At 42.6% G+C, this 144,179-nt stretch overlaps 2 protein-coding genes across 2 annotated transcripts in view; one reads left to right on the plus strand and one right to left on the minus strand.

The window, feature by feature from the left end:
• The first annotated feature begins 8,065 nt into the window (after window positions 1-8,065).
• Window positions 8,066-103,171, plus strand: ITIH5 (inter-alpha-trypsin inhibitor heavy chain 5). Its single transcript, XM_066592098.1, has 14 exons — window positions 8,066-8,259; window positions 18,645-18,683; window positions 19,273-19,436; window positions 22,608-22,706; window positions 25,590-25,831; window positions 38,843-39,012; window positions 42,100-42,216; window positions 57,813-57,984; window positions 60,513-60,822; window positions 91,311-91,864; window positions 94,835-94,888; window positions 95,784-95,900; window positions 96,670-97,047; window positions 98,051-103,171. Exons 1-14 carry the CDS (start codon window positions 8,143-8,145, stop codon window positions 98,326-98,328), a joined length of 2,811 nt encoding a protein of 936 aa, XP_066448195.1. The 5' UTR covers window positions 8,066-8,142; the 3' UTR covers window positions 98,329-103,171.
• A 22,863-nt stretch (window positions 103,172-126,034) lies between these two features.
• Window positions 126,035-144,179, minus strand: part of LOC136612033 (store-operated calcium entry regulator STIMATE-like) — a 77,190-nt gene continuing 59,045 nt past the window's right edge. Inside the window, exons 7-8 of the mRNA XM_066592099.1 lie at window positions 143,401-143,526; window positions 126,035-127,492 (exon numbers count right to left, since the gene is read on the minus strand). Coding sequence (XP_066448196.1) covers window positions 127,454-127,492; window positions 143,401-143,526 — 165 coding nt within the window. The 3' untranslated portion in view covers window positions 126,035-127,453. The remainder of the gene's footprint in view (window positions 127,493-143,400; window positions 143,527-144,179) is intronic.

The raw sequence follows: 144,179 nt of genomic DNA on the forward strand, positions 1-144,179 counted from the left end.
TGAAATATTTGCTGTAGCTTTTAGGACTTCTGTGTTTCTTATTTCTTTTATAACTGTTTAGCTTGTATTTGCATGTCATTTTATTTTGTATTTTTAGAATTTTGTAAGCACTGTATGGTTTTGTATTAAAGCTTAAAACTTTAATAAGCTAGTCTTTCTTGTTTTGAAACCTATAGCCGCAACAGAGTTAACACTCGGATTTCTGGAGAGAAGTGTATTAGTGTACAGTGGGAATTCTGGCTCTTACCAGAAGTGGTGGTACCGTATTTGCAACCTGAGTGGAAGGTGAGTGCAAAACTGAGTGAGTAAATATAGATTGACCTCGTACAATAGCACCCATGTCACGTGCTGAGAAAGTGTATATGTGACACCATTCATTGCAACAATAAGAAGCAAAACAAACTAAAGTTATTTTTACATAAGACTTTTTTCAGTTTTGTTACTTTTGTTGTAATTACGAAAATTGTGGCAAAAATGTTGCATTTTTGGAGTGTTTATGGTTGCAAAAAATACAAAGTTTCATGAAAATATTCCCTTCTGTTGGATTCACTCATAGTATTTTGAAGCAGTTTTTATTTTGTGGCCTTTTTTCCTGACAGATGCTGAAGGCAGGTGTTACTTTTAGGTCTCTTTATTATTAAAAAATATTGAAAATCCTACATGTACAGCCTTTTTGCTTGTGTTTTTTTTTAAATGTAGCATGATGGTGTTCTTGTTAACTCTTTTTACAGATCACATCTTACTCTGGATATTGTATTTTTCCTAGCAGTTTCCTATACTCTTCTCTATAGGACTTGAAAAAAAACACACAAAAAAAATTTGTGTGTTTGTGTGTATAGGAGGCCTAAGGGTGTATACATATATCCTAGCTTATACCATGTTGTGAAAACTTGACAAAAAACATGATATGATTGCACTTATAGAGCTAATACACTCTTAGGGCTCATTCACACAATCATAGCGATTTTCGGTCGGCTGTGTCACGGCAACAGCGCGACTGAAAATCACTCATTCAGACAGCCCAGGTCTGGCATATATATGCTGAGCCCGGATTGCTGTTGGGTAGGGGAAGACAGTTTAGCTCTCCTAAACTGCCTCCCCCTTTCCGCCCCCTCACCGTCTCACAGCAAGGGGGGGCGGAGCTAGTGTGCTAAGTCCCCACCCCCTCTCCATCCCTGCATAGCAGTCTATGGAAGCCACCGCCGTATTCCAGCCAGGGAGATAGTTCCTGAACTATCTTTCCTGGCCGACATAAAAGCGCCCGACCGAAATGCGCTCCTATGCACTATCCTGGCCAGCTGGGCGCTTTTACACAGGGGGAATACGGCCATTTGAACTGATACATTGTAAACCAAAGCATCAGATGGGCAGCGCATAACTGCCAACTGTGAAAGCGCGGCTGATATACAGTTAGGGCCAGAAATATTTGGACAGTGACACAAGTTTTGTTATTTTAGCTGTTTACAAAAACATGTTCAGAAATACAATTATATATATAATATGGGCTGAAAGTGCACACTCCCAGCTGCAATATGAGAGTTTCCACATCCAAATTGGAGAAAGGGTTTAGGAATCATAGCTCTGTAATGCATAGCCTCCTCTTTTTCAAGGGACCAAAAGTAATTGGACAATGGACTCTAAGGGCTGCAATTAACTCAGAAGGTGTCTCCCTCGTTAACCTGTAATCAATTAAGTAGTTAAAAGGTCTGGGGTTGATTCCAGGTGTGTGGTTTTGGATTTGGAAGCTGTTGCTGTGACCAGACAACATGCGGTCAAAGGAACTCTCAATTGAGGTGAAGCAGAACATCCTGAGGCTGAAAAAAAAGAAAAAATCCATCAGAGAGATAGCAGACATGCTTGGAGTAGCAAAATCAACAGTCGGGTACATTCTGAGAAAAAAGGAATTCACTGGTGAGCTTGGGAACTCAAAAAGGCCTGGGCGTCCACGGAAGACAACGGTGGTGGATGATCGCCGCATACTTTCTTTGGTGAAGAAGAACCCATTCACAACATCAACTGAAGTCCAGAACACTCTCAGGGAAGTAGGTGTATCTGTCTTCAAGTCAACAGTAAAGAGAAGACTCCATGAAAGTAAATACAAAGGGTTCACATCTAGATGCAAACCATTCATCAATTCCAAAAATAGACAGGCCAGAGTTGAATTTGCCAAAAAACACCTCAAGAAGCCAGTCCAGTTCTGGAAAAGTATTCTATGGACAGATGAGACAAAGATCAACCTGTACCAGAATGATGGGAAGAAAAAAGTTTGGAGAAGAAAGGGAACGGCACATGATCCAAGGCACACCACATCCTCTGTAAAACATGGTGGAGGCAACGTGATGGCATGGGCATGCATGGCTTTCAATGGCACTGGGTCACTTGTGTTTATTGATGACATAACAGCAGACAAGAGTAGCCGGATGAATTCTGAAGTGTACCGGGATATACTTTCAGCCCAGATTCAGCCAAATGCTGCAAAGTTGATCGGACGGCGCTTCACAGTACAGATGGACAATGACCCCAAGCATACAGCCAAAGCTACCCAGGAGTTCATGAGTGCAAAAAAGTGGAACATTCTGCAATGGCCAAGTCAATCACCAGATCTTAACCCAATTGAGCATGCATTTCACTTGCTCAAATCCAGACTTCAGACGGAAAGACCCACAAACAAGCAAGACCTGAAGGCTGCGGCTGTAAAGGCCTGGCAAAGCATTAAGAAGGAGGAAACCCAGCGTTTGGTGATGTCCATGGGTTCCAGACTTAAGGCAGTGATTGCCTCCAAAGGATTCGCAACAAAATATTGAAAAAAAAATATTTTGTTTGGGTTATGTTTATTTGTCCAATTACTTTTGAGCTCCTAAAATGTGGAGTGTTTGTAAAGAAATGTGTACAATTCCTACATTTTCTATCAGATATTTTTGTTCAACCCTTTAAATTAAACGTTACAATCTGCACTTGAATTCTGTTGTAGAGGCTTCATTTCAAATCCAATGCGGTGGCATGCAGAGCCCAACTCGCGAAAATTGTGTTACTGTCCAAATATTTCTGGCCCTAACTGTACGCTCGTGTGAATGAAGCCTTAGGCCAGTTTCACATTGGCACAGGCCTATTTTGGTTAGTATTTTGCATGGTATGAATGTTTCCACTGTAATTTTTCAGTGTTTAGATTCCATGAGCGACTTAGAAACATGGATGCAAAATGCAAAGAAAACACACAGCAAATCTGCAGCAAAATCATGTGTGAGGCTGCCTTCACACTTGTGTTAGGGTCAGGTCAGGGTTTCCATCTCTCTGCTCCATTTTTGGAGGATAGAAACTCAAGTAAAATGGAAAAAAACAGGTAAGTTTTTTCCCCCTTTATTTTTGATGGGCTCTAAAAAAACAAACAAACAAAAAAAAAACGGAAATTAAACAGAAAGGCTTCAGTTTGCTTTCATTCAGACAGGTTTCTGTTTTCTTTGTAGCAGACTGTGTTATTTTTCTGTCTGAAAAGACAGAAACATAACGAAACAGAAGCAAACTGAAGCCTTTCCTTTCTATTGTTTTTTTTAAAAAACCCATTGAAATCAACAGAGAAGAAAAACGTATCCATTTTTTTTCCATTTACTCCAGTTTCTCTTCTAAAAATGGAGACGGAAACCCTAAACTGAGCCCTAATGCAAGTGTAAAAGCAGCCTAATGTGGATTTTGATGTGGACTTCATATGGATTTCACCCTACCCTATACATTTCAACATGTACTTTTTTGCAGCATTTGTACTGAAATCTTGGTGTATTTTGCTTAATAAATTTCTCAAAATTTTCTGTGCATAATTAATAATGAAAACAACAGAAAAAAGCTGCCTGTCCACGGGCGTTGCGGTATCCCGCGGCGGAGAATCGTGGCAATTCACAGCATGCCGTGATTTGCTGCCCGCAAGTGGAGAATCGTTATGATTCTCCACTCGTGGACAGAAGGGCTGCGCTTTCCATAGCAATGCTATGGAAAGTGTGCACTGTGTTCCCCACAGCCTGTTTATCGCCGCAGGGAACGCAATGCAAAAACGCCCGTGTGTGGACAGGCAGCCTTAACCACCACATTAAACCTTCAAATGCCAATGAAGTAAACATCAAACCCAGCAGTACCCTAGACTACCTTGGAAGTCTGGAATTAAAGGGCTATTCCAGGCAAATACTATTGATGACCTATCCTCAGGATAGCTGACTAATAAATCACAGACAATCAACAGCACAATCCAAACACCTCATTATTGGGGCAATGATGCAAAGTCACACAGGAGCAGAATCTATGGATCCAATACATGGACAATAAAAAGGAAAAGACTACTTATGCAAGAATAAAAACCACGTTTATAATACACCTTGGATGTATAACATCTTTTTCATGGTCTATCCTCAGGATAGGTCATCACAGTTGATCAGCTGGGGTCCACCACTCAGGACCTTGACTGATCAGCTGATGGGGCACCTGCTGTCAGCACCATATCACACAGGGTACAGATGTCATTGATTTTAATGACAGCTGTGCCTGCAATTTCCAGTGGTCATTCCTCCTCCATTTGTAGATAAGTTGTGTAACCATAGACCTTGGTACACCCAAGTATTTAGCAATGCTTTTGTAGTCTTTCCCAGCTTCATCCCATCTCTATAACTCGTCTTCTGAGATCTTATGAAAGTTGTTGCCATTGATGCATGGCTCCCACTAACCATTTTTTCTTGAGAAGAACATTTTTGTCAGAAACCAAATTGGGTGCCATTATTTAATTTGCAAAGTGTCTATGAAACCCTCAATAAAAGACATGACTGGTACAACTGTTTTGTGTTACTAGTTTAGTTAGATTTAGTTTGTCTAGAACTAGACTTAGATTACAAGCAGACCACAATTTACCATTAATCAATGCAAAAACGCAGGTAGTTCCAAGGCATTCACTTACTTTTTCTTGCAACTGTACCTTATTTTTATGGAAATCATCAAGTAGTCAGTAGAACAAAGGTAAATAAAATATACAGTGCTAAAATAAGAAAAGTAATCACAAAACCAACATTTCCCCTTTAATTTTGACCAAGAAATCAGCAATTGGCCTCTGTGGGGATAGGATATTTTGCTATCTATTCCACTTCTTCTGATTTATAGCCATTCATTTTGATCCATTTTGGAAGTATATTATGTCAGTAAAGAAATGCTTGTCATTGTTTTGTGTCCATGGATAAAGAACCCAGGAGGATGGGTGTAGATGTTTATAGACATGTTATCCATGAACCTGGGATCCATCCTTAGGAATCTACATGTAAGTAAACAAAAGAACAAACGCTTCAATCTCCTCCAGCTGTGGATGCTGAGATCATACAGTATTCTCGAACACTTTCAGACCTTTACAGCTAATGTTATTTCGCAGTTTACATGTGGATACAATTTGCATAAAAAGTCTAATTTTAGAAATACATTAAATGACTTATCTTGTACTGAGGCTTCTTTCAAACCAGCATTTTATCGCAGCTATTTTGCCATGATAAAACGCCATCCGAAAATCGCGACCATCTGAAACATTGGATTCCAATCCATTTGTTCAGATGGACGATTTTTTGGTGCGTAAAATAAGCCGCCCGGAAAAGATAGCGCATATGTGCACATTCCAGACGGTTGATTTTGCGCACGCCCAGAAAAGATAGGACTTGTCCTATCTTTTGCAGAAATACACACGGCCATTCCCATAGACTCCTATGGGAGCCACCAGAAAAGGGAAGCGGGAGGGAGTTTAGCAGAGGCTTGCATTGCTAAAGTCCCTCCCCTTGCCGGCAGCTCCCATAGGCTGGGGCGGAGAGGGGGAAGGAGTTTAGAGCACCAGCTCTGCTAAGCTCCCACCTGCTCCCTTTGCTGTCAGCCGGAGAGGGGAAGGGAGTTTAGCTGAACCCTCTTCCCCCGGCAGACAGTATTCCGAGCTGCGGTGTATATATGCCACAGCCTGGCCATCTGAAAGGGTGTGAAACAGGAGATGCAGCCCCGACTTGGTTGCGGCAGCCTCTCGTCCACACGATTTTCGCCCATGATGTGAGCGGCCACAAATCGCAGCGCCAATGTGAAAGAGCCCTGATCCATGTATGGGCTGTGTTAGGATCTCTGACACTGCATTTGCAGTATGTGTCTGTATACGTCAGGAAGATTTCCTGACATATTCTTTCAATAGATGCATCTGACATACGCCAATATATAGTCATACAGTAGTATGTGTATGCACAGTTTATATTTTTTGTGAGTTACCTCTATGTGATATAGTGCAACAGACTGCAATTTTCCATACAGCTAAAAAAAATATTTTTGTGAGGATTTTAATGGAGACTCACTGTAGATTTTACCCTTCATTTGAAGCAGTGAAATACGCGGTGAGAATCCACAGCGTAAATTAACATGCTGTAGATTTAAAGGGAACTCCACTAAACTAAGTTATGGTGCTAATAGAGGTCTTAACAGGGAGCCGGGTGATGTATTTTTTATACTCACCTGCTCCCGCGATCCAGTGCTGTCACCCAGTGAAGATCGTGCAGTGCATGAAAATCTGACTCTTCAAGTTCCTATGCATCTCCCATAGACTTGTATAGGAGAGCGCACTCATGGAATTCTGAAAACAGTCTGATTTTCGTACTGCGCACCAATTTCAGAGAGGGACACTGCTGAATCGTGGGATAAAAAATACATGTCCCGGCTACCTGTCACCTGCCCTAACAACACCATAACTTACTTTATGGTGTTGTGAGGACATAACAGGTTCCCTTTAAAATCTGCAGAGCAGGTCAATATACGCTGTGGATTTTCTCTGCAGCATATGGATGAGATTTCTGAAATCCTCATCTACAATGCTTATACTGTAAATTCTGTGGATGTTCCTCTGCTAATCCTGCAATGAGAAATCAGTTTTCCTGACCCATGTGTTCATACCCTTAAAGGGGTTGTCCAACTCCCTAATTAAAAGAAAAACTTAGAATGCTATAAAAAAAAACTAAAAATGTAATACTCACAATACCAATTCCACTGCAATCCTGTGCAGATGCTTCCCGGATCTCCTACCAGACTCGGTTCTTCTTGAATTAGTGATGACATCTTAAGTATCCGTAAAGTGAATGTTAAGTCTTAGTTATTTAATCTTAGTTATTTTATAGCTCTGTAAGCTATTTTTTTAATTAAGAGGTTGGACAACTCCTTTATTGTATATAGTACTAATTAAGCATTATTTACATAACACTAGAAAATCCCTGTTATGATAAAGCATTTCATTACCCCAGACCACCAGGGATGGTATCATTCACCTCTCCCCCCTACACTAGACCACTTGGAATGTTCCCTTGAACCACATGTCCATAACCATTCCTGTGGAGGAAAACCTTTCAACCTTCTAAACTTGGGATTTAAAGGTAAGCGTTTTCTATCATGAGAACTAGTGTCCAAAGTAAAGTGTCATTATTATGAGTGTTGTGAATTCTTCAATGCTCTTCTCATATTATTCATCCGGTACACAAGAATTATGGCATTACGGTAACCATCTGGCCACCTGCTGCTCTTTGCAGATAGGAAGCGATGTTTGGCCACTTTTAAGAACATGTGGATGTAATTTGTAAATATAACACGCAGAATTGAGCAATTTCCTAAGAATAATCAATGTGATCTCTAAACTAGAATAATATGGAATTAATTAATAGATTTGTATCCAAACTACGTATACTACAGTACTGCAAGAACACAATGTAGCAGCTGGGTTAAACATTAGCATGCATCTTAAATGACCACTTCTAATAAAGACTGCATGGAGGGTTGTGCTCAGGAAATAGGAACACTTGTACTGGACACATTTATTCCCATGATTGTAAGTGGAAGAACAGGTGCTGGACGTCTGCTTGTTGTGACCCATCATTCAAGCAGCTGGCACCATACTTCATAGAAATAATGCAGAATAATCTGCAAATAACATCCAGACAGCAGGGTTGGTGAAGCACATGGATGGGAGGCTGGGATGAGGTGTAGGAGGGGTGGGACTCTATCTGCCTCTGTCTCCAGTCTCTCAGAGGCATCTCAGCCAGCTGCAGACTGGCAAATTCCCACTGTACATGTACAAGCCCAGCACTGCCACAGACTGCACCCCAAGGACTTAACATGATCTTTCTGGTTGGGCTCTGCCTCTGCCTTTCCCTTGTCCTGGGAGAACAGGGATCTGAGAATACTGAGAGCAACTTGTTTGAGTTTACAATAACTAATGGCATTGCAGAAAAAGTGAGTACTCTGTATATTTATCGCTACACCCTTTACTTGCTGCACAGATAAATGAAAAGCACAGATTTGGTTATTTTGCCTGATTAGTTTCATGTGCAATGCATTAAATGTTTGCAATGAGACTTGTACTTGAGTATTATTAAACATGCGCCCAGCTGTCAGGAGGTATCCTATAAGTCACTGGAGGAACATCTGATACAGCTATTTTTCATTTGTGTTATCTTTATTAATTGTTTGCATATTTTTTCATGAGTGATTGTTACCTTGTGGTATTTAGAAAGAATAATGAATGTTATTTCTCCGTTTTTAATGCACTGGGAATGATAAACATGTAATTATCTGCTATAGCAGCTTCTGACTATACAGGTATAATTACTGTATAGGAGAATACAGTTTAGCAAAGTTGCACAGCTTTTCTCATATTGTCATAGCTTTACTTATGCTTTGCACATTACTAGTCTTCTGCATACATCTCAAATGTGCTGGTTTGTTCCCAGTTGTTGGGGACTCTTTTCTAAGGCTACATTCACTATATGCTAGGTGCTCTGCTTCCATAGTGGACTACTAGTCATACCTAAGAACTACCATGAAACTACCATAAGTCATATACATTGTGCAATCATTTATGAAAACTGAACTGATGGTGCTGTGTAGGCACTTTGTCCATCTATCTTTAAGGAATTTCTAGTAGCAATGCACTCATGTCATATCCACTTGCTACATGAAATGGATAGCAAGATGGTTATACGTATTGATACTATGTGTTAGACAGCTAAAAGTGTTCTATAGTATTACTGAAAGAAAGCTTAAAGGGGTTTTACAGAGAATGTTTTTTTTAAAACCAACTGGCCGTGCTTAAAAAAAAACAAAAAAAAAACGTATACTCATCTGCCCCGTGGCCCCCACAGCTCCAGTGCCACATCTGCCATTCTCCCCACAGGCTCTGTTTACATGCTGTAATCAGTCTGTGAACGGGACGTTCCAGACTGCTGCAGCCAATCACAGACCGCAGCCGTTGAGCGGAGCTGGAGCTGCAGGGGACCAGGATGATGAATACATGTTCTTTTTTTTTATTTTTCAGCATAGCCAGCTAGTTGAAAAACAATAGTTTTCATAGAAAAACATTTTAAAGGTTTAGTCTCTTTTTCTACAATGCAATGAATATCTGATAATTATAGATCTCACCTCTGGGACATGGATCTATCTTCAAAACAAGGGTCCCCAAAGGGTTGGCGCTGCATCCAGGCAGAGAATGAATGGAGAGGTGTGTGGTTCTACATTCACTTCAATAGGCGGTGCATGATCAAGCGTGCTCAGCTATTTCTATGAAAGTCATAGAAGTGAGTGGAGAGGGTTGCTTCTCCATTTACTCTCTGCCTGCGTACAGCAGTCAGCGGCTGCCTCACTAGGTGGATTGGGAGTCATGCGGGAAAGTGCAGACCCAGATTTAAGACCTCCATCTATCAGACATGCCATAAATGTATAAGATCGGAATATCCCTTTAATTGCTGTAGTCTGAAACATAATTCCTAATATGTTATGCGCTTTAACTTTCTACCATTACCAAGATCACTGCTTGCTGTCAGCAAACTCAACTTTTTAAATTTAAAGGCTGAAATCTACCCTGCTGATATCTTTGTCATACAGCTGCAGTCAGACACAGTAGGAACAAGATTTGTACCGCCGTAATTGCGCTATAACGCTCTGATTGATTTCAGTGGGGCCTCCCAGACACGCGTTCCATCGCGGCGCTGGATGTCACATTGCAGTGCCGCTATTTTCAGGTGCTGTCTGCTCTATCTTTTGGCATTTAGCGCACCTCATTACCCATCACAATGATGGAGTGCGCTAAAACACGCTGCGGACGAAAACAAAAGTAAGATCGCAGCAAAGTGCCGTGATTGAAATCGTGGCACTTTGTCACGTCCATGTGTGAGAGTGGCCTTTGGGATCCTTTACATGAGCGTCATTGCGCATGCAAAATTTACGTGTGCAATACACAGAGAATATAACCCACTGATTGCAATGGGTTCATTCTCATTTCTATTTTGAATGCATATTTCTCACGTGCACAAAGAAACAGAACATGTTGTATTTTTTTGCGCATTTGCGCAGCAGAGGTCCCCATAGAAGTCTATGGGGGGTGCGCAAATGCACTCTCACTGCTGGCGCAAATGCGCAATAAGCTGCACGTTTCTGCTTGTAAAAGAACACATCCAAACCTCATTAAGTTAAATAGCCATTTAAATTGCGGCATGTTCGTCTACTGTTCGCAAATGAATATGCCCTGCGTGTGCAAAAAGGACATTGCAATGTGCCGGTATGCACACAAAACAACCTCGCTCATAGGGCAGACACGTTGCACTGAAGCGTGTTCATTTGCACATACGCTTGTGTGAAGGAGCCCTTAGGCTGGGCTCATGCACTGTTTTATGTGCACACAACCTTAATGTTCTGGGCTTCCATCTGAATAGCCAAAATGCCATCCAGATGGCACCCAGAGTCTAATATAGACCAAAGCTACAAGTCCTGCTCCACATCTCAGCAGGTTTCTGTTCCTTTCCAGCATCTTGCCAGACAAAATAGCGCTGTTGACTTTGGTATTCTGTCTGTCAAAATTGCCCTAATGGAGTATTTCACAAAACGCTGCAGAATATTCCAGTGTCAAAATCTGCACCGAAATCTGCATGTCTAAATGTGGATTGTGACATGCAATTGCCAGCAGAATCAAGCCATTTTCAAATCTGCATCAGAATCCACATGCTAGATGTGCAGATCTTTGTGCAGATTTTTTTATTTTGCAACGTCTTGGTTCTCTATTGGTGCACTTGGATTAATCACGTGGGTTACATTCTTAAAATGGTTTATGGCTTTCATCGTACTTCGTAGATTTTAGGATAAATAATGCACCCTGCTTTCTGAAACAAGAATACACGGAGCCCATTTTCTATATGTAAGACAGACTTGAGACTCGGTGCTGATAGCAGTGACATTCCACAGATATCCTAGCAGTCCCCTCCTTGGTACTCTTATCTCTCCATGCCCCAATAGGAAGCCAGGGCAATTAATCTGTAGAGACTTTCCCAAGGTCAGAGAGCCTGCATTCAGAAACAATAAAAAAAGAAAACACCATATCCGCCTCCTTACACTTCTAATGATAAGGCTGGCACACAGAATAAAGGCTATTACTATGATGATTGTAGCTCTTTAACCTCATTGAAGCTGTGTAACCCAGCTACTGCATGTCTCGTATAGCTTAATGGTCCTAGAAAGCATGATTGCTGTATAATGAAAGATTCTTCTGCTTTCTGTGATACTTTATACGTCACTTTTTCATTAATAAGTTCACTACTTGCTTTCAGTGAATGGAGACGTTCTTGTCATTGAAGGGATGAATATCTCCCTGGTTGATATGCTGTTGACACAGCTCATTCGTGCTGCTTCTGTGTTTAGCGCAAAGCCTAGATCAGAGGTGTCAAACTCATTTTCACGAAGGCCCACATCAGCATTATTTTTGCTTTCAAGGCCAGTTTGTAATTGTAAGAGGGGGTGTCACATGAGCGGATTTGAATTGCAGATTCCGCAGTCATCATCCACGCGGACGGAACACGGTAATACGTGGGAATTGAAATGCATGCACTTTTACAGTTTCACTAACACTTGCAGGCAGGAATTGTGCATTCTGTTAGTGGAAGAAAAATCACAGCATGCTCTATTTTACTGCGGATTCTGCATGTATGGGCTCCATTGATCTCTATTGATGTGTTTAATCCGCAGTGCAATGTTAATTGCGTATGGATGCGGATTCGCTCACAAGTTGCTAAGAAACCAGATAACAAATGGACTAAAGAAAGCAGGAATTTGCAAGCAGACATTTCAGGGCAGTCTGGGAAGCAACACACCATCCAGACTGCTGTCTGCAACCTCCGCTTATTCTTCTGGGCTTTTCCTCCACAAGAATAAGGCCTTATGTCCACGGGCAGGTTAGATTCCGTCCACGGGAGCCCGCAGCGGGGGCCAACCCTGCCCGTGGCCAAGGACATTTTTCACTTGTCTGGGTCTTCTGCAGACCAGTCCGGATCTTCTCCCTCCTGTCCAGATGTTTTTTCTTCTGCACTGCGGATGCGTGCGGGCGAGCCAGCCAGCGTACTACACACATGCGTAGTACACCTTTTTTTAACTCCTGCTTTCCCGTGCATCCGCAGCACGTCTGCAGTGTCAGCTGCGGGTCTGCCGTGGATCAGACGGCTTCCATCGACCTGAATGGAAGCCGTGAGTGCGGGATCCGTACAGCTATGGAGCATGCTGCGATTTGTTTTCCGGACCATAAGATCCGCAAATCAAAGCCTCACGCCCAAATTAATTTGCGGACGCCCATGCATCCCTACGGTAAGCTTGGTTTGCGGATCTCCAGCGCGGTATCTGGAAATGAAATCCGCCCGTGGACATGAGGCCTTATTTTTTTATTTTTATGGTTTATACTACTTTCATAATAAGTAGTATAAACCATCCAAGCCAGGAGAGCTGTATCCTGTTCTGAAGGCTCTCAGAACAGCTCCTACCATGACAGGACAGCACAAGAGAATGTCGCCTGGGCAATAGAAGGGTGTTTCCAGGGGGTTGGGCAACTTTCTAAATTCATTCCCTGTAGCGATCCTTTTTTTCGCGCAGACGATATGCTGTTCATATGCGTACATCTGCGCAGAAAACCGCATGCATATGCAACCATTCACAATTCATATTCGCATGCTGAGTCTGACCCACTCCGGCCTACACCTTTACATATTGTTAAATAACCTGACACGCGGCATCACTCGCCATTCTCATCCATTGATCTTGTTCTGAAAATAACAACAAATACAAAACAAAATGCGAGCACAACCATTCCCAAATATTCATATGTATGGTTAACATGTCATTCAATCAAATTTCATGGTTGAAATATATTTTATAATTTTTTTTAATTCAGATTTTTCACTTATGTTGTTTTCTGGCCGGATATCTGACACTGTTTTGGTCAGTATGTCTGTCTAGTTTTAGATCTTGTGCTGTAGCAATCCTTAAAACAGCATGGAGGTCATCATCAGTGATGCGTGAGCTGTGCTTAGTCTTGTTTAGATTCATTATTTGAAGACACGTTTTCATTCATTCATTCATTCATTGCTCCCAAACAGGCCCTTCCACCTCTTTAGCACCAAGCCTCCTACCTTTCAGGTGGTTAAGGTGCTTGGTTAGGGCTTTCAGTTGCCGAATGGAGTAGTGTAAAGCTCAGAATCCAAGATGGCAACCAGCCCTCTACGCTGACGCCACTCCCTCTGCTAAGGTCTGGCTGAGTCCTCCAGGGATAGTGGAGAGTCGGTACTTCTGCGCCCGGACCTCGTGATCCACATAAAATGACGTGGCTGGCCAGATTCAGCCAGCGGGTCTGGAGTTGGACATGTGGTCTAGGCTGTCATACATGTATGGCTTTGTTTGGTGGAGAAATGTGTTATACATCACAACTGTATTGATTGCGCATTTAGAGCTGTTTCCTCTTTTTCTAGTAATAGTAGTTTGTAATCTTTAAAGTGCTGCATATCAGATAACCAGGTCTAATGGATTGACTTTCCATCCTCAATGACCACTTCTAAGTACTGACACAGGCTTGTAATAAAATTCTGCAAACATATCACTAGTAATATAGATAGCTAGCCCAAGCAATCATGACAAATAAGACAATGTTCAACTGAAAAAGTTGAACTTTGACAGTGTCTTCACTGTCCCCAAGCTGCTCCTTATTAGTATGGTCATTAAGAACCAGTTAATGCTTTGTAAGTAGTAATAGCTATGAACATAACCTTGCCTTTAAATACTTGTAGCATCTTACAGAGCTCATGACATCTTCTCTGTTAAAGACCATAAAAGCAAGAATGACCTATAAGGCCAGTGCTGTGAGGGATTATTTATCGAGACCATATCAAGTATAAGGAGTGCCTTTTGGAAGCTACAATAAAACTAGCTGTATTATAGGATCCTCAGTCATGAAAGCTTAGAAACACACGCTAAAGCAGATTTTCCATTTAAATGATCAACCCTAAACGCTCCCACTATTATCCTGTCCAAAACTCCAGAGCCAATCCTAGTTATAAGCCCAAGACAATTCCATGTTCTCACTGTGTGTGTCAGTACTAGTCTACAAAAAAAAGGTTTGGTATGGTGTTACCAGTATGTGATTGTTCTCAGTAAGAGAAACCAGGTAATCCTGTAGATATGATACCTTTTAATGGCTAACAAAAATACATGATGTTATAACAAGCTTTCGGGTGGTTCTATTATCCACCCATCATCAGGCTAAAGTGAAGGGCGAATAACAGAACCACCCGAAAGCTCGCTTTATCATCATGCATTTTTGTTAGCCGTTAAAAGGTATCATATCTACATGATTACCTGGTTTCTCTTACTGAGAACAATCACACAGTACTACACTAGTACTACTATTTTATCTATGAAGTAGTATAATAGTACTGCCAGCACAGTAACAACTTTAAAGGGGTTGTGCCAAGTTCTACACATATCCTCTATCCACAGAGACCCCCACTGAACTCAAGAACAGGGGTCCTGATGGTCCCCACATGAATGAAGCTTTGTATAGGAGATAACTTTATAACTTGGCACAACACCTTTAACATTGAGTTGCCCTTACCATTGTGCCCATCATATTACCCAATTACCCATTATATTGTGCCAGCCACAAAGCAGTACCTACACAGTAATTAGTTACTATAACACAGTTCATTAAATCTTCTAACGAGAGCAGATCCTTACCAGTGACATATAATAAAACACACTTTTTCCCTCTTTGGTTGTACGCCACCCTGTACTGGACTCCTACAAGAACTTCTCATGTAGGCAGCCGATCAGCTGTTGCAGTAGCATTATTTTCTTTCCTTACCAATCTCTGAGGTCAGAGATGGGTTACAGATGTGATGTATTCTGTGATAGTGCCCGGAATCTAGAACTGTCTGGACAATTGTCTGTTATGGGAGTGGGTAGTTAAGACACCTCTTCTAATATTGAATGCAGGTGTTTCAGCCACACTTATTGCTAACAGAGAAACATTGGTAGTAGCTTGGGTCATATTGGAGAGCTCAGTGACTTTAAACGTGACACTGTCATATCATTCTACTATTGCCACAAGTCAATTTGTGAAATTTCTGAACTGGTAGATGTGCCCCAGTCATTACTAAGTGCTATTATAGTGAAGTGGAAGTGTCTAAGTGTAACAACAGTTCAACCACGAAGCAGTAGATCACATAGCACTGCTGAAAACACTACAGAGTTCCAAACTGCCTCTGGAAGTGTCATCAGCCAAAGAAGTTTCCTTTTGGGAACTTTATGAAATGGGTTTCCATAGTTGCATGATGCCAAGTATTGGCTGGAGTGATGTAAAACATCTGACAGTCTGATGGCAGAATCTGGGTTTGGTGAATGCCCAGAGAACACTACCTACAATGAATGCATAGTGCATATGGTAAAATTTGGTATGAGTCTACTGTATGTCTCAGGCCCGTTATGCTGAATGAAGGATAATATTAATACTATGGCTTGGCAAAATCACCAAGTGCAATGCCAAGCATCGGTTTGAGCAGTCTGATTGATGAATCTAGAACACTACCTACAATGTATGTGCAGTCCCTTCTGTAAAATTTGTTTATTGGGAAGGAACTCAAGTGGCATGTACAGAATACAGAACCCTGACCACAACCGCATAGAACACTTGCCTCAACAGCATTTGTTATACATTGGAATGTATTGGGCATTAATTCCCACAAGCACACTCCAAAACCTTGTGGGTAGTCTTCCCAGAAGAGAAGAGGCTGTTATAGCCACAAAAAAAGAGCAAAACTTCATATTTTATGCCTATAGTTCTGGAATGGGATGTCCAAGAAGCTCATATAGGTGTAATGGCCAGTTGTCCATATACTTTTGTTCATATAGTGTAAGTCAGGGGAATCCACTAAGTGCTGGTGTTATAAGACAGATACAGCACTGCTTCATTACTATTGTTAGAAATGGAAGCCTTGACCCAAATGTGACCAGAGCTTTAATCTTTCAATACAGAAAGTAGAGGGGCTGTTGTGATGTGTGTTGGCATGCCTGGTAGCTCCTGGAAACAGCTGGGTTCCACTAACAAAGTGTGAAGGGAAGGACTTGATTTCTGATTTTCCCCATTACTAGAATCTGTTCTGCTCATAAAAAGAGCAATGCGGCTAAAAGGCGCTTATTAGTGAGTGGTTGTGTATGCACTTCCATAGTATAAAGTAAAAGTTCTGTAAAGTTGGCCGATAGTTGACTGAGAATAGGCTGATGTGATTAATGACTAGCAGTCTGTATGTAGTAAAGTGTCTACTTCTAGAGCTTTATCGTAATCTTAATCTTGATAAATTCTGATAAGCTTCTGAAAATGTTAAGCATAAATCTGTGAATGTGTTTATATAGCAGAAATGACATTATTTTATTACATGATCAGTGGTACTGAGCTTAAGCCTGCATGTAATCCTATGATCTTCACTTCTTGACACGATGAATGAGACTGGTATGTGGCTCTTAGTAATGTTCTGTGTACTGTATTTCCAGATCATGGTTTGATTGACCTCTTCATTTTGTTCCCAGCTGAGCCTCATTGTTGCCAAAATAAACTGGCTCACGCACAAATTCAGTGGGCGATGGGATGCTATCAGAGAAGATTGATGAACATAGCGAAGATTACAAATACATTCGGTTGTTATGTTCCAGCATCAGTTGCTGTGCCGTACTGACGACGGTCTCTCCAATGTTTTATGGCAGGAGAGTGTATGAAAATGAATACACACCTAATTACTACTCAAACGAATAGCAATGGAACACTTCCAGAAATAGAGACTCCATGTAGTTATTTCATATGTCTGAGGCATCATTGGAAGTACAGAATTACTAGGTTTCCTAGCTAGGGACTGTCCAGTAGATAAAGGAGTTGTGTTATTTTGGATACTCCTCTCCATGTGCTTTTTTAGGACATAAGAACAAAGTTTTGTACTGTTAGCCAGTAAAATAACATGTTGTGGCACTCAGTAAGAGAAACAAAATAATCTTGTAGATATGATACTTTTTAATAGCTAACAAAAAGACACAATGTTACAGCAAGCTTTTGAGTCTATTTAGACCCTTTCGTCAGGGGGGTACTGGTGTGATAAAGAGATCTAAGTAGTCTCAAAGGTTTGCTGTGACATCATGTCATTTTGTTAGCCACTAAAAGGTATCATAACTACAAGATTATATTGTTTCCCATAGGCTACATTCACATGGGCAAGCGTGATATCGGGCTGAGAAACTCAGCCTGATATTGCGCTTGCTAACGTCATTATTATGGCGATGTGAAGAATTTTTATTAGAAATTGCATTGCTCTTGTGAAATTGTGATTCTCACTTGCGTGAAAGCATCGTCTTTCCGATTGACTTCAATGGGAAACATCACATCACACTCAGATGTGCATCCCACGGCGTGCGAGTGCCATGCAATGTCTTTGAAGGTCCCATTGAAAACAATGCGCGAGGCATTCCGAGGGAACATCAAAAGATAAAACATACTGAAAAAAGTCGCTTAGATGAATGAATGCATTTAAAAAAATGGATTTCATATTTGTGTGTTTAATGCGCATCGCACATAACTCGCATGAGAATATTGATCGTGTGATGTATCCTCACTGCGAGCAACAACGTTTTAGGCCATATCATGATCACCTGAATGGCCATCATGTGATACTACATTTCCCTTGCAGCTGCTGCAGAGGAAATGCATGATTGTCTGCGGTTTCACCAGGCAAAATCAGTTGTTTGCCCAAGGCATCACATTCTGGAAGGGGTTGTCTCTGATGGGGCAATCCCTTTTAAGACAATACTAGACATCTCATGGCTATTGGTATTGAGAATTGTCATCGGTATGGCCAAAAAGTCATGTTTGACTGACTGACTGATTGCTGGGTAGTTTCAGGAAGGAATTTTATCCTCCTGTTGGCCAGGGAGTTTTGTTTTGCCTTTCTCTGGATCACATGGCTAAGGCTGAGAATGGCTGAACTTGATGGATGACTGACTTTTTACAACCTTAGTAACTATTTAACTAAGGTAAGCACTACTGTGCGGATCCATTGGATGTACCAGCTAAACGTTTTAAATATGGGAAAGAACGTTGTCTATTGTGGTTTGTATTCTGTGATTAATCTAGATTTAGTACCAGACAGCACAATTCAGGAACACACTAGATTAAAGGAAATCATATTACATTTTACTAACATCAACTTTTCCCAACTTGCAACTTCAACAGTCTGACACTTCAATATCAAATGAATTTATTTTTTGATTAACTATAGGTTGCATCCCGGTTTCCAAGACAAGCTCCATCAAGGAGGGTAAGTGTCACAAAACTTGTTTTAAATTATTTAATTATTAATGTACGGCCAAGTTTGGAATGAAAAAAGACAGAACTGCAGAGGACATTTACTGTGGAAAACCAATGGTTGAATGGAAAAAGACAGGTGCTAACCTGATCTTGTTGTTCTGCTCTAAACTTATTGCTTATTGTGGCATCCAGTGTCAAGGCAATCAAAATGGAGAACACAATGATCAAATAGATTCATTTATGCCAGTCCACTTTTCTTTTCACTTCAAACTGAAAATGTTTTACTTTACTAGGTGTTTCTTGGTTGAACGAGGGATAATTTATACTAATTGATAACATTTACCATAAGAAAAATACCATTTAAGTTAAAAGGACATTTAATGGTAAACTTCCTTAGTTTACTCCTGTAAAAGAAACCGCAATAGATAGGGAAAAAGTGTGAGCAGAACTTTATACAAGACTGTCAATTATTGAACAGTAGTATAGTTTGGACATTTGTGGAACATTACAAGATCAATGAGTAATCTGCAACCTATTATCCATAACATCATATCAATAGTTAATCAAAGTGCTTATTAATTAGGATTATTCATTTACAGGAAATCAGGCCGTTGGTTACTGACTTCACGGTGAAATCCACCATTATATCACGCTATGCCTTCACTGCCGTGTCCTGCACCATGGTGAATAGGGCAGTAGAGGCAAAAGAGGTCGTATTCCAGATGCAGATACCAGCTGCAGCCTTTGTCTCCAACTTCACCATGTAAGATATTACTGTATTACAATGTACTAAGGCAATGAGGATTTAAAATGACTTTCCAGTCAGGAGCTCGAAATTCATATGTAAGTCAGTAACTATGGGGGATGATTACCTGCAATTTTTTTTCCTGCTTCTTGGCTGCTTTTTAAAAAAAATATAAATTCTTTATTTGTAAATTTTGGGATGGATACAGTAAGGGAAAAGGGAAAATTACTTACCCTGATTGGCACCCGGGAAGCACATGGGAAAGACAAGCAAAAAACAATTTATGTTCAAAAGATTTTTTTTGAAACTTTCAGGCTAATACAAGAAACATGAATGCAATAAAACATCAAAGATATAACAAGTTGTAATAAAATAAATTGTGTAACTTGTCACGTTGTCTTTTGCTCTGTAACAATTGACTCAAATTTTCATATAGACTTAGAGGGAGTGATTTTGTTGGCGACATATGCCACCTCTCCGTATATCCCTCTCAAGTATGAATATACCCGAGGCCTTGGTTATGATAACCAGAAAGGAATCCACATATTGTTTTATTCTCCCGTTGCTTAAGTTGCATCCGTTCCAAACATAAATTAAAATAAGAAGCCAAGTAACTAAGATTAAAAATAAATAAAATTAAAAAAAAATGGGAAGGAAAAGGCAATAGAGTGGAGTACCTAGGAAGGGGAAAGATGAAGAGTAGAAAAGCAGGAAAGAAAGACGGAAGGAGAAGAAATAAAAGAAGAAGCAGCTCTGAAGATGTGGACTGCGAGCCATGAACAGGGATCGTTTATTGGGTGCTTAAATAGAGGTATAGAGTATCCCCTCTTATTGTACAATCCTGCTTGTTAGCCAGCTAGAGAAAGGTCTTGAAAGGCTATCCGTACCGCCCAGGTGGAGTAGAAATCTGTACATTCCTCTTCAAGATCAGAGCATCTTAGTTCCTCCATATGTTTTATGGCTTCTATGCATGCTATTCTCGGGATCGCATTACTTTGTTTCCAGTATCTGGAGATGATTTGTCGCATTGCCATGATAAGGTGTCTTTAGAAATCTTTTTATATTTTTAGATATTGATCCCGGGAACATGGACAAAAGTGCCATCTCTGGGGTAATATCAATTGAGGTTGTACATGCTGCTCCATATAACCTAGAGATGGCCTGCCATAAGGGAGCTATAAGTGGACACTTTCACCTTGGCTACTTTTTAGCTCAGCTCTATTAGGACAGACAGTATCTAATGTGAAGTAGCCTGGGACACACCCTTGTCTCACCATTGGTTCAGGCTGCCTTCTTTGCATCTTGAGCTAATGATTAAACAGGGAGAATGTCCTGAGCTACTAAAGATTAGACACTGTATATAAATTACAGTCATACACTCAGCTCTGTCCTAATAGAGATGGGTTAAAAGGCAGCCAATGAGTAAGATCTAAAGAAAAATAAATAACAGGTAATCATCCTCTGTAGGTTCTGACTTACATATCAGTTTTGAGCTCATGACTGGAGGGTCCCTTTAATTATATATTGGTCAAACATTGGGCAGTGCAGTTGTTTTACTGAAATGTGTGTGTACTTCTTTGAGAATATTAAATCTTTGTTCTTCATACATATCCTGTCTGGTAACTCACACTGAACCTTTATTGGATAGTCAGGTAACAGGGAGATAGTTGTTCTGTGATTGGAGGATGACCCCTCTTCAGATTGGTTGAGAGAATTTAGTGAGAACAGAAGAAAGGGAAGTTGAGAGGAAGTAAGAAAAAAAGCAAGTGAAGAGAGCAGAAGCAAAGACCAGAGCTAAAGAGAGATACAGTGCAGTGAGAAAGTGGAAGTGTGAGTATGAAAGAAAGTTTGCATTGAAACAACAGAAAAAAAACATGAAAGATAGTTCATAAAGACAAGAAAGAAAAGGTAAGGAGAACCAATTTATGCATTAATCCAGGAGGAAAGAAACAGTTTGCGTAACAGTAGCAAGAGAAGAAACAGAGTTTGTATGCGTAAAGAAATATAGTGAAGAGAGAACCAGAAGAATAAATATATAGAAGGCGAAATACAGAGCAAAGAAAAAAAAAGAAACAGAAGGAGTAACAACCTAGGGTACAAAACAGTTTCCTTTAATTGAACTTGTGAAAAAACCCAAGTGTACAGACGTGGCTTCTGGCCTTTTTTCTCTGAGCATGCAGATGTGATTACTGTGCTTGTATGGATTTGTCCATCTCAGGAAATAGAGCAGTGCCCATTGAATAACATGTTAGCTAGTGAAGATTCACCTACGTAAATAAAGCGTTTATTGTTTGACGGTTCATCCTGACTCCTGGAGTCCGTTGTCACCACGTCACCATCTGCAGTCAGGTACCACACTATTCTCCAGGGAGAAAGACTATCTATCACCCATTTGATTTTGATGTAACCATTTTACTTATCAATTCGCCTGGAACAGGTTTTTATCTGTATGCAGGCTGGTGTCATGAATTTGACATAGACTCCATTTTAATACTTTGTCGGTTGCGACTATGGTCGGGAGGTGAGCAGTGGACCCACCGCCACTGCAATTGCGGCTACCAACTCCTCTGAGGCACCACACTAAAACCAACGGCTCCACCTGTCCATTGCACTATTTTTAATACATTCCCCAAATAATATACTGTAGAATCCATACGTTAGAAACTAGTATTAGAATAGCAGTAATTTTCATTACATAATAACTCTCTTGGCTTACCCATGGATTTGGACCTTATGCATGCAATATATAGAAATGATAACAGAGGTTCATTTTCTGGGATAGATTGAAATATTTGATGGCTTATGTGTCTGAAAATATTGAAATGTCAAAAAGGGTTACTTTGAAAACAGATAGCAATTCTTGATCAGATAACTTTTCATACAGTGAATGTACTAGGCAGTTGTGAAAAAACTAATTCTCCTTTACATTGATCTGCATCATATGGGAAGGGTTTTACTATGCTTTACATACAAACGTAATAGAAGCCCAGTGATAGCCATATGAAATGTATCAGGAAAATGTATTCATACTTCATAGTTATATGTTTTGAAATGTAACACTGTTTAAGAGGGGAGAATGCAGTAGCTAGTAATTCTTTGTAAATACTTATCATATACATCTGTTTGGAATTATTTGCATTGAATTTAAGTGATGTGCCCTATGAATACTAATACTGATATACATTGCAGGATTATTGGAGGTAGAACGTATCACAGTGAAGTCACATGGAGGAAAAAGACTGGAGAAAACAATATACAGGAGTATGATAAAGTCATCAGTGATAGAGGGTAAGCAGGAATTCAGTATTTTGCACCTGCACTCCGGCACTTATGTACAAGGCAGTGCACTCCATATATTTTACTGACATGGTGACTTATGGAAGTGTTACAACATAGAATGCGTCCAGATTTCATGTATGGCTATGCACCATTGATCATGGTAGATCACCCACATTTATTCTTATTTCAATGCAAGCTACATAAGTAATGGAAAACTATGTAGCTCCATTTATAAAAGGCTAGCCTTTCAGACAGCTTTACAAAAGAACATTTGTTCACAGCTCTTGGCTTTAAGACTGGATTCACAAATTGATGCAGTTTTTTGATGCAGTTTTTTCAGCCAAAGCCAGGAGTAGATCCAGAAAGAAGGAAAAGTATAAAGCAGGGGTGTCAAACCTATTTCCACTGAGGGACACATCAGGCCTAGGGCCCTCCCAGAAGAAAATATTTCGGCGCGCATTACGCAGAGTATAGAACCGATTGATTTTCATGGATTCGTCTTCATTCTTGCTTTTTAGAAACAAATGAACAGCGCCTTGTGTAAGGGAAACATCTATTTAAAAGCATCACATAATCTACAGTGCATAAAAAAACGGAACTCACCTGGTGTTGGGCAAGGGTTCCCCACAGAGCACCTTTTCAAGCTATATTGCGCTAAAACATGTTGCATACTTTGTTTAACCTTGTCTAAGTTTCTATAGCTAATACATTTTGGAAAATGATTCAGCTATAGCAGCACCTTTTTGTCCCGATCTACCGAGCACAGGGTTTTTTTCTCTTTCCTTTCTTTTTGGATCAAAAAACTTTCATTCTTTTTTGGCACAAAACTCAGAATGCTCTACTTTTGTGCGCATTTGCACCAAAGGTTCACATAGAAGTCTATGGGAGGTAAGCAAATGCACATGCAATATGCGCGCAAATGCGCAAAACTCTGCGAAATTCAGTTTAAAAAAATAACAGATCTGGACCTCATCTGGACATTAAAATCACTGTGAAGGGTGTCTCGCACCCATGTAAACATGCCCTGCATACAAAAATGTACAGTAAAATTTGCCGATATGTGTGTAAATCTACCTAGTTCACAGCACAAATGCGTTTAGCTGAAGCATGTGCAATTGCGCACATACCTGTCTGGAGGAGCCCTTATGGTTACCTTCAAAGGGCCATTTATAAAGGCTCATTCACACAGGCTTTTTTGCACTCCATATTACACACATAATACAAACAGCTTAAACACCAATGATTTGCATTGGAGTATTCAGACATACGTTTTTATGCATGTACTTTACGTGCGTGAAGAAAATTGCAGCATGTCCTGTTTTAGTTCATATTACAGACTAAAATTATTATTTAAAGGCAATGGGATTGCATAAATACATGCGTATTCACTATGTATTTAGGTATGAAGGCAGTAGAAATTCGACCTACTTGTATTTTTTTTTACGCATCTGCAAAAAAAACGCAAGAAGGTCCAAATATGCAGTGAATACGCACAGTTTCACTCTGTGAAATCACTGAATATTTCATGGATCAAACCTGCATACTCCCATGTGAATGAGCCCTATATGTGATTGTTGTCAGTAAGAGAAACCAAGTAATCTTGTAGATATGATACCTTTTAATGGCTAGCAAAAATACATGATGTTATAGCGAGCTTTTGAATCTACTCAGGGTTCTTCCTCAGGCTTAAATGGAATCAGGTCAGTAGAGGCATATATATGTATATGCTATAAATTTATCTGGAGCACAGATAACACACAGGCCTAGTAACCCCCTAACAAAAATTCAGAGACCATAAAACTGTCACATTCCCATCAGTGGATTAATTAATTATTTACTCCTATGCTCATCCTGTTGTAGTATTGTTTTAAGTACAAATTAATCACACCATGTCTATGCCTTTATATGTATGTTTGTGTGTGTATATATATATATATATATATATATATATATATACATACACACACACACACACACACATGCCTCTTCTGATCTGTTCCATTATGCCTGAGGGAGAACCCTGAGAGGTTTGAAAGCTCGCTATAACATCATGTATTTTGGTTAGCCATTAAAAGGTATCATATTTACAATATTACTTGGTTTCTCTTACTGGGAACAATCACATTTTGCTCTACTGGCTAACATGGTACTAAACCTTTTTCGCTGAGCCCTAAATGTAACTGCTTTTTAACATGGCCATGGGGCTCTATGTACTATAATGTTGTTTCTTCCCTTCCGTCTCTTTAGCACTGAACTTCCTACCTTCGAGGGTGGCTAGGGTGCCAGGACAGGGCAGTTAGAATTATGCAACCACCTGTGATCTGCTGAACAATGTGATGTGGAGATGCGCGCCAAAGTATAGAATCAAGATGGCACCCACTCCCTGTGCTGGCACTGCCCCTCTGCCAAGCTATGGTTGTGTCCTCTGGGGAAAGAGGAGAGCTGATGCTTCTGCGTCCGGACCTAATCTTGAGCCACATAAAATGATGTGGTGCGCAGGATTAGGCTCGCGGGCCTTGAGTTTGACATGTGGTATAAAGGAAATACCCTTCTCTGCCCACCATACCCTAAGGGTTTCTGTTGATGTTTTTGTGTTTTGCATACATCTAATCCATTAATTACACTCCATTAGATACTCATATCCTACTCTAGCTAATTGTACCTTTCTGAATTAGCATTGATTTAGCTGACATCACAAAACACAAGATCATTGGAAATGAAAAAATAAAAAACATTCCAAACCTGCTTAACGGGGTTATCCCACCAAAAACATTTATCACATATCAACAGATTAATATCTAAATCTATGGTATGCTATGAATGAGGTTGTAATATAAATTTTGGTTTTTTTTTCAAGATCAATTTGATTATGTTTCTACTTAATTTTTGCAGGGAGAATGAAATGGAAACATTTAATGCATCTGCCACAATTCCCGGTCGAAATAAAGCTGTTTTTCTGCTTAAGTATGAGGAGCTTTTGCAAAGACGTTTGGGAGTGTATGAGCATGCAATAAGTGTCCGTCCACTGCAATTAGTAGGTAACCTATTGGTGGAGGTCAATATTCTGGAAACATCTGGCATTACCTTCCTAGAGGTTCTTCCTCTTCAGAACAAGCAGAAGAGTAAAAATCTAGGTAAGCATTACTTATATAGGTACAAGCAAAATGAATACTGCCCTTTAGAAAACCCTTTTACAGTGTATGACTAGTTTGAGTTATCGTAATTCTTGAAATTCAAACGCAGTGGAAGTGGTGTTAGAAATTGGTGCAAGTGACCTGTGCTTTACTGATGACACAGTTGAGTAGTTTTGAAAAGAGATGCATCAAAAGAGTCTGGCTAGATACCTTGTGATGGTTGCAAACTTGTTATAAGAAGCCGTATCCTATTACCTTAGTCCCATTGACCCCAACCTCCCCATAAAGCACAGACACTAATTACTTCTTAGCTAAATAAATGGCTGATAAGGAGCTTAATTAGATATTTCATAATAAGGAGCCTGACTAATAATGACACCACACTCTACAAGCCAGAGCATGCCATGGTGGGAGCGCAGGAGGTTACATTTTTCCCTCTCCAATATGATCTACCTTGCGATCTCCTGACCATTCCTTATATGTGCCATGGCCCACTCCCTTTAGCTGGTCACCTAATCAATGCTCAGAATTTTGCCGCAAACAAACGCCCTCCGAGGTTAGGCTCTCCTTGTCAACATCTTCTTAGTTACGTTAGTGGTCTGGAGATGAGGTTGTGAGTTCCAACTATGTTGATAGTTTACTTGGTCTTTGATGGAGGGTAGTGATTAAGTTTGGAGGGTCGAGGGAACAGTACGAATATTTCTTGTATGTACTGTAACACCAAATGCCTTCACATCTTTCACTGACTGCGAGGAAAGCTCTCTGAGTACAGGTTAACAATATTTAGAACAGCGCCTTCAATCTCCGATGTTGTAAATTAATTTCAGGAGTATTTAAACAGAAAATTGTGGACACTCACCTGGTGCTAGGTGGGGAATCCCACATTAAAGTGGGGGTCCACATGCACCTTGCGCTCAGGTTTGCTTGTAGTAACAGTAGTTGTACCTGTCCAATTTCCAGGGTTAGCTGGCGAAGCATCCAGGAGTCAGCAATCCCCCTGTGGATCAGGGGACTTGATTGAAGAAGTCCAAATATGTACAAAAAGTATCTCCACGCTCCAGGATCGGGGTGGTATATTTTTAAAAAACAGACCTGATTGTCCCAGGTTATATTTAACCTTTCTATTAAAAGTTATACCACGGGTTTCAGCATATACAAAAGCCTTTTTCAAGTATACAATGTTAAAACTGAACGTTGCATATTTATAAAAAAACAATGCAGTACTCACAGTGGGTGATTCTGCATCAGATGCCGAGTGATTACAGCGATGTCATTGGTGGGAGGGGAATTCTCCTCTGCATCGGTCACATGGGGCGGGAGATGGAACGCTGCGTGCGTTCCAAATTCATACACTTTGTGAGGAGCGCAATGTACTCTCCTAAGTATTTTGATGGTGTCACTACAGTACTGGGGGGCTAGAGATGAGTGAACCTACTCGGCCACGCCCCTTTTTCGCCCGAGCACCGCGATTTTCGAGTACTTCCGTACTCGGGCGAAAAGATTCGGGGGGCGCGCCGTGGGGGAGTGGGGGGTTGCAGCGGGGAGTGGGGGGGAGAGGGAGAGAGAGAGGGCTCCCCCCTGTTCCCCGCTGCTACCCCCGCTCCGCCACGCCTCCCCCCGTCCCCCAGCGCCCCCTAAATCTTTTCATCCGAGTACGGAAGTACTCAAAAATCACGGTGCTCAATCGAGTAATTACTCGAAACGAGTATATTCGCTCATCTCTATGGGGGGCCATAGTAGTAGTACAGATAGCAGTATATTACTCATTTATAAGAGGATTTTTACAATTGGGGATTCTTCTTTAAATGCCAGGGGGAGTCCAGTGATGTCTTTAATAGGAGGGAGATTATTCTCTGGATCAGTCACGTTGGCAGAGGATGGATCGCGACGTGGACTCCCCCTGGCATCTGACGAAGAATCCCCAACTGTAAGAATCCTCCTAAAAATGAGTAATATACTGCTCTTTACACTACTACTACGGGCCCCCAGCACTATAGTGACGCCGTCACGTTACTTAGAAGCGTACATTGCGCTCATCACAAAGTGTATGAATTTGCAATGCATGTAGCGTTCCATCTCCCGCCCCATGTGACCGAAGCAGAGGAGAATTCCCCTCCCATTAATGACATCATTGTAATCACCCGGCATCTGATGCAGAATCACCCACTGTGAGTTTCTTTATTTTTATTTTAAAAATATGTGACTTTCAGTTTTAACATTGTATACTTGAAAAAGGCTGAAACACGTGGTATGACGTTTATCAAAAAGGTCAAATATAACCTGGGACCATCAGGTCTGTTTTTTAAAAAATATACCCTGAAATACTGGAGCGCGGAGATACTTTTTGTACACACTTGAACCTCTGAATACAGGTGGATGGTTTACTATTTGGAGGAATTTTTTAATAATGGTACTATCAATAATATTGAAGAAAATGTTATATATTTGTTTCATACTATGTGGACTTGATCCTCTTAATGTAACATGTATGTGAACATGCTCTCATACAGACTTTGGATATACAGCATCTGTCATCTAATTCTAGTTTATAGCCTGTTAAAATACGCTAATGTAACTGTCTGCACTAACGGGGATGAGAAAAACCATTTAAACAGTTTTTATTTATAACCTCATCTAGGTAAATATGTGATGAACATGACTTTTAAACAATATTGGAATAATTTGGGTGATTAAAGTTTAAAATTCAGAGCAATATTGCATTTCCAAACATTAAAATGAGAACAATTCAGATACTTTACTATACAGAATCTATGATAATAGTATTTTTCCTCTACCAATACATAACCAGATAAACACTCATCACACAAGCCATTATCCATGGAAAATAAAACAATGGCCCACTCATTTTCTCTATTCACACCTCCCTGATTTCCCAAGGAAAATGATGCAGGGAACACTTCCACGGAAAGCATAGACATTAAATGGTACGTTGCTATAGTAATGATAAACATAACTCATTACAAACAACGGGCAGGTGGAGAAACAATTGGATATTACCATTTCATTAGTTGTGTGTATGGAAGAAAGAAGTGTGATCCCTCTATGACACTGTACTTCTATCCGGATACAGTTGGATTAGTATTATCATCTTGCATGAAAAAGACTTTATTGTGTTCTAGACAACATGTTTCAAAGCTGATTTCATGCAAGATGACTGAATTGGCCTAATTCTACTCTGATAGAGGGGCAGTGTCATAGAGGGATCCCACTTCTTTTCTTCTATTTCCTCTTTGATTCATCTGACCTCTGACTAGACCTCAGACAGACCCAATCCTTAGTAGCAGACTTGTACTCCACACTCATATGAATGTTGTGCCTGTGTTGTGCAGATCAGAATTGTATCCATCTTTGATCACAGACAATACCCTATGTATGGTCTCTGTTTTTGTTTTTGCCCTTTTTATAACTACAGTAGTAATGCTAAGCAGACAAGGTCATCCATGGCCAGCAAGAGAAAGCCATAAGGTGGAGGTATCACATAACGTTAACTGAATGGGGCTATGCTGTGGCTACCTGCCCAGCCGATGACTGGGAGCTCTGATATACACAGAAAACATGTGAAAGGGCTGCAGTACTACATCATTGCTGTAGCTGCTTCATTCTCAGGATTGGTGAGGGTCATAACATTCATCAAAAAATACGTATATACATATATACTAAGGGGCATTTTGACAGAAAATAGAATAAACAAAACGGTAGTCACTGACTTTTGCATGGTACTACATTTTGCTCTCTTATGTACCTTTTCCAGTATCTACATCTAACTATGCTTTGAGCAATACTATCTTTATTAAAAGTACTGGTGATGGCGAGTTCACTAAAAGAGTTCAAGGGGGCCTGGACGCTTTTCTTCAGTGTAACACTATTGCATGTCATAATCACAACATTACATCAGAAGGGTTGTTGATGCAGGGAGTTATTCTCATTGCCAAATTTGGAGTTTTTGTGTTTAAAATTGGGAAAATTGGCTTCTACCTCTTGTTTTTTTTTTGTCTTTCATTAGATCAACATTTCAGCATAATAGTTTGCACTAGATGGACATTTTAATGTACTAACATATTATGTTACTATGTTATTAAACCTCCACAATTCATACCAGTTATAGTCATGTTTTAGTAAGAAAGTCTTGGATGTCAAATTTTAAGGTCAAGTGTAATGGATTTCCTGTTTTAGACACATCTTGGGTGGTTTGGAGACCCATCCTGTTTTATTCCAAAAATAATAATGGAAAGTAAAGAATGCTATATAGAAATGATTCCAAGGAGTCGTAAAGATAATCACTTGAAGTGAATTTACTACAAATAAGATGCTATGCTGAGGTAGTGTTTTTAACTCTGCTACGCTTGCTATCTTACTCGTCCTGGGCCCTTGGTTGTGCTGCACCATGGTTGATGTTGTGGGGAGCAGAAGAGCAGAGAAGCGGAGTAGCAGTGATAACTGAGGCTGGTTTCTTGTGAGGCCTGACTAACCAAGTTGCGATGACGAGGAGGAAAGAAGCTGGCGGTGCATCTGTGCTTCATGATGACGCTCAGGTGCAGGGATCTGTAAAAGCTACTGTGAATACTTTACACCATTAGGCTGTCCATGCATTATTGGAGGCAATAGCAAATATTGAGTGGGATGATCATACAGAATGCACGGAACACTTTGACCATTGTGATCGCTTTACTGAGAAATGCCACGATGCGGCAAACAGGTTGGTGGGATTTGCTCATTCACCTCCTTCTGCATCTACGGTAAGAAATGCTCATGAAACATCTACAGTTGAATTTACCTCCTCTGATAGGACTTTTAATACGTTATCTCACTCTGTAATTGAGAAGGATAAGCATGGCCCTGTTTTACATGCTTCATCTGCTTCAACTGCCTCTACAAATACTGTTATGCAGCAAAAGTTAGTGGTATATTTATGCACAATGATACACAAAAGAAGCCAATTCTATGTGATGTTTTTCTAGCTGTTACTTAGAGCAATACTGTTTTGTCTTCCATCTTTGCTTAGGTTGGTGGCCTGAAAGGAGATTTTGGATTTACCAAAAGTTACTGTAATACTGTAAAATTAATGAAATAGAAGAAAAAATTGTCCCTATATAGGATACAATTAGTAAATGAGAGCACTCTATCCATACTTTGCAATATATAAGCAGATGATCTGGAAAACAGACTAAGGAGAAGTATTTAAGAGAATTGTTTGAGGGGTAGATGAAATTGACTATTGGGGGAAGATACTTTGTCATAATTCTTTGCTGGGGAAAGGGCTCCATCTGATGTCATACAGAGAACTGTTCTGATAAAACTCCTGCATTCTAAAGATAGGGACATTATTTTAACCACTTAGTGGCCAAGCTTGTTTATACCTTAATGACCAAGCCAAATTTTGGAAATCTGACATGTCCCTTTAAGGGCTTCTTCAGATTAATGTAAAATTCTGCACTGCTAGCAGTGCACAGACCACGCTTCCAATTGGAGCCAATAGATGCCTACAAAACCGTTCACTTGGAGGTTGTTAGGTGTGCACAACTAACAAAAGATAGGACATGCGAGTGCAAAGTCACATGTTGTCTACGAGGCGTGGGAAAGATAGGACATGCCTTATTTTTGCTGCATGCCTTCCATAGGCTCCTATGGGAGCCTTTAAAGCATGCAGCCTGCATCTCGGAACATGTTAATGGGCTGCATCGGGGAGCATGAAGCAGCCTGTTCACACAATCCTCACAGTGCTGTTAGCAGCTCGCTGCTAACAGCGCAGGATATTACTCTTGTCTGAAAGAGCCCTTACATAGAGTAACTACAAAAAGGTTCTGCATATCCAAGTGCTTCTTACATTGTTTTTTCACCACATATTGTAGTTCATTTAGGTGGTAAAAATAGACCAATAGAATTTGTGTATATTTATTAAAAGCGCCAAAATTGGGAAAATTTTGAAAAAAAGTATCATTTTTGACTGGCTGGAACAATCCCCACAACAGCCAACCTAATGAGCCCACACCTTCACACCCATAGCACCATAAAACCCAGGAGAACAAACACTGCGGTTTGGATTCCATCACACTGTTTTTATTTTTTTTTATTCAATATTTTTTTATTAGAAATGTAAAGCATATATCAACAGGAACAAACATGTTCACCAAGCACTGCTGAGTAGAATAGACAATATTTAGGAGTTTATTATGGAACAAGAAATCTGCTAGAATTAAATTGATGACCCTTCAATAGGATAAGTGGCCTGCAGGGTCAGCAATTCCAAATGTTTGGATACATTTTTTTGGTGTCAACGGTAAATTGGGGCAAGAAGAAAGAAATTTGGGTGGGGTTGAATTGTAAATTAGATTCTAAAATGATAGGCTGCTGCCCCATACAATAGTATATGAGAAAGGGAAGAAAAATTTAAAAAAGGGATAATATTTGACAATTATTTTAACAATTGTATTAAGGCAGAAATTTAAGCAGACCTTTCAACTAGATGGATTTACAATTTACAAGCCCTCCAGAGGTTGGAGGGATTTTCACCATGGAAAACGAGAGGGGTAATCTTTTTGGAATGGGTACATTCTGGGGTCTTTTTTGTCATTTTAAATAATTTATTGACCTTTATGATGTTCCCCATAGTTTTTTTTCCAGTTCCTTCAGTTACAACAGGCATTACTGCTTAGGCCCGCTCAGTATCTGTGCTTATGGTTTAACACCCTTTGGTGAATTTTATTGGGTGTTCTGGAGCTACAAAGGGTGTAGTATCTTATTTATATCTACAGATGCTTTCTTAATATGTACAGCAATTCCCAATAAAGGTAACAATAAAAAAAAGGATTTAGGCCATATTAGTGAAGATAAATGGGCCCAAGTGTTGTGTATGATGCCAACGATATCTCTATCTGAATGTCAACGAGTATCACAATTGTATTTAGTGCATGGAGTTTATTGTACGCAAAGTTGTTTAACATGGATTTTAGATTAAACTCAGACTGTCTGAAATGTTTCAAGTATGGTGGAGATTTAATGTATGTGGTCTGGAACTGTGTAAAATTATATGAATTTTGGAATGGATAACTTAAAAATTATATAATGTCAATATTGGTCCTTATTCTAGAATTTGTATATTGGGTATTGTTGATGGGCATACTCTTTTGGAATTGCATAGCGCACTGTATCATGGAAGGAGCAGGAGCTGATTACTGCCCGTTGGATGCAGCCTGCTCCCTGACAGCAAAGGCCCATTTAAACTAGAAGAATGTCAGGCAAACGATGCCCGACACTCATCCCTACATATATCAGCTCCCGTGCTGTTACACAGGAGCGAGTATCGCTGGAGCGCTCACAGCACGGCTCGAAGGTAGGCTGGGCAGTTGGAGGAGATTTCTCTCCCTGTTCTCCCCCGCCAATCTCCATTCACTGTAAGCAGCGGCCGTTCAGTACTGAATGGAGAGGGACGGGGGGGGGGGGGGGGGGGGAGAGTGAGGAGAGAATTCTCCTCCTACTGCTCCGCCTCCCTGCTGTCCGCTCTGTGAGCAAGCCAGCAATACTCGCGAGTACATGCGGGGACAAGTGACGGGCATTGTTTGCCTGACATTCTCCCACTGTAAATGGGCCTTAAGAGATTTTATTGCAAAGATAAGAGTGGTTCCATCTTTGGAGAGGGGGATATATCAAAGATGAGGCTGTTTCACTACGTTTGAGGACATTTGGGGAAGATGGTCTGATTAATATATATATATAATGGATAGTTTATATCAAGTGCTGGTTGTATTGAAGTATTGTACAAAAGTTGATGGAATTTGGAGGGGTGTAGGAGAGAGGTGAGAAGGTGGAGAGGGTTCAGGTTTTTCTTTTTTTTTTCTTGTATGTGTCTAAAGTTTTGTTGCTGTTGGGAATGAGAAGATTATGATTTGCTTAAGTATAGTTATGATTAATTGTATTGTTTGGGTGGATTAATGAGAAGTTTAATGGTTTATTATGCTTAGGCATGTATAAATGTCTAGGGTAATTTTGTGGGGTAATTTTATTCAAAAATATAATTTCAATAAAAATGATCTGATTATTTAAAACTAAATCAAGTGGTTCAGTGGATGAGATTCATCACCTCTGGTAGAAACTAACCTTGGTGTCACACAATAGAATGCTTACTAAACTTTATTACAATGTATTTAGCATTGCAAACACTTTTATTTAATACATATTTCAAAATAAATGATTGAATATTTCTTAAAATCGGAATATATGAAAACGTTTTCAATGGAATCCCATGAATAACTATGTGTAGACTGAGTATACAAATTTTCTTTTTTATTTCTTGTCTTTGAGATGAACATTTCGGATGTCTGTAGCACAGCCAAGGTCTTATATTCTGGCTTCTTGTGTCTCCGCGTCTTTGTATTTGCAGCTGGCATCAAAGTCAGTATAAATAAATACATTATGAATAAAATAATCAAATGTGTCTTCACATCTGAGTGATATCAGGTTATTTTTCTCGTATCTTGTTTGTTATATTGCATTTGGCATCATATAAAAGATGTCTGCAAAGGAAAATGAATTATCCCACAGCAATAATAGAATTGTACTTTTTCCAGTGTGCTGGAACAAACAAGCGCACAACTTTCATGCAAGACCAATAATAGATATTCATTCATGGTTGCAGATATTTTAGTATTGTAATGAAGTAATATGCTTCCTGTGGACTTATCAAGGGAAAGTTATGTTACACATAAAAAGCCTAGGTACTGTTAACCTTGCACAATGGCGAGTTGTTTGACTTCCTTATCAGTCTAAACAGCGGAAAGGAGCTGGAGTCAGGAAATGTAGATATGTGAAGGTGTCACTTGTGGAGGCAACCCCTCGCTGTTTAGTGGGTTCTAAAAATAAATGCTAATGATCAACTTTAGCACTCCGGCTAAAAGTTACATAAAAAGGCATTTTCTGTGTCTTTTTCCAGAATGCTGAGCAACAGGGAACATGACATATGGAAGGGGTATAACCAATGCATTAGTTAATCTTTATGTATTTGAATGGGTTTAGGAAGAAGTGGTAGGCTAGTACAAATATGATTCTGCATTGTGGCAACTTAATAAGGGGAGAGTGTGGTTTATTCAGCAATGTAATGTTATGGGAATAAATCATATTCCAAAAGATTTCACTGGTTTGCTCCAGATTGGTTATAATGAGAAGCTTCATGCATGAATATATGTATTTGAACTCACAGAGTCTATTCGTCAGCCCCCATACCCTTCTTGTTTATTGAAAGGAAGTACAATACAGTTATACTGAATATGACGCACCAATTACATGCATACATACCCCTCCCAAAATCATAACAACTCATCATTGGCCTACTATGTAATGACACTGATGATTAACATATGTTTACGCCACAGGTGTATGTTGCTATGTGAACACATAATTCCTATATACCCATAGACTCTTATGAGCGGTGGGCATCGCAGGTCTTTCTCATAAAAAACACATCTGTAGACCTTGTTAAAGGGGTTGTCTGGCCACACAGGGTAAAAATTTTTATAATGCTGCTGCTTTCCTTTCAGTAAGGATAGTAACAGACAGCATACAGGGACTCAAACCGGCCAGCAGATCAGCTGCAATGTCAGTTTCTTACCTTAGATTCTGATCTTCACTGCAGCTTTCAAAGATGGCGCCTCTGTGCTGCCTTCCCTCTTCTGTGTGCGCGCTCCCGATGGTAGTAAGAGACATGAAAAGGCAGGATTTCATGGCCTCCCTCAGCTCACGTCCTAGCCCCGCCCATGATACGCCCACCTCTATTGAACTGCTCTACAGTCTCTCCCCGCCCAGGCCCTGCCCCCTGCTGCATACTATAATCAGAGGGGGTGTGGCCAGGGGAGACTGCGATATACACTCATGTCAGGATAAAATCCTGGCATGAGTGTAAACAGCATTACTGTGTATAGTGAATGGAGAGGGGCTGGGGAGAGCCGAGAGAGCTCTCCTGCAGCCCCCCACTGCAAGGCTACCTACTGCCCCCCCACCCTGCTAAAGTGAAACAAAACATTTCCCCACACTCACGTGCCCTCATAGTGCCCCTCCCACAGTGACCCCCCCCTCACAATGACCCCCCCCACAGTGCACTCTCCCACAGTGCTCCCCTAATGATCCCCCACAGTGCCACAAACAGTGCCCTCTACAGTACCCCCTACACATGCCCCCCAGTGTCACCCCTACAGTGTCCTCCAAAGTAGCCCCCCTCCACATGCCCCCCATCCACAGCGTCCCTATACAGTGCCCCCCTGTGACCTCCCCCACAGTGCCCACACACAAGTACACTAACAGCACCCCCCCTCCCCCCGGGACTTCTGACAGCCGGGTCTCCTGACATTGCACACACACACATCACTGCCGCTGCCCCCCCTCCCCCCTCCCCCCGGGACTTCTGACAGCCGGGTCTCCTGACATTGCACACACACATCACTGCCGCTCGCTCCCGCCCCCCCCCCCCGGGACTTCTGACAGCCACTTGCACACATCCATCCATCCATACTCCACCCTCCCTCCCTCCTTCCCCTCCCCCCACGAGAGCCCGCCCCTCCTCTCATTCTTACCTTGGAGTTGAAGAGCCAGCAGACACGCTTCCCCTGCAGGCAGAACTGAGCTTCCCAGGCTGAAGTTCTTCTGCACATGCGCAGAGCTGTGCTGGAGAGGCGCGTCCCCGGTCGTCCCGACAAGAAGAGGACTAGAGACTTGTCGGAACCAGGAACCATGGCAACCGAGGAGCAACACGGGGGGGGGGGGGCAGCCAAGAGGTAAGTGAATAACTTCTGTTTGCCTAATTTACAATGCACAATGTATATTACAAAGTGCATTGTATTGGGCAAACAGAAGTAATGAGACCTAATGTTTATGGCCGGACAACCCCTTTAAGTCCTGAGAACTGTGTGTAGGAGTGTTGGAGATACCAGCACAAGAATGCAACACACACACAGTATTGAAGCAGTTAACCATTTCACTGCTAGATATTTTCTATGAAGGTGGATATATGACTATATATATGTTTGCATAGGCTGATTTAAGAAACACATTTATATTATTATTACTATAACAGTAATTTCTGGTATCTTCTTTTCTTCCTCTTTTGCTCACCAGGAGAGAAGGGAAAAATATATGTGACCATCCCACCTGCACATTTAATACATTATTACTTAATGTCAAAGCTTGCTGACTGTTATGTTTTCCATAAATCTTTAGTGAAGAAATTTGGCCATATGCCGTTCGAAATTTGTTCAATTGTTGATTTATGATGTCTTATGATTTCCTTGCAGTATTTGGTTTACTGGCCTGGATATGGTCCTGAAGAAGGAATCTGGGTTCCTGCTGCTGATGTTAATGCAGATCATCTTGTTAAGAGATTTCATGAGAGGAATCCTTCTAAACTGGGTCCTGAGTCCCCTCTTCAGAGTGGGGCTATTGTCATGGCTTGCTAGCCTTGTTGGATCAGGAGATCATGGCCCCAGCCCACATAATCCACATGCCGGCACAAGCTCAGTGTCATTCCAGCGTGGATGTTGTCTTGACAACTTCTCTGCTGGTGTTTGGATCGATTTGTTGGCTGGGAGTTGTGTGCGCCAGCCGACCAATCAATACCTGTCCGTACATTTTAATTCTGGCCCTTCGTCATTGGGAATGCCGGTTATACTTCTTGTCTGAAGGTGTTTCTGGTCAAGTTGGCAGCTCCTGTCCTGTTCCTGTCTATTTGATGTCAAGGATATTTGGGGTGTTGTAGCATCTATCTCCTGACTAATTGCTATTTCTGCATTGGTATTTCATCTGGTTGTGTGTTTGTTCAATATCTACGCCGCATATATTGTTATTTATTGTAGTAAATCTTATCCCTGTTTTCCAACAATGGAGAATCAGAGTCACCTTAGGTTCCTGATGTGGGGTCGCTCTCAACAGGGTGAGGGCTCCACTTTTAGGTAGGGTCTCATTGTATTAGGAGGTTAAGGTTAGATCTCCTGTTCACCACTTTTTGATTTTGGTATAAATATTTTATGTTCTCCATCTTAGTTTATTGTGTGTATATCCATCTGTTTAGGACAGCAAATTTCATCAGATCCGTATGTCGTGTTTTGAATCCAACTCAGATGTAACACTAATATAACTATTTTAATGTATATGTTATTGTATATACAAACGTTACGTGTTGCCCAAACATCAGCCATGTTTTCTAGTAGTTTTATCCATATGTGGTTTTCTCTTCTCCTGAGTGGTGAACGATGACTCTTTGTGAGTGTAGGTTTTCATTGCCTTTTTTCAGAGCTATTGAGACAACTTCTGCTTTGAAGTTATCTACTTGAGGCATCTTATAACATTTGGAAATAATAGGAACTCAGTTTGCATGAGGTAACATACAATGTTTTTGATCTATGACCTGCCGCAGCTATACTGTTGCAGTTGTGAAGCCAAGAAAAGGGTGAGGTATTTCCTGTATTTGGACCTTCATTACCTACATAGAGCTTGTTCCTGTGAGATTAGATGTTGGGTAACAGCTGTGTTTAAAAAAACAGACTCCTACAATGTAGGTTCAGATGGAAAAAATTATAATTAAAGTTTGAATTATTTGACTTGCACTATCTATGTACAACGCAAAAGTTGCAGTTGTGGATATAAGATATCAAATTGCACACTTGCTCTAGATAGGAACACTTGACAACTTAAAAGTAATACAGTAGAGGTACAAAGTAATACAGTAGAGGTACAATAGAATTTACTTTATCCCATATGTTGATTTTTGTACATAGATCTTGAAAAGTTATAGACCATAAGTCAAGAAACAGAAATGACCTGGAAGTCAAAAATGGTATTTCTATCTTTGTAAAACCATTTAGTGTTTGATTCCAACTTCCCACATTAATTAAGAATTGCTCAATGGCTATAAAACTGTCTCCTCAATGCCAATAAAAATAAATGTCTACAAGATATTATCAATTTACCAGATGTTTATGAAATGGTCAAAATGGTTTCTTTCTCTAACAGAGGATACAGCCCCTCCTCCTTCAACAGTAATCAATCAGACAGAAAACTTCGCAAGAATAACATTTAAGCCCAATGTGTTCCAGCAAGCAAAAATCACTCAAAATGGGATTCTGGGTGATTTTGTTGTTCGCTATGATGTCAGAAGAGAACTTAGTGTTGGAGATATTCAGGTAACTTAAAAAATAAAAATCAAATTTGCTATTCAATATTATCTTCAAAGTTTCTAGTTATGGTAGGTTAGATAAGACATGTAGAAGATATGATTTGATGAGACCAGATGGTAATTGTGAGGCAACATAGGTCTTACCCTCAAAAGCCATCCTACACCAAATAGATGTTCCTGTGGTCTGATGCACTTGCCTTGTGACTTGCAGGATGGAACTGGCTCACATCCATTTTTGTAAGAATTGGCTTGGCATGTCGCTTCTAGAACTTGGGGGCCTCCTATGTAACATTCAGCTTTTTCAAAAAGCTATACTGTATATTTTTGTTATGTTTAAAGTAATATTGTTTATGGTTAAGTCCAACTCATAATCGTAAACATTTTTGTATTTATACTTATTCAAAAATGTTTCTATCTCCAGTTATTCCAGGACTAGTGTTAGAATAGCGCCACCCCCTGTTTCTATTTTGTGTCCACCTCAGCAAATGTACTAAGGTGGTCACACATGCATAGTCTTGCTTCTCTCTCTGCTCCACTGGGTATGTGGATGGATCCCTGGTGTGGAGAAACGGCTACTTCTGAAATTGCTGCATCTTCTATGCTTGTCAGTAGAAATGCTGAGCAAATGCAATTGTATTAATCACTTAAGTCATCATCAAAATAGAAACCACAGTATACCCTCAGCCCTGCTGCATGAGAAAACCCCACATGGTGGGCAGTTTTTTAAATACTGGCTAGTCTAGCAACATGCCATGTTTAAAGTTGCTCAAATTGCTTGATTTTCCCATTCTAATGTGGACTCACATTTAAATTGATCCATAGAAAGCTTGCTCACTTGATTTTATGCTGCACTCCAGGGTCACATGTCTAATTTCTATACAGGGACACTCCAATAATGAAATGTCAGGCTTCTCTAAAGGTGCATTTACACACAAAGAAGATTGCTCAAAAGATGAGCAATCGTTTTTTCATAAAATACTACTTGGTGCGAATGCCTATTAGTACCAATTAGTAGCTTGTGAACCACTGGGAGCTGTTTTCAGGGAAAAGGCCACCTGCTGTTCTCTGAATACATTCTCTTTGTTCTGCCATGGGGCTGACAGCTGTGACAATGTAATCAGCGCTCCCCAGGCAGAACACAGTGTGCGGTCCTTCTTATCAGCTGTTCTACTGAACAATGAATTTCATGCCGAACTGAAATTCATCATTCGGCAGAAAAGTGAAAGATGGGCACATTTACATGCAACGATTATAGCTCAAAAGATGGCTTTTGAGCGATAATATTTGTGTCTAAATGGGCCTTAATAGAGTGCCTTAATCATTCAGTATAGTCCACATGGGCAAGATCTGCTTTCTCATGAGAAGTATGTAACTCAATGCTGGAAACTACTACAATGGTGCATACAATTCAAATTCTGTTCTGGATGATCAGCATTATCAACAGCATTACTGGTCAATTTAATGTACAAAGGGAACCCCTAATCCAATCAACATCAAAGAGATCATTGTATTGTATATTGTATTGATCGGGTATGTTCTAGTGAGAAAAATAGAGTTCTTTGTGTCTGTAGTTCAAAGCTATAGAAAATTTTGTGAGTCCAACTTCCTTTGAGTATTTATAGCACTCAAGTTTATGCCCAAAAAAACCTTATGTAAGTGATAAATACTCTTAAAATGCATTGTCTTAAACCAAATCAGGTTTGTCCAGGCTACAGTGGATAGTAAACGGGCCATAATCCTCAATGTCTGAGGCTCCAGATCACTCAGTCCATCTTTGCTGTAGATAACTGTTTTTCATTAGATTCAGAGGTTTTCATGTCATTTTATCCAATTATATACATAAATGCTTTCACAATGTTGCTGTTTTCCCTTGGCGAGTTTCGCTTTAATTGGGTGATTTAATCTCCAAGAGAAACAGGGAACAAGCAGAACTAAGACTTTAGCTTTAGATATCAGTACAGAAAGTGTCATGTAACTCTAAACCAGATAAGAAAAGTTTCAGAACCTATTAGACTATTACTGAGGCATGTTGGAAATTGTGAAAATTATCATTCAAAACCTAACATTTTCCTATACAGATAGTGTTACATTCATCTGGTAAATAAAATTAGGACTCTGAGCTTTATATATATACAATAAAATGGTGCAATAAAAGAATAATAAAATAGTGATATGTCATGTTACTGGAGTTACCCTAAGAGAAAAACTGTGGTACGGTGTTAGCCTGTAGAGCAAAATATGATTGTTCTCAGTAAGAGAAACCAAGTAATCTTGTAGATATGATACCTTTTAATGGCCAACAAACAGATATGATATTACAGTTTATGACCTGATATATCCTGTTGTAAACCTGATGGAGAGGCAAAAGTGAGGTGACCAAGGTCCACTGTGGACCGAAACTCGGCCTTTTAACGTAACTCTGATGTACAGACACTAAAGAAATAAAAGCTAATCTTCACACACAAGCAGCAACTTTTTCATTTTTTGGAAGTTTCTTAGTTGAGAGGCAAAAGTAGCCTTGAAAGCTTAACATCATTTCTTTTTGTTAGCCATTAAAGGGTATCAACTCTACAAGATTACCTTGTTTCTCTTAAGGCCTATTTACACACAATGATTATTGCTCAAAATGCATTCAAACAATGGCATATGATTGATAATTGTTGTGCGTGAACACTGCCATCGTTTACTCTTCTGCTGAACAATGATTTTAAGGTGAGCTTAAAATCCATCATTCAGCTGGAGAGTGATAACAGGGACCGCACACTGTGTTCTGCACAGGAGTTGGAGATTACATTAAAGTCTGCCAACAGCCCCTACGAGAACAATGAAGCTGTGTGCAGAGCTCATACCACATGCTATGCTCTGCAAACAGCTCCCAGAGGCCCTTTTACAATGAAGCTAATAAAGTGCTAATGGACATTAGTGTCCTTTAACACTTTATGCAAAATGATCTCTGAAACTGTCATTCTTTCAATTGTACGAAAGATTGTCTTTGCGTGTAAATGTCCCTTTACAATCACATTTTAGGATTATCCTGAGTTGTTTAATCATTTTTATCATTATATCACAATTTACTTTTGCTCCTCTTGTCTAGGTTTTAAATGGGTACTTTGTGCATTACTTTGCACCCACAGATCTACCTCCATTGCCAAAGAATGTGGTTTTTGTGATTGATACAAGCGCTTCTATGGTAGGAACTAAAATTAGACAGGTAAGTCTGAACCAATACAGTTATGAATATCCTAAAATCAGAATACACTGTTGTAGAAAGATGAATTTCATCAATGGTGCTGGCGACGATGAAGTTGATTTCTATTATTGGTATTATTATTATGACAATGGAATACAAACCAAAAGGGATTTTGTCCCATTCAAGCTACCATAGGCCATAATATGAGCAGCCATCTTAGAGTTGTTCTATGGCAGCATCCATTTTTGTACCAACACTATTTATTTATTAACTTTTGTATCATGTATGTTACAAAATAAATAAATTTTGGGATGTTTTTAGATTTCAGCATATAGTAGTTTATGTATTATCTGCATATTTTATTAATTTTCACAAATGCCTGTTTAAATATATGATTTGATGCATGACCTCTGACCCGTGAGTCTAGGAAAGTTTCAGTGGATCATGGGATATATATTGGAGCCCTGTGTAATATCTATATGTAGACCTGCAGAAGAATCTAGTGTAGTGGACGTTTTGTTATTCAACCATAAAGCCACTTTTGGCAACTTGTATTGGGACCTGCATTGGCATGCACTCCATTCTAGCTGTGAAAATCTACAATAGGAGCCACTCTTGCCTGTTGAAGTCCCATGCAGGTCCAGTATTTTATCATTCCTCTTCCCTCCCTTCTATCCCTGATTCTCAACCACCCAGTCTTTCCTCCAGAGTTGAATGATTCCATCTTAAGGTCTTAGGTGAGTCTGCGCTTTTTCTGGGCCCTCCATTTTGGTGAGCATTCTAATTGGCTTTCTCCAGACCAATTGGCCTAATTTACTGAACCACATCCTCTGGGAAATTGGAGGCTCCTACAACTCTTGCCTTTTCCACACTCTCTTCCCTCCTGGATTTCTTTTTAGAGGGAAAAGACACCATACCCTCTCGCTTTCCTATTCTCTAATACAATCCTCATCCAGATCACCTACCCCCTTCTACTTGTTGCAGGGGGAAGCTGACCTTGGTCCCTTGCTTTCTGCAGAGTAGAGGCAATGCATATTTGAACTCACCCATAAATCCTCTATCAGTTCGCATTCCAGGAAGCATAATCATGCTGATATAGGGTCCCTAATTGTTTACATGTCCTCATGCCAGGAGTCAGTGAGTTGTGGAGATGAGAAGTGGTCTTTACTTCATGTTTTCTGGTCATGTCATGTCCTGAACCCCTTTTTGGGACAAGGTGATAGAGAAAATTTGGAAGGCCATGGGGTTGTCCACTGACCTTAGCCTGGCCTTGTTCCTCTTCTATCACTGTGATACTCCACTCCTTGCTTTAAACTAATCACAGAGACAGAGGGGTCACAAGTTAAATCAAATAAGCTCTTTCCCAGATGGGGACAAACTTTAAAAACAACATTTTATTAGGATAATTTAAAATAATGGGCTACATAAGACAAACAGACATATAGGACTAACAGATAAGAAATTACAGTCAGATTCTCAGAGTGATAAAAGACAAATGATACCCCGCCCAGATACCAAACACTAGAGAAGGTTTAGGCATGAGTTAATGTCCTCCTCTGAGACAGACGACTAAAGATAAATCCTATTGTAGAGCAGATCAACCATTAAACCTGCTCAGTACATTGGAAATAACACCAAATTAGGAAAGCCGAGTGCAAGCTCAAAAGTCAAGGATGTGGTGCACAATCGCAAACGCCAAAACTGTGTATAATCACCCAGCCATGGAGATGACATAAACACTTTACACAATAGTGTCAGAAGAGAGACTCCCAAGTCCTTACATGTTTGCGGTCTATACTTAGTAATACCACCATAGAAGAAATATTGATTTTGGCTCCATAGCTGCATTTTATTTTGCAGTCAGAAAAATCACGTGAGCACCACCCAGAATTAAAATGCTCAAAATGTATTAACATAATATAGCACCACAATGATAGACAAAATTACCCTAGTTCTAGAAAAGATCTAAATCATCAGGAAGCTAATATTTTGTATGGTGTCATAAAGAGCTACACCCATGTACAAGTATAGAGATTTCTCTATTAAGTGCTCTTTAGAGATGAGCGAGCATACTCACTAAGGCAAACAACTCGAGCGAGTAGTGCCTTATGCGAGTAACTGCCCACTGATCTCTAAAGATTCGGGTGTCGGCGGGGGAGAGCGGTGAGTTGCGGGAGTGGGTGGGGGTGGGGGGGGAGAGAGTGAGAGAGAGATCTCCCCCCCGCCGCTCCCCGCCTCCCGCCAGCACCCGAATCTTTAGAGACGAGTGGGCAGGTACTCACATAAGGCACTACTTGCTCGAGAAGTTTGCCTTAGCGAATATGCTCACTCATCTCTAGTGCTCTTTCTTCTTCAATCTTGACCCACATCATAGACGTCTCACTAGCCACGCCAGAAACCTACTACACACTGATGAAGCGTAATTACACCAAAACAGTCTGTCTGTGCATGGTTATCTTTTCCTTCTGGAAAAGATTCTGGCTTTGGCTCATAATTCCCAGTTACTGTTACAAAGCTTGTTAAAAAGTCTGAAATTGACTTCCAGGAAAGCTGCCTTACAATGAGGCGGTGCTGTAGACGCATTTTCTATTCCTTCATTTGCATTTTAATATGCTGAGTGATTCCGTTGGGGCGTTCAATGACAGCTGCAGAATACAGCACTGTGTCGGAACCCCTGAATGGAGCTATTCCATTGTATCATGAAACGGATACCCATTTGATGTCTATTTTACAAGGTTTCCGTTTTATTTGGAGCACAGATTGGTGTAGTCAAATATGTTATTTGACTACACTATGTGGGAGTTTCATCACAACGCTGTTTTCAAAAGGAATCACACAGCATATTAAATAATGCTGTGTGAATGCTTCCTTACTTGGGTAAGCAGTCAGGCGCACAAAGGGACGACCATTACTTGGGGAGGAAGTCAAGGGGCCCCAAAGAAGCATCATTACTTGAGGAAGGGAAAGGAGCATAGAAGGACCACTCTTTGGCTCTGTTCACACTAGCATTAGAGCTTTCCATCTCTCTGTTTCTATTTTGAAGCGGAGAAACAGAAACAAGTATTTCCATTTTTCCCCACTGATTTTAGAGGGTTTTAAAAGAAAAAATGAAATATTTCCATTCCCTTCCATTCCATTATGCTTCCGGAACAAATAGTGCTGCATTATTTAATCACTGTATAGTTATGTTATCCAGTCCCATAAAGGTGGTATTATTTAATGTGGCGGTTTTATCAAGTCGCAGCCTTTAATATGGGTGTATTCAGGCGCAAGTGCCTAGGGCAGCTTGAGCTGTGAATATGGCCCGTCTTAGGACAACATTCTATAAAGATCTGAGGTCAGTTCACTTGAAGGCGAAAATGTAGGCACATTATTACTGTCTCACTAAGGCCCTAATGTTACAGATGCAAAGACAACCATGTTAATTAAGCCGTTATTTACCATTAAATATTATTTAGCGAGAGATATAACGTTGTAAGAATTCAATATTTGGTGTCCGGTTTTAAAGCGGTTAAAGCTTTTCAAGGAGGCAAATAACGTTTATTCTCTAATGTAAAATGCAGTATATATTATGTACGATATATAATACACTATTATACACTATTACACTATTCTATATAACTTTGATCCAGAAATGTATTTTCCAATAAGACACATTAGTATATCTGTGATATCTTTTCTCAGCAGTCAAGTCTAGTTGATGATCATTGGGCACTGATTATAGATTCCACATTTTCATCTATTTGCTTTATGCTTTACTGTGAAGCAATGAAATGGGTTGTGGCAGGCAATATAGTAATTATTTGATTTGGTAAAAGGAGGAAAATTGTGTCTTCTATACTTTGAGATAATAAAGTTCTAGAACTAAATACATTACTTTTCTCACACAAAACAGTGTGCTTGGACATTCACTTTATGAGTACTTCCATTTTCTGTACCTTCAGTTAAAGGGATAGCAAGAAAACACGCAATTAGTTTAAAACTTTCTAAAGACTATGAAACTATCTCATGTTATATGGCTTCCTAAGAGAAAGCATAACATAGCTTACTAAATATGTTCTTATAAAGCCTGATTTTGTAATGGGAGAGTTTGAACATCATAGGAAAAACTGAATCAGGATGGACATGATGGCAGGGACACAAAATAGTTGTGTGTATTCATTCAAACACATGGCTAGTGAAACTGGACAACGTGCAGCTGTGCAGTCACATTAAACTGGTCACACACAATAGACAGTTGTCAGCCCAATGAGTGACACTAACCAACTTCCTGTTACTTTATAGTTAAAGCGACTGTATCATCAGATTTTTTTTATTAACTAAAAATATATAGTAAAATATTTTCTAATTTTCTAATTGTAGAAATTTCTATTGTGTTTTGTACACATGACTATGGGGGCGACCATCTCTCCTGAGCTACGTTTAACAGCATTTTTACAGCAGGCTCATGGGTCATTCACACAACGGACATTGATTGTATGGTAGACTGATCTAGACATGCCCTGTGAACTGTGCAGGGGTTATTTTGCAGGGAGGGGAGTAGATAGTCACAGCCAATCACCTCTTGTGAATAGTGGATCCTATGTTATCTACATATAGGTGTTACCTCTCCGAGAAATCCTGTCTGTGATGTTACTAGGATGGATGCTGAAAAGTTTTCTCTACAGATCAGAAAGTGACAGACTAGTGTTAGGCTCTGTGGTCAGTGTGAAAAATGCGGGATTTTAGGATTTTTTTAAATACAGACTGTGACTAACATAAAAAAATCACCAAAAATTCTTAAAGATATTGGTTTAACACAAAAATAGGGTTTATATAATAGGTCATTCCGTTTGTGATCGGAAGGACCCTGCTACCGGTACTTAGGAGTCACTGCTAGACTCAAGAAGACAATAGCAACTGAGCACAATGAGAAAGAATGAACTCTTGATTATTTCAGAAATGGGCCTCTCAGCTAATGCAGAATTGAAGGAGACAGGAGCTCTTCATGTGAATTATTTTATTGATTGATGTGCTTCCATCACAAATAGACACTGCCTACTTGTATGTGTTCCTCAGACTATATGAAGTGCAGCATAGTATGTGTTCTTGGCCATGCTATCAGAGTTACAAGCCTGCAGTAACTCAACATTGTGCACATATATAGTATATAACACCTATAATTAGACCAACAGTAAATATGTGTGAAACAAGACATACTACACCTAAACCAGAATCACAGCCCAACCAATCATTATGAAATAACAAGACTATCAAAAGACACATAGAGAATCAGTAGAAAGAATTCTCATACTAATAACAATAATAATATGCAAGTGCAACAATATCTAGAGAGAAACCAATGTGTCATAAAGTTTAACACAAACAGTAAAAAAAAATGAAATTATATCGAATAGCCAAAAAAATGTAGTAGCAACATACGTGATAAGAAATCTGAAGTCTGGTGCTCCCTGATGCATGTGTCGCCCTACGCTTTTCTTTGAGAAAGTGCATAGTGAAACGTGCGTCGGGGGCACCAGAACGAAACAGCACCAACTACAGTGGTCAGGGGAGCAACAGAGATCAATATAGTCAGTTTATTTTCTTAGATATAAGGGGGCATTATTTCTGAATGGGGCAAAAGGAGGTATTATTATTGTGAGGGGATATAAACAAGGCATTATTGCTAAGTGGCGGAACTCTTATTGTGTGAGGGTAACTATAAGCATCACTTACTGCATAAGGTCTACAGGGGGCAGAAAACTGGGGATACTACTAATGTGTGGGGTACCACAGTGGTATTATTACTATCTGGGGTGCTGTAGAAAGAGGGATTCTGTAAAGTTGTAAAAGTGTGAGTAACTTATGGAGGGTGCTAGAGAAGGAAGGAGGTAAAGATGTCTGTGTGTTAAATTCTGCAGAGACAAGTTGTGGCCAAGAGAAATCATCATGGCAGTCTGGGCTGGATGCAGAAGAAAAGGGAAGGTGAATGACTTCAGGCAGATGGGATGTCACCTGTGCTAACTAGATATAATATTACTATAATCACATACACAGTCTGCATAGTGCCTGTGTAAAGCTGGTATCTACTACTACATGGTCACTGTATATGAGGGTAATTTTGATTTTTGTATACTGTTTTTTTCTCTGCAACAGTATGGTGGTACTATGTGGTCATAGTCTGGGGCTATTATTTGGCCCTCTTATAGTGTTGTTATTATTAGTAATATTGATCTTTATCTAGTCTTATTTACTGGTCTTTATTTAGTAACAGTATGATGGCTTCACAGATTAAAAATAGGTGGCACCTTAATGTATACCGCAGGTCCTAACATGTACTGTGCCTCTTAGAAAATGTGTTGTGGCAAGCTATGCACACCGCACAGGCTTCTTCTCTCCTACTACCTACATGACTAGCAATTTGCTGACCCCTGCCTAATTGTGTTTGCCCGACTTGCTGCTGGTCTGGGCCCAGATAATACATAAGGCCACTTTATATTTTTTCCAAAGCCAGTTTGGGCACTCAGTCTGCCTCTAAGCATGCAAGAATTTTGATTTGGTTCCATGCAGACTCCCTATGGTACTGTTGTATTGCGGAATGACAAGAGCACACTGTATGTTATGTGTTGTTTTGGGGACTTGGGTGCAGAGGAGGTGCTGTTTTGGGGCTTGTAGCATCAAGTACTGATAATGCTGTAGAAATAAGTACTATATGATTTGGAAGGATAAAAGTGTCAGTTCCTATGTTAAAAAAAAATCAGTGACCTCTGTGCTCTTTTATGAGATAAAGAAAAATACATTTTCACAGTCATCAACCATTAAGTATTTTACTACTAATCTACAGTTTATGCATTTTCCAGCAAAAATCCAATCTTACAGGTTTATGTTCACGCAGAGTTGTATAAGAAACGCAGCCCTTGACCTGAAGAAAGCATTCCACGGTAGTTCGGAGTCGCTGGCAGAGACTGGAGCTCTGTAATAACACAAATGGCTGCTTTCCAATGGGAACCGCTCTGAGCTGTGCCAAAGAAACTCCATGGCTGCTGCTGAGCAAACAGTAATGCTAATTTCAACACGAGCAATTCCCAGAGCAACTGTAGTCACATACTTAATTGACACACAAAGATGCTGTTAAAGTTGCACTGAGGCATGAAAGTTACTAGGAGGCACGAGCAGCGGAGTATTGTTCTCCTGAATATATCCTCAGTACACCTGGCATTCCCTTGCTGTGTTCATTCTTGTCTTGACCTGTGGCCTATTACTCGCTACCATAGGAATGTGCATAAACAACAGACTTCGATATATTCGTATACATCTTTATACAGCTACCCTACATGCCTTTGCAGGCTTCTCTGCAGACTACAGTTACATTATAACATGGACCTGCATTGCTATCTTGTTTTATTTTCTACATACTTGAAAGCAACAGAGTTGTAATCCAAGTGTTGTGTAGATTTTGTGGGAAAGACACTGAATGTCATGATCTCTCAACTGTTAGGATTGGCAGAATTCAACCTCATGGACACTCAGATATTGTGTCCTGACATAGCTCTATAATAAGACAGATACAATGGAGATCTTGTAGACTTTTAGGTGCTAAACTTAATGAAACAACCTGGAAGAATGGCCTGGTGAGCTGGTGAGTTCAGGGTATCAATGTCAAAAGCTGCAATGGACAAGTACTGGGATCAATAGTTAAGGTGGTTTAATTCTATCTGCACCTGACTATGTTTCCATCCACCAATGGCCTTTAGATCAAGGATCCAAGCATTGTCCAGAACATGGAATTGCCAAAACTTTCAAATTTGAACATGCATATGAAAAGACTACTGAAATTTGATAGCGATTTGGAGGTTACTTAGTTATAGTGACTTCTATGTGTGGATCTGTCAGTGTGTAGTCAATGTCTTAAAAGAACTATTTCACATTTTTATTATTATTTAATAAAACCACATTTCATTTTTCTAATTTATTTTTAGTTTGTTTTATAGGTCTTTTTATTGTGTTGTCTGACCATGACTATAGGGGCTGTCGTCTTTCCTTAGCTGCATTTAACAGGATTTAGAGCATTTAGAAAAAGGGGTTTACAGCAGCTTCATGGGCCATTCACACAATGGACAGGAGAAGACGCATTGACTTGTATGGCAGACTGTTCTAGGCATGTTCTGTGACCTGTGCAGAGGTGATTGTACAGGGAGAGGAGTAGATAAAGTGTCTTTTTGCAATAATGAAAAAATTATCTCACCTATAGAAGAGCTTTGCGGTACTTGTAGTTTGTCTGCCCAAAGGAAAAACAACCTTAGATCCGTTGAGCCATCCGGTCCTATGGCTTGTTCATACGCGTTCTTGTACTTGTAAAACCATGTACCTGTGAAACCATGTACCTGACTATGCAAGTCTGATATGGAAATAAAGCAAAGGAAAAATGTTATCCATGTGTCCGGATTCCCACACCTTTTTTTGCAGAGGAGTAGATAGTCACAGTTTATACCTCTTGTGATTGGTGGATCCTGCATGTTACTTTTCACAGTGTAATCCTACCTGTAATGTTACTGAGATGACTGCTGAAAAGTTTTCTCTACAGATCAGGAAGTATTAGTATATGACTAAGCTCTGTGGTCAGGGTGAAAAATAGAGGATTTTAAAAAATATATATATATTGTGACAGAAAATTAAGATAAAAATCAAAAATTCTTACAAATATATTTAACACAAAAATGTGATTTATATAATAAGTCATTTTTCTGATGGCACCTTCCCTTTATCATTGTTAAAATGTTAGCTGACTCCCAATTTAAATAGACAATAAATTTACACCATTAGTTGAAAGCAAAATTGAGAAGTGAAAAATGCTTCCTGGGAACCATTATCAGCATTTTCCTCATTAAGAATTTTTTATGAAATTTTTAAAGACATAAAAGATGTTGTTTGCACAGATTAAGTCCAGAAAACACAATCAGGATTAACTGGAAATACATGTGATACAGCATAAATTTCACCAATGACAATAAAATAATGAGTAGAAAATACAACAAAAGAAAAACAATAGATTGCAATTAAAGAGAGAAAAACTGAAGCCAGGGATTCCACATAGAGTAATATTTACGTAGATTGTTATGATGAAGGGCATGAATTTTTTTCAGATGCATTGTGTTTTGAAATAGTTGAGGTCAATGTATTAATAGAGGGAGGCGTGGGAAGTCTCTCTAGTTTCCAGATATCAGAAGTTTGGTGGAAAGGAGAATATGACATAGCCCTCTATGTATAGGTGAAGATGGGGCAACATCAAACAACCACAATGTTGTTGCAGAATTATAGGTAATGCTTACGCCAGTGACAGAGGCATAACTTGAAGCTCCTGGACCCCAATGCAAAAGCTGTAACAGGGCCCCCAACTATAATGCTTTATTCATAGTACTGGGCTCCCTATATACAGAAGAGGGCCTTATGGGCCCCCTAAGGCTCTTGGGCCCAGTTGCAACCACATCCCCTGCACCCCCTATAGTTACACCAGTGGCCAGTGATTCTTTTTGTAAGGGAATTACTTTTCTCCAATAGTTTCACAAAACTGGGCAGTTCCAGAATATATGGAGTAAAAAATCTGTTTGTCAACACTTTCTTCAACATGAACTATCCGAGCCAGGGAGATATCCAGTAAGTCTATCTGGCGTTCGATGCCATCTAGTTAACAATTTATAATGGACCTCTATGAGTCAAGGAAAAACTTTGAGTCAAGTCTCTCTTCCCATTTACCATTATTTTAACTTCACTGAAAGCTGTGAGTAACCATCTCTGCTTAGAAGAATCAATTGGCACCATTGTAATGATTTTAGCAATTAGAGACTGACAATGCAGTCACACAGGAGTAATAAGGGGTATCCATGTTGTCATCAAAATCTTACTGCCTGTGTTGTTATGCATAGCTTATAAAACATATAAGTAGGCAACGTTGAGCAGCATTCCAAGCATATAAAGTACACGGAGTGTGTGGTCAGGGGAGGGGTTAGGGGTGTGGCTTATCGCAACATGATTTTTATCTCCGTAGTTATAAAAAGGACAGGGTTGTTTAAAAAAAAAAATCAAAAACAGGGAGGAACGTTGGAGCACTGCATGGGCTCTTGATATACATTATATTTAAAATTAACATGCTCCGGAATTAAATACCACACCACATGTCAATATCCGCACGGGTTTTGTGCAGATTTATTCCACTTTGCTGCTACAACTACTATAAATTCTGCAGCAAATCCGCTCTGTTTAGTAATAGTGACCCCCTATATTGGTGGCCCCAGTTGTAATAATGACCCCAGTAGTAATAGCGTCCCCTATATGGGCCCAATAGTGACCCCTGTTGCAGCCTCAGTAGTAATAGTGTCCCCCACAGTGGCCTCAGTAGTAATGGTGACCCCCAACAGTAGCTCTAGTAGTAATAGTGACCTCTATTGTGGCCCTCAGTAGTAATAGTGTCCCCCACAGTGTAGTAGTGATGGTGACCCTCAATGTAGTAGTAATGGTGTGGCCCTCAGTAGTAATGGTGACCCCAACAGTAGCGCTAACAGTAATAGCCTCCCCTATATTAGCCCCAGTAGTAATAGCATCCCCTTTATTGGCCACAGTAGTAACAGTCTCCCCTATTGTGGCCCCAGCAGTAATAGTGTCCCTCACAGTGGCCTCAGTAGTAATTGTGACCCCAACAGTAGCTCCGCGGAGCACAGTTTGGGATACGTTGATTTAGAAAATCAGAAGAAATAAAAGGCAGCTTCTAAGATGCGGTGTCAAAATTAGATCTTTTTATTCCATAAAAGCAGATGCAACGTTTCAGCTGAGCTTAGCCTTGTTCAATCATATGCTCAGCCAAAACATTGCAGAGGCTCTTATGTAATTGAAAGATTTATTTTTGGCACCACAATTTGGAAGCTGCTTTCTATTTTTTCTGATAACATAAAGCATATAAAAAACCAAAAGAAAGTTCAAGGGCTCCCCGAATTAATAAAAGAAAAAATATCAACTGTTTGATATAAAAGAGCAGCTGTTGTGGAAGCTTAGTTGTATACAGCATGTAAGTGAGGACAAAGATGGATTTAGGCCCTATTCACACAGTTTGTACAATTTCAGTGTGTGAAAACCACACTCATTTTAATGTATGTCCATGTGACATCGGTATGCATTGCATATTATTGTTTTTTACGACCATGTGTGAACTTTTATTTCTCTTGCGCAAAAATATAAACTGAAGGAGGCCCATTTTTGTTCTAAAATTGCTTAGCAATAGAGATGAGCGAACGTACTCGTTTCGGGTGTTTTTGCATTCGAGCACCGCTTTTTCCGAGTAACTGACTACTCGGATGAAAAGATCCGGGGGGGCGCCGGGGGTGAGCGGGGGGTTGCAGAGGGGAGTGTATGTGAAGGGGGGGGGGAATGAGAGCTCCCCCCTGTTCCCCACTGCTACCCCCGCTCCACCACGCCACCCTCACCCCCCCCCCCCCCCAAATCTTTTCATCCGAGTAGTCAGGTACTCGGAAAAAGCGGTGCTCGAGTGCAAAAACGCCCGAAAAGAGTACGTTCGCTCATCTCTACTTAGCAATGATCAGTGAAAAAATTAGCACCCATGAATGTCCTCCACATATGCTCCGTATTTTTGATAAGAATGGGTGGCAGCCGTCAGAGAAGTTGAGGTATTATTGTATCTTGGCGCCACCAGAAGCTAGGGGTTTGACAGGGAAAACTAACAGTCTGTATGTCTGTATAGCCCCATTGACTGTAATGGGTCAGTGTGCTGTCTGTGTGCGGGCAGTTACAAGTATGGATAGCACACAGCATGAAAATGGCCCATGTGAATAGGCCCTTGGGATAGCCCTAAACCCAACATGTACTTGAGTTCTCTCTATTAAATGCCAGTGTGCTGATGAAGGAGCCCACTGAAGCATTACATTGTCCTTCCACAATGACTTTTATTATCCAAGTGACATTTTAGTGATGAGTTTTGTTGTTATAGTAGATCCACAGCTGGCTGCAGCTCATGGGTACAGCGATGGAACATCAGGCTCTCTCGTACAAATAATCCTTTGTATTCACAACTATCTGCGCTAAAAACATGGTCATTTTTTATCTTCTTTGAGCATGCTAATCAGTGGGGAGAGGGAATTTGCAATAGTTTATAATTCCAGAGACACTTATACTTCAGTCGTTACTTTATCTTACAAGCTTTTGCTGTTTGGAAGAATACCAAGTTAATATGTAAACCAAGCTGACATCACAGGCATACCTAATGCAAATGAACCACACCAACCCTACCCATTGTGTCAGACTGCAGGCAGAATTACAGGAGGTGTTGAAGGAGTACAGACACATAGTAACATAGTAACATAGTATGTAAGGCCAAATGAAGACATTGTCCATCTAGTCCAGCCTGTCTATCCTACTGTGTTGATCCAGGGGAAGGCAAAAAACCCCAAGAGCAGAAGTCAATTAGCCCTTTTGGGGAAAAAATTCCTTCCCGACTCCCTAATGGCAATCAGACTGTTCCCTGGATCAACCCCTAATAGTTCCTACCTGCCTATATACCAGGATTGACACTTAACCTAAAATTTATATCCTGTAATATCCTTCTTCAGAAAGACATCAAGTCCCCTTTTAAACTCCACTATGGATTTTGCCATCACCACTTCCTCCGGTAGAGAGTTCCACAGTCTAACTGCTCTTACAGTAAAGAACCCCTTTCTGTGTTGGTGATGAAACCTACTTTCCTCTAATCGTAGCGGATGTCCTCTTGTTACAGTCGCAGTCCTGGGTGTAAACAGATCACGGGAGAGATCCTTGTGTTGTCCCCTCATGTACTTATACATGGTTATGTGGTCGCCTCTTAACCTTCTTTTTTCTAGAGTAAATAGTCCCAATTTGGATAGCCTCTCTGGGTATTCCAGTCCCGTCATTCCATGTTTTAGTTTAGTCGCTCTTCTTTGAACCCCCTCAAGCACTGTGACATCTTTCCTGAGCACCGGTGTCCAGAATTGTACGCAGTATTCCATGTGAGGTCTGACAAGTGCCTTATATAATGGAAGGATAATGTTCTCGTCCTTCGCCCCTATACCTCTTTTGATGCACCCCAAGACTTTATTTGCCTTTGCAGCGGCTGACTGGCATTGGTTACTCCAGTTTAGTCTATTATCCACTAATACCCCCAGATCCTTTTCCATATCACTTTTCCCTAGTGGTACCCCATTAAGTGAATATTTGTGACATCCGTTCCTCTTGCCCATGTGCATAGTCTTACATTTTTCAACATTGAACTTCATTTGCCATTTTTCTGCCCAAGCCCCCAGCTTATCCAGGTCCGTTTGTAGCCGCACATTGTCCTCCGTTGCATTAATTATATTGTATAATTTTGTGTCATCTGCAAATATTGATATTTTGCTGTGCAGCCCCTCTATCAGGTCATTGATAAATATGTTGAACAGAGTGGGGCCTAATACTGAACCCTGTGGCACCCCGCTAGCGACTGTGGTCCAATCAGAGTACGAACCATTTATTACCACCCTCTGCTTTCTATCGTTGAGCCAATTTTTTACCCACTTACACACGTTTTCGCCCAGTCCGAGCTGCCTCATTTTGTATATTAGCCTATTATGTGGCACGGTGTCAAAGGCTTTAGAGAAGTCCAGATATACAAGATCAATAGATTCTCCCTGGTCCAGCTTAGAGCTTACTTCATCGTAGAAACTGATCAGATTTGTCTGACATGAGCGACCCTTCATGAATCCATGCTGGTGAGGAGTTATTCCCTTAATCTCCTTGAGGTACTCATCGATGGCGTCTCTCAGAATCCCCTCGAAAATTTTTCCCGTTACTGAAGTGAGACTTACTGGCCTGTAGTTACCAGGCTCACTTTTGCTCCCTTTTTTGTAAATTGGAACCACGTTGGCAATGCGCCAGTCCAATGGTACTACTCCGGTCTTGATAGTGTCTAGAAATATTAGGTATAGCGGCCTAGCTATCTCGTCACTTAGTTCCTTTAGTATCCTTGGGTGTAATCCATCTGGGCCCGGTGATTTATCAATCTTAGTTTTCTTTAGACGCTTCCGCACCTCCTCCTGCGTTAGGTATGAGATATTTTGTGAGGAGTTCGTTTTATTCCCCTGCATCTCGTGTGGCATTTCCTTTTCTTTGGTGAACACACTTGAGAAGAAACTGTTTATTAGATTTGCTTTCCCTTCGTCATCATCAATGCTTTCTCCTGCATTGTTTTTTAAAGGGCCAGCGCTCTGCCTGCAAATCCTTTTGCTGTTTATGTAGTTGAAAAATAGCTTCGGGTTGTTTTTGCTCTCTTTTGCGATCCGTCTTTCTGCTTCCTCCTTGGCAGTTTTAATCGTGTCTTTGCATATTTTGTTTTTTTCCCTGTATGGCTGCAGGTAGTCTGGGGCTGGAAGGATTTAGGCACTTGTAATATACTGTTAGTCTTCATGCACAGCTGTCCCATGTGCTGAACATGACACATTGGAAATTGGGCAAGAATAGGACATGCTGCGATTTTAATTTATTTTTTGCTCGGACTAACAGTCCGAGTAAAAAACAGTCCATGCGCATACACCCATTTAAATGAAAGGCGGCTATTTCTTTCCAATCTTCAGACCAATTTTTCAGTCCAAAAATCTGACGTAAATATCGTCCATCTGCACGTACCCTTAAAATGAATCATTTTTCCGTTATGTACAAATGGGGTTTTCTAAAGTCCCTTCCCCTACAGTATATCATACTGGACTTTATTGCTGATTTTTAAGTAAATATTCTACGTTGCAATATGCTCTTAGGGCTCCTTCATTGTATGCGATTTTGCACGCACCTGAGCACAACGCATTTGTGCCGTGAACGAGGCACTTTTGCACACAGATCTGCACATTTTACTATACTTTTTGCGCACACAGGGCATGTTCACATGGGCGCAGGACATACTATCAACATGATTGGAAAGGCTATATACATTCGTGCGCGCATTGAGTGCGCATTTGTGGACCTCCCATAGACTTCTATGGGGACCCTTGGTGCAGAAATACACCCAAAAATAAAGCATGCTGCATTTCTTTCCCTGCCCGCAAAAAAAGGGTAATGAGAACGAACTCATTAATAACAATGGGTACTATTTTCTACGTATTGCACACACAAATTTTGCATGTGCAAAAATGTCCATCTGAAGAAGCCCTTAGGGTGTATTAACACCTTGGGTTTTTGTTACGCCAGATTGCCCTGTGTGAACATCACATCACAGCTTCTGTTTTTACTGTATGTAGTATTAGCTTTGGAAAAAAACTACACACAATGTCCCTAAGAAAAATCTGTCAGTAACTTAGTCATTAGTTCTAGAATGCTCCAACGACGGAGAACTAGCAGCCACATGTATGAGTCCTTGGCATGGGAAGGCAAAGTTTCAACCTGGATTGTGCTGATTTAACAGGAGACGCTGTAGTATGACATAGTGCGTTGGAAATGTCTGGCATGTTGTATAGATGCCCATTGTGCCCGTTCTAACTGCTGGATTGTTCTTCTAATACTGACGTAATATTTTTTTCTCCTTTAGTTGGAATCCGTTGCCTCCCTCTTATTTATAAGTTCTTCTCTTGAATTGAATGTCTTCTTTCCTGCAGACTAAAGAAGCTTTATTTACTATTCTTCGGGACTTGAGGCCTGACGATCACTTCAATATTATAGGATTTTCCAACAGAATCAAAGTTTGGCAGCCAAATGAGCTTGTAAAAGTCACTCCTAACAACATCCGGGATGCAAAAAAATTTATCTTTGGCCTGTCACCTACAGGAGGTAACCAATTCAGCTTCTCATCAACCATTTAACGCATTCAATTTTATCAGTGCGCAGTGCAATACATTGAATTAGACCGGTATTCATTACGCATTAGATAGGTATTCCCTTTAAATATTAGATTTTAAAGCAACCCTCGAGTTTTGCGTTAAAATTCTATACCTGCACTTAGTATTCAAATCTGATCCGTTGTTGTGCTGGTTCTGATCCCATTTCCGGGGGCCAAGACATCCGCCTCCTTCTTTAGACTACCTATTAACCCATTACACATTGTTAGACTACCAGTGCACTATATCTGCTCTGTGATTGGCTAGCACTGCTCACATGATCCGCACTGGCTAATTACAGAGCAATGCATAGTCTAGTTATAAAATGGCTGTGGCTATCTTGGCTACTCGAAAATGGGAGAAGATTGAGTGCAGACAATATGCCACCTCCATCCTCCAGCCCCAGGACAGAATTTTGTCCCGAAACAGGAGGGTCAGTTTAATTCTGGTTCTTATTACTGTTTTAATCCTACAACGTCAAAAAGAATATTCTCAATAGGAACAGAAAAACCTTGATAAAACCTTTTAGGATATGTTCACACGGCAGAAAATTTGCTGCAAATTTGATGCTGAATCAGCATGGATTACGTATCAAATCCACTGCAAACCTGTACCTCATCACTTCAATGTGAATGCATGCCGTAGTTTATATGGCCATATGCGCAACTACGCTTGCCACTACGGAGCATAGTTGCGCATAAACAGGGTTTTTTTTCCTTCTCGAGCCATTCAAACTCTGCACCATAGCGCAGGATTTTGAAAAAAAAGAACAGGAAGATGGGTCCTGCCCTTTCTTTCCCGCATGTAGTATTAATTATGTGCTGGAAAGATAGGGCAAGTCCTATCTTTTCTCGCCTGTACTATTAGTAAGAGAATCCTGATAGTGAAAACAAAATCATTGAAATCAATTATCACTGGGACTAAAACACACCCATGTGAATAAGCCCTAAGGCATAGATTTTTCCTAGAGGTGGATTTCAAATTCATGTGCAGAAAAGCATCTCAATTCTTCACTTGAATTCCATGTAAAATCAATGTCAAGAATTCCGCACACAGCTTTGCCTATTGCAAAAGGGCTAAGTCTATGTGCAGATCTCGGGGTACACATTTGCAGAGTCGCGAAAAAAACCCCAATTTAGGACGACATATTTGTGCTTTTTGCGCATGTATTGGCATATTTTACTGTACTTTTTGCACTCGCAGGGCATGTTCATTTGTGCGCGGCAGACGAACACACCTCAATTTACATGGCTGTTTAGCCTAATGAGTTCCAGATGTGTTCTTTTTTTCACAGAATTGCATCGTTTATTGCAATTGTGCATCTCCCATAGATTTATACGGGGACTTTTGGTGCGCAAATGCACACAAGAATAGATCAGGCCCTACTCTTTTGCATGCTAGAGAAATGCAAGCAATACACAGAGAATGGGTTCTATTCTCTGCGTATTACATGCGCAAATATGGCCATGTGAAGGAGCCCTCATCCATTGATTTCTGCCACAGTTTTTAGAGATGGTATCCGCATGAAAAATCTGACATGGATTCCGCCATGTGAACCTACCCTTAAGAATAAAAACTATGTAAGTTGTTCTACTGGATACATATTACTCAAAACATGGTTGTTTTTATTAATGAATTCTGAGTAAATATTTATCAATTGAGAGTCCAAGCACAATTAGAACACAAGACCATAGGGCCCATCATTGGTTAGAACATAATTATTGTAATCTATGGTCCTCCCTTGTCTAGTTCCATAAACTTAAAAGGAAATTTATGTTTTAAAAAGTTTTGTTTTGGGGTAAAAAAAGGAAAAAAAATAAAAATAGAGCTCTCTCAAATAAGGCTGCCTGCACATGAACAGATTTGCATTGTGCAATCAGCAGTCGGCGTCCGCACCACGAATCCGCAGCAAATACCGCTCATAGCATGCTATGGGAAATCTCTTCTTCCTGCACACTTGCATAAACAAATTGCGGTTTCCATGAGTGGAGAAAAAAATTGCAGCGTGCTCTATTTTCATGCGGTGTCCAGTAAAGTCAATGGAAACCATCCGACACGCGGCTTGTCCGCGATTGACATTGCAAGCAAGTCACGAATTCTGCATCATTGCCTAGCGACGGCATGGAAAAAAATAAACGTTTAAAAAAAAATGTGTACTACATATGTCTGACGGCGGCTCGCCGTGACCATCCACGCTATAGATGAAAAGAGAAAAAAACAGGTACATGCGGATGCCGGCTGGGCACAGGGTCGGTTTCCGCTGTGAGCTCCCGCATGCAGAATCCAACCCGTTTGTGTGCAGCTGGCGTAATACTGCAATAGAACACTTACTGAGAAGAATAGATGGTATTAAAGTATATCTGATTTGCCTTTCATAAGAAGCTCCTAAACATATGATTAAAGCGTAATATGCTTTTTCAGTATTATATGTTGTGGTTTTGCATGGAATGTGTTTTATATTGAAACATTTCTATATTTTAGGTACAAATATAAATGGTGGCATCCAGACTGCATCAAACCTCCTAAATGATTACCTTGCTAATAACAGCAAGCATGAGAAGAGTGTCTCTCTGGTTATATTCTTGACTGATGGGCGACCTACCATTGGGGAAATTGAATCTAGCAGAATCTTGAAAAACACTAAAAATGCCATTCGTGAAAAGTTTTGTCTATTCAGCATTGGAATTGGCAATGATGTTGACTTTCATCTGCTAGAGAAACTGTCTCTAGAGAACTGTGGCATGATGCGTCGGATCAGTGAGGATGAGGATGCTGCACTTCAACTTAAAGGGTATGTAATATCTACGTATAACCTTAAAAGGGTGGTCTAAATTAGAAACCCATTCTCAAATATCATGTTTAAGATAAGCCCATAGATTTTTCTTTTTATTTTAATGAAAACTATGTAATTCTTCATTTCATCTGTGTGGTGCTCATGAAAATTAAATACTTGTATATATATTACCGTAATTGCGGTACTTCCATTCCGGGAATTTTAATGTGTTTGAAATCGAAAAACAGTGCACTCACCCATAAGTTGTTTATTTCAAAAATGCTCTGTTCTCCAGATATTGCAGATATTCCTGTACCTGAAGGAATTTAGGAGCATACTCCTTTATTTTTGAGTGCAATGTATAATCAGCTTGCATTATGCTCCTATACTCCCACTGGGGCTGGCTGCATAATCATTTCTCCACTTTGAGGTTGTATAGATAAGTATAAACTGTGATTTTCTTGTGGAAAATTCCACAACAAAATTCATGTCTCCATGTGGATTTTGATGTGGAACTGAAAATTGCTTAAGGGGGTTTTGTCATAAAAAAAAAAATCATCTAAACGTACCTATCCCTTCCCTGTCTGTCTCCTTATCACATCTTCTCCTGGTTGAGCTTCTCCAGTGCCCCAGGTCAGCTCACTGCAGGCTGGGCCCAGCTTGTTATGAAGGCTGCTCATCACAAACTCCTTCCTGCTGGGTGAGTGAAGGTCACATCCTTGTGCTGTAGCTTCACTGCCTAGGAAGGAATTGTAATCTATTTCAGAGACAGCTCGCATGAGCAATCTCTGAAGAAGATAGGCAGTCCTCCTGCTGGCCTGTGAGCTGTGACATAACCTACATTGGCAGACTGTCAACCTAATGTACGTAACCTCACAGGAAGGAGAAGAATCAGGCAGCTGGAGGTGAAGTGACCCCCTGGACTGCAGGAGACAGGAGAAGATTAGGGAGGTGAAGATCTGGTAAGTAGACTGATGGGGGAGAAATAGATAAGTAGAGCATTTTTCTTTTTTAGTGACAGAACCCCTTTAATTCTGCCAGCAGTTCTGCATCAAAATCTGCATTTAGTCATGCGGGTTTACACAGCAACAGATTTTGCTTCTTGTTGCGGCCAAATTCTGGGCCATGTGAAAGCGCCCTAACAAGTACAACAAACTTAATTCTCTCAACTTTTGCCACTGGGTGACTAGAAGTTATTAGAGTTTTCATGTAATCAATGCCACTTTTTTGTAAGCTAATAGCCCAGTATCCATGCTAATAAAATGTACATACTCTGATAAACTGTAGCAAACTATCAGGACAGGAACTTAGGCCGGTCTCACATGAACGGATTTAAAGTGTAGGTTTTGCGATTGCCATCCACACGAATGGTACGCAGTAATATTCATAAAAGCATGCTCTATTTAACCATGGATTCTGTGCGTTTGAGCTGCATTGCTCTCTATGGATGTGTTCAATCCGCAGTGCATACACAATGACATTGCTAGGAGAGCAGATACAAATGGTTGGAAGAAAGCAGCAATTTGTGGGCAGACAATGCATGACAGTCTGTGGAGCAACACACCATGCAGACTGCTGTCTACAACCTCAGCTTGCTCTTCTGGGCTCTTCCTCCACAAGAATTAGGTGGGGAAGTTTTAAGCGGTTTATACTACTTCCTAAATAGGTAGTATAAACACGCCAAGACTAGAGAGCAGTATTCTATTCTGAAGTCATGGCTCTCAGAACATCTCACCACAACAGCACAAGAGAATGTCACCTGGACGGTCGCTTGAGCGATACAAGGGTGTTTCCAGGGGGTTGGACAACTTTCTGATGTCATTCCATGTCAAACACTGTACATTCGCGCAGAAAACCACATGCATACGTAATTCGCTTCCGCTGTCATACACAGGTCTTCTGCTGTGGATATCCACTTGCAGAATCTGACCCGTTCGTGTGAGCTTGACCTAAAACTATTTCCTAAACAGGATACAATTGTAGCAAATTCTCAGCTGAGAGCAGGACTATGATCGTCCAAAGTTTCAGAAAGCTATTTACTAAGATGAACATGTTATAAATGCAATCAGACATCCATTCTCGATGTGGAATCTGCTCTACTGACATATTCTGTAAGATATTCTGATTGTACAGTCAGTACCAAGTCTCTTTTGTCCGTTGCTGGCGCTTTCGTCTTTTACTTCCACGGTTTTAGGGACCACTGTTAGTCTAAAATGTCAGCCCTGGCCCATATAACAGAGGTGTCAGAGCATAGGCTGGCTCATTCGGCGCCGGATAACTTTCTGGTACTGTGTGTGCAGGCTGATTAATCAACGGGGGGTTTGGTGGCGCTCCCAGAGGGCCAATTGGTCATCAGTGTAATGCATTTATTCTGGCCCTTCCTGTCTCTGGGTGCTGGCGCCTCGTTGTATCAGCAGTCTCCTGTCAGTAGCAGGGTTTTATCCTTGTTGCTTTCGGGGCTCATATATCTGCATCTAGTCCTGCTACTGTACCGCTTGTTTCATCTGCCTCATTTATATTCCCTATCTTCTTTCTATGAACAGATTAGGTGCTCAAGGTTCTTGATCGGGGTGATCTTTGCACTTGCAGGTAGAGTCCGCCACCCCTGTTTGGTGAGGGTTAGCATTCCTCTTCCCTTTTTCTCTGTTGCTGTTATATTATGGCCTTGATCTGTGTTTCATGCAATGTTAAATGTATATGTGTGAACTAGTCCTTCGGAGGCTATGGTAGCATCCGGGTTGGATGTCCCTGAGGCATCTGTGGGGGGGCACAGTATCTGCACCTTGCACAAATGTAATAACAAGAGTTCCATACACACAGCCACATCAAACCTCATTGTATGGACCAGGCTTGGCCTGACTTTTACTATGACTCATCTGTCTCTTGAGTTCAGTTTAGCTGACTGAATGTTCTTCCATCTCGAAGTTCTTTACTATTTTGAAAAAATAAATTCCCCAATTCATGGTTACAATTCATTAATAACGTTTAGTACAACTGTTCTTAAGACAGCTTGTCAGGTGTGAAGAAATACCGCATAAACTTGTTCTTCAGCTGAAAAATGAATGATACAAAATATTCATCAGAGACCCCTCCCCAATGCTTCCTGTGGAGCTAAGAACAATTTTAAGCTTTTCTTTTCTGTTTCCCAGAATTATGTTTCAGGATCCACATTGACCCCAGTATATAACTTGGCCCTTCTTAAAGCAAATTCAATATTATTTATAGACCTTATTGTTCCATACATAAACTTGCAAGGCCGAAAGGAAGACATCTGCAGTAGAGCCTAATATGACCCCTGACTTTTATAGTCATTTATAGTCATTACTCGGAAATAAGCTAATTGTAGTCTCTATGCATCTTGTACAATTTGTACTGAGTACTTTTACTAGGAATGATATAATGCACATTGCACATGGGGCAGAGTTATAATTCCCTCTGCTACCTGTATTCAGTGGACCACTGATGTAGGCATCACTAGAATTTCTGAAAATATAATGCATATTACTTAGGCTGCCTACACACTTTATTAACTATTCTCTGCATGCACTATTAGCGGCAGCTATTCCTTTAATTCTCCCGTATACATGTACACATGGCTTGGTCAAGCATACACGTGGGTTCAATGGGAAGAGGGGAATAAGCCAGTCAGACTCCTCAGATAGCAGCTCCTCCAGGAACAAAGGTTTAGTGTGTTGAAATTTAACAGACACGGATCTTCTTTCCCCTAACATCCACCATCGCGGTATAGGCAGGATACCAGTATATATATATATATATATATATATATTTATATATATATATATATATATAATTGGTTAGTTGGCCTGCTTCAGCTGACTTTCGCCTGTACATTGACACCATAACATAGAGTTCCTCATGGCAATTTTTCTTTAAAATAATAATACCGGTAAATGTATTTCAGTGGATTAGCATGTTGGCTGTTTCAGCTCTAGACTCATTTTGCTAGGCTCGAAGATTTGTAATAGATGTAGCAGCAATTTCTTTACCATAACTTCCTACGAAAGAAATCGAGCAGCCAGTGGGTAGTCCACAACAGCTGAAGAAGACTACATGTCTCCCATGTGCCACACACAGACTACATAGTCCAATGGTGGTGTCCATCTGGAGGGTATATGTAGAGTAGATTACTCATTAGACAAATGATAAAGATAGCCTGCACCATGAGCCATGCCAGATGCTGTGGCATCCCAAACTAAACCCAGACCAGAGGTCAGGCCATTCTCAATCCAACTCTCACCTAATATCACATCTGTGGCTGAAAAGACATTCATATTGATCAAACTGGGGAACTTGAATAAAGCTTAAACTCCAGACAGAGTGAGGTTGGAAGAAAAGACATTCACCCTTTCCAAAATTCGTAAAACTATTAAATCAATATGCTCCTTGATTATAAGAACCAGGAGCAGCCTACCATAATCATCAAGAGGAGCAAATAGCAGAGAATACAGGAAACTCTGTAACAAACCTCTTGCTTTTCACTTTTTAATTTGGATATTCCTCTATTATAATCTATATATATAACAATGGGAAAGCCCTCACTGACTGACTGACTGACTCTGTTTGACTGACTGAGTTTGTTTTTCCGTGCTGAGTATAATGCGTGTATTTGCCCCACTGCTAATATGGCTCTGCCTCCCTCTTCCTCCTTGGCATCATGCTCCACTCTGTGTCATCCTCTCACATTATAGCAACTGGCTCCTGTATGACCTGGTCAGTGCAGCAGTGGTTCATATGTGACCATGGCTGATATAGCTTCTTTAGGGGTTGATTATGACTACCAGCCCCTATAGAAGTCCTATCAGCACCTCCAGAGGTATTATTTTGGGCTACAGTTTTAAAATGGTTCCTGTACCATAGGTATAAATATGTATACTGCATATCTCCCCTCCTCAAAGGGAACCCTGCCTACAATCTGGGTGATCATCCCTATAGGGACAGCCCCACGCTGTCAATGAGAGCCGTGCCTGCAGTTACTAGTGTCGGCCACTACATAGGAGGTCGCGCACGGGCTTTCACTCTGACCTCTGTGTATTTGGAGTGGAAGTCTCCCCGCCAACCTCCCATGTAGTGGCCGGCGCTTGTAACTGCAGGCACGGCTCTCATTGATTATTGTGGATTTTGTCATGGATTTTGATGCAGATCTGCAGCAGATTTCACCTCTTCATTGGAACTCAGTTGAAATGGTGAAATTTGTTGTGGATCCACACAGAGATCTACACTAAACGGTGAGGATTTTGAAACGGATTTGCTGTGGAAATCTGCTACAAATCTGCCACGCGCGAATACACCCTGGGGATCCATTCACACAGGGCAGTTCAGTTGCAATGAAAACCACACCAAAAAATGCATTTGTAAACTGGGTGCGGTTTTCGCCAAATTTTACTACAAACATAGTAAAAACACACATGGTTTTCCCGATGCACTTTTTGGTGTGGTTTTATTGCAACCAAGCCCCCCTGTGTGAATGGAGTCTTGGTTATTCACACGTAAATGATATGTTGTGGATTTTGGTGCAGATCTGCAACAGATTACAACCCTTCAATTCAAATTAAATTGAAACAAAATCTACACTAATGAGCTACATGTGAACGCACCATAAGGCTTCTTGTACACAGAAGGATATTTGCTGTGAAATCCGCGGTTGGCGTCCACACTGCAAATCCACAGCAAATACCACCCACTACTTCCTATGAAGATCTGCTGCTTCCTACATACTAGTGGAAATGAATTGCGATTTCCGATTGTGGAGGAAAACTCGCAGCATTCTCCATTTTCATGCAGGCTCCGCACGGATGGCTTCCATTGTGGACAGGTCATGAATTCCACATTGTCAGCTAGCAACTGCACTGTAAAAAAAATCTGTACTGCGCATGTCCCGTAAAGAAAAAATGGCGACGAAGCAGGAACGTGCGAACACCACTACTTCCACTACTGTGTGCATGCGGCCTTAATCAGTGCAGTCAATCTGTACATCCAGTCAATGTGTCCCAAGGTGACAAAGAGATCCACATACGTTGAAGGAAACATGCCAATCCTGATTCCATCCCACCATATAATAAAAAACTGACAAATAAACAAATTAGTAAAATCAAAACAAAAACACAATTTAACTAAAAACATAATTTTCATCATCTTAAATTACAAAAAGGATTTTAGGCTCCCAGTCTCAATCAAGCCTAGAGGGAAGTCTGTTTTTAATATAACTATCACGTAAATGTGCCTTCATTATGTCCCCTCCCCGTATTCCCAGGCTCACATGGTCGATCCCACATACCTTCAAATACAAAGGGTTACAATCATGACATTCATGAAAGTGCTTAGGAATAGGCTTAAGTCTTTCCACATTAGAGTTCTGCAGCGCGTATATCCTGTACACGGTCAACAACACAAGATTGTCTTATTGTCATGCCAACATTCGTCAACCCAAATAAACACTTGGCATAACAAACAATGGCTATGGAATTACATGACAAATGATATACAATCCTATATTCTGTATCCACTGCTGAATTACAAGAAGTAGAGGCATGCATCATATATTTACAAGCTATGCAATTTCCACAGCACATGGAGGGCCTTACCACCAAAAAGAAATATCTCAACAGTAGGAAATGTAGTGACTAGAGATGAGCGAACACCAAAATGTTCGGGTGTTCGTTATTCGGAACGAACTTCCCGCGATGCTCGAGGGTTCATTTCGAACAACGAACCCCATTGAAGTCAATGGGCGACCAGAGCATTTTTGTATTTCGCCGATGCTCGCTAAGGTTTTCATGTGTGAAAATCTGGGCAATTCAACAAAGTGATGGGAACGACACAGTGACGGATAGGGCAGGCGAGGGGCTACATGTTGGGCTGCATCTCAAGTTCACAGGTCCCACTATTAAGCCACAATACCGGCAAGAGTGCCCCCCCCCCCTCCCAACAACTTTTACTTCTGAAAAGCCCTCATTAGCATGGCATACCTTTGCTAAGCACCACACTAGCTACAACAAAGCACAATCACTGCCTGGATGACACTCCACTGCCACTTCTCCTGGGTTACATGCTGCCCAACCGCCCCCCCTCCCCCCCCACAGCGCACACCAAAGTGTCCCTGGGCAGCCTTCAGCTGCCCTCATGCCACACCACGCTCATGTCTATTTAGAATTGCGTCTGCCATGACGAGGGACCGCAGGCACACACTGCAGAGGTTGGCACGGCTAGGCAGCGACCCTCTTTAAAAGTGGCGGAGCGATAGCCCACAATGCTGTACAGAAGCAATGAGAAATAGAATCCTGTGCCACCGCCATCAGGAGCTGCACACGTGGGCATAGCAATGGGGAACCTATGTGACACACACATTCTGTCAAGGTGTCTGCATGCCCCAGTCAGACCGGGCTTTTTAATTCATAGACACAGGCAGGTACAACTCCCTATTGTGAAGTCCCTGTCGACCCACAGCATGGGTGGCTCCCTGGAACCCACCGGCGGTACACAGAAATATCCCATTGCATTGCCCAACACAGCTGAGGTAGTAATGTCGTGCTTAATGCAGGTGGGCTTCGGCCCACACTGCATGCCCCAGTCTGACTGGGGTCCTTTATAAGTGTACAGATGTAGTAAAAACTCCGTGTGCACCTACAGCATGGGTGGGTGCCAGGAAGCCACCGGCGGTACATAGAAATATCCCATTGCATTGCCCAACACAGCTGAGGTAGTAATGTTGTGCTTAACCCTTTCCAATCCAATTTGTATATGGTTTTCCTAGGGGGCTTACTCTTTTTCTGCTGTTATACAACGGCGCTATATGCTGGCTAAAGCCAGTACTGCATGAGCTGACACGTAGGATAGGCTCCGACAGCAGAGAGGCTGGCAATATACAGTAAGAGAACCCCGACGGACGTCTACCAACAACGGAGCTGTACAGCCTTAAACCCTAATGTCTTCACAGGTCACACAGTGGACTGGAAAGGGTTAATGCAGGTGGGTTTCGGCCCACACTGCATGCCCCAGTCAGACTGGGGTTCTTTACAAGTGGACACATGTAGGTTAAACTCCCTGTGGACCCACTGCCTGGGTGGGTGCCAGGAAGCCACCGGCGGTACATAGAAATATCCCATTGCATTGCCCAACACAGCTGAGGTAGTAATGTCGTGCGTAATACAGGTGGGCTTCGGCCCACACTGCATGGCCCAGTCAGACGGGTTCTTTAGAAGTGTACAGATGTCTTAAAAACTCAGTGTGCACCTACAGCATGGGTGGCTCCCTGGAACCCACCGGCGGTACATAAAAATATCCCATTGCATTGCCCAACACAGCTGAGGTAGTAATGTCGTGCTTAATGCAGGTGGGCTTCGGCCCACACTGCATGGCCCAGTCAGACGGGTTCTTTAGAAGTGTACAGATGTATTAAAAACTCAGTGTGCACCTACAGCATGGGTGGCTCCCTGGAACCCACCGGCGGTACATAAAAATATCCCATTGCATTGCCCAACACAGCTGAGGTAACGTCAGCTGTAATGCAGGTGGGCTAAAAATTAATTTGATTACACTGTAGGCGAGGGCCCACAAAAATTGCTGTATCAACAGTACTAATGTACATCCCAAAAATTGGCCATGGCCAGCCAAGAGGGCAGGTGAAACCCATTAATCGCTTTGGTTAATGTGGCTTAAGTGGTAACTAGGCCTGGAGGCAGCCCAGTGTAACGAAAAATTGGTTCAAGTTAAAGTTCCAATGCTTTTAAGCGCATTGAAACTTATAAAAATTGTTCTGAAAAATTATTTGAGTGAGCCTTGTGGCCCTAAGAAAAATTGCCCGTTCAGCGTGATTACGTGAGGTTTCAGGAGGAGGAGCAGGAGGAGGAGGAGGAGGAATATTAGACACAGATTGATGAAGCAGAAATGTCCCCGTTTTGGATGGTGAGAGAGAACGTAGCTTCCATCCGCGGGTGCAGCCTACGTATTGCTTACGTATCGCTGCTGTCCGCTGGTGGAGAACAGAAGTCTGGGGAAATCCAGCCTTTGTTCATCTTGATGAGTGTTAGCCTGTCGGCACTGTCGGTTGACAAGCGGCTACGCTTATCTGTGATGATTCCCCCAGCCGCACTAAACACCCTCTCCGACAAGACGCTAGCCGCAGGACAAGCAAGCACCTCCAGGGCATACCGCGCTTGTTCAGGCCACATGTCCAGCTTCGACACCCAGTAGTTGTAGGGGGCAGAGGCGTCACCAAGGATGGTCGTGCGATCCGCTACGTACTCCCTCACCATCCTTTTACAGTGCTCCCGCCGACTCAGCCGTGACTGGGGAGCGGTGACACAGTCTTGGTGGGGAGCCATAAAGCTGGCCAGGCCCTTAAAGACTGTTGCACTGCCTGGGATGTACATGCTGCTCGATCTACGCACATCCCCTGCTACCTTGCCCTCGGTACTGCGCCTTCTGCCACTAGCGCTGTCAGCTGGGAATTTTACCATCAGCTTGTCCGCAAGGGTCCTGTGGTATAGCAACACTCTCGAACCCCTTTCCTCTTCGGGAATCAGAGTGGGCAGGTTCTCCTTATACCGTGGATCGAGCAGTGTGTACACCCAGTAATCCGTCGTGGCCAGAATGCGTGCAACGCGAGGGTCACGAGAAAGGCATCCTAACATGAAGTCAGCCATGTGTGCCAGGGTACCTGTACGCAACACATGGCTGTCTTCACTAGGAAGATCACTATCAGGATCCTCCTCCTCCTCCTCCTCCTCCTCCTCAGGCCATACACGCTGAAAGGATGACAGGCAATCAGCCGGTGTACCGTCAGCAGCGGGCCAAGCTGTCTCTTCCCCCTCCTCCTCATCCTCCTCATGCTCCTCCTCCTCCTCCTGTACGCGCTGAGAAATAGACAGGAGGGTGCCCTGACTATCCAGCGGCATACTGTCTTCCCCCGCCCCCGTTTCCGAGCGCAAAGCAGCTGCCTTTATGGTTTGCAGGGAATTTCTCAAGATGCATAGCAGAGGAATGGTGACGCTAATGATTGTAGCATCGCCGCTCACCACCTGGGTAGACTCCTCAAAATTACCAAGGACATGGCAGATGTCTGCCAACCAGGCCCACTCTTCTGAAAGGAATTGAGGAGGCTGACTCCCACTGCGCCGCCCATGTTGGAGTTGGTATTCGACTATAGCTCTACGTTGTTCATAGAGCCTGGCCAACATGTGGAGCGTAGAGTTCCACCGTGTGGGCACGTCGCACAGCAGTCGGTGCACTGGCAGCTTAAAGTGATGTTGCAGGGTGCGCAGGGTGGCAGCGTCCGTGTGGGACTTGCGGAAATGTGCGCAGAGCCGGCGCGCCTTTACGAGCAGGTCTGACAAGCGTGGGTAGCTTTTCAGAAACCGCTGAACCACCAAATTAAAGACGTGGGCCAGGCATGGCACGTGCGTGAGGCTGCCGAGCTGCAGAGCCGCCACCAGGTTACGGCCGTTGTCACACACGACCATGCCCGGTTGGAGGCTCAGCGGCGCAAGCCAGCGGTCGGTCTGCTGTGTCAGACCCTGCAGCAGTTCGTGGGCCGTGTGCCTCTTATCGCCTAAGCTGAGTAGTTTCAGCACGGCCTGCTGACGCTTGCCCACCGCTGTGCTGCCACACCGCGCGACACCGACTGCTGGCGACATGCTGCTGCTAACACATCTTGATTGCGAGACAGAGGAGGAGGAGGAGGAGGGTGCTTTAGTGGAGGAAGCATACACCTCCGCAGATTCCAGCACCGAGCTGGGGCCCGCAATTCTGGGGGTGGGTAGGACGTGAGCGGTCCCAGGCTCTGACTCTGTCCCAGCCTCCACTAAATTCACCCAATGTGCCGTCAGGGAGATGTAGTGGCCCTTTCCCGCCTGTGCTTGTCCACGTGTCCGTAGTTAAGTGGACCGTGGCAGTAACCGCGTTGGTGAGGGCGCGCACAATGTTGCGGGAGACGTGGTCGTGCAGCGCTGGGACGGCACATCGGGAAAAGTAGTGGCGACTGGGAACTGAGTAGCGCGGGGCCGCCGCCTCCATGATACTTTTGAAGGACTCAGTTTCCACAACCCTATACGGCAGCATCTCAAGGCTGATGAATTTTGCTATGCGGACGGTTAACGTTTGAGCGTGCGGGTGCGTGGCGGCGTACTTGCGCTTGCGCTCGAACACTTGCGCAAGCGACGGCTGAACGGTGCGCTGAACTACACTGCTGGATGGGGCCGAGGACAGCGGAGATGAGGGTGTGGGTGCAGGCCATGAGGCGGTAGTGCCTGTGTCCTGAGAGGGGGGTTGCATCTCAGTGGCAGGTTGGGGCACAGGGGGAGAGGCAGGGGTGCAAACCGGAGGCGGTGAACGGCCTTCGTCCCACCTTGTGGGGTGCTTGGCCATCATATGTCTGCGCATGGTGGTGGTGGTGAGGCTGTTGGTGTTGGCTCCCCGGCTGAGCTTTGCGCAACAAAAGTTGCACACCACTGTTCGTCGGTCGTCAGGCGTCTCTGTGAAAAACTGCCAGACCTTAGAGCACCTCGGCCTCTGCAGGGTGGCATGGCGCGAGGGGGCGCTTTGGGAAACACTTGGTGGATTATTCGGTCTGGCCCTGCCTCTACCCCTGGCCACCGCACTGCCTCTTGCAACCTGCCCTGCTGATGCCCTTGACTCCCCCTCTGAAGACCTGTCCTCCTGAGTAAGCGTTGCACACCAGGTGGGGTCAGTCACCTCATCGTCCTGCTGCTCTTCCTCCGAATCCTCTGTGCGCTGCTCCCTCGGACTTACTGCCCTTACTACTACCTCACTGCAAGACAACTGTGTCTGATCGTCATCGTCCTCCTCACCCACAGAAAGTTGTTGAGACAGTTGGCGGAAGTCCCCAGCCTCTTCCCCCGGACCCCGGGAACTTTCGAATGGTTGGGCATCAGTGACGATAAACTCCTCTGGTGGGAGAGGAACCGCTGCTGCCCAATCTAAGCAGGGGCCCGAGAACAGTTCCTGGGAGTGTTCCCGCTCCTGAGCAGGTGTTATTGTAGTGGAGTGAGGAGGCTGGGAGGAAGGAGGAGCAGCAGACAGAGGATTCGGATTGGCAGCAGTGGACGGCGCAGAACTGCGGGTAGACGATAGGTTGCTCGAAGCACTTTCTGCCATCCAGGACAGGACCTGCTCACACTGCTCATTTTCTAATAACCGTCTCCCGCGTGGACCCATTAATTGGGCGATGAATGTGGGGACGCCAGAAACGTGCCTCTCTCCTAATCGCGCAGCAGTCGGCTGCGACACACCTGGATCAGGAGCTTGGCCTGTGCCCACACCCTGACTTGGCCCTCCGCGTCCTCGGCCGCGTCCACGTCCTCTAGGCCTACCCCTACCCCTCAGCATGCTGTATTACCAGTGATTTGATTTCACAGGCAGGAAATAAATTGGCGCAAGACTGCAGGCCAAATGTAATTTTTGCCCTTTTTGGAAAACGAAAGGCCCCACTGCCTCTAGTGAATGAATTATCTAAGTTTAATAACTGTGCTGTGTCCCTGCTAATGTGTCACAGAACGTGAGGGTAGCAGAGTTATTATAACTCTTGGAGAGCAGGTATTTTTTTCCCAATTAAGGAAAGCAAATGGCGAAGCCAGCAGTAAAGCGTAGCTGGGTGCGTCTGATTTAGCAATGTTGTTCACGCAGCTCACACGTCTCCACCGCCCTTAGGACGGACAGAGGCTGGACAAATAGATTTGTTTTCAGTTTTTTTCCACCAAAAGGCAGCACTGCGTATATTCAATGAACATGAGAAGTTTAATAACTGTGCTGTGTCCCTGCTTATGTGTCACAGAACGTGAGGGTAGCAGAGTTATTATAACTCTTGGAGAGCAGGTATTTTTTTCCCAATTAAGGAAAGCAAATGGCGAAGCCAGCAGTAAAGTGTAGCTGGGTGCGTCTGATTTAGCAATGTTGTTCACGCAGCTCACACGTCTCCACCGCCCTTAGGACGGACAGAGGCTGGACAAATAGATTTGTTTTCAGTTTTTTTCCACCAAAAGGCAGCACTGCGTATATTCAATGAACATGAGAAGTTTAATAACTGTGCTGTGTCCCTGCTTATGTGTCACAGAACATGAGGGTAGCAGAGTTATTATAACTCTTGGAGAGCAGGTATTTTTTTCCCAATTAAGGAAAGCAAATGGCGAAGCCAGCAGTAAAGCGTAGCTGGGTGCGTCTGATTTAGCAATGTTGTTCACGCAGCTCACACGTCTCCACCGCCCTTAGGACGGACAGAGGCTGGACAAATAGATTTGTTTTCAGTTTTTTTCCACCAAAAGGCAGCACTGCGTATATTCAATGAACATGAGAAGTTTAATAACTGTGCTGTGTCCCTGCTTATGTGTCACAGAACGTGAGGGTAGCAGAGTTATTATAACTCTTGGAGAGCAGGTATTTTTTTCCCAATTAAGGAAAGCAAATGGCGAAGCCAGCAGTAAAGCGTAGCTGGGTGCGTCTGATTTAGCAATGTTGTTCACGCAGCTCACACGTCTCCACCGCCCTTAGGACGGACAGAGGCTGGACAAATAGATTTGTTTTCAGTTTTTTTCCACCAAAAGGCAGCACTGCGTATATTCAATGAACATGAGAAGTTTAATAACTGTGCTGTGTCCCTGCTTATGTGTCACAGAACGTGAGGGTAGCAGAGTTATTATAACTCTTGGAGAGCAGGTATTTTTTTCCCAATTAAGGAAAGCAAATGGCGAAGCCAGCAGTAAAGCGTAGCTGGGTGCGTCTGATTTAGCAATGTTGTTCACGCAGCTCACACGTCTCCACCGCCCTTAGGACGGACAGAGGCTGGACAAATAGATTTGTTTTCAGTTTTTTTCCACCAAAAGGCAGCACTGCGTATATTCAATGAACATGAGAAGTTTAATAACTGTGCTGTGTCCCTGCTTATGTGTCACAGAACGTGAGGGTAGCAGAGTTATTATAACTCTTGGAGAGCAGGTATTTTTTTCCCAATTAAGGAAAGCAAATGGCGAAGCCAGCAGTAAAGCGTAGCTGGGTGCGTCTGATTTAGCAATGTTGTTCACGCAGCTCACACGTGTCCACAGCCCGTAAGGACGGACAGAGGCTGGACAAATAGATTTGTTTTCAGTTTTTTGGCACCAAAAGGCAGCACTGCGTATATTCAATGAATAACAACTGTGTTGTCGCCCTGCCTATACAATTCTTTCCCTGCAGTATCAATGGAGGGTGCAATGGTCTGCAGAGGCGATTTTGAGAAGCAAAAAAAAATGCAGCACAGCTAACAGCAGCCTGGACAGTACTGCACACGGATAAATATGGCCCTAGAAAGGACCGTTGAGGTTCTTGAAGGCTACACTCACTCCTAACACTCTCCCTGCCTATGCAGCACTTCTGTCCCTAATGCCAGGTGCAACGGTCTGCAGAGGCGATTTTGAGGAAAAAAAAATTCCCACTGCTAACAGCAGCCAACACACAGCTATCAGTGGCCCTAATAAGGACCTTTGGGGGGTCTTGAAGCCTACACTAACTACCAATTCTTTCCCTACAGCAGCTCCGGTACAAACAGCACTGTCCCTCAGCTAACTCACCAGGCATCTGAGGCGAGCCGTGGGAGGGGCCGACTTTTATGTTCGGGTGACACCTGATCTTCCCAGCCACTCACAGCAGGGGGGTGGTATAGGGCTTGAACGTCACAGGGGGAAGTTGTAATGCCTTCCCTGTCTTTCAATTGGCCAGAAAAGCGCGCTAACGTCTCAGGGAAGGAAGTGAAAATAACCAGAACACCGCATGGTGTTCGTTACGAATAACGAACATCCCGAACACCCTAATATTCGCACGAATATCAAGCTCGGAAGAACACGTTCGCTCATCTCTAGTAGTGACTCCTTGGCAGAGATGCAAAAAATTTTGTGATCTATTGACAAGTGATTTGTGGGTATGATGAACAAAATATCATTAAAAAAAACTAGATGACAAGACCACCGAGTCCTGTCAGACTACAGGAGTCTGTACATACTTACAGGACTGCCCGTACCCACCATGTGCCCTCAGGCCCAGCTTTAAACTATCCAATCGTTAAAGTTCTGGTGCACTAATTTTATTCCCTTTTTGTTTTCATAACTGTTTACGTTTCATATTGTTTATCCTTTTTATATTTGTAACTTTTTATAAGCATTGCACATTTTCAGATTAAAGCTTTGAGTTTAATAAATTCAGTCTTTGTTATTCTATAAACACCTATAGTCCCTGGTAAGAGAGTTAACTAGAGATGAGCGAACACCAAAATGTTCGGGTGTTCGTTATTCGGAACGAACTTCCCGTGATGCTCGAGGGTTCGTTTCGAACAACGAACCCCATTGAAGTCAATGGGCGACCAGAACATTTTTGTATTTCGCCGATGCTCGCTAAGGTTTTCATGTGTGAAAATCTGGGCAATTCAGGAAAGTGATGGGAATGACACAGTGACGGATAGGGCAGGCGAGGGGCTACATGTTGGGCTGCATCTCAAGTTCACAGGTCCCACTATTAAGCCACAATACCGGCAAGAGTGGGCCCCCCCCCTCCCAACAACTTTTACTTCTGAAAAGCCCTCATTAGCATGGCATACCTTTGCTAAGCACCACACTACCTCCAACAAAGCACAATCACTGCCTGCATGACACTCCACTGACACTTCTCCTGGGTTACATGCTGCCCAACCGCACCCCCTCCCCCCCACAGCGCACACCAAACTGTCCCTGCGCAGCCTTCAGCTGCCCTCATGCCACACCACCCTCATGTCTATTTAGAAGTGCGTCTGCCACGACGAGGGACCGCAGGCACACACTGCACAGGGTTGGCACGGCTAGGTAGCGACCCTCTTAATAGGGGCGGGGCGATAGCCCACAATGCTGTACAGAAGCAATGAGAAATAGAATCCTGTGCCACCGCCATCAGGAGCTGCACACCTGGGCATAGCAATGGGGAACCTATGTGCCACACACTATTCATTCTGTCAAGGTGTCTGCATGCCCCAGTCAGACTGGTAATATGCACCTTAACAGTAACCGCATTGGTGGTAATGTGGTGGTGACTGCGGACCTAGTAGCACGGTTGTATTTTGTTGGTTTTCGGAATGTGGCCAGGATTAAGTGGGCCGTGGCGGGGGGATGGTGGGGGGGGCTCTCTTGTAGTGTCGGTAAAGGTGAAATTCTTGGACTGCCACCAGACGAACCAATGCAAAGGCATTTGCCAACAATGTTTTCCCTATTGGAGGAGGAGGGGGATGTTTTTGAGGCACTACGTGTCCTCTCCACGTGTCCGTGGTTATATGCACCTTAACAGTAACCGCGTTGGTGGTAATGTGGTGGTGACTGCGGACCTAGTAGCACGGTTGTATTTTGTTGGTTTTCGGAATGTGGCCAGGATTAAGTGGGCCGTGGCGGGGGGATGGTGGGGGGGCTCTCTTGTAGTGTCGGTAAAGGTGAAATTCTTGGACTGCCACCAGACGAACCAATGCAAAGGCATTTGCCAACAATGTTTTCCCTGTTGGAGGAGGAGGGGGATGTTTTTGAGGCACTACGTGTCCTCTCCACGTGTCCGTGGTTATATGCACCTTAACAGTAACCGCGTTGGTGGTAATGTGGTGGTGACTGCGGACCTAGTAGCACGGTTGTATTTTGTTGGTTTTCGGAATGTGGCCAGGATTAAGTGGGCCGTGGCGGGGGGATGGTGGGGGGGCTCTCTTGTAGTGTCGGTAAAGGTGAAATTCTTGGACTGCCACCAGACGAACCAATGCAAAGGCATTTGCCAACAATGTTTTCCCTGTTGGAGGAGGAGGGGGATGTTTTTGAGGCACTACGTGTCCTCTCCACGTGTCCGTTCCATGTCAGCAATAGTAGCACTCAAGACAGGCCCCAGTAACAATTCTGAAGCAGCAGTATAGCGGGAGCGCAGTCTTCGTTCCATGTAAGCAATAGTAGCACTCAAGACAGGCCCCAGTAACAATTCTGAAGCAGCAGTATAGCGGGAGCGCAGTCTTCGTTCCATGTAAGCAATAGTAGCACTCAAGACAGGCCCCAGTAACAATTCTGAAGCAGCAGTATAGCGGGAGCGCAGTCTTCGTTCCATGTAAGCAATAGTAGCACTCAAGACAGGCCCCAGTAACAATTCTGAAGCAGCAGTATAGCGGGAGCGCAGTCTTCGTTCCATGTAAGCAATAGTAGCACTCAAGACAGGCCCCAGTAACAATTCTGAAGCAGCAGTATAGCGGGAGCGCAGTCTTCGTTCCATGTAAGCAATAGTAGCACTCAAGACAGGCCCCAGTAACAATTCTGAAGCAGCAGTATAGCGGGAGCGCAGTCTTCGTTCCATGTAAGCAATAGTAGCACTCAAGACAGGCCCCAGTAACAATTCCGAAGCAGCAGTATAGCGGGAGCGCAGTCTTAGTACCATTTCAGTAGCCTTAGTATAGCCAAGGCACAAGTGACATTTATGTAGCTAAAGTGTAGGCCAACCCCACACACCTTTCTGTACCATGAGTGCAGGCGAAGAACATAGAAATTACTATGATTACACTGTAGGTGAGGGCCCCAAAAAATTGGTGTACCAACAGTACTAATGTACCTCAGTAAAAATTGGCCATGCCCAACCAAGATGGCAGGTGAATCGCTTTGGTTAATGTGGCTTAAGTGGTAACTAGGCCTGGAGGCAGCCCAGTGTAACGAAAAATTGGTTCAAGTTAAAGTTCCAACGCTTTTAAGCTAATTGAAACTTATAAAAATTGTTCTGAAAAATTATTTGAGTGAGCCTTGTGGCCCTAAGAAAAATTGCCCGTTCAGCGTGATTACGTGAGGTTTCAGGAGGAGGAGCAGGAGGAGGAGGAGGAGGAATATTAGACACAGATTGATGAAGCAGAAATGTCCCCGTTTTGGATGGTGAGAGAGAACGTAGCTTCCATCCGTGGGTGCAGCCTACGTATTGCTTACGTATCGCTGCTGTCCGCTGGTGGAGAACAGAAGTCTGGGGAAATCCAGCCTTTGTTCATCTTGATGAGTGTTAGCCTGTCGGCACTGTCGGTTGACAAGCGGCTACGCTTATCTGTGATGATTCCCCCAGCCGCACTAAACACCCTTTCCGACAAGACGCTAGCCGCAGGACAAGCAAGCACCTCAAGGGCATACAGGGCTAGTTCAGGCCACGTGTCCAGCTTCGACACCCAGTAGTTGTAGGGGGCAGAGGCGTCACCAAGGATGGTCGTGCGATCCGCTACGTACTCCCTCACCATCCTTTTACAGTGCTCCCGCCGACTCAGCCGTGACTGGGGAGCGGTGACACAGTCTTGGTGGGGAGCCATAAAGCTGGCCAGGCCCTTAAAGACTGTTGCACTGCCTGGGATGTACATGCTGCTCGATCTACGCACATCCCCTGCTACCTTGCCCTCGGTACTGCGCCTTCTGCCACTAGCGCTGTCGGCTGGGAATTTTACCATCAGCTTGTCCGCAAGGGTCCTGTGGTATAGCAACACTCTCGAACCCCTTTCCTCTTCGGGAATCAGAGTGGGCAGGTTCTCCTTATACCGTGGATCGAGCAGTGTGTACACCCAGTAATCCGTTGTGGCCAGAATGCGTGCAACGCGAGGGTCACGAGAAAGGCATCCTAACATGAAGTCAGCCATGTGTGCCAGGGTACCAGTACGCAACACATGGCTGTCCTCACTAGGAAGATCACTTTCAGGATCCTCCTCCTCCTCCTCCTCCTCCTCAGGCCATACACGCTGAAAGGATGACAGGCAATCAGCCGGTGTACCGTCAGCAGCGGCCCAAGCTGTCTCTTCCCCCTCCTCCTCATCCTCCTCATGCTCCTCCTCCTCCTGTATGCGCTGAGAAATAGACAGGAGGGTGCCCTGACTATCCAGCGGCATACTGTCTTCCCCCGCCCCCGTTTCCGAGCGCAAAGCAGCTGCCTTTATGGTTTGCAGGGAATTTCTCAAGATGCATAGCAGAGGAATGGTGACGCTAATGATTGTAGCATCGCCGCTCACCACCTGGGTAGACTCCTCAAAATTACCAAGGACATGGCAGATGTCTGCCAACCAGGCCCACTCTTCTGAAAGGAATTGAGGAGGCTGACTCCCACTGCGCCGCCCATGTTGGAGTTGGTATTCGACTATAGCTCTACGTTGTTCATAGAGCCTGGCCAACATGTGGAGCGTAGAGTTCCACCGTGTGGGCACGTCGCACAGCAGTCGGTGCACTGGCAGCTTAAAGTGATGTTGCAGGGTGCGCAGGGTGGCAGCGTCCGTGTGGGACTTGCGGAAATGTGCGCAGAGCCGGCGCGCCTTTACGAGCAGGTCTGACAAGCGTGGGTAGCTTTTCAGAAACCGCTGAACCACCAAATTAAAGACGTGGGCCAGGCATGGCACGTGCGTGAGGCTGCCAAGCTGCAGAGCCGCCACCAGGTTACGGCCGTTGTCACACACGACCATGCCCGGTTGGAGGCTCAGCGGCGCAAGCCAGCGGTCGGTCTGCTGTGTCAGACCCTGCAGCAGTTCGTGGGCCGTGTGCCTCTTATCGCCTAAGCTGAGTAGTTTCAGCACGGCCTGCTGACGCTTGCCCACCGCTGTGCTGCCACACCGCGCGACACCGACTGCTGGCGACATGCTGCTGCTAACACATCTTGATTGCGAGACAGAGGAGGAGGAGGAGGGTGCTTTAGTGGAGGAAGCATACACCTCCGCAGATACCAGCACCGAGCTGGGGCCCGCAATTCTGGGGGTGGGTAGGACGTGAGCGGTCCCAGGCTCTGACTCTGTCCCAGCCTCCACTAAATTCACCCAATGTGCCGTCAGGGAGATGTAGTGGCCCTTTCCCGCCTGTGCTTGTCCACGTGTCCGTAGTTAAGTGGACCGTGGCAGTAACCGCGTTGGTGAGGGCGCGCACAATGTTGCGGGAGACGTGGTCGTGCAGGGCTGGGACGGCACATCGGGAAAAGTAGTGGCGACTGGGAACTGAGTAGCGCGGGGCCGCCGCCTCCATGATACTTTTGAAGGACTCAGTTTCCACAACCCTATACGGCAGCATCTCAAGGCTGATTAATTTTGCTATGCGGACGGTTAACGTTTGAGCGTGCGGGTGCGTGGCGGCGTACTTGCGCTTGCGCTCGAACACTTGCGCAAGCGACGGCTGAACGGTGCGCTGAACTACACTGCTGGATGGGGCCGAGGACAGCGGAGATGAGGGTGTGGGTGCAGGCCATGAGGCGGTAGTGCCTGTGTCCTGAGAGGGGGGTTGCATCTCAGTGGCAGGTTGGGGCACAGGGGGAGAGGCAGGGGTGCAAACCGGAGGCGGTGAACGGCCTTCGTCCCACCTTGTGGGGTGCTTGGCCATCATATGTCTGCGCATGGTGGTGGTGGTGAGGCTGTTGGTGTTGGCTCCCCGGCTGAGCTTTGCGCAACAAAGGTTGCACACCACTGTTCGTCGGTCGTCAGGCGTCTCTGTGAAAAACTGCCAGACCTTAGAGCACCTCGGCCTCTGCAGGGTGGCATGGCGCGAGGGGGCGCTTTGGGAAACACTTGGTGGATTATTCGGTCTGGCCCTGCCTCTACCCCTGGCCCTGGCCACCGCACTGCCTCTTGCAACCTGCCCTGCTGATGCCCTTGACTCCCCCTCTGAAGACCTGTCCTCCTGAGTAAGCGTTGCACACCAGGTGGGGTCAGTCACCTCATCGTCCTGCTGCTCTTCCTCCGAATCCTCTGTGCGCTGCTCCCTTGGACTTACTGCCCTTACTACTACCTCACTGCAAGACAACTGTGTCTGATCGTCATCATCCTCCTCACCCACAGAAAGTTGTTGAGACAGTTGGCGGAAGTCCCCAGCCTCTTCCCTCGGACCCCGGGAACTTTCGAATGGTTGGGCATCAGTGACGATAAACTCCTCTGGTGGGAGAGGAACCGCTGCTGCCCAATCTAAGCAGGGGCCCGAGAACAGTTCCTGGGAGTGTTCCCGCTCCTGAGCAGGTGTCATTGTAGTGGAGTGAGGAGGCTGGGAGGAAGGAGGAGCAGCAGACAGAGGATTCGGATTTGCAGCAGTGGACGGCGCAGAACTGCGTGTTGACGATAGGTTGCTCGAAGCACTTTCTGCCATCCAGGACAGGACCTGCTCACACTGCTCATTTTCTAATAACCGTCTCCCGCGTGGACCTATTAATTGGGCGATGAATGTGGGGACGCCAGAAACGTGCCTCTCTCCTAATCGCGCAGCAGTCGGCTGCGACACACCGGGATCAGGAGCTCGGCCTGTGCCCACACCCTGACTTGGCCCTCCGCGTCCTCGGCCGCGTCCACGTCCTCTAGGCCTACCCCTACCCCTCAGCATGCTGTATTACCAGTGATTTGATTTCACAGGCAGGAAATAAATTGGCGCAAGACTGCAGGCCAAATATAATTTTTTCCCTTTTTGGAAAACGAAAGGCCCCACTGCCTCTAGTGAATGAATAATCTAAGTTTAATAACTGTGCTGTGTCCCTGCTAATGTGTCACAGAACGTGAGGGTAGCAGAGTTATTATAACTCTTGGAGAGCAGGTATTTTTTTCCCAATTAAGGAAAGCAAATGGCGAAGCCAGCAGTAAAGCGTAGCTGGGTGCGTCTGATTTAGCAATGTTGTTCAAGCAGCTCACACGTGTCCACCGCCCTTAGGACGGACAGAGGCTGGACAAATAGATTTGTTTTCAGTTTTTTTCCACCAAAAGGCAGCACTGCGTATATTCAATGAACATGAGAAGTTTAATAACTGTGCTGTGTCCCTGCTTATGTGTCACAGAACGTGAGGGTAGCAGAGTTATTATAACTCTTGGAGAGCAGGTATTTTTTTCCCAATTAAGGAAAGCAAATGGCGAAGCCAGCAGTAAAGCGTAGCTGGGTGCGTCTGATTTAGCAATGTTGTTCAAGCAGCTCACACGTGTCCACCGCCCTTAGGACGGACAGAGGCTGGACAAATAGATTTGTTTTCAGTTTTTTTCCACCAAAAGGCAGCACTGCGTATATTCAATGAACATGAGAAGTTTAATAACTGTGCTGTGTCCCTGCTTATGTGTCACAGAACGTGAGGGTAGCAGAGTTATTATAACTCTTGGAGAGCAGGTATTTTTTTCCCAATTAAGGAAAGCAAATGGCGAAGCCAGCAGTAAAGCGTAGCTGGGTGCGTCTGATTTAGCAATGTTGTTCAAGCAGCTCACACGTGTCCACCGCCCTTAGGACGGACAGAGGCTGGACAAATAGATTTGTTTTCAGTTTTTTTCCACCAAAAGGCAGCACTGCGTATATTCAATGAACATGAGAAGTTTAATAACTGTGCTGTGTCCCTGCTTATGTGTCACAGAACGTGAGGGTAGCAGAGTTATTATAACTCTTGGAGAGCAGGTATTTTTTTCCCAATTAAGGAAAGCAAATGGCGAAGCCAGCAGTAAAGCGTAGCTGGGTGCGTCTGATTTAGCAATGTTGTTCAAGCAGCTCACACGTGTCCACCGCCCTTAGGACGGACAGAGGCTGGACAAATAGATTTGTTTTCAGTTTTTTTCCACCAAAAGGCAGCACTGCGTATATTCTATGAATAATAACTGTGTTGTGGCCCTGCCTATACAATTCTTTCCCTGCAGTATCAATGCAGGGTGCAATGGTCTGCAGAGGCGATTTTGAGAAGCAAAAAAAAATGCAGCACAGCTAACAGCAGCCTGGACAGTACTGCACACGGATAAATATGGCCCTAGAAAGGACCGTTGAGGTTCTTGAAGGCTACACTCACTCCTAACACTCTCCCTGCCTATGCAGCACTTCTGTCCCTAATGCCAGGTGCAACGGTCTGCAGAGGCGATTTTGAGAAAAAAAAATTTGCCACTGCTAACAGCAGCCAACACACAGCTATCAGTGGCCCTAATAAGGACCTTTGGGGGGTCTTGAAGCCTACACTAACTACCAATTCTTTCCCTACAGCAGCTCCGGTACAAACAGCACTGTCCCTCATCTAACTCACACCGCATCTGAGGCGAACCGCGGGAGGGGCCGACTTTTATGTTCGGGTGACACCTGATCTCCCCAGCCACTCACAGCAGGGGGGTGGTATAGGGCTTAAACGTTGCAGGGGGAAGTTGTAATGCCTTCCCTGTCTTTCAATTGGCCAGAAAAGCGCGCTAACGTCTCAGGGAAGGAAGTGAAAGTAACCAGAACACCGCATGGTGTTCGTTACGAATAACGAACATCCCGAACACCCTAATATTCGCACGAATATCAAGCTCGGACGAACGCGTTCGCTCATCTCTAGAGTTAACATTGACTGCTGGAGTCCAGTGAGTGCCTGTACCCCGGTATATTACCAAACTTAGGTATCTGTCGATGGTGGCAGTGTGTATTTTTGGTGTGTAGGGTTGTATTGAGGTGTGATTTATACTCCATCTTCAATGGGTGCAGGATTGAGGGAGTGGAAGTAGGGAAACCCCTTGCAGGCATGCCCATACCATGTGCTGATAAAGCCCAGATTGTAACAATCCTGGATGTTGATGTGCATTTATACAGAATGATTATCGTTAAAAAAAATGACTGGATTGTTTGAATTTGTGTAAACATAGCTAACGATCCAACTATGAAGGATAATTATCGTTTATCGGTCATTTCATGTAAAAATGAAAATCATTGTTGGCTGTTTCACTGATCATTCAGTTCAAATACCAATCTTCAGTCGTTTTCATTCACTGGTACAATGAGTGTGATCGACAGAACGATTTATCGGGCGAACAATTTATCTGCCTGTATAAACAGGCTTCATCGCTCATATGAACAATAAATCGTTCCATCTAAAAGCGCCCTTAGATTCAGTCCTTTTGTTACTGACTGGGAAGTCCTTATCAGTGTGAATTCCCAAAGTTTTCTGTCTCTTGTTCTTAAAATGATCTTTGAGTATTAAGATGTTTAAATCTGTAACACTGTGGTCTGACCTAGAAAAAATATTTGCCACAGGTGTATCAAGCTTCTTCATTTCTGTGCAAATTTGTCCTAGACTATAGCGTTTGACTTCCCAATGTACCACAGTTTCTATCAAGACACCTTGTACATGTTATCATGTACACCACATTGCAGAATGCATGGTGCATGAGAAAGTGTCAGTGATTTTACAGTCCCGTTGTGTGTTGGGTATGTGTTGTTAGCCGTTTAGTCATTCACGACCCTCGGTGACCCTAAAAGCGAGCTGTGAACTGTTTAGTATGTGGACTGTGTCTATTGGTAGGATGTGGCTACTGGTCTTGCATTTCTTGCAGTTACAAGGGAAGTACCTATCTCTGATGGTGATGAAAGGGCACTTCAGAGTAAGAAATTACTTAGAATCAATGGCTGTTTGTATGAGAGGAGAGGTAAATGTGGGAATATTTCTTTCAGTCTATTATCCTTGTGGTGTATGGGTTGGAGATCAGCAGTGATTTTCCTCAAGATGTTCATCTGGGGGTTATAAGTGACCACTGGAGGCACCCTGCTGTTCTCTTCCTTCTGTTTGATTTCCAAGAGACTGCTTCTTGGAATCTTTGTGGCTTTTTAAATTTGTTCGTCTATAGCTAGTGGATGGTATCTCTGTTGTTGGAATGTATTCCTCAGACAGAAAAGATGTTGTTTCTGTCTGAACTGATCTGGCTCATTCCATTGTCCACAACTGAACATAAAAACCCCGCATGCAACATTTTTCTGCCCAGCATCAGAACTAATGTGCCAGATGCCTTAAACTGTCCCATAGGCAATTGGCACCAGTTTCTTTCTAGCATTTCACTACAGTGCCGGCGGGGACAAAAAAGCTGGGTGGCCAGGTATATGAGAACCCAGCCTTAAATATGCTAGACAACTTGTAGGTTTATGCTAGATTGAGGTTTGTATGGCATTGTTTTTTATTTATATGGTCATGTCCAGGAAATAAAACTAAAACTGGTTGAGAGAAAGGCGCTTTCTCACGCAGCGTTTATCGCTAAAACGGATGCACGACTGAACAAACTGATGCCGTTTTGCATAAAATCACACATATAGATAATGGCTTTTAATCATTTCCATCTCCACATTAGCTAAAGTAAACTCACACTGAGTTGTTTGTTCAGGTAGGCATGTGTTTATGTGAGGGATAATCTGACTGGCAGGATTCCATTGTCTTCTTTGGACATGAGTAAAGAATGTTCTCTGTGTTTGCCTTTCATACATAAAATCAGTCCATTCAAATCGGCGAGCCGCTCAAAAGACTGAACGAATTCCATTCAAATGAAATGTCTTTTAAGTGGTCATATAATGGTTTTTATGCGGGCTAAAAACCAGCACTGAACAATTGAACGAATAGTGCATGACTGCCCGCATTTACATGTAATGAGTATCGCTCACTTTCGGGCATTTGGATGAATTTTGAGCGATAATCGTTGGTGTAAAAGGGTCTTAGGTCTGATAGTTGGATGGAAAAGTATGAATAAATAAGATATTGGTTAAACTTACAAAGAATGATTGACTCACCCTTGAAAAGCCTACATCGACAGTTTCATGGTTGTACGGTAACTTCCTTTTTTTAAAAAAAACACTGCAGCCAAAGCTGAGTTTAGGAGTGTGTGACCTCTGTACATACACAGGGTGTATCAGCTGTCCCTGCTGAAGGGGGTACCTCAAATAGCCAGGTATCAGAGGTGTAACTGGAAGCTCCTGGGCCCCAATGCAAAACCTGTAACGGGGCCCCCAAACTATAACGCTTTATTCATAGTATTGGGCTCCCCATATGGAGAAGAGAGGCCTTATGGGCCCCCTAAGGCTCCTGGGCCCGGGTGCAACCGCATCCCCTGCATCTTCTATAGTTACGCCCCTGCCTGGTACCCTAAGTTTGTGGCTACCAGGAATCTTAACATCAGTTGTGTAGCACTGCTATTTAACCACTTTATCTATATGATTATGTACACTGTGGCAACTATATGATTGAGCATTCATGCTAGGCCTTGTGTTTATTGGCTCATACAGGTTTATTTATATTACTGTTGCAAACACAAGGGGCTGATACCCAAGACAAAATTAGCACCAAGTTTTCGTTGCATCCTTCCGGTTCCATTGTAAACTCTTACATGCTGGGACCTCTCTCCTTTTTCTCATTCATTCTACATTTATTTCATAACTTGTCATTTACCCAATTGTAAAGTGCTGCAGAATACGTTGGTGCTGTATAAAGACATTATTAAATCTAATGATTTGTTTTTCTGTTCATATACGTGAAACTTTTGCAGTAATACGTACCGTAGTTAATACTATAATATATGCATCATGTGGTACTATTGGATAATCTGTGCTCAGGGACCTGTAGCACAAATTCTAATAAAGATAAGTAAATCTTGTTATTTGTATAGCGCCAACTTATTCTGCAGCGCTTTCAGGTAATTTATTACTCCCCACCAAGCTGGGTGCTCATTTTACCAACCTCAGAAGGATGGAAGGCTCAGTCAATCTTGAGCCGGCTACCTGAACCATGCGGAGGTTATCTGGTGCCTTAGACTCAGCGCATGAAGTAGGCCACACCTACAGTCATGTATGGCTTTAAAATGTTTGTCTCCATTGTGGTGAACATTGCATATCTAGCAGCCTTTCTGTGGCCCCTCCATGGGAGTCCTCCCCTTACTAATGCTTACCTAATCGACATTATTAAGTACCATCATTTACATATGAATATACACCTCAGTGTATTCATATGTAAAGTCTCCCTTCAGTAGGTGTTCTTTCCTCTAAGGGCTGCCTATAGGCACAGGTCTGCTATGCCTAAAAATAACACAGGTCTGCAAAAAAAACCCTTTTTAAAAAATTGTTTTGATTTTGTTAAATCATCTTTATGTAGTTTTTTGCACAGATTTCAAAAATGACATGGGTTTTTTTCTATCACGTAAGGCTTGCCTACAAAATAAAGTTGAAGTATTTGGAAAAAATACAAAAAACAGAATTTTTTTTATTTGTTTTTATTATTTTAACAGGAAGTAAAAGCAAAAAAAACCAACAACAATTCCTAGCTAAAATAAGCATAATAGTGATACACATGTGTTGCAAAGTTATTATAAGTCTTTGTAAAAACATTTTCTTTTTCCATCAAAGCTTCTTTTGGTACTTTTTCGGCTGTGTTCTTGTGAATTTTCCCTTTTTAACATCCAACAGTAGTCTGCCATCATGTTGACATTCCATCGACCTTGGTATCTGCACTCCATTTCTTTTAGATCTTGATGGAAACGTTCTTCTTGTTCCTCACTTACAGCCCCAAGATTTTCTGGAAAGTAGTCCAGATGTGAGTGAAGGAAATGGACTTTGACACTCATGTTGCAGCCCCAGATTTTGTAGTTTTGTAACAATTCAGCAACCAAAGTTTTGTAGTTTGGGTCTTTTTTATTTCCAAGAAAGCCTGTTACAACAAGTTTAAATGAATCCCAGGCATTTTTTTCTTCCATTTCCATTTTAGTGACAAAGATTTCATCTTTTAAAAGTTTTCTTATGTCAGGCCCAACAAAGACTCCCTCTTTCAGCTTAGCATCTGATAGACCAGGAAACTGTTCACAAAGATACTTGAAACACTCTCCTTCTTTGTGTAATGCTTTCACAAACTGTTTCATTAGTCCCAATTTGATATGAAGTGGTGGAAGTAAGATCTTTTTAGGATCCACTAAACTTTGTCTTTCAACATTTTTAACTCCAGGAATAAGAGCCTTTCTGATTGGCCAGGTCTGCTTGACATAGTGTTGTTTCCTGTCACGGCTATCCCATTCACAGAGGAAACATGGAAACTTTGTGTAACCACTTTGTTGACCTAGTAACATGGAAATAACTTTCAAATCCCCACAAATGGTCCATTTATGGTCAGAGTAGCTGAGCTTATTAAGAACAAACCCAAGATTTTCGTAGCATTCTTTCAAATGGACTGAGTGTCCAACAGGCACAGAAGCATATTCGTTACCATTGTGAAGAAGTACGGCTTTCAAACTCCTTTTTGACGAATCTATGAAAAGTCTCCATTCCTCTGGGTCATACGTTATGTTGAACATTTCCATGATTCCAGGTACATTGTTGCAGAAAACTAGTTCACCCTCTTGTGTAAAAAAAAAGGGACAAATTCCTTTTCTCTAGGTCGGTACCATGAAAATGAAACACCGGAGGTTAACATATGTCTTTCTTTAAGTCTAGACCCTAACACTTCCGCTGAATCCTTTGGTTGGCCCAGATCTCGTACTAAATCGTTCAAGTCTGATAGAGAGAAGTTCAGGGTCATTGGTACCTGGATCATAGCTGTCATTATTATCGCTGCTACTATGTGACATTTGGTCTAAATCGTCTAAAATATTGTCCAGGGTATCCGGAGGTGAAGGAATAGGCAAGTCAGGTCCATGAGGAACAGGGCGAATAGCCGAACGTATGTTGGTTGGGTATGAAATGTCCTTCCTGTTTTTTAAATTGAAACCTTGCACTGAACAAGAACAAAAATAACAGTCATCACTGTGATTTTTAGGCTCTCTCCAAACCATGGGTACTCCAAAACGAAATGATTCCTTCTTACCTTGAAACCATTGTCTCAGTTCTTCAACACACACAGAACACACTATATGGGGAGCCCAAGATTTATCTTGGTCCCCTAATTTTATACCAAAGTATGCAAAATACACCTTCTGAACAAAATTAGAAATGTTCCTTTGTTGCTTCTTGACGGTATAAGACCCACAAATATAACAGAAACAGTTAGGAGAGTTGACACATCTTCTAGTAGCCATTTCTTCTAAATACCGTATCACAAAACTGTTTGATGCGTACACCACAGTGGCTGGCTCCACACTGAGTCACTGACTGCAGTCAAGGTCACGCCTAGCAGACAGTTTAGATTCGTTGTCGTACGCGTACCGAACCTGAAAAACCCTGAAAATAAGAAAATTTCAGGTGAAATTTGTGACTTATCTAGGGGTGATGGAATTTTTTCACTATTTTTACCGTAATCAGCACAAAAAATACTGTTAAACCCACTAATTAAAAATGCTACAATTTTTTCATCGCAGACCTGTGTAATTTTGCTTAGTTATTAATGAGTCAAAAATGCACAGTGCTGAAATATTATTTATCAGAAACCATTTTCAAAGTGTATTTCTACCTAAATAAAGAAAAAACATCCATATGTATGTATAAATCTTTCACATATATTATTTGTCAGTCATGATGTTTCTAAGTTATCTAAAATTCTATAAAAGGGTTTTGTCAATACTATAAAAACTTTTTGAGTAGCTGGTCCCCTAATAAAACAAAAAAAAATAGATAATATTCACCTCCCCTTGGACCCCCAAAGCGGAGCTGAGTGGCTGTCCCAGCCGCTGCATCATGTCCCCAAACTCCTGGCATCATGGCGCTCAGGATATGATCGCTGATGTCAAGAGTGCCGACGGTCAAGCTGCAGCCTCTGATCATCTGCAGCAGTGCTTCTGCCTGGCCGTCTACCCATAAGCCAGCGCTGGGGCAGTGTAAGCCGCTCAGCTCCGCTCCAGGAGTCTGAGGAGAGATGAATAATATCTATTTATTTTATAGTGGGCCCAGTTGCTGGAAAAGTTTTGATAGTTGTGAAAAAACCCTTTAATCCATAACTTAATGCCTCAGAAATCACAATAATGTTGCATGTAATGAAAGAAGGCCTGTCAGATTAACAGGAAAAGTGCCTGGCAGTCTCGTAATGCAGGGTCCTCTGTGGTATGGTAATTGTCCTTAGAAGTGTTAGGGTAAAGGCCCATTTAGACACGATTATCACTCAAAATTTGCTCAAAAGCCGTCTTTTGAGTGAAAATCGTTGTGTGCTGAACAATGGATTGCAGTTTGGCTTGAAATCCGTCATTCAGCAGAACAGCTGATAAGATGGACCACACGCTGTGTTCTGCCAGAGGAGAGCTTATTACAGCTGATTACATTCTCAGCTATAATCAGCACAGCAGAATGAAGATAATTTACTCAGACAACAGTGGGTGGTTCCTTTTGAATAAATTCAGCTCCCGGCGGCTCACAGGCTACTAATTGGTACTGAAAGGCATTAGTACCAATTAATATATTATGCTAAATGATCGCTCAATAGTCATATTCTAAACAATCATCTTAGTGTCTAAATGCACCTTTAGTTACTCCAGTCTCCTTCTACTCTCCAAAAACATAGATAGGTGAATATAGATGGTGAGCTCCAATGAGGTCAGAACCCACTATCTAGTGATGTAAAGTACTGCATAATATACATGTGCTATATAAATAAATAAATGTGATTATTGTTTTACTACATTAGTCAATTAATATATTTTACGCTGACTTTTTGTTACAGTATTTCTCAACTTCCTACAAAGGAAATGCAATTCATTTTATCAGTATCTGTCTATGGACATTAGTTCTCAACAAGTCATTCTCTGAAATACTGGTATAGCAGTGTTACACAATAGACAATCATTGATTGATCTGTATTGCAAGTAGACTCTACTTTTAATATTAAAATTTGCATTTCAGGTTTTATGATGAGATTGGCACACCTCTATTGTCTGACATTCGCATTGACTACCCCCAAAACAGCGTTGAGTATGTCACACAGAACATGTTCTACAACTACTTTAACGGATCAGAAATTGTGGTGGCTGGAAAACTTGTTAACCAGTCCGGCGATATTCTGCACGTGGAAATAAAAGCAAGTAACAACAATAAATATGTTATCCTAGAAGCTGATATCAAGATTGAAGGTACTGGCCAAAATGAGATTACAGGATCGGAGATCTTTGAGGACAATAAGGAATACAGAAGCCACATAGAACGACTGTGGGGTTACCTGACATTCAAGGAACTCCTCACGGCTTGGCATAAAAGTGACAGTGATGTTGAGAAAGGAGCAATAACAAGAAAGGCTAGCAAACTTGCGCTGAAGTATAACTTTGTGACCCCATTTACACTGCTTGAAGTCAAAGACTATGGATTCCAGGCCGATGTTCCCAAAGATGAGTCAACTAGCCTTTATACAGAAGGGATTGGTCAGAAACTACTCGCAATGCAAGGGAAAAAGGTTACGCAAGGTAAGGTCGTAGTTTTATGGTCTTAAATGGAATTTATCATCAAGAAATTACATGATTTAAAACAGGAGTTTATTTAAATATGGTTCTTTAATTCACGTGGGTGTTTTTTCAAGTGACTATCCATATAAACACAATCTTGAAGTATTCCAGAGTTCAAACTAGCCACATACACAGTGAGCTCATGATTTCTGATTTTTGCAGGTAACTTATCTGCTTTGCTGTAAAGCTACCTTTACACGAGACAACTGTCTGGAGTTGTGCATAAAAAAAACATACTTTGACAGAAATTATAAGCACACCATAGGTGGCATTGCAAGATGAAAACTTACTGATCTAATAGAGAAAAAAAACATTCACATAGTATCAGTAAGAAAGAAATTTAAGCTGGCTTTTTTTATAATTGAGCTTGAAAATTGTAACTTTTAACATTTTTGTAAACAATGACATATTTGATGGATTTTTGTGAAGTGCCTGTAGATCTTCAGGAGCTGAAAATTACCCTAAATAGTGACTACCACTAGTATAATACATGGTACAAATATCAGCTGTGTATCACCTTTTGGGTGGATGCTACAGTAACACAAACCCTGGCCCAAATTTCCTTCTGTGGAGAATGACAGATTTTGAGGCACCCTTTGAGCAAAGTTTTCAAACTACCTTTGAAACCCGAAAAGTTCACAATGGTACCATTACAGTTAGCATTAAAGTTGTGCAGGACCTCCAATTTTTAGCTTTTATGATAACGTAGTTCCAAATTTCTTAATAGCTAAAAAAATTGCATTTTATTCATTGTTGTGTGCGAACTTGCAGACATTCCTCTAAACAAGGGGTTCTAACTCAGAAACCAACAGCTGCAGAGAACTAAAACTTTGCGAAATTTGTTTTGATGCTATGCACGTGTAATACACTAATTTTGAACAAAGTCTTAGATATGAAGCTGGGTCGCGTTAGACCACTTGACATGGAATACCTCAGGAGAGCTAGTCGTTCTGTGCATGCAGGTTGAGCGGGCCAAGGATTGTTCTGGTCCGCCCGTCTCCATTCACAGTAAATAGGCAGTTGCTCAAAGTTTGAATGGCTCTTTGTTTACACGGCCTGACCATTGCTTGATTTTTAGGTGAGCTTAAAACTAAATGAATCTGAGAAGTGAACTATTTGCCACTCGGTGTCCTGTCAATGGCTGTTTGTACACGGGACAACTATCACCCAAATTTGCTGTTTCTAAGCGATAATTCGTGTGATAATTAGCCCATGTATAGGTACCTTAAGTGCAGCATTGTTACACTCTGCACACATAAGACTCCATATGCATTTCTCCTGTCATCCCCAGTCACTAGGAGGCTATACTCCATAAGTTGATGAAGGCTATAATAGGCTTTGTAGTTCTCTTTCAATTCACGTCATTAATATCAGCTGTCATAAAACACACATACCCTGTTGTATTATCTATACAGAAAATACAGGAAGGAAGAGGAATGTAGAAAGCAAGGACATAACCTCAGGGCACTGCTAGTTATAGACCAACTGGAGATGCCAAAACTGCTACTGTATTACGGAGGTACAGGGGGTCATATCTCATTTTATAAAAATATGGCAGAAGACTACAATGCATGTCAACCTTGGGCCTTCATTACGATAAGTCGCATCCTGAGGTGATGTCCTTGCTTCCTATTAATCTACATAGCCAGTGGTTGGCATCACAGCTAGACGCTTGTAACCTATAGTAGGAGTCCACTTCCACCTACTGTTACATGTTAAATGGAGTTGTGCCGAATGTGGCCCAACCGAACCAGGAGAGAGATTCACCTCATATGATATCATTTGTACACAATTTTTGTATATCTATAATCCATACTACTACACCGACATATTTGGGTCCTGTATTGCTTTTAAATTCAAGAAGGAAGTGTGTGTCTCCAGTATGTCCAGCCCAGGAAGGGTTTTAAAAGAAAAAAATAAATAGCTGAAACATTAAAAATAGAAGAAACACATAATTAATCATCTATGTACTGACATTCAGTAAATGGAACTAAAATTAAACACGAGACATTTCCTTTTAATCCAAGCAAAGAAAAAACATTATGAAGAACAAAGCTAATAGCTGGGGAATATCAACAATTGCTTAATTTAAATTCTGTATTTAAAGGGAATGCGGAATCTATACTTTTTTCTAATTCGTTTTTATTTGCTGGTTGTAGATTTCTTCTACTGTCTGTATGTGACTAGAGGAGCTGCCATTTTGAATTTACTGTAGAGATATGTTTTACAGTAGCACTTAGTTATTCTTTACAGCAGAACTCATGGATAATTGACACAATAGATAGGAGAGGACCCATTGAGTTCTATGGAGAGTGTTCCAGGCATGTGCTGTGTCATGTGTAGAGGCCATTGTGCAGGGAGGGAGAGGAGTCGAGTTGTGACCCTCGCCTATCGTGAATGGTGAATCCTATGTTATCTATATACACGTTGGTGTTAGCTTCCATTGTAATTCTTCCTGTGAAGATAATGAAATGACTGCTGAAAAGTTTTCTCTACAGATCAGGAAGTGTCAGACTATTATTAGGCTTATTGGTTAGTGTAAAAACGGCAGGATTTATAGGATTTTTTAAAATATAGATCTTGATGTAGAAAATTAAAAAAAAAAATCACCAAAAATTCTTAAACTATGTTTAACATATAAACTTTAATTAGATATTAGGTCATTTCTGATGACACATTCCCTTTACGGTTGCAAATGGCAATTCTTACTAAAAATAGCCATGGCAATATACTTTATATACTGGGCATATAGAAGTAAAGTGAAGGTACAGGTCAGCTTTCCTAACAATGGGAGTTCAAAGTGTGGACGGTACAGTAGCTCTGTGTAAATATTTTTCAACGGAAACATGTTATCAAAAGGAAGCACAACAGCATCGGACATTTTTTGGCAGGGAAATACAGAGTAATACATGTTATTTAATCTGTCTACAGGAGTTCCATCTAAACTAACAAGCAAGAACAAACTTCCCACCTCCAAAACATCAGGTACGTGCATGTTAATTTTCGTTGAAACCACACAGACTGTTAGAATATTCCCGATGCCTTCTTTACTACATAAGGGTAACAGTAGCACATTCACAATAAAACTATATATACACACACTAATCAGTCACAACATTACAACAGCTCACTGATGACATCAATTATCTTGTGGCAATGGCACCTGTCAGGGGTGGGATATATTAGGCGGCAAATTAATTATCAGTTTAAGAAGTTAATGTGCTGAAAACAGGAAAATGTACCAGTGTAAGAATTCTGAGTTACTTGTATAGGAGACTGCCTGCATGGGACTCCGAAAGGGTCAAATTTTCTAGTTCCACACAGTCTTCGGAGATAGAACAGGCCCTACTTTTTTCCTCACGCGCCACACGTGCTCATGAGAACAAACCCATTGAAATCATGCAGAATACAGACAGCTGTACATGGGTGCAATATACCCTTCAGAATGTGGCCTTGACATGATTTAGTTGGTTGGTTTCAGTTAGCATGGCTAGCATGGCACATACTGTATGTTATGTAATGCTACCCTAGATTCATACTAAGAACCAAACGACAGGATATGCGGAGAGGATAATATTCATCTGCTTGGCACTCTCAATGAGAATATTTCCTAAAAATTAATGTTGGATTAGTATTGGGGACATTCAGTCTAGATACTTGTCCAGTTTAATTTTATTAATGCAGAAAGTCGGTTTCTTGGCTGCACACCAAGGATCAGTACAAACTGTTGACTTTAAAGATTCGAATGAACAAACTTGATCTATTTCTATCTGTAAAAACAAGACCTTGAGAAACAATAATATTTTTACTGAAAGCTTTGTGTTTAACCTGGATTCAAATCTTCTCAGCTGTCCTTTTGTATATTTAAACTTCCTATTAGCGGATGGAGATCCCCATTTTGTTGTTGACTTCCCATTGAGTAAGTTGACTGTGTGCTTCAACATTGATGGCGAACCTGGGGACATACTGAGGCTCGTGTCAGACCACAAAAACTCTGGTAAGTTCCTGAGAATATTTGTGACGAATAAACTAAATTTATATAACAAAAACTTTTTTTTATTTGCAAACATCTTCGATCCGTAGCACTATATAAGAGACCCTATGCAATAAAGAGCATCTGAAATTGCTTAACATCTAAAATGGTTTCCTGGAATTTGTGCAAAATTAGGCAAACACCTCAACAAAACTTTTATGTTAAAGAAAAAAAAAACGACAGTAAAATAGTATATTAATATACCCTATCCCCTGCTCTCCGCCCCCTACATGTGCTCTGTTCCCCTATCCTTGTCTATTTGTCTTATATCTTCCAGATTCTTGATTGCTCCTGATCCCTAGTTCAAACCTCATTCTATTCCACTCCAATAAATTATAAAAAAAATCGAATATGGAGAAAAAATAAACTTTTTTTCTGCAAAGAAAAAGTTATGACCCAAGTGCACAGAAATAAACTATTTAAGTGGTCTTTAAGAACAAAATCAACTACCTGAATTATGCACAAACAATATTTGAATGAGACATACTGTAAATTGAATTTTCTGCAATAAAAAGTGACACATTCAAGATGTTTTTCTAATTTCAATGTGAATGTATAGTATTAAGTAGAATAAGTTTGTACATGTGAGCATAAGTTGTCCGTAATATTTTCCTTTTCATCACGCACACATCATTTAAATAATACAATGTTGATTTAATTCTGCACACATTATTAAATCATTGCTGCACAGTTTGGGAATAATTTAAGTAAATTGTGTTCTATCCATCCTAAGGTGTAACTGTAAATGGAGAGTTGATCGGAGCTCCAGCCCCACCCAATGGTCATAAGAAACAAAGGACCTACTTCAGCAAAATTACTATTATCATTAATAAGCCAAGGCGCTCTTATATAGAAGTTACTCCTGCTAAGGTTATCCTGGATAGTAGAGATCGTCTAATTCTTACATGTGACAAGAGTGCAACGGTGAAGAACGATGACCTTATGGTCTCCATTGTTGCTAAATCAAATGTCACCATAACCATCCAAGGGACCATCAGCTTTGTAATTCTGGTTCATCACTACAAAAATCCAGCTCCACATCAGAGAAATCATTTGGGATTTTACATTTCAAACAGCAAAGGATTGTCTACTAATTCTCATGGACTTTTAGGTAAGGTTCAATGCACTATTGATAAATATGTTCGGTCTTGCAAAAGGACATAAATATTACCAATAAAAGGGGCAGCTAAGACAGCAGAAGGACCGGTAGCAATAACCAAAGATAACTAAATATATGGAATCAGAGAAAAAAACTTTTCTACAGTCCATTTATGTAATACAAGGGCAGCACAAAAATTAAATGATATATTTGATACAATCATTATGTGGTTAGAAAATTCCCATTCCCCTTGTGTATTTGTAGTTCATTTCTTCTGTCCATTTTTCTAAATAAAGGAAAATGTTAAGCTGCATTTACACTTAAAGATAATCGCTCAAAACTCGCTCAAACGATAGCTTGAGTGACAGTTTTGAGCAAGCATCTTTGTATACTTTATAGTATCTAATTAGCTGCTATAGAGCTATGCAGCTGGAGCAGGACACAGCCGTGGCCGCTAATAGAACAATACAGCTGTTTTGCACAAGCAAACAGCTGTATTCTTCTCCCCTCTGACTGCCAATGTCCCCGCTGTGAATTCACAGCAGGACACAGGCACAGACTCTCTTATTAGGACAGCCGGCTGATAACAGCCTGTTCTGCTGATAAAATCTGATCGCTGAATTCTAGCAAGCTAGAATTCAGCGATCAGAGACTCGTGCATGAAAATTGCATGAGGTCTCTGCATTTAGACAGAACGAGAATCACTCAAAAGATGGCTTTAAGCGATTCTTGTTGTGTCTAAAAGGGCCTTTAGTTCTATATCCACTAATATCTTGTATGACTAACAAATGAATTAGAATCACAAGTTTCTGTTCTTTTGTAAAACAGAGTGTATTATACAAAGAATTACAGGAATGGCATCAAATATCTGACCGGTCTATGGGCAATGCCATGTTTATTAGCACCAAAGAAACATTTAGTGTTACTTGTGTAAAACAATGTCCTAATTAAGCTAAAGTTATTTTGTATAGGTCATTCTATAAAAGCACTAATCATATTCCATTTCCTTCTATAGGTCAGTTCTTATATAATGATGTTAAAGTCACCAATATGTCAATGAGCACCAAAGGCCAAGCCACAGCCCAATCTTCAAATGTTCTCAGTGTATTGCAGGTGAGAAATCGCTCAGTGCCTGTGATTAGAAAACAAAGGAAGTTGTATAATGGCCTTCATCAAGTTGACTGTTGGTTCGCAAAGAACAATGCCAAAAAACTGATTGACGGGGTGTATCAGGATTATCTGGTATCTCATCCTTTCGACTGTGGGAGTGATTTAATAACAAATGAGATTTAAAGCAGAAATCATTATGGGCAACGTCTGCTATAACCTTTTTTCAGTTGCCAGAAGTTCTGTGGACTAGAAGATGATGTCAGCACAATGTTGTGTTTCCTTACATATGGATTCTTCATACTTAGTGGGTATATACTGTAATATTTATGAGTTACAGAAAATACTGTGACTTGCTTGCACAAAGTGTTCCTTGAGAACAATTGAAAATGGACCAAAGCATAGGTTTTCTATGTAATCGACACGATGCTCAAGCTCATCACTGCATAAATACCGTAGGTAATAAAGGCAAGGAGTCTTTTAATATGCAACCATACTCTTATGATGTATTATAACTACATGTGTACAATGAAAGCCTGCATTGTTTATTGGATAATTTAGAAAATGGTTTTTACTAGTCACTTTATTTTATTTATTCATTTTGGATTCAGATTTATGTTGTTGAACGTATTGTCCGCTTTAGGTGAAGCACATTTTAATTAATGCATAATCAACCACCTGACATACTGACTTACCTCTTGACATATACATTATTATTAAAAGAAAATAGGGGTCAGGAAGGGTATCATCACTCCTTAAGGAGACACCTAGAATGTGTGTGAGGTGACTTATAAGGCCATCCATGCTCCTCTGGGAAATATGCAAATAGAGAGGATGGAACAGTACCTCTACAGCGCCACCTATTGGAAGGCAGCATTCCTGCAAGTCAATGTTAGAATCTTTAAACAAGTTTTATAACAATGACTGGGAATTGTAAGCCAAAGCCTGAATAACCATACACAGGCAGCTGGGTGATTGCCCCTTGTCAGTGTGCAGTAGGTTTCTAGCTTGGCTAGTGAGAGGCCTATAGACGTGGGTCAGGAAGGGTATTGTTTCTGCCTAAGTAGAGCATCTAGAAAGTCTGTGAGGAGACCTATAAGGCCATCCATACACCTATAGGCTTGTCACTATTATTAGTCTTGTATAAAAAGTCTGACATTGACCTGCAGGAATGCTGCCTTCCAATAGCCATCTTCCTTATTTACAAGAGAATATGTTACATAGATAGTTTCGATGACTGGAGGACCTATGTAGATTGAGATGCAGATCAGTTTATATATGTTTGGCTCATTGCAAATATTCAGTTAGGTTAATTCCAAGTTTGATATAGATCACAGTGATATCACAATATTGGCTGGAAAAATAAAATTATTTAGGATGCCTGAAATGCTGAATCCGAATATTCAAGACCAGATGTGCAGGTACCTATATAAGTAAGAACTGAAGGGAATCTCTCAGAAGGTCAGGATTCATCTACAGCAGGATATATGTATAATGTCTTCTCAAAGCTGATCCAATAGGCACAGTTGCACAGACTGAATCCATAGCAAAAAAAAGCCACTAGCAAGATCAGTAGAACAGTCCCTAAAGGGGTTCTGTCAGAAGAAAAAAAAATTCTATACTCACCTATTTCTCCCCCGTCAGTCTACTTACCAGATCTTCACTTCACCTATCTTCTCCTGTCTCCTACTGTCCCGGGGAGAGGTCACTTAATCTCCAGCTGGCTGATTCTTTTGCTTCTTGTGACGTTATGTACTTCCACAGGCAGTCTCATTCCTGCCCGGCAATGTATGTAACGTCACAGTTTACAGTCCTGCAGGGGGAGTGCTGAGCTATTGAAGAGACTGCTCCCTCCTAGCCGGCACAGGGCAGTGACCTTCACTGACCTGCCAGTATGTGAGGAATGCACACTTCATAATAAGCTGGACGACTGGAGGTGACATGACCCATGGCACTGTAGAAGCTCAAAGAGGAAAAGATGCTGTAAGGAGACGTCTTGTGGGGAATACGCGAGCATAGAATTTCGTTTTTAATGACAAAACTCCTTTAACTCTTAAGTTATTTAAAATAGAGCATGGATTGAGAGAACCTTAAGCTGCCGTTAAGCAGGCACAGTTATGTACTCAAGATTGAATTTAAAAGGGCATCTACATTATTTTGTGATATAAAGTGGTCTTTAACCTGTAAGCAGGTTTTACTATACAATACAGTACAAAGGACCGGACTCTGTATTCTATAACCCATGTGGCAATGTCATTCAGAAAGGAAAGTGGTGTAAGACACATGACTAGAAGTTACAGCCATGCCATGAGAAAAAAAGGATTAGGTAGGATGTCTATACCTGGACATGGTTTGCAGTCTGTATTCTTAAGAACCCCATAAAGGCATCTCCCCTTACATTTTATAGGAAAGCTTTTGAAAGGCATTGCAACAGGTAAGAAGCCCAAAGTATGTACTACTGATAGATTTGTCAATACAGATATTGGCGAATATCTGCGAAGACTGCATTTTGGAACTTTTAGAGATCTATTCATGGACATTCATACAGTTGCATCAGTAGTAAAGCATTTCAAGTTACACTTTACTTCTAGTTTGTCATATCAAGAATCAAATATTTAGAACAGGGCACAAAGTGTTTATACAATCTGTAAATTGCACTGAAATATAGTATATCCAATATAGAATATTACTTCTTGTATATAAGCAGACTTTGATCTCATGAGCGAGTATGACGCTTGTATTAGTTCTGTATTTGAATGGCCCGGAAGTGAATAGACACTGCTATTCTCACAGCCATATTTTTGTAAGTCTGTATTGTGATGTGCAATCCACATTTTTAGATACAGTCATGATGATACGGCAGTGTGCAAAAAATGCATAGGTTCTATATTATACATCTTTTTTAAATTGTACAAATATCCCTACAAAATAGGAGAAAACAGGGATAAAATATAGATAAAACCACTGATAAAACACGGCGCTTGAAGCCAACCGCGACAGATCACAAGAAGATGGGTTTAAAAAGAGAGTCACCATCTGTTTGCAGCACTCACTGAGAGCACCATAAGGTAGTGCCTGTCACACTGATTGCAGTGATATGTCTGCTGATATGTATCTGTGCAGTAGTTTGGGGGAACTTGCATTTTATCAGTAGCAGCCAGTCCAAGAACTAGTCCTGCATATTAATGAGCTGCAGGTTAGCCACACCCATCCCACCCCCCAGCCAATGATTGCATAGTGAGAGAGCTGCCACAGTCATAAGCAAAGAGCAGTCAATCAGTGACTGGAGGGCATGCTCAGTGTAGCTAGCCTGCCACTCATGGATATTCAGGACTACTTCAAGTAGACCTCTATGCATGTGCTGCAACTGATAAAAAGGGACTTTGCCATTGATGGCCTATAGTTAGGATAAGGTTGCTTACCAGGCAGGGCACTATACAATGGTAATGACTACACCTGGTAATGCTACTGACTGCAGCTTAGTCCCATTCAAGTGACTGGGACTAAGCTTCAATATCAGGCACAGCCTCTATGAATATATGCAGCTGTGCCTGGTATATGATGAAGAGCCCCCAGCACTTATCTGAGCGTCATAACCCCTTCAGTCAGTCAATCGATAGGAGTGCCCTGAGCCAGACCCCATCAATCTGATATTGTTTTGTATCCTAAGGATAGGCTATTAATATTAAAGTGTGGGCAAATCCTTTTAAGAAGACCTGAGACTTTAAAGGGATTATGAAGAAAAATATACTTAGCCCAATCCAGTCCTGGTCTAGCAGTGTCAACACATACACTTCAACTTGGTTTTGACACTGGGTCATGTGCAAAGACCTCTCATTTTGGTGATGTCATCACAGGGATCTGATGACATCACCAAGTCAGTCCCCTTCTCTGTACCTATTCACCCAACAGTTTCCTAGCATTATGCTTTTCTATCTTGTGCATTGTTGTACTAAAGGCAGCTATTCTACCTTATCATAGCTGATATAAAACATATTCTGTGTATTATAGGTACATGTCATAATACTCACTCCTGCTGCTTAGCTCCTGTTTATCTAGATTACAGATAGGAAGAATACCATAGGACTGGGACCTCATATTTCAGAAGTTTGTGCGGACGTTGTTACAATTACATCATCATTCCTAAGCGCTGTGTCATTGCTCAAAGGAGAGATCTGAATACACTTATATGTCATGTAGCAACAGATATTCCCAAGATGATTTGTTTTCATTGGGTGGGTCTCACAATGAGGAAATTGTTAATTTTAACTGTAATTTCAATCAGATGTAATATAAATAATTTTAGATTTTTGTGCTATAAACAAGGTTCTTGCTTCAAATAAAAGTCATCTGAAGAGGTGTAAAAATATAATAAAGTTTTGTACTGATGATTTATCATGGCTACTTAGCTCTTTGCCCACATTCTCACACTACTGGTTTAAAAGCATAACTTTCTACTGCTCCTGGTTTGCAGCACTAACTTACCTGTATTTAATAGTACTAAGCTATGGTGCTCCCTTGTACTCCAGATCAGTGCACTTCTATTCCTGTACACTTACAGTACTTGGTGTACTTCAAGGTATGCTTTAAGCTAAATTGATGGTCATCTGTTATTTAATTAAGTCTCTATTAAATTCTTCATTCTGTAATCAATTACTGTTAACTGTGGAAATAGTGTAGTACATGAGATCACCCATAAATGGCTGTTCTTTAGGCTACCAGTAGCCTATCAGATGTTCTTGTAGTTACAGGTAAGCAAAAATAGTAGTTACGGTGTAGCTAAAAATAACACAATAATATATAACAGCTGCAAGTAAACAAATATTTTTTTAAAATTACAAAAATGTATATAATTTGTTTCCCCCGTAACCATAGTGACCCATATTACAAAGTTAATGTGTTATTATTGGTGTTTTGGTTAACTGCATAGCAAAAAAAAATAAATAACAGAATTGCATTCCGCTAGTACAAAAATGATTAATAAGTTAAATTGTTAACTTATTTGTACCCCTGAAGATCCTGAAAATATGTAAAAAAATTGTTCTTGCAAAAAATAAAATAAAGCAAAAATGGGCAACATCAACAAAAAAAAGGAAAAAATTTATGGCTGACGAATACAAAAAATATGTGACCCTTAATCTGTTTACATGAATAACCTGCAATCATAAGTAAACTGCAATTCATCATTTTAATAGTCTAATATCCAGTGTATTTGTAAAGAAGCTTTAAGGAAGACCAGCTGCATGCTTCTGCCCAGATAATGAACTAAGGTAAGAAGTATCGCTATGTTTGTGCCAAGTGCCGCTGGTTCATTGAACCAGGGAGAATGATCCAATCAATCTGTCTTTACCTCTTTTTCCTTTTATTAAATTCTTCGGCAGGCCAGCAAACATGAGGGCAGACCGTGAATGTTATTGAGTACAGGAGTTAACTATTTATATGCGGCTAGCAGCGCAGTTCTAGCATTGCTACCTTATACACTCTTGTCTGGAGTTGTGACCCAACCAAAACCTAGGGCTGTTTTTACATTGGCAGAATCCATTGCAGATTCCACAAAAAACACGGTCGAAAAAAATGGACAGCATGATGCGCTATTTTGACTAGTAAAATGCCGAATACCATAACAGAATGGACCCCATTATAGTAATTGGGATTCTTTGTGTGTCGTTCATGTTCCTCATGTCAGAAATCTGGTGTTTCTGTTATTTTCATTGTTCTGCTCCCATAATGGAGCAGAACAATGGCAATAGCAATGCAAATGTGAACACAGCCTAATGTGGATTAACACACCCACTGTTATACTCAAAAATGAAAATTGCTCTCCTTAGGGTATGTTTATTGGTACCATATTTTGTGTGTAATTGCATAAGTGGCCCAACATACTAATGAAGTGAAGAGGCTTTTGAAGTCTAAATTAGAGTTGCTGGCGCAGTTGTCTCCATAACTCACATAGACTGCACCTCTACAGGGCAACACTCACTACAAGCACCCTTGCATGTACCTTCTTAGATACTACGGATACAACCACCACCGACCTCGTGAAATTGGCTACAATCAATTTGGCTTCATCTATAGAGGTGCTGTCCTACCACTAATTACATTGCAAATTCTTACTATATATGAAACTTTGTACATTATGACAATGACTTTGCATTGGCCAATCCATTCTATTTATTCCTGTTCCACCTACCCCTGAAATATATTCAGGGATTCAAATACTGGACTACTAAAGGGTATTGAAGTAATGGGGCTACCTCAACCTGAATGGCAGTCATGGGAACGGGTGGTACTAAAGTTGAACTGTACCATCCAAGTTGATTCTTTCCTCAGGTACCATAGAAACCAGTTGATTACAGTGTACATCTACAATTGCTTAAAGTAAGCCTGTCACATTACACATGAAGTCTGATCCATAGATAGCATGTTATAGAGCAGGGGTCCCCAACCTTTTTGGCACCAGGGACCGGCTTCAAGCAAGGCCATTTTTGCAAGGCCCGGCAGGGTGGGGCGGGACATGGGCGGGGCTTTGGTTATAAGGGGCGGGGTTATGAAGGAGGTTGGTGTTTAGTGCATACTTATTTAATTATGACATTTAAAGCTTTCATTAAGCCTTTCTTAACTTCAGCCTGGCAGCACACACAGGGGGCAGTATATGCCCCCTGCCTGCCCGGCAGAACACACAGGGGAGAGGAATGTAACAGGATTACCTTGAAGCTCCTAACAGGGATTATAGATGAGGCAGGTCCCCTGGTAACCGGCAGTGGTAGTGGCGGCTGCTGCTGGCACAGTGGCGGCTCCTCCTCCTATATGCTCGTGGGACACTCTGCTCTGTTTGGCGCCGCACTCCTCAGCGCTTCAAGATGTTCAGTTTAAGAACCTGGTAGATTTTAAAGCTTTCATTAAGCCATACTTAACTTCAGCCTGGCAGCACACACCGACCCAGCACACAATATGACCCCGCTTGCCTGGCAGCACACACGGGGGGCAGTATATGCTCCCCGCCTGCCTCGCAGCACATGCATAGCGCAGTATAATATATCCTCCCCCCCCCCCCCCCCGGCCTGGCAGCATGCACAAGCGGCAGTACATGCCCCCCGCCTGCCTGGCAGTGTAATATATCCCCCCCCCCCCTTCCTGGCAGCACACACATAGGGCAGCATATAATTTATCTCCCCCAGCACACACACATAGGCCAGCATGTATATTATCCTCCTACCCCCACCAACATAGGCCAGCCTGTATATTATCCTCCTACCCCCACCAACATAGGCCAGCATGTATATTATCCTCCTACCCCCACCAACATAGGCCAGCATGTATATTATCCTCCTACCCCCACCAACATAGGCCAGCATGTATATTATCCTCCCCCCCACATAGGCCAGCATGTATATTATCCCCCCCCAGCACACACACATAGGCCAGCATGTATATTATCCTCCCCCCCACATAGGCCAGCATGTATATTATCCTCCTACCCCCACCAACATAGGCCAGCATGTATATTATCCTCCTACCCCCACCAACATAGGCCAGCATGTATATTATCCTCCTACCCCCACCAACATAGGCCAGCATGTATATTATCCTCCCCCCCACATAGGCCAGCATGTATATTATCCCCCCCCAGCACACACACATAGGCCAGCATGTATATTATCCTCCCCCCCACATAGGCCAGCATGTATATTATCCTCCCCCCCACATAGGCCAGCATGTATATTATCCTCCCCCCCCCCACCCCACATAGGCCAGCATGTATATTATCCTCCCCCCACATAGGCCAGCATGTATATTATCCTCCTACCCCCACCAACATAGGCCAGCATGTATATTATCCTCCCCCCCCACATAGGCCAGCATGTATATTATCATCCCCCCAGCACACACACATAGGCCAGCATGTATATTAACCCCCCCCCAGCCCACACACATAGGCCAGCATGTATATTAACCCCCCCAAGCCCACACACATAGGCCAGCATGTATATTAACCCCCCCAAGCCCACACACATAGGCCAGCATGTATATTAAGTCCCCCCCCCAGCCCACACACATAGGCCAGCATGTATATTAAGTCCCCCCCCAGCCCACACACATAGGCCAGCATGTATATTAACCCCCCCCCCCCCAGCCCACACACATAGGCCAGCATGTATATTATCCTCCCCCCCAGCCCACACACATAGTCCAGCATGTATGTTATCCACCCCCCCCCCCGCCCACACACATAGTCCAGCATGTATATTAAGTCCCCCCCAGCCCACACACATAGGCCAGCATGTATATTAAGTGCCCCCCAGCCCACACACATAGACCAGCATGTATATTATTCTCCCCCCCAGCCCACACACATAGTCCAGCATGTATATTAAGTCCCCCCCAGCCCACACACATAGTCCAGCATGTATATTATCCTCCCCCCCCAGCCCACACACATAGTCCAGCATATATATTATCCTCCCCCCCAGCCCACACACATAGGCCAGCATGTATATTATCCTCCCCCCCAGCCCACACACATAGGCCAGCATGTATATTAAGTCCCCCCCAGTCCACACACATAGGCCAGCATGTATATTAAGTGCCCCCCAGCCCACACACATAGGCCAGCATGTATATTATTCTCCCCCCCAGCCCACACACATAGTCCAGCATGTATATTAAGTCCCCCCAGCCCACACACATAGTCCAGCATGTATATTATCCTCCCCCCCCCCCAGCCCACACACATAGTCCAGCATATATATTATCCTCCCCCCCAGCCCACACACATAGTCCAGCATGTATATTAAGTCCCCCCCAGCCCACACACATAGGCCAGCATGTATATTATCCTCCCCCCCAGCCCACACACATAGTCCAGCATGTATATTAAGTCCCCCCCAGCCCACACACATAGTCCAGCATGTATATTAAGTCCCCCCCAGCCCACACACATAGGCCAGCATGTATATTAAGTGCCCCCCAGCCCACACACATAGGCCAGCATGTATATTATTCTCCCCCCCAGCCCACACACATAGTCCAGCATGTATATTAAGTCCCCCCCAGCCCACACACATAGTCCAGCATGTATATTATCCTCCCCCCCCCAGCCCACACACATAGTCCAGCATATATATTATCCTCCCCCCCAGCCCACACACATAGGCCAGCATGTATATTATCCTCCCCCCCAGCCCACACACATAGGCCAGCATGTATATTAAGTCCCCCCCAGCCCACACACATAGGCCAGCATGTATATTAAGTGCCCCCCAGCCCACACACATAGGCCAGCATGTATATTATTCTCCCCCCCAGCCCACACACATAGTCCAGCATGTATATTAAGTCCCCCCAGCCCACACACATAGTCCAGCATGTATATTATCCTCCCCCCCCCCCAGCCCACACACATAGTCCAGCATATATATTATCCTCCCCCCCAGCCCACACACATAGTCCAGCATGTATATTAAGTCCCCCCCAGCCCACACACATAGGCCAGCATGTATATTATCCTCCCCCCCAGCCCACACACATAGTCCAGCATGTATATTAAGTCCCCCCCAGCCCACACACATAGTCCAGCATGTATATTAAGTTCCCCCAGCCCACACACATAGTCCAGCATATATATTACCCTCCCCCCCAGCCCACACACATAGGCCAGCATGTATATTATCCTCCCCCCCCCAGCCCACACACACAGTCCAGCATGTATATTGACCAACACACACACACACACACACACACGTACACTGCTGCTTGCTACGTGCAGAGAGGCGGCTCTTCCCATCTACTCACGGGACGGACGCTCTGCTGTTTGGCACCACAGTCCTCGGCGCGAAAGAAGGTGCCTTGTGATTGGTTGCTGCGCGCTGCAAGGGGCATAGCAGGCTAGTGTGACACCGCAGAGGGTCCGCTTCCACACAGCAGGTTAGTGTGAGAGTGCAGCGCGCAGCTGAAGGGGCCGCGATTTTTCCTTTCTTATCGAAAGTTCCCGGCGGCGCCGCGGACCGGCAGTATACACCAAACGGCCTGGCACTGGGCCGCGGACCGGCGGTTGGGGACCCCTGTTATAGAGCAGGAGTAGCTGAGCAGATTGATATATAGTTTTATGCGAAAAGATTCAGTATCTTAATTCCTGTTTGTTCTGGGCCTAGAAGTCCAGTGGGCGGTCATATTAGTGATTGAGGTTCTTCCCTTTATCAATGTACTGTATATAAAGATGGCTTGTTACCAACAGATTGGGACCATCCCCTGGATTCCAAAGGGCAGAATGAGCAGGAATTAAGATGAACGATGACTGAACATTATTATACTGAACATTTCCAACAATAGTATACATCAGTCTAAGCAGCACCTTGTGCTGCATAAACTGGTGGCGGGGAGATTAGACTGCATGGTTAGAAATTCTTCAGAGACCTAGAAAAACTAGTGGAGGGGGAAGGAGAGAAGGAAAAAAAAAAAGAAAAAAAGGGAGTGAGAGAGTTCCTACCTAATGAAGGGTAAGATGTGAGGGAGGTGGGATTACATGTAGCCACAACTACAGTGATGCGACCAAGCTTTACTGGAATGACTGTGTCTTGGAATTCAATCCAGTAAAACCATATTTTCCTGAACTTGTCTTGTGTACCTTTTAATGATGCCACCAGGTCCTCCATCTCCATCGTCTCCTCTATCATACTGAACCACATCCGGACCAAAGGGGGTTAGTCTGCCACCACAGCCTAGGTATACAGGCTCTCGCTGCATTCACCAGATGTTGAACTCCCGAACACTTATATGTAGCCAGTGCCATGTCATTAAGGTGTAACAGGAACAGGTGATTTGGGTAGGGTGAAATTGGTGAATTTTAAAGTGATTTTCCACACCTCAGTCCAAAACCTGGTCAGCAATGGCCATTCCTAGAATATGTGCAGTATTGTATCCTGCTCTCCTCCACACCTGCAGCACATGGGGTAGATGGAAGGTAATATAACATGCAAGCAAGAGGTCACCCTGTACCAGCGAGTGAGTATCTTGACCCGATTCCTGGATTTTGCTAGAGATAGAAGATTTCTGTGTGAATGTGAAAATTCTCTGCCTCTGTTCCATTGTAAGTGACATTGACAGATGTCTTTCTCCGTGACTTAGTTATGATGGGGCTGGTGCATCCGACTTAGAATTCAGTTAAGGCCCATTTAGACCTAACGATTCTCGCTCAAAAATTGATCAAAGCCGTCTTTTGAGTGAGAATCGTTGGGTCTAACTGCACGGACATCGTGTAGTTTTCGTTAACGAGTCGTTCATCATTGTTTTTCAGCTAGCTGAAAGAGAACAATGAGCCTTATTAGTGCCGCACGCTGAGTTCTCAGCGGGATACCACTCATACTATTGTTTCAGCTGGTATCCCGCTCAGAGAACACAGTCGGAGTATGAAGAAGACAGCAGTCCAGCTGTATTATGCATACCCTGCACGGAGCGCACAGCTGTATACCAGCTGAGCGCTCTGTAAACACAGCCAAAGTATAGGATGCCAGCAATCCTGCAGTAATTTTCCGGGAAGGGCTTTAAATACAAGCCCTTCCCTGAAAATCATCCCTAGCTGGTATAAAAAAAAATTATATACACATACATACTCACCTCTCCGCCGCTGCCAGGGCTCAGCTGCATGTAGCCGCTTCTTCTTCCTGCACTGCTCTAAGGTTCTTTCATCAGGTGGGAATTTAAAATCCCCGTCTGCTGTAAGAGCTGTATCTGATTAGTTGAGCGCTCAGCCATTCAATGAATGACAGATGAGCACTGCCTGCGATTAGTCACAGCGCTCAGCCAATCACAGGCAGCGCTCGGCCATTCATTGAATTCAATGGTAGGTCCAATTGTTGGGTGGTTTACAGTACATTCTATGCACCCTAAAACAATGAAAACTATAGTTCACCACACTAAAAACAAGCCGTCACACGCCGATGTTAACGAAAAAATAAAAGAGTTATGACTTTTGAAAAGTGGAGATGAAAATCCCCCAAAAATTGTTGCATCCTTATGGCCAAAATAAGCCATACCCTTAAGGGGTTAAAGAAAGATATTCACTATTATACATTTTGGTGCACATACAGATAAAGATAACTTTTTTAATAAAGCCATTTCACACTTTGTGTCTTGATAACTTGTTGGAGTTGAGCTTCATGTGAACATTGAATTACAATCCAGACTTGTGGAATCATGTTTACACCATATAGGAGTCACCAATTCAGATATGAATGGAAAGAATACATATACAAAAAAAATTACATATCACATCAGCTTTATGACACTTTTCTACAGACCTGTAATTGTACATATTAACTGAATACTGAATTGTGTGAAGATCTACAGCTTTCAACAACACAATAGTGTAATGGAAAATATTTGATTACATATGAAATATTTGGTTATGGATAATTTATATTAATATATTATATGAATTTAAACTGCGCAAATACAGACCCCATCGAATATACCAGAAAAGCAACTTCACAAACTAGGTTGTGTAATTGTACCGAGGGACATATGTCAAGATTAAAGATGAGCGAGTATACTCGCTAAGGATCATTACTCGAGTGAGTAGTGCTTTAGCCGAGTATCTCCCCGCTCGTCTCTAAAGATTCGGGGGCCAGCGCCGGTGACAGGGGAGTTGCAGCAGGGAGCGGTGGGGAGAGAGAGATCTCCCCTCCGTTCCTCCCCGCCCCCCGCATCTTTAGAGACGAGCGGGGAGATACTCGGCTAAGGCACTACTCACTCGAGTAATGTGCCTTAGCGAGTATACTCGCTCATCTCTAGTCAAGGTAAGATAAGAATATCAAGGAGCTTCCACATGTTGGCTCAAGGGGCCATACCAAGAATATCAAGATATAACTAAGGTGGGGTTGACGCCTCACATTAAGCATAGAATAATGTAGTAAAGTAATCATGAACTGGATATATATATATATATATATATATATATATATATATATGTATGTGTGTGCCTATGTGTATATAGATATATGTATACAAGTGATATTTGAAATATTATGCCACAGAATCATTATGAAATGTAATACACAAATCGCTGACCATACGCTTAGCTAAGTACAGGGACACATATGCTGAAATAAGATAAGAACTTTGAGCTACTTGGACCTCCCAGCACTTTGTCAAGAGGTTATTTACTGCGCTTTGGAAGTTTCTGGAAGATATGCAAATGAAGGATGAGAATATGACCAATGAGTGCAAATTGAATTGACCAATGATGTTGTGACACCCCAATGTAAGGGGACTATAAATAAAAGCCGCCTAGCCAGTCTAGGTGGGAATTCTTTGATGAATCCATAACTGTGTGGGCTCTGTCATTTAATTCCTCCGTCATATGACGTACTGAAGTCTAGGTGTGGCAGCCCTACTGCACGGGTCACCTGGACGTCAGTCACAGGGTACACCCTGCTGCCCCTCCGCAGGCTATCGCCGTAACAATAGTGATGCCTGTATATATATATATATATATATATATATATATATATATATATATATATATATATATATATATATATATATACAATTGTTCATATTAAAAAAAACAAAAAACAAAACTTTTTCTGCTTAAACTTGTGCAGCCACCATTCCTATGCCTATTGGAGTAGCAATAGGGGTCGCAATTGCAACCCGGTCCCTCACCATTTATATCACTGCCAGGCTTCCCTCCGCTCTCTGTCCGGCCGAACAATTAGCACACAGTAAGATCTGTTCTGCACCGCAGCGCTACGCACACTACTTGTCGCTCGACTCCTCCGGCTGCAGCTCTACACATTCTCATGTACTGCCCATTGCTTGGTTTGGTCAGACCGTAGCACGACGACTCCTTCTCCTTGACACAAAGTGAACAGGAATAGATGTGCAGCGCTGCTGTGTGTAAGAGAGATATTACTGTGCACCAAGGACTTGTTGTCCACGGGTGTAGCGATTTCCCACAGCGGATTTCTGCCGCGGGATAACGCTAAAGTCACCATGATTTTCCACGATGAACCAATCATCATTAATGATAGGTTCATCACAGAAAATCGCAGCATGCCGCGATTTTTATAAGCGAGTGGGAAATCGCGGCGATTCTCCACTTGTGTACATCGGGCTGCGCTTTGCATAATTATCCTATGGGGTTATGTCTATAAAGGGGTTGCCAAAGTTACATTTAAAAAAAATCCTGCCTCCTATGTATAAAAATAATAAACAGTTGAATACTCACCCTTCCCAGATCCCTGCAGCATCACATACAAAGGTCTCCACTATGATGCTGTATTGACAGCCTGCAGTCAGTCTATGCAGTCAGCCCGTGTCACAGGCTGCAGCAGCCAATCAGACCTCAGTGTTTAAGCACGGATATCTGTGATTTGCTGCTGCAGCTCGCAACATCTCATACAAAAGCTGACTGCAGCCTATCAACACAGTCCTGTGGTGCGGGCCGCTGGGAGAGGAGAGTATATGATTATTATTTTTACACAGACATGAGGAATTTTTTTTTTAAATAACTCGAACATCCTTTTAAGGGGCACAAAGAGATCACACTATTACGTGAGCATTGGGGGGTACTATTACTTTTCTGGAGCACAAAATAGGCAGGGAACACAGAAAATAATTTTTTCTATGTGGAGCATAAAGCAGTGTTATTACAGTGTGAGGGTACAAAGCAGGCATTCTTTCTTGTGGTGGTCAATATGGGGGAATTATTACGGTGTGCGAGCACTATTACTTTGTGGGGCTCTAGAAGTTTTGCATAATAAAAATACTTACCATATATACTCGAGTATAAGCCTAGTTTTTCAGCACATTTTTATGTGCTGAAAAAGCCCCCCTCGGCTTATACTCGAGGGAAACGGTTAAAAAAAAAAAATTATACTCACCTCCCAGCGTCTGTGTTCCCAGCGGTGGTGCGGCAAGCTGCTTGAATTCCTGTGTTCCCGGCGGCGATGCGGCAAGCTGCCTGAATTCTCCCCGCTGTCATTCCCCAGGGTCCTCTTTGCTCGGCTTTGTCATCCACTGCCGTCAACGCTGTGATTGGATCGAGCACCAGCCAATCACAGCCGGCACTCAGTCATTCACAGCCAATCAATGAATGACATTTACTGATTGGCTGTGAATGATTGAGGCCTGGCTGTGATTGGCTGGCGCTTGATCTAATCACAGCGCTGATGGCGGGGGATTTGAAAGTCGAAAGGGAGACGACAGCGGGGGGAATTCAAGCAGCTTGCCGCACAGACACGGGCTGGGAGGTGAGTATGGAGGTTTTTTTTTACCCAGTATATACTCGAGTATAGCTCGGCTTATACTCGGGTCAATAAGTTTTCCCATTTTTTTGTGGTAAAATTTGTTGACTCGGCTTATACTCGAGTATATACGGTATTTATTTTTTTTCAGATTAATTGCTTTTATGTCGCGGCATTACAAGAGCCATAACATTTTTATTTTTCTATCAATAGTTTTACAAGGGTGCTTGTTTTTTTTGAGGATGAGTTGAAGTTTTCATTGGCACCATTTTTGGATCCGTACAAATTTTGGATAACGTTTTATTTAATTTTTGGGAGTTGAGATTAGCAAAAAAAACTATTTTGGCATTGATTTTATTTTTAATTTTTTACAACATTCACCATGTGGGATAAATAACAACAGTTTCACATTTTCAGTTGCTATGGATGTACTGATACTAATTTATAATTTTCGTTCCTTCTTTTTTTCATAGTAATGCATTTTGTGCGCAAAACTTTCTTTTACTTTCTATGAAAAAATGTTTATTTATAATTTTGTTTCTTTCTGCAATTACATTTAAAAAAGTGATTATTTCTATCACTTCTATAATGCAGTGTAATACTTCAGGGCCCAAATGGGTCCAAGTCCAAGGATTGCAAATAGATCTGAGGAAAGAGGGTAACCTTGACATCTACCGGTATCTCTTAAGGTGAAAAAAGGAGAACAAAACCTACTCATAACAATGCATGCCTTGGGGTTATTATAGTAAGTAATTAAATCCAACTAATAAATGTTCCACCAAAGCTGAATGAACTTGTCTTCTTGGAATGTCAAAAGCAAAGCAAGCATTGCACAGCAGGTTAAAAAAACGTTCAGAGGAAATAAACTCTTTAGATAAACCAAAAAAATACATGCACACCGAAAGGATATGATGGTCACAACAATCTCAGCTGTGACTAGGCCCCTAAGCCAGGGGTCCTGCAGGCCCCCCTTACCCCATTGAATGGGCTGTACTTTATGAAATATTGCCTACCCCTGATGGTGATCCGTAGCATATTTGTTTCAAGTGCTCATAATTAGAGTTGAGCGAATATACTCTGCCGAGCTTGAAGCTCGTTTGAATATTAGCGTACTCGATGGTGTTCATTACTTGAACGAGCATCAAACCTTGATGACCACGCCCCAGTTTTTGGCTCCTCCCCACTGTGACGTGTCTGTTTTGGCCCCTCCCCGCCGCTACGCGCACTATTAGCAAATTTTTTGTCTGGCAGGAAGGGGAGAAAGGGGGAGGTGGGTGGGGAGAGGGTGAGGGAGAGAGAGGAACCTAGGAGAAAAGAAAAAAAAGCTCGGGACCCGGCGTCCAACATACAAAAATGCTCGAGTCTCCCATTGTAGTCAATGGGGTTCGTTACTCGAGTAGAGCTCTCAAATTTTACAAAAAGCTCGACTCGAATAACGCAGACCCGAGCATTTGGGTGCTCGCTTATCTCTAGTCATAATGCAGCATTCACAGTCTATCAACACAATGCTTGCTTTTTGATGAATATGGCATAACTATGAAGACAGCATGCAATTTACAAGTAACACACCTTTTTCTAACACTTTGGAAGTACACTGCTCCAAAATATTAAGCGAACATTCAAGCTTCACAGTCTAGTCTCAAATCACCTAAACTTCAGGAACATCAATCTGTCCAGTTAGGAAGCAGAATATGAATCAATTTCAGCTGCTTTGGTGCAATTGAAAGTGACAACAGATGCACAGGATAGGCTGGATAAAGACCTCTTGGTCGAAACGTTGTCTTTCTTTTAATATGGAGCAATAAATTTTTTTTTTACTTTTTGCTATACACCTTTGATGCTGCCACTAATTTGTCTGCAACTGGCGCACAGGAGGGACAACGGCAAGACCACCCCCAAAAAGGGAATGGTTTGCAGGTGATGGCCATAGACAAATACTCACTTCTTATCCTTCCTGATTCTATTTTAAGTTTCATAGGTACTCTCCCCTCTCTAGGATGACACATTTATATGTGCAGTTGCAAGAACGTTTACTGTGTATCTCAAGAGCATGGACTGGTTCGAAGACCAGGACCGTTGCACAAGAAAAGCTATACAGGGTCAGCTTCATGACCAGTATGTACTCCTTTGTGCGAGGAAGAACAGGAGGAGTGCTGACAGACGTACAAAATTACCTCCAGCAGGCAACTGGTTTGCAGAGGTCTGACCAAGCTGTCAGAAACTGACTCCAGAAGGGTAGCACCATGCAGCTTGATTGTCATTCATCAGAGAGCACCATATTTGACACGTCTGCTATTGACTCCTGGTTCTCTGCACAAATGAGAACAGAAGATTTTTAAATTGAATCTTTCATTCATCGAGATCCGATGTATAATTTAAAGGGGTTGTCCCGCGATAGCAAGTGGGGTTCAGCACTTCTGTATGGCCATATTAATGCACTTTGTAATATACATCATACATTAAATATGAGCCATACAGAAGTTATATGCTTACCTCCTCCGGTGCTGGCGTTCCCGTCTTCATGGCGCCGACCAAAGCCGCCTTCTCCCTGGATTAGACGCGCTTGCGCAGTCTACCCTCTTCTGTCCGGCTCTGGCGTGCTCGCACCACAGAGGTCTTCTGTGCATGCGCAGAAGACCTGTGCAGCGCGAGCACGCCGGAGCGGCCCCTTCAGCGCAAGCGCGTCTAATTCAGGGAGAAGGCGGCTTTGGTCAGCGCCATGGAGACGGGGACGCCAGCACCGGAGGGGGTAAGTGTATAACTTCTGTATGGCCAATATTTAATGCACGATGTATATTACAAAGTGCATTATTATGGCCATACAGAAGTGCTTAACCCCACTTGCTATCGCGGGACAACCCCTTTAAGTCTCCCCTTAAAGGAGATGTCTCGAGGCAGCAGTGAAATTTTTTTTTTGCCCAGTCCCCCTTCTTCAGCATACATTACTAAGTACCAATGTAAATGGCTTTTAAAGCCGGTTCCTACTTACAGTTCTGGCGTTTCATGAACTTATAAAAAGTTTCCCAAAGATGGCCGCCGCTTCTTCTCCCTGCGCTTGCTTCAGCCCGACGTGCTCGCTCCCGAGACGCCGGTCACGCTTCGTATTAGCAGGGAGCTGTCCAGTGCTGATCCTTTCCCCCTGCACAAGTAACCCAGGCTTCAGTATAGCAGGGAGCTGTCCAGTGCTGAATTCTCAGCAGAAGGTACTGTAATGCCTCCCTGCAATTCACTTTCCACTGTTTTAGATGAAATAGTTTTTTCACCTAAATATATATGTGTGTGTATATATGCGTGTACACATTTTATATATATATCTATATATATATATAGATAGATATATATAGTATACATGTGTATGAGTATACGCATACGCGTATTCGTGAGTGTATATATACACACACATTATATATATACCCACACGTGTTTGTATATATGTGTGTGTGTGTATATATGTGTGTGTATGTATATATATATGTGTGTGTATGTATATATATATATGTGTGTGTATGTGTGTATGTATGCATGTGTGTGTGTGTATGTGTGTATGTATGCGTGTATGTGTGTGTATGTATGCATGTATGCGTGTGTATGTATGCGTGTGTGTGTATGTATGCATGTGTGTATGTATGTGTGTATGTGTGTATGTATGCATGTATGTGTGTGTATGTATGCATGTGTGTATGTATGCATGTGTGTATGCATGCATGCATGTGTGTGTATGCATGCATGTGTGTGTGTATGTATGTGTGTATGCATGCATGCGCGCGCTTGTGTGTGTGTGTGTATGTGTGTGTATGTGTGTATGTATGTATGTGTGTATGTATGTATGTATGTGTGTGTATGTATGTATGTGTGTGTGTGTATGCATGTATGTGTGTGTATGCATGTATGTGTGTGTGTGTATGTATGTATGTGTGTGTGTGTATGCATGTGTGTGTGTATGCATGTGTGTGTGTGTGTGTGCAGGCCCCGGCGGCAGGCTCCGGGGGCACTGCGGCAGGCTCCGGGGGCATGGCGGCGGCAGGCTCCGGGGGCATGGCGGCGGCAGGCTCCGGGGGCATGGCGGCGGCAGGCTCGGGGGGCAGCGCGGCGGCAGGCTCGGGGGGCAGCGCGGCGGGGGCACTGCGGCAGGCTCGGGGGGCAGCGCGGCGGCAGGCTCGGGGGGCAGCGCGGCGGGGGCACTGCGGCAGGCTCGGGGGGGCAGCGCGGCGGCAGGCTCGGGGGCAGGGCGGCAGGCTCGGGCGCACGGCGGCAGGCTCGGGGGGCAGCGCGGCGGCAGGCTCGGGGGGCAGCACGGCGGTAGGCTCGGGGGGCAGCGCGGCGGCAGGCTCGGGGGCAGCGCGGCGGCAGCATCGGGCGCACGGCTGCAGGCTCGGGCGCACGGCGGCAGGCTCGGGGGCAGGGCGGCAGGCTCGGGCGCACGGCGGCAGGCTCGGGGGGCAGCGCGGCGGCAGGCTCGGGGGGCAGCACGGCGGCAGGCTCGGGGGGCAGCGCGGCGGCAGGCTCGGGCGCACGGCGGCAGGCTCGGGCGCACGGCGGCAGGCTCGGGCGCACGGCGGCAGGCTCGGGGGCAGGGCGGTAGGCTACGGGGCAGGGCGGTAGGCTACGGGGCAGGGCGGTAGGCTAACACATCACCCCCGACCCCTCACTTACATGGGCGGCTTCTAGGCAGGGCTTCTCGGCTGGGCGGCTTCTAGGCAGGGCTTCTCGGCTCCGCGCGGCTGGGCTTCTCGGCGCTGGGCGGCTGGGCTTCTCGGCTCCGCTCGGCTGGGCTGGGCTTCTCGGCTGGGCGGCTCTGCACCTTCCTCTAACAGAGGATGGTAGCAGAATGGCCGCTCCAGCGCGCTCCCGAGAGGTTACAGCTCTTCTGCGCATGCGCAGAAGAGCTGTAGCGGCTAACACACTGAAGCGGCTCGTGCTGAGCAGAAGACCGGACTGCGCAAGCGCGTCTAAAAAAGCAAGCCGCCAGCGATTTTAGACGGAACCATGGAGACGAGGACGCTAGCAACGGAGCAGGTAAGTGGAATAACTTCTGTATGGCTCATATTTAATGCACGATGTACATTACAAAGTGCATTAATATGGCCATACGGAAGTGTATAACCCCACTTGGTTTCGCGAGACCACCCCTTTAATTGTTTGAGCAGTGTACTTATGCATTGAGCTTGTTTTTTGCACTGCTTTGTTTTGGTACTGTTTCTACATAGCAGGCTCGATTCTGGCACCGTATCTATGCAGTAAGCTCATTTTTAGTACCATATCTATGTAGCAAGCTTGGTCCTGTTCTCATATTTATGTAAAGTAAGCTTTGTTCTGCTGCTGCTTCTATGTAGAACTCATAAGAACATTTTAAAGCTTCAAACTGTCCTGGACGGGTTGTAGACTTAATCCAACCACACTGATGTTTCTCCCACATCACAAACATGAGGGTAGAAAAGGCATTGATTTGCAGAAGTTGCTAAATCGCAGCCAGCAATGGGTCTCCTGATTATTTGCTAGAAAACTGCACTCAGAGTGTGCTTCAGGTAAAGACATGTATGGGAGGAGGAGGAAAGGTTAGCTGCAGGAGAGAAGTGGAAATATAGTTAGTTCTATGTAGGCATAGTAGAAAAGAGCTGAGAGTTGTTCTTTACAGCTGTGAACTTGACAGCCCTTACGAGAGTCCCGTAAACTTACATATATAGTAGAGCTGTTCTGGAACTTGAGATTTGACTGGAGCCACATGATCTTGAGTGCATTTATGTTACAAAACCGATTGGGTATTAGTGTATCTTGATGCCACTGGAAGTAGTGGTGGAGTCAAGATACAATGTGTTTGACAGGTGGTTGACGCCCCCTGTTCCTGATTGGCTGCCTGCCTGTCTCCCTGTGTAGATCTTCACAGGGCCTGTTGGATGTCGGCAGCCTCCCTGCAGCAGTATAACTGATGGCCTGCGCTCCCTCCAGTGACTCTGCGTGGCGGCCCCTGACAGCCGGACTTTAACTGCGCTTCTACCACTCCCTCCGGTGAGTGTGGCTGACGGATGCGTCAAGGGTCCTGACATCCGCCAGTCGACATGTATCTGCGCTGCCAGTACAGGAAAGGCAGAGCAGCTTTTCGGCAGAGGTCAGCACTGCTGTGCGACAGCTCAGCGCTGGCCGTTAACCAAGGTGGCATCCGCAAGACTTCAGTGGGGCTCGCAGCGCAGTGTCAGCAGGGGAGTAGTGTTGCCGCAGCGGGAAATGGCACCACTGGGCACAGCTGGTGAGCGGTGCCGGGAGTGCAATGTCATCAGCGGAGCTTGTTGCCCGCAGTGCCAGGGGGGAAAAGGGGAAGACTGGGGAGCTCTGGTGAGCGGGGCCGGGAGCGCTGTGTCAGCAGCGGAGCTTGTTGGCCGCCGCTGGGGGAAACTGGAAGCCAGAGCCTAAGGCTTGCATAGGACTTTGTTGCCCGCAGCGCCGCAGCCGGAGAGGGGAACACTGGGGAGTGGTGGTGAGCTGGTCTGGGAGCGCTGTGTCACCAGCTGAACTTGTTGGACGCTGCTGCAAGGACCTTAAGCTAAGGGTGTGACAGGAGCGTTCCCCTGTCAAAACCCTAGCTGGTGGTGGCGTCAAGATACAATAATACCAACTGATTGATACTATATTAGTCATCTTCACTGCCCTGCTTTTGTCCCATTCAAGTGACCCATGTGTTAAGTCCAAATATATTCACTACTGAATTAAAATGTTTGCAATATACACTGCTTCACAGAGAAAACTACACCCCATGAAGGAATGCTCAAAATGAGCTGAAACTCAATGCACAAAGAGAATTAAACTCTGAACAATCTATTTTAATTTAAAACAATTAAAGGGGTTGTCCCGCGCCGAAACGGGTTTTTTTTTTTCAACAATCCGGCGATTAGACGCTGAAAATTAGACGGCACCATGGAGACGAGGACGCTAGCAACGGAACAGGTAAGTGAATTATTTCTGATAACTTCTGTATGGCTCATAATTAATGCACAATGTACATTACAAAGTGCATTAATATGGCCTTACAGAAGTGTATAACCCCACTTGCTTTCGCGGGACAACCCCTTTAAACATTTCCTGTGACCCAATAAACAAGATGAGAAGTACTGAGCCACCATGTTGGGCGATACAGTTGTTAACATGACGTGGCATTGATTCATTGACTGCTTGAATACTGCCCTGGGGTCGTGTTGACCATGTAATATTCACCATAGTTCAGAGTTCATTTGAAGGCTGTGTAGAGCATTCACTCGATGTCTGTGGTATAAGGATTGACGCAGTATCAAGCAGCTGCCCATCAGCTGCCTTTCAGAATACTGGGAAAGTTGAACTAACATTCTCAACCCTCGTCTTCCCCCCTCCCTCACAACTGCCAGGCCTTTCATGACAATGTGGCCTCAGTGCTTTGTTTGGATGGCCATAAAGTCAAGGCAGTGACAGAGAGATGTGACACCTCGGATGGTTCCAACAGACTCCCTGGCTCCAAGATTTTTATTAAGGGAAAATCTCTTAATAAGGATGATTAGTTGTGTAAAGGTCCTAGCCCGATATGAATTATATTTTTGGAATCGAGCGGGCCAGCTAAATGAAACGCATCTAAACATGTTGTGGTAGGGGCTCCATATCACACCCAAACGGTGTATCCGCGTACCTGGTTATAATTTACGTGTCATGCTTGATATCGCTGAATAGATAAAATCATGACCAGAAATATGCTGGGCATATATTACCGATCAGAGTATCTCCTGCGGAGATATGACCAAATGGGGAATTATGGTTTTTCAGAGGTCATACACATCTACCCATCCCTCTCTAAATGATCTCAGAGGGGGCGGGGAGGGAGGTGTGTTCTAGGGCAGTGTTCCCCAACTCCAGTCCTCAGGGACCGCCAACAGGTCAGGTTTTCAGGATTTCCTCAGTGTTGCACAGGTGATATTATTATTGTCGGTGCCTCAGACATTACCACAACTGGTCTTATCATAGGATATCCTGAAAACATGACCTGTTGGTGGTCCCTGAGGACTGGAGTTGGGGACCCCTGTTCTGGGGAATCCTTTATAACTTGGGGCTCAACGAATGCCCATTGTCAGAGATACGCTACGGCGCAATGCTTTCCTGTTTGCATCAGTGACTTTACACAAACAGAACCTTCGGCCGAATTGCTTTATTTTAAATACTGTCTGTTGTGCATGCCTGCAAGCCTTACCTCCATTGTAACATCTTTTTCTGTAAATTTTTGTATACTGCTAAATATTTAGCACCGCTAGTTTTTATTTTAGAATAAATCTGTAATTTATTAGTCAAGCCTTGTCCATTTTAAAACAAATAACTCCGAAGATTCTGTTCATAATTCCTAGTCCAGGTTCTAGCTTCCCTGTGATAAAAGCGGTATTGTAGAGTGCTGGGGGCATTAGACTGACCAGGGGGTGATTTGAGCTTTCATTCTGCATGCATGCATGCAGAAGTCTGGGAAAGCTGGGTACAAATGTACTTGTATTCTAACAACTCTGCATTTGCAACCCTGCTAGAGTGATCAATCAAGGCTTTGCTGTGGCAAGCTGTAACAGCGCTTGGAGTAGCCAATCCACGCCAAATCGGCGACAGCGGCTGCGGTCCCTCTCTCTCCCTGACAATGTCCAATTGTGTCCCATAAATTTTCGAATGGAGAGATCTGAAGATTGGGCTAGCAAATGGCATAGGGTATGTCCTGAAGATATGCTAGTGCATTGGGCTACAGCACCTCATCAACATAACTGCATGCCATCAATATGAGCCTGATATATTAGAGATTATCGGTTGTGGATGCTGATGGCACCCCAAACCATTATTCCACATTGACAATGTGTTGTGCTGCATAATATAAGGATCAGCTTGATTGCCACGTCACTTCTACATGCTTCCTTGGTAGTCATCATTGTCGAGATAGAAACTCAACTTGTCACTGAATAACAGACTGTGCCATTTGTCATGCCAGGTAGCTCTGGAGCAATACAACTTCAAGCATTCATGACAATGGTGCTGTGTGTGCAGCAATGTTTGCAACAGACTGTTGGACAGCAAACCTGTCAGTCTTCAAGAAACGGTCATCAATGCAGCATTCCCTACACATCACAGAATGTTGCCACCTGTGAATGTGGAGTCACTACCACATGATTCCAGATGCACCAATATGTGTATTATGGTATTCGTATCACGATAAGGCACATTTCCTTCTGGCCAGCGTATCCGCATTTAACCCATGGTTGTGGCATCCTGTTGATGCATCTTCATTCCATTATCTTTATATAGACACAAAAAAACAAATGACACAAAGTAATTTTCGTGGGCATAACAACATTGTCAAAGTTAGCTGCACAGACTGATTTCCCCCTTTTTTCATATTCTCAGACCATACAATTGGCACAAAACTGTATCAATTTGCATAACTTGCTTGTCTGAATATACTCTGAAAGTGACATAATATGCTGCAAAATCTTCATGGTGTGGCATTTTCTCTGTGAAGCAATGCATGTGTTCAGTAACCAGACAAATAGAGGGCTGATTTAGAGGGCAATATTAGAAAGGACTGGTTGTACAAAATGATTTCACTGCAGTAGATGGGCAAGGGGGACTGGTGAAAGCTAGTGATCTACAATTGCTAGGACCTGCAAGGGGACCCTAGTATCCGGCTCAGGGATTCCCTGGTGAGCGGATATGCTGTTGGTAGCACAGAAGCTGCAGGGATAGCTCACTAAGTCCAGGAGCAGACATGCATCCTTTCAGTAACAACACTGTTTATTGGTTTTCTTTTTCCATTCCATTAAAGTTCCCCATTCCGGGGTCACTTACTCGTACAATTGCTGAGGATCCACGTTAGCGGTATTGCATTAAAAGGTCCAGTACTTCTTTATGTATGGCTTCTCAAAATCCTTAACTGGTTATGGATGCAACAAATCCTTGTTTTCTAAAACCTACAGTAGCAGTTGGAAGGAAAGGAGGAAGCAGTAGTTTCTGGCACTTTTCCTAAACAAAACGTCCCTTCTCTTTGATTAGCTAACCCCTTAACTCTACAGGGAGTAATTTACATCCTGGAGGTTCAGGTTTTGTATGGAAGGGTATTGGGGGGGCAATCCTGCTCCATTCAATGGGGTGCTGGCTGTTTTTTAACAGCCGACCGCTGTATGGAACAACTCCGATAAGCAGCATCGCTGGTTGGAGCGGATAGCCCCTTAAATGTCCCCAATTCTGACAGCGGCATTTAAATGCTCCGATTGATATTCAAGGGTCTCTCACTACCCCCTGTGATGAGATTGGGGGGGGGGGGGCTTGGTAGTAATGATCAAAAATTCATATCCCCCCTCCTGTGGGACAGAGAAATATACAGGAGAATCACATCTTATCTGCTGCCTGCTGGTTCCACCTCCCTACACACTCACTGAAATGACCACTGCAAATTAAGTATTTACTGACTTCACTTCAAATGGCTGCAGCCCTTCTACTTTCAGGGCGACCAACATTTAAAGTCAAGACTCTTATCTCTAGCAGAGCTCGTCCAAAACTGCTGGGGAGTTAATAAACTCCTTATACTCCCTCCAACTCCATCTAGATTTGCACCAAGGTCTGAACTGTGGTTGCCATCTTCCCATTTCGGCAAGCTAGGACTGAAAGTGCTGGTAGTGAGTACTTCATTATTCAGCTCTTTTGTGAACGCACATTGGCTTTTATTGAGGCTATATCTGCAGTACCGTCCAGGAGCTGCAGGTTCTTTGTCATATGTCCCCAAAATCTGATTTACTGTGTATGGATAATTTCTTAGTCAAATGTTGCCAGATAGTGATGTTCACTGTTCAGCTGAACAAAAATTAACTAAAAGCTGGCATCTGTAAGGCTTCGTTTACATTAGTCAAGTAACTGGGATCCGTACTCAACTTGTCATCACATTTTCCTGTAAATTATTAACATTAGTCAAGTTACTGGGCCTACGCTAAGGAAGTGGCAATTAAGTTCATAGTAGAGTTGGGGAGCGGGAATGGACAAGCTACTCTGTTGTGCACTCTACCACTCAACTCACCCATGACTAACTTGTTTACTATTTAGTGGACCATTGTGTTTACACTGGTTGAGCATACAGGCTTTTCCTGACTTGCCTTTCTATTTGTCCATTTACTAGGCTAATGTAAACTGGGCTTAAGACCCCAAAGCCCTCGGCTGCATTGAAAGGTCATTTAAGAGACCCAAATATATCACTAGAAGGTAGAGGTCAGGCAGCCGTGCAAAGAGGTTGACAAGCGCATTGGGGGACAAGATGTGGGTCTTTAGCTGCACCCTTGGTAGTCAGGATGAAGGATCTTTCAAGTTGTAATCCTTCTAAAACTACAAATGATTGTAAAAACCTGAATTGCTGGTATACACAGCATGGTCGGACTAAACGATGAAGACACTGGTTAGCCACACAGTTTGGAGACAGTGGTTAAAAAGGATTTACACCTTCTCATTATGGTGGCTTATTAGTGGGTAAATATGATTGTTTTGGTTCATGCCCTTGGGCATGATTTGTAGTAGTGAGGTGCTGAATAACACACGGAGCCAGATATTCTGCTTAACTTACAGTAAACACGGTGTTAAGTCAGACAGGGAGATGAGGTAATTCTCTTCCACACACACATTGAGTAACAAATGATATCTCAAGCGAATTGCCAGTGAATTATATACAATTTGCAAAATGAAGATACTTGTGTATAACACGTTTATATACTGGGAGCTTACGCTGAATATTTCTCCATCCCTCTTCATATCCACATCTCTATATCTCCCTCTCTTCATCTCAGCTCTCTCTCTCATCTCGGCTATCCTCTGCATCTCCTCTTCTCACTGCAACAGCTCACTCTCCCTGTGACAGCAGACTACCCTCTACTCACTGTCACAGCTGACTCTCCTCCTCTCTGTTTCTCCCTGCGACCATTGTGTTCCCCTATATATCGCCTCAGTCACCTGACCAGTCTGTCTGCAGCCAATCACAACCTAATTGTTTGCTAGGCTACCTGCATCACCTGAGTCTCTAGGTATTTTCTCTAACCTGTGCAGCTGAATAAAAAACGACCTAACTGGTTGCTAGGTTACCTGCATCACCTGTGCAAAATGACCGAGATTAAACTTCTAGGGCCGGTTATTATATTACTGGTCCCCACAGCTAAACAGCGCTATGTAGTGCCCTTTTTCAGGCCACTACATCATCCTGAATCTGAAATGTAGGGAACATCTCTGTACAAGACAAAATAATACCAGAACAAAAGGCAAATTGTAGTTATGTTTTGGTCATTTTATTTTTTTTTGGCATTATATAGAAAAAAATTATACATATAATAGAGCTGAACCACAAAAATATCCTCAATTTGAGTTTGGCACAAAGCACATTTCTACATAATTTGCATTATGGTCTGTTAACATTGGTGTTATGATTTCCATCCTTAAGGCCTCATGTCCACGGGGAAAATCAGGCCCGCTCCGGATTCCCCATGGAGAATCCGGAGCGGGTCCCTCCTGCCCCGCGGACAGGAGCACTGAAAATAAGAATAAATAAGAATAAACTTACCTCCTGCCCGCTCCGGATCTCCTTTTCGCCGCGGCGTCATCTTCTCTCCGTCGCGGCCGGATCTTCTTTCTTTGGCTCGGCGGATGCACAGGATGACATCGGTGACGTGCCCTGCGCATGGGCCGGCCCGAAGAAAAAAGATCCGGCCGCAACGGAGAAAAGATGGCGCCGCGGCGAAGAGAAGAACCGGAGCGGGTGAGTAAATCCCGATTTTTGTCTCCCGCGGATCCAGGTGGCTTCCATAGGCTTCAATAGAAGCCCACGGGAGCTGTCCCCACGGGAGACCCGCACGAAAATGGAGCATGGTCCAGATTTTTTCATGCTCCATTTAAAAAAAAAAAAAATATCACTTTTATTGACCATCCGCGGGTATTTATCCACCCGCGGGTGGTCAATGCATCCCTATGGGGTGCGGATCCGCGGGCAGGAGAAGAGTTAAAATCCGCTGCGGATTTTAATTCTTCTTTTGCCCGTGGACATGAGGCCTAAAGGATCTATGACACATTTTTTTTTACTTTTTAATTAGATAGCACAGCAGAAAATCTGTGGCAGCCAAGTACTATATAGTGCATTTTTGTCATTGCAGTATTTTCCATTGAAATCAGACTTGCTGAAGCTTTCACCCTTTGCAAATGGACAAAAAGTAGCTTGTGTAAAAAAAACCTTAATCTGAATTTGTCTTACAGCAAATGTACTGGAAACAGGCCTGTCCGAATGGGCCCAAGTGTGTAATCCCTAATATACACATTGATTCTTGGTAGCTGCAGTCTGCCTGTATCGTTTCTCAAGTGCAGAATCCCATTTTATTTACAATTTTATAGATACTTTCACACAAACTGAATATTTTCACAATATACACTTAAAAATGCAGAAAATTACACAGCAAAATCTGCATGTATACATGAGGTTATGGAGCGGAAATCTGCAGCAGCAAAGTAAGCTGCGTTTTAGGTGCATAAAGCGGAAATATAGGTACCCCATTACTACAAAAGGGGGCAAGTGGAAAAATGGCCCCTTAAGGAACAGCAGTAGGACACCAGCGAAAACAGAGCTTCACATGCCAAGATGAAATGGACGGTTTAAAGAGCAGCTCAGAAACGACGGGCATCTCCATGGGCAATAGCAACATACTTTAAGTGTGTCTGTAACACTTCATTACTTTCTGTCAAACAGTCTGCTTACCAGACTTTTCATTGGTCCTCTGAAAAAGGAATAAACAGAGCAAAATATGACAAAGAATCATCAATGAATACCATATAGTATACAAATAAAACAGAGGTAACAGTCGCAGAGCCTTGTCAAATGCTGAAAAGCAATGTGGAAACATTGTACTCTCAATGCTCTTTATTCGCTGCATGGTCCAATCAGTACAGCAGGATTACTCTCGACATGCCAAAATTGTTCTTTAAAATAGATTTTGGAGAAACTGATCCCAAAAGTGATCATAAGCAGCAAATAACATGGGCCGTGCTCCACGGTGAATAAGGCAAGTCTCATGCTAGCAGTATGTACGAACAGGTGATGATCCAAGCAAAGGCTAGAAGAAGCAGAAAAGAAAAATATCACACATTTATAGGAAAAACAACTATTTCACCATATATCAAGACACATACGCACATAATTAGCATATACACTGCAGAGAGGCATACTTCCTACTTATGTTTATACAGAAATGTCCACAATAATTAATTGCACAGAACTGAATTTCCCACTTCACCTTTAAGACATAAGTACAAAGGAAGAGGGGTTAAAACTGGGTCAATGGACAGCCTTGAAGAAAGCCTTAAAAGTGCCAAAGATCTAACAGTTTAGTAGGAATGTTGTGTATTACTCCTTACATAGCCCTCTTTACTGTAGAAATAAAATGTTCCCCCAGTGCCTCATCTTAGTAGTACTTTGACTTTTTGATTACAGTTTTGATGTCCTATAAAATGTATAGCCATTTGTTTCGGTGAAGACCTTTACTCAAAGTCTTAGTTTAAACCAGGGACCTTAAAATTTAATCAGGAAATCTCAAACCAGTACTGAAGAACGTTAACATGTTGTCTATACGGAGGACATGTCACTGGGTCGCAGCAAACAATGTACAGTAACGTCACCACTGTGGTTGATTGATCCCTGTGGCCAGGAACCGCTACGGGCATTACTGCGTTTGTCCTCCCACGGTCATCAATGCAGTTATGTATAAAGGAGCTCTTTTATCGTGCATTACATACTCTACCAAAAAGGCAGGTGATGTAGTGAAAATACACATAGTATCAGTTATTAGCAAGAACTAGTCTAATGAACCGAAGAGACCCCACTGCAGAATCCCAGGGTTCATCAGAACCCACTTTGGGAACCATTGGTGTTATCTACAATGGATTAAATCTCCCATATGTCGGAGATGTGACTCATCCATTCATAAATTGGCATGGTAGCAGACTTTCTTTAGACTGCCCAGCCAAATAAAACCACCAAAGATTGACTATTTTAATGTCGTGTATTTTCATTACATTACAGGTATGGCACGGCAAGATGGAATTCCAAATTAAGCAAAACGTTATGTAATACGTCTCCAGAAAAGTAAAATGACAAGCCAAATATTTTCAAAAGAGCAGTAGTATTGCTGGTGGTGATTAAAGCCTCTACATAAACAATCCATGAGCGGTCATCTATGACTGTTCTTTCAGCTACAATAAAGGAGTATACCAATAAAATATTTGCAAAGAAATGCAGCAATGTAGTAAAGTCTTTGTAAAAGGGTAAATGCACATTCCACGGCGGGATTTCCCATAGAATTTCCGCCCGTGCCCGCTGCCATAGGATTACATTAGATAATGCAATCCTATGCAGACAGCTGCGATCTGACCACATGAAAACCCGCGCAGTAAACAAATCACGGCGTGTCCTATTTCTGTGCAAGCTCTGCGCATGTGCCGGCTGGGCGGCAGCCGGCACATAGAGCGGAGGAGACGCCGGGAGGAGGTGAGCTGCAGGGGTCACTGCAGTGGCATGGCTCGCATCCTGCTGCGAGAATTCTTGCAGCGGGATCCGACCCGGCCATCTGCACGAGGCCAAAGTGTGGTTTCACATCTGCATCGGGGAGCAGGAAAGGGGAATCCCTGTCCAAACGTCTCTGTCTTATGACGGAACCAAACAGTGCCAGACACTTTTCACTTTTTTTTCTCTGTTATTTTGTGCCAGATCCGCGACAGAACCTCGGACCAGAGGTTCCAACGCAGATGTGAAACCACCGTAATGCTGTCAATTCATACAACACGTTAGCCTCATGGAAGCAAGGCATTACATCACCATATAATGGGAAGTTACATTGTTACATTTAATAACACAGTTGTGAACAAAAAGTAGAAAGTAGCAGCATAATCACTAGAGCAGATGTATGGGTATAGAATTATACAAGATGAGATCAGGATTACAAAAAGTGGAAAATGAAGGAGCGTGACATAGATACTTGCACCAGTATGCCGCGAGATAGCAATCTGAAAGTGCATTACCATGGGAACTGGAGGCAAACCCTGATCTGAGGAGAACCATTGTTGTGTGGATAAGGAAATAAGGAGAACTTGAGAATAAAGGTCAGTAGCGGAAGTTGAGAAAGCCAAAGGGATACATTCAGAGCATACAGACTGCAGGAGAATTTTCTCTGTGTTCAGAGAATCTGATATGAAGATTTGGAAAATGTCACTTTTCAGAGATGAAAACCTATTTACTTATGAAAAATATTAACTTGCTGGTTTCAGCATAACTAGAATTCCCAAACACTATAAAGACACTGTTAAAAGGTAACCCATGCTATTATCATGGAATAAGGTCAGTCCAGTACCACTTTCAGAGACTGGACACATTATAATAAAGCAATATTATAAATAGACAGACAGACTCGCAACATGGGGGTTGTTAGCTCATCGGATTGCCATCTTTCCTCCACTAGATGGTTGGTCGCACACCAGAAGTTTGGTACAAACTTTAACAAATCCGTCCTTTATTGTGGCAAATTAACATTATAACACAGTCTTCACACTTCGTCACAGTGTACATCTACACTTGTAGGTCACTGGCCGTCTGGCAGCTAACTAAACATATTTTTCACCTGTCTAACAAACAGGCCTAGTGCCACAAACATAGAGCACTGTATATCAACTTTTACCCGTCCAGGGTGTCATCCTATGGGGAGTCTACCCCTGTCAGGTTCATGACTTTTCAGCCTGCAGTAGCTCACCAGGTCCTCTCTCGCAGGTACCTATCCCAGGAACCCATCCCAGGGAGTAGCCACAGAGTTCAGCATTTTGTCAATGAAAAAAAAATTGTTTTATTCGTGATCTGGGATTCTTGGGTATTATATTTGTACCTTCAGCTTTTGATTGGCAGTCATTACATATACAATACAATATGTGTACATTTATATGGACATATGTCATATCTTGATAAGCAGGCCTGACGGACAAAAAAGAAAGCCATTTTCTGAATCTATGGCCCTAAAAAAGTTCTCTCTCAGTCACCAAAAATTGTGTTCCCCAGTGTAATCGTTCTGTATAAAAGGGCCTTTTGCCTGATGTGGTGCAGTTTTTAAATAAACTCACACATCATCACCATAGCATCTATACTGTTGAAGTGAGATGAAAGCTGTGCTCTGATTGGTTGTTATGGGCAACAAAGATTTCCTTTTAGACAGCTTTCATAAGAATGTGGTGTCGGGCTAATTTTCCATGACCCATCCTGTACAACAAACTTCAAATGTGGTTTATAGGGAAATATTTTATTTAGATGCACTAAGAATAAAAGAAAAGCCTGTGGAAGCTTTTGAAAAATTCTGTCAGTGTCTAAAAAAAGTAGGCCAGTGGGGCAACACGTCACATTGGTTAGCCCTGAGAATGTTGTGTATTCAAAATAGCTGATGCCTTTGCATTACTACTACACTGGTGCAAATTGAAAGCGCAACATCCAGAGTTGCAGAAAAGTTATGAAACTTGGATCAAAATCTCTCCATATGAAGGGTATTGAATAATTAAAAATTGGATGATGTATATATTAGTATACAAATTATAGGGCCCTTTGTTATTAAAAGTGCTACATTGTTTTAGTTTATAAGTTGTAAAGTGTGTTGTGTCCACAGAGTGCGAGTGACCAAGTATGCCAAGTCATAGAGTTCCAACTCCACAAAGAGATATCTGACTTTAAGGCCTCCTTCACACGGGCGACAGCACTGCTGCGAGAAAATCGCAGAGATATTGCATCGCTGGTCCGTGCAATATCGCGCGACTTTGTAGCACCACATGCAAGGATTTTCGGGGGAAGGCTTGAAATATAAGCCCTTCCCCAAAAAAAAGACGTAGCTGAAGAAGGAAAAAAAAAAAGCCACCTGCAGTCTCAGTTGCGCATAGGCGGCAGCGTGTGAGCGGTTGCGAAAATCTATCTTCACTACTTCCACAAGTAAATTGTAGATCCCCATTAGGATGAGCTCCATGCCTAGCAATGTCATCCAGTGTGCTACTTGTGCAATGTATACATTCCTCAATCAGCCGATGCGTGCACATCGCACATGTAGAAGCCCAAATCCTGGATCTAAATGGGCAACTGGCAACACTGAGAGCCATTTACATCATGGAAAGGAGTTTGGTGCTCACTGAGCAGACACTCGCTGGGGTAGAGGTGGGGGAGGATGGTAGTACGGAAGAGCAGGGGGAGCAGGCAGCCAGCTGGGTGACAGATAGAAGGAGGGCTAGAGGGAAGAGAACCACGGAGGCTAGTCCTGAACTGGCACAACCCAACAAATCTGCAACATTAGCAGATGAGGGGGATGCCATTACAGAGCCAGCACCGCTGCAGCCCGACATGCCCTCTGAACGCCTGGGAGATGACTGCTCCTAGCGAGACAGGGAGCACAGGGCAGGCTAGACAGTTCCTAGTGGTGGGGGACTCAATTATAAGGGGGACAGATAGGGCAATCTGCCATAAAGACCGGGATCGTCGAAAAGTGTGTTGTCTTCCTGGCGCTCAAGTTCGACACATCGCGGATCGGATTGACAGATTACTGTGAGGGGCTGGAGAGGATTCAGCAGTCATGGTGCAAGTTGGCACTAATGAACAAATTAGAGGTCAATGGAGGGCCCTCAAAAATGATTTCAGGGACTTAGGGTCCAAGCTTAGGGGGAGGACCTCCAGGGTAGTTTTCTCGGAAATACTACCTGCACCTAAGGCCACACTAGAAAGGCAGCAGGATCTTAGGGAGGTAAACAAGTGGCTCTTAGGTTGGTGTCAGAAGGAGGAATTTGGGTTCCTGGAAAACTGGGCTGACTTTGCTGTCGGCTACAGGCTCTACCGTAGGGACGGGCTGCATCTTAATGGGTAGGGTGTAGCTGTGCTGGGTGAGAAGATGGCTATAAGGCTGGAGGAGTGTTTAAACTAGGGACTGGAGGGAGGGCAAAAAGAGAAATAGGGGGGTAGTCAGTGTAGCTAGCGACCTGGGTCTAAGCAATGGGAAGGGGTGGGGGGTCGAGCAGGGGATGGGGTTAGTACAGTTAGAACTGACAGATCAGCCAATAGTACCATTAGCAACAAAACGAATTTAAAGAACAAAAAAAACTGTCTAAATTGTATGACCACGAATGCAAGAAGTCTGATCGGCAAAGTGGGCGAGCTTGAAGCGAGAATGGCCGATCAAAACTATGATATAGTCGGAATAACGGAAACATGGCTTGATGAAAAGTGCGTTTGGGCGGTAAATTTACAGGGTTACAATCTCTTCAGAAGAGACAGTGGAAACTAGAAAGGGGGAGGGGTATGTGTGTACGTTAAATCGTACTTATTGCCAAGGCTATGGGAAGATATATGTGTAGGAGAGGAACAGGTGGAATCTCTGTGGGTAGAAATACAGGGAGAAAAAAAACCAACAAAATCCTGATAGTGGTTTTTTATAGACCACCAAAAGCAAAAGAAGAAACTGAAACCTTACTACTAAGGCAGATAGAAGAGGTGTCAAACCGCAATGAAGTAATTATTATGGGGACTTTAATTATCCAGATATAATATGGGAAAACGAAACTTGGAAATCTCATAGGGGTGATAAGTTCTTGAGAACAATTCAAGATAACTACCTTATCCAACTTGTGCGTAAACCAACGAGAGTGAGGGCCATTCTAGACTTTGTACTAACAAACCAGACCGAATAAAGGGGGTACAGGTTGAGGGGCACTTGGGGAACAGTGACCACAATATAATCAACTTCCAGCTGTCATTCAATAAGAAGCCTTATCAGAGAGCGACAAACTCAACTTTAGTAAAGCAAAATTTGATCAGCTTAGAACTATCATCGGTAACATTAATTGGGACAACATCCTCAAAAATAACAGTACAGAGGACAAATGGGAAAAGTTCAATGGGAAAAAGTTGGATCCTAATCAGCTCATGTGAGCAGTTCATTCCCTTTAAAAATAAAAGAACTTCAAGTAAAAGGAAACCATTGTGGCTTGACAAGACGGTAAGAGAGGCAATAAATGAAAAAAAGAAAACGTTCAAACTTCTAAAGCAAGAAGGCAGCGAAGAAGCGCTTAAATCATATAGGGAAAAAAACTAAATATGAAAAGATAAGATCAAAATTGCTAAGGAGGAGGCTGAAAGACTGATCGCCAAAGAGAGAAAAAACATCCCGAAACTATTTTTCAACTATATTAACAGCAAAAGGATTTGCACTGAGAGCCCTGGCCCTTTAACAAATAATGCAGGAGAAATCATTGAAGATGATGGAGGGAAGGCAAATCTATTAAATAGTTTGTTTTCAAGCATATTCACAAACAAAAAGGAAATGCCACATGAGATGCAGGGGAATAAAATGAACCCCACACAAAATATCTCATACCTAATGCAGGAGGAGATGCGGAACAGGTTAAAGAAGATTAAAATCGATAAATCGCCAGGCCCAGATGGAATACACCCAAGGGTACTAAGGGAACTAAGTGATGTGATAGCTAGGCCTCTATACCTAATATTTGTGGATACTATCAAGACCGGGCTTGTACCATTGGATTGGCGCATTGCCAACGAGGTTCCAATTTACAAAAGGGGGTCCAAATGTGAGCCTGGTAACTACAGGCCGGTAAGTCTTACTTCAGTAACTGGAAAAATATTCGAGGGGTTTCTGAGAGACGCCATCGAAGAATATCTTAAGGAGAATAACGGAATAACTCCTCACCAGCATGGGTTCATGAAGGGTCGATCATGCCAGACCAATCTGATCAGCTTCTACGATGAAGTAAACTCTAGGCTGGACCTGGGAGAGTCTATTGATCTCGTATATCTAGATTTCTCTAAAGCATTTGACACCGTGCCGCATAATAGGCTAATATATAAAATGAGGCAGCTTGGATTGGGCGAAAACGTGTGTATCTGGGTAAAGAACTGGCTGAGATAGAAAGCAGAGGGTGGTAATAAATGGTTCATACTCTGATTGGGCCACCGTTGCTAGTGGGGTGCCACAGGGTTCAGTATTAGGCCCCATTCTGTTCAATATATTTATCAACGACCTGATAGAGGGGCTGCACGGTAAAATATCAATATTTGCAGATGACACAAAATTATACAATATAATCAATGCAACGAAGGACAAGGTACGGCTACAAACGGACCTAGATAAGCTGGGGGCTTGGGCAGAAAAATGGCAAATGAAGTTCAATGTTGAAAAAATGTAAGGTTATGCACATGGGCAGGAGAAACGGATGTCACCAATATACACCAAATGGGGTACTGCTAGGGAAAAGTGATATGGAAAAAGACCTGGGGGTACTAGTGGATTGTAGACTAAACTGGAGTAACCAATGCCAGTCAGCTGCTGCAAAAGCTAATAAAGTCTTGGGGTGCATTAAAAGAGGTATAGGGGCGAGGGACGAGAACATTATCCTCCCACTATATAAGGCACTTGTCAGGCCTCACATGGAATACTGCGCACAGTTCTGGTCACCGGTGTTCAGGAAAGATGTTCCAGTGCTGGAAGGGGTTCAAAGAAGGGCAACTAAACTAATACATGGAATGACGGGACTGGAATACCCAGAGAGGCTATCCAAATTGGGACTATTTACCCTGGAAAAAAGACGGCTAAAAGGTGATCAAAAGGACAATACAAGGATCTCTCCCATGATCTGTTTATACCCAGGACTGTGACGGTAACAAGAGGGCATCTGCTACGTCTAGAAGAAAGCAGGTTTCATCACCAACACAGAAAAGGGTTCTTTACTGTAAGAGCAGTGAGACTGTGGAACTCTCTGCCTGAGGATGTGATGTCAAAATCCATAGAGGAGTTTAAAAGGGGACTTGATGTCTTTCTAGAGCAACTACAGTTAGGGCCAGAAATATTTGGACAGTGACACAAGTTTTGTTATTTTAGCTGTTTACAAAAACATGTTCAGAAATACAATTATATATATATAATATGGGTTGAAAGTGCACACTCCCAGCTGCAATATGAGAGTTTCCACATCCAAATCGGAGAAAGGGTTTAGGAATCATAGCTCTGTAATGCATAGCCTCCTCTTTTTCAAGGGACCAAAAGTAATTGGACAATGGACTCTAAGGGCTGCAATTAACTCAGAAGGCGTCTCCCTCGTTAACCTGTAATCAATTAAGTAGTTAAAAGGTCTGGGGTTGATTCCAGGTGTGTGGTTTTGGATTTGGAAGCTGTTGCTGTGACCAGACAACATGCGGTCAAAGGAACTCTCAATTGAGGTGAAGCAGAACATTCTGAGGCTGAAAAAAAAGAAAAAATCCATCAGAGAGATAGCAGACATGCTTGGAGTAGCAAAATCAACAGTCGGGTAGATTCTGAGAAAAAAGGAATTCACTGGTGAGCTTGGGAACTCAAAAAGGCCTGGGCGTCCACGGAAGACAACGGTGGTGGATGATCGCCGCATACTTTCTTTGGTGAAGAAGAACCCGTTCACAACATCAACTGAAGTCCAGAACACTCTCAGGGAAGTAGGTGTATCTGTCTCTAAGTCAACAGTAAAGAGAAGACTCCATGAAAGTAAATACAAAGGGTTCACATCTAGATGCAAACCATTCATCAATTCCAAAAATAGACAGGCCAGAGTTAAATTTGCCGAAAAAAACCTCAAGAAGCCAGCCCAGTTCTGGAAAAGTATTCTATGGACAGATGAGACAAAGATCAACCTGTACCAGAATGATGGGAAGAAAAAAGTTTGGAGAAGAAAGGGAACGGCACATGATCCAAGGCACACCACATCCTCTGTAAAACATGGTGGAGGCAACGTGATGGCATGGGCATGCATGGCTTTCAATGGCACTGGGTCACTTGTGTTTATTGATGACATAACAGCAGACAAGAGTATCCGGATGAATTCTGAAGTGTACCGGGATATACTTTCAGCCCAGATTCAGCCAAATGCTGCAAAGTTGATCGGACGGCGCTTCACAGTACAGATGGACAATGACCCCAAGCATACAGCCAAAGCTACCCAGGAGTTCATGAGTGCAAAAAAGTGGAACATTCTGCAATGGCCAAGTCAATCACCAGATCTTAACCCAATTGAGCATGCATTTCACTTGCTCAAATCCAGACTTCAGACGGAAAGACCCACAAACAAGCAAGACCTGAAGGCTGCAGCTGTAAAGGCCTGGCAAAGCATTAAGAAGGAGGAAACCCAGCGTTTGGTGATGTCCATGGGTTCCAGACTTAAGGCAGTGATTGCCTCCAAAGGATTGGCAACAAAATATTGAAAAAAAAATATTTTGTTTGGGTTATGTTTATTTGTCCAATTACTTTTGAGCTCCTAAAATGTGGAGTGTTTGTAAAGAAATGTGTACAATTCCTACATTTTCTATCAAATATTTTTGTTCAACCCTTTAAATTAAACGTTACAATCTGCACTGGAATTCTGTTGTAGAGGCTTCATTTCAAATCCAATGTGGTGGCATGCAGAGCCCAACTCGCGAAAATTGTGTTACTGTTCAAATATTTCTGGCCCTAACTGTATTAGGGGTTGATTCAGGGATTAGTCTGATTGCCATTAGGGAGTCGGGAAGGAATTTTTCCCCCAAAAGGGCTAATTGGCTCCTGCCTCTTGGGGTTTTTTGCCTTCCTCTGGATCAACAACATAGGAGGATAAACAGGCTGGACTAGATGGACATTGTCTTCATTCGGCCTTACATACTATGTTACATACATTACCTCTCCCGTGCTGTCAGCCCGGCCACATCTTCTCCCCGGGTCCCCAGAACTGATCATCATCATCTCTTCTGGCCGGGGATTCAAAAATCCCCGCCTTGTTGAAGTGCTGGCTGTAATTCGCTAAGCGTCAGTTACCACCAGTATGTGGACAAAGTGGTACACACTCTTATATTCTTCATGACCAAAATGGTAACTTCCAACAGAGTAATGCATGCTCACATACTGCAGCCATCACAAGACACGCATTGCAACTTGTCACGACCATGGATTGGCCATCGCAGTCCCCAGATTTATCCCCAATAGTGCATGTCAGACACTATACACATGCATTATGTCTCATAGTCACCCGCCACAAACTGTACAACAACTGACTGCACAAGTCATGCAGGCATACAGGCACATACCTCCCAACAAGATATCCAAACACTTATTGATTCAGTGCCTGCAAGCATCCAACAGTGTATAGTTGTTCCTGGTGGGCACATGTCTTACTGAAACTTGTACCGAACAGTAAAACCCGTCTGATTCATTCCACTTTGCTATCATTTATTCTGGGTATGACTCTGTACATATAAACCACATTTCATGAATTCCACGAATTCTTTTATGGGTGTGATGCTTTCAATTTCCTTTCGTGTATTATTCCTAATAAAGATTAATTAATTAATTAATTTTTGCCCCCAAAGAGGCAGTGTGTCTTATAATACTTACCTAGCAGCCGGCGTTCGGCTTGTATAAAAAGTCTAACATTGACTTGAAGGAATGCTGCCTTCCAATAGGTGGTACTGTGGAGGTATTGCTCCATCTCCCTTATTTGCATATTACCCAGAGGAGCATAAATGGCCTTTTAAGTCTCCTCACTTACAGTCTAGGTGCTCTCCCTAAGGAGAAAAGATAACGTTTCTGACCCATATAAAGCTCAACATGCCTTATCTTGCAATCTTCCAACATCATCTTTTGGAGGACTGTCGGAAAAGCAACCATAACAGTTGACTGGTCCTGCTGAAATTAGTAGACTTTTCTCTGGTGTGTAGGTCCCGCGTTTGGGTTTCTTTCACACAGGCTGACAATTGGCCTATTGTGACAAGCACTGATTGACAAAGCAAGTCAACTGGCGATTGATCACACGCAGTCAGGAATGAAGTTGTTTTCTTTACATGAAAACAAACTTGGCAGCAACATCAAAGAGGTTTGTTTTTGCCTGCTTCTAAATCATCAGCGCTTGAAGATATGGATTTGTGCGTGTTTAAACCTTCCTAACCATTCAGCAAGATGTTACACTTCTAGTATATTCAGTATAGTCTTATTGTACGATAGCTCCAAGAACCCTTTATATTATTGTACGATAGCTCCAAGAACCCTTTATATTAAGCAGCATGTAGAAGCAGAATCATGACATGCAGAAAGGTCTCCTGTCATTTGCATCTTAGAATTCTGAAATGAGTAAAACTTTCCAGAAATATGGATAGGATATGGAACGTCTAGTAGGACAGTACATGGATATTAGTGACTCATTGTTTCTTGGCTGCACTATACACCAACACCTGCTCGCAGCCTTGAACTGCTCCTCTTCAAAGACTGCCAAAAGGCAAAGTCTAAAGCAGAAACGTCAGAAACATTTCAAATGTCTGTGCTGATAAAACTAATATTTTCATTTTGTTTAGCCATGTACCCAGGATCAGTTGGCTGGGAGTAAATTTTTATCTACTATGTACATGGAAAACATTTTTACAAGCAAAATATGGAAGATATGCCCAAGCATGGCCATCTCCACATTCAGTCTCTGCGCCTTGCAGAACTGAGGTCAGACTCCTGTTCTTCCAATAGCTAAGGGGTCCGAATGAATGGACATTTATCAGATTTATGGCATATCCTGTACTCCAACCACAGGTAGCTAAAAGGCAGCCTGTCTGGTTCCCTATGCTGCCTGGGCTGCAGGCAGCATGGTATAAGGACAGATTGGATATTTTCAGCAGCCTGTCACTTATACTGATTGCTTTAGTGGTTTTCAAGCTTTACTTTTGAAACTTTGAGGGTTGAACTAGAGACAAATCCAATGACGATTATACATATTCATATACTAGCAATTATTAGGAAATTATAGTACCAGCTCTGCTGCATGGTACATCCATTATGATCCCCACACATGACACACACAGCTCTACTACATCCATCCTGATCCCACACATGACACACACAGCTCTGCTACACCCTGATTCACACACACACACACACACACACACACACACAGCTCTGCTACATCCTGATTCACACACACAGCTCTGCTACAGCCACATCCATCCTGATTTCCACACAACACGAAACTCCTGAATACAGTGATAAGCCCCTTACAATGTGATTCCTGACTCCACCCACACAGGTGATCACATGACGATGACGTAATCACAGGTCCTGGTAGTAGCTGCTGTCGGCTTATCCAGTAATACAGTACTTTCTACCAAACTGCACAATGGCTTCTCCCACAACAGTGATGTCATCACAGGTCCCTCAGCCCACCGAATCTCTGTGCTGGCGGTAGGTCGGTGTCTTCTGTCAAGACCGCCGAGTTGTGTCTGAGATATTAATGGCTTAGTTGTATTCTCATTGTGTTATTTTGTCCTTCCCTTTTCAAGAGCCCTAACAGTTGTTCTTCTGTTGTTTAGGCTCTGTGTTTTATATATGTTGTAGGACCTGTGATGACGTCACCAGGAGTGGGGCAACAGAAGCACTCACATACTAACTGACAAGTGATCATTAGTAGTTTGATGCACCCCACCCTTGTCCTCATCCTTCCAGATGCTGATTGACAGGTCTCTCTGTGTCATAGTGGCTTTACACTGGACAACTATTGTCAGACCACTGAAATCAGTACGTCTGCAATTGTATGCTACTGACTACAGTCCGCCTAGGAACATGGCTGACTGTTATATTTTAATGTTGGAATGTAAGCTTATAGAAGCAGTTATGTTAATTCCATTGCTCCATATATATTAACTAGGTTTTCCAGAACTTAAAGAACTTCACTACTTCAGTGAATTTTGTTCATTCATTATGTAACTAGCCCCCTAGTATATATAAAGTTGGCTAGTATAACTTTGTTTAGTTATCTCTTTCTATCTGAAACTCCTGGAGTTTTTCTCTTTGGATGGGTCACATGATCTTACTTCTGACTTGTTGAAATTTACTTGGCTTGTTCTAAAATTAGTCAGTTTTTTCAGTAAGTCAATCTTGTGTAATGGACTATACCACGCAAGCTCTTTAAAAGGAAGTCCAAACTCCGATCACAGTTACTGCTTATGATTAAAGGCTCCTGACACACAGTTACAATAAAGGAGATGATAGTTCAGCCTCCTGACTATGCACTTATAGTCTGTGAACTATTTAGTTGTATGAACAGAGTAATGATAAATCACAATGTACTCCCTGCAGGCAGAGATGGTACAGTTTCTAGCAGTTCATGCGATGCTGTGTTGATGCATCATGGGAGTGTTAGCAGAGCATAGATAAAGTGAGAAGGTAGAAGTCTCAGCATCAAGATGGCAACTGATAAGCATGAGACAGGAGGCTGCATGCATGAGAGGGGCTACAGTATTTATAGGAGACATCCAAAGTCTTACAGACAAAAGATGGAAAAATGTTTTCACCAGAGTGGCCCTTTAACTATACATGGCCCATCCTCACCAGCATATTACAGCTACATAAAATTACATAGCATTCTAACACTGTACCTCTTCAGACTACTACTGATTTGGCTTGAAGGTAAACGGATATATATTTTGGACCTATGAAAGTCATGCTCCAGCCAATGAAATATCATGGAGGTATTTTACCCAAAAAGCATTGCTTCTAAGGGAACAAATCTCTAATACTGTGCTGTAGGAACTCACAACTCGATAGCAAACCCTTGAAAAATGTTTCTTATTAATTCAACAACTCTCTATGGGACTAAGTGTCGTACATTATGTTGACATAGTAACTCTGAAATCATTAACAGAATTCCATTACAGCTAATGGTATGAACTGCTAGAACTAACAGCCATTTAATAGGTTTTTATATTAGCTGCTAGAAAATTTAATATTCTTGTTTTACCTTAACATTAGAGATGAGCGAACGTGTTCGGCTCCGCCCCTTTTCGCCCGAACACCGAACTTTGCGAGCAATTCCGTGCTCGGGCGAAAAAAGTTCGGGGGTCGCCGTGGCAGCGCGGCGGGGAGTGGGGGGGGAGAGGGAGAGAGAGAGGGCTCCCCCCTGTTCCCCGCTGCTGCCGCCCGCGCCGCCGCGCCTCTCCCCGCCCCCCGGCGCCCCCCGAATCTTTACGCGCGGACACTGAGGTCCTCGGTAAAGCCGGTGTCCGGGTGCGTATGTGTTCGTTAAGAACACGTTCGTTCATCTCTACTTAACATACAAACACACACTCAATTAGATAGGGAAAGACTGAACTATCTGTCACAAAACATGTTTGTGGTCAGGGACACAGCATAGAGCAGATGAAATTGCCCTTCAGTATAATAACGCTCAAGTCGCAGCATCACAGAAGAATTTGGGAGTACAAATTTATGGCCATGGTTGATACCCTCAAGAATGGAATGAACCTCAGCCCGGGATTCTTGCATAAGTGGAAAATATGAAAGGTATGAAGGAAGTCAAGAGGGAAGTCCTCTTTCCAATCATACATTTTTTTTTCTTTCTTTTTCCTTCTTTAAAACTTCATAAGAATTTAGAACTTGTCTTGTAATAATGTTGCCATCCAATAGTTGGTGCTGCATCTCCTTCCATATGCAGGTTGAAGGAGAGATAAGACACATCATAAAACTGTCCTGAGCTCAGTGGACTGACTTACGATTTATGTCTCAGCTCAGTTTGTCTGTTTTTTTAAGTTTTGAGTGCAAAACAATCACAGAAAATGGCCGTTACTTACTGACTGAGGAGTGCATATAGATGCATCCTCCTCTCACCATGCAGGTAGCTGACTACCAAATGGAGGAGCCAATAACACCTGTGAGGGCACCAATGAGACACCCACTCACACTGCCTCCTGATAATGAGGGGGGGGGGGGGATGCTTGGTGTACACTCCCACACATAGTGGATACAGGGTGCCAGACCATTCTGATATATGTAGTTCACCATGCAGACCAGCAACCTATTAATGACGCCATGATAATTCGGCGGGTTGCCCTGCATATCCATCAGTGAACCACATTGGTACTGCCACCCTGGTCTCCCCCTGGAGTCTTAATGCCACACTGCATGTGAATGATAGATAATAAATGCAAGGCATTGGTTGGATGTTGGCCAAGATACATGAGCCCACTAACCACTTCACGGTTCCTTGCGTTTTAGTGGGTCCCTACACTAATATAAATGCATCACAGAAGGGGAAATCAAGAATTAAAAACAATCACAGAAAATGGCCGTTACTTACTGACTGAGGAGTGCATATGCACTCTTCAGTCAGTAAGTAACGGCCATTTTCTGTGATTGTTTTTAATTCTTGATTTCCTTTTCTGTGATGCATTTGAGTGCAAAACAGTCTCAAATTTCTGTGTGTGAACATTTATTTAGATCAAAAGGAGTGTGTTCCCCTCCCCTTTGCATCTGTATATTATAATTATATGCCATCAAAGCTAGTTTCATTCATTAGCCTGATGAAGAGGGCGAGACATCCCCGAAAGCTTGCTGTAGCATCAAGTATTTTTGTTAGCCATTAAAAGGTATCATATCTACAAGATTACGTGGTTTTTCTTGCTGAGAACAATCACACATTGCTCTACTGGCTAACACAGTACCAAACCTTTTTTTTGTTTTATACAAACACACAAAAACATTACAGCTTCAGCATTGGAAAACAGGACAACTGTTCAAATGCGTAAAGACCTCTGCTTTGTTTTCTTCCTTACATACTGAATATCCACAAGAAAGAAGTAGATGTTAGCATACCATCCAAGCAATCTTTGCTGAACCAGACAACGATTGTCTCAAGGCATTTCAGTTGATGCTGAAATGTATTTGTTGGCCTTTGCTGGCAACTTCTTTCTTTTGGATTTGCAGCAGGATGATGGACTAGTCCTTGTAAATGGATTAAGTGTGGTTTTCCTTTCCATTGTTACCTACCGAACAATGAAGGATAGAGGTGGGATCTCCTTGAAGTGCAGCATTCATAGGATGACAAACAGTTGCTCTCAAATGATTCAGCTAAAATATACATTTTGTGACTTTAACAAAGAGCTGTAGGAGTGGAGTCTTTGTACCCTTCTGGGTCTTACCTGGGTTTCTTCCTCAACTACGGATGGTAGACCATCCTCATCTTTATGTTTTTTAAGGCCATTATCCGCTATTAATCTTTTGTATTTTCTCATTATTAAGCTGTCCACTACCCAAAACATTATAGCCTGAAAAGAAACAAAACAAAATCAACCAAATACCTACTGTAGTGTACACATTCCAATGACCAAATAAGAATAAAATGGTGATGCAGAATAATTCTATAACTTGCAGTTGTTTGACAAGACTTTCCAATACTTTTTATTTTAGAACTGCAAAAAATTATTTTGAATGTTAAAACCTACTAAAAGCTGCACAACTTATTTGTGTGGCCACTTCACATCTCTCTTTATGGATGCTCACTATCATATCCTTAATGAACAGGGGTAGTGGCAGTGGGCAGTTTCGTATTTTCTCCACCTTATAGGGGATTTAACCTCCTTCTGGATCAAAATTCTGTGTGCAAGCTATAGCAAAGCATTTCCAAATTGGCTCCAACTACAAAGCAAATGCATGGAGCAATAATATGACTGAATGACTCAATTCTGTCCTATTTTCTCATGTATTGAAATCAGTCATTTAATGTTTTAGGCTTTTGCTGTGATCAGCAAGCATAAAATTCATTCCTTTCAAAGATTATAATGAAATTGTTTCAAGCATAATGAGTTACAACCAAATCTATCACATTATAAAAGTAATTTAAGTAGGATAATGGCGGATAACATTTAACCTTTAACTAGCTTATGTCCCCTGCTACCTGCCATTTTAAAAATAATTTATA

Source organism: Eleutherodactylus coqui, chromosome 2 (assembly GCF_035609145.1).
Source record: "Eleutherodactylus coqui strain aEleCoq1 chromosome 2, aEleCoq1.hap1, whole genome shotgun sequence".
Classification (NCBI taxonomy): domain Eukaryota; kingdom Metazoa; phylum Chordata; class Amphibia; order Anura; family Eleutherodactylidae; genus Eleutherodactylus; species Eleutherodactylus coqui.

What these genes read in the sequence shown, in the direction of transcription:
- ITIH5 (XM_066592098.1), top strand. Translation starts at nt 8,143, where the DNA reads ATGATCTTTCTGGTTGGGCTCTGCCTCTGCCTTTCCCTTGTCCTGGGA. An exon ending in TTTGTCTCCAACTTCACCAT is followed by an intron (nt 19,437 to 22,607) that starts GTAAGATATTAC and finishes TATACATTGCAG; the next exon opens with GATTATTGGAGGTAGAACGT. An exon ending in TGGCCTGTCACCTACAGGAG is followed by an intron (nt 57,985 to 60,512) that starts GTAACCAATTCA and finishes TCTATATTTTAG; the next exon opens with GTACAAATATAAATGGTGGC.